A 128397-nucleotide genomic window follows, 5' to 3' on the forward strand; every position below is an offset into this window, starting at 1 on the left:
GCTAAATGTCTGACCATTGTCTATGTGTATAGCATCGCTCACTCTCCACCTCGCCATACTGTGCACATCTCCAGCCCCTTTACCCTCTGTATCACCCCATTACTTGTAGTATGTAAGCTCGTTGGAGCAGGACCCTCACCCGTATTGTTTCCATCAACTGATTACTATATGTAACCGTGGTTCTGTAATGTTTGTATTTTGTCTTTCTGTATTCCCCCTGTCTATGTAAGCGCTGCGGAATATGTTGGCGCTATACAAATAAAGATTATTATTATTATTATTATTATTATATAGAGCTGTATAACATTTTAAGATGTGTGAGGATTTTTGATATAGATGTGGACACACGAAGAAGAGATGCGTGAAGATTATATAGAGCTGTGGGCACATGAAGAAGAAGAAATGTGTGAGGATCACATAGAGCTGTGAACACATGTAGACTAGATGTGTGAGAATTACATATAGCTGTGGACACATGAACAAGAAGAGATGTATGAGGATTATAAAGAGGTGTGGACACATGAAGAAGAAATGTGTGCGGATTATAGAGCTGTGGACACATGAAAAAGAAGAGATGTGTGAGGATTCTATAGAACTGTGGACACATGAAGTAGAGATGTGTGAGGATTATGTAGAGCTGTGGACACATAAAGAAGAAGAAATGTGTGAGGATTACATAGAGCTGTGAACACATGTAGAATAGATGTGTGAGGATTACATATAGCTGTGGACACATGAGATGTGTGAGGGTTCTATAGAGAGTTGTGGACACATGAAGAAGTACAGATTTGTGAGAATTATAAAGAGCTGTGGATATATGAAGGAGAAGAGATGTGTGAGGTTCACATATAGCTGTGAATACATAAATCAGAAGAGATGTGTGTGGATTATGTAGAGCTGTGGACACATGAAGAAGTAGAGATTTGTGAGGATTATCTAGAGCTGTGGACACCTGAAAAAGAAGAGATCTAAGAGGATTATATAGAGCTGTGGACACATGAAGAAGAAGAGATGTGGGAGGATTTTATAGAGCTGTGGACACATAAAGAAGAAGAGATGTGTGAGGGCTATATAGAGCTATGGAAATATGACAAAAAGATGTGTGAGGATTATGTAGAGCTGTGGACACATGAAGCAGAGATGTGTGAGGATTATACGTAGCTTTGGACATATGAATAAGAGATGTTTGAGGATTATATAGAGCTTTGGACACATGAAGAATGGATGTTTGAAAATTATATAGGGCTGTGGACACATGAAGAAGAGGAGATGTGTTAGCATTTTATGGAGCTGTGGACACATGAAGAAGAAGAGATGTGTGAGGATTATATAGAGCTGTGAACACATGTAGAATAGATGTGTGAGGATTACATATAGCTGTGGACACATGAGATGTGTGAGGGTTCTATAGAGAGTTGTGGACACATGAAGAAGAGATGTGTGAGGATTATTTAGAGCTATGGATACATAAAGAAGAAGAGATGTGTGAGGATTATATAGAGGTTTGTTCACATGTAAAATAGATGTTTGAGGATTATATAGAGCTGTGGACACATGAATCAGAACAGCTTTGTGAGGATTTTATACAGCTGTGGATACATGAAAAAGAAGAAATGTGTGAGGATCGTATAGAGCTGTGGTCACATGAAGAAGAAGAGATGTGTGAGGATTATATAGAGCTGTGCACACATGAAGAAGAGATGTGTGAGGATTATATAGAGCTGTGGACACATGAAGAAAAAGAGATGTGTGAGGATTATATAGAGCTGTGGACACATGAAGAAGAAATGTGTGCGGATTATAGAGCTGTGGACACATGAAAAAGAAGAGATGTGTGAGGATTCTATAGAACTCTGGACACATGAAGAAGAAGAGATGTGTGAGGATTATGTGGAGCTATGAACACATGAAGAAGCCTGGATGTTTGAGGATTATATAGAGGTGTGGACACCTGAAGAAGAGATGTGTGAGGATTATATAGAGCTGTGAATATAAGAAGGAGAAGAGATGTGTGAGGATTACATAAAGCTGTGAATACATAAAGCAGAAGAGATGTGTGAGGATTATGTAGAGTTGTGGACACATGAAGAAGTACAGATTTGTGAGGATTATAAAGAGCTGTGGATATATGAAGGAGAAGAGATGTGTGAGGATTACATATAGCTGTGAATACATAAATCAGAAGAGATGTGTGTGGATTATGTAGAGCTGTGGACACATGAAGAAGTAGAGATTTGTGAGGATTATCTAGAGCTGTGGACACCTGAAAAAGAAGAGATCTAAGAGGATTATATAGAGCTGTGGACACATGAAGAAGAAGAGATGTGGGAGGATTTTATAGAGCTGTGAACACATGTAGAATAGATGTGTGAGGATTACATATAGCTGTGGACACATGAGATGTGTGAGGGTTCTATAGAGAGTTGTGGACACATGAAGAAGAGATGTGTGAGGATTATTTAGAGCTATGGATACATGAAGAAGAAGAGATGTGTGAGGGCTATATAGAGCTATGGACATATGACAAAAAGATGTGTGAGGATTATGTAGAGCTGTGGACACATGAAGCATAGATGTGTGAGGATTATACGTCGCTTTGGATATATGAATAAGAGATGTTTGAGGATTATATAGAGCTTTGGACACATGAAGAATGGATGTTTGAAAATTATATAGGGCTGTGGACACATGAAGAAGAGGAGATGTGTTAGCATTTTATGGAGCTGTGGACACATGAAGAAGAAGAGATGTGTTAGGATTATATAGAGCTTTGGACACATGAAGAATAGTTGTGTGAAGATTATTTAGGGCTGTGGATACATGAGGAAAAGATGTGTGAGGATTCTATGGAGCTGTGGACACACGAAGAGTTAGAGATGTGTGAGGATTATATAGAGCTGTGGACACATGAAGAGGAGATGTGTGAGGATTATATAGAGCTGTGGAAACATGAAAAAAGCAGAGATGTGTGAGGATTATATAGAGCTGAGGACACATGAAGAAGACCAGATGTGTGAGGATAATATAGAGCTGTGGACATATTAAAAAGAGATGTCTGCGGAACATATATAGAGCTGTCGATGAGGAAGAAATGTGTGAGGATTATATAGAGCTGTGGACACATGAAGAAAAGATGTGTGAGGATTATATAAAGCTGTGGTCATATGAAGTAGAGATGTGTGAGGATTATATAGAGCTGTGGACACATGAGGAAGAAGAGATGTGTGAGGATTATATAGAGCTATGGACACATGAGGAAGAAGAGATGTGTGAGGATAATATAGAGCTGTGGACATATTAAAAAGAGATGTCTGCGGAACATATATAGAGCTGTCGATGAGGAAGAAATGTGTGAGGATTATATAGAGCTGTGGACACATGAAGAAAAGATGTGTGAGGATTATATAAAGCTGTGGTCATATGAAGTAGAGATGTGTGAGGATTATATATAGCTGTGGACACATGAAGAAGAAGAGATGTGTGAGGATTATATAGAGCTGTGGATATACGAAGGAGAAGAGATATGTAATGATTACATAGAGCTTTGAATACATAAATCAAAAGAGATTTGTGAGGATGATCTAGAGCTGTGGACACCTGAAGAAGAAGACATGTGGGAGCATTATATAGAGCTGTGGACACATGAAGAAGAAAAGATGTGGGAGGATTTTATAGAGCTGTGGACCATGAAGAAGAAGAGATGTGTGAGGAATATGTAGAGCTGTGGACACATGAAGAAGAGATGTGTGAGGATTATATAGAGCTATGGATACATGAGGAAGAAGAGATGTGTGAGGATTATATAGAGCTATGGAAACATGAGGAAGAAGAGATGTGTGAGGATTATATAGAGCTATGGACACATGAGGAAGAAGAGAAGTGTGAGGATTATATAGAGTTGTGGACACATGACGAAGAGATGAGTGAGGCTTATATAAAGCTTTGGACACATGAAGTGATGTGTGAGGATTATATAGAGCTGTGGATATACGAAGGAGAAGAGATGTGTGAGGATTATATAGAGCTGTGAATACATAAAGCAGAAGAGATGTGTGAGGATTATATATAGCTGTAGACACATGAAGAAGAAGAGATGTGTGAGGATTATATAGGGCTGTGGATATATGAAGGAGAAGAGATGTGTGAGGATTACATAGAGCTGTGAATTCATAAAGCAGAAGATTTGTGTGAGGATTATGTAGAGCTGTGGACACATGAAGAAGTAGAGATTTGTGAGGATTATCTAGAGCTGTGGACACATGAAGAAGAGATTTTGAAGTTTAGTACTAATTGAAGCGCATGACTTCAGTCCCAAGGTCAGAGATCCTCTCCAGGCCTACAGAGACAATCAATATCATTTTACAGCAGTGTCACATTTGCTTCTGTCACTGGCTCATTTCACACAGACACATGTATGGAGGGGATAATTTAGGCTGTAGTTTTCTCATACAAGAAATTATTGGTGATGTCAGTCCTTTTATTAATTGTGTTGTTGTATTTCTCCCTGGGGATACCTGTACAGCCACTATTCCTTTTAATCAGCTATGAGACATCTGAAAGGTAGTCACAGCCTTGCCCCGCCCCCTGCTGATAACATCATGGAGATAATGACCTGTGATTAGACATGAGATCCGCATACCTTATACTACAATTACATCATCTATTACTGCTGATAACCAGCTTGTATATCATGTCTAAGAGGTAGTCACAGCCCCACCCCCTGGTGATGACATGACTGATATAATGACATGTGATCAGACATGAGATCCGACACCGCTTACTGCAGTGACATCATGTATTACTGCTGACAACTAGTTTGCATATCATGTACGAGAGATAGTCACAGCCACGCCCCCGGGGATGACATCATTGTTTTAATGACTTGTGATCAAACATGAGAGCCGTGTACCTTACACTACAGTGAAATCATCTACTACTGCAGACAACCAGCCTGTATATCATGTGTGAGTGGTAGTTACAGCCTTGCCCCCTGGTGATGACATCACTAATATAATAACATGTGATCAGTCTGCAAACCTTATAGTACAGTGACTTCATCTATTACTGCTGACAACCTGTCTGTGTATCATGTCTGAAAGGTAGTCACAGCCCCGCCCTCTACTAATGACATCACTGATATAATAATAATCTTTATTTGTATAGCGCCAAGTTATTCCGCAGCGCTTTAAGGCATAGATAAATGCAAAACAATACAACAATTACAATGTGAGGTACATTGGGTTTGACACAAATGGGTTGGGGGTGGTACTGGAGGTGTAAGGGGTGGGGGGAAGGAGCAAGGCATGGGGAACACAGGCAATAGGTGATTTCATGTGAAAATCAATTATTAGAAGGCAAACAAGCTGGGGCGCCATAGGGAGGGGCACAGGACTAGGTCAGGAGATGGTATTGGAGGCCGAATTTGTGGATGGTTTCTCCAATTGGGGCAGTATAGATAGAGAAGAGAAGGGGACCAAGGACCGAGCCCTGGGGTACCCCAACAGTGAGAAGAAGTGGAGTGGAAATAGAACCAGCAAAGGAGACACTGAAAGAGCGGTCAGAGAGGTAGGAAGAGAACCAGGAGAGAGCTGTGTCCTTTAGACTAATAAAGCGGAGCATAGTGAGCAGGAGGTCATGGTCGATAGTGTCAAATGCAGCAGACAGGTCAAGGAGAATTAGTAGGGAGTAGTCACCTCTCGACTTTGCCGCCATCAGGTCATTTGTTACTTTTTTGAGGGCAGTTTCGGTCGAGTGTAAGAGCAAAAACCAGACTGAAGGGCGTCGAGGAGTGAGTTGTCAGAAAGCATGTAAGGCGGGAGTAGACCAGGCGTTCTAGTAATTTGGAGATGAAGGGAAGGTTTGAGATGGATCGTTAGTTGGCAGCATCAGTTGGGTCCAGAGTTGTTTTTTTAAGCAGAGGGGATATGATGAAGTGTGTAAATGAGGAGGGGAAAGTGCCAGAGGTTAGGGAGAGGTTGCAGATTGTAGTGAGGTGAGTAATGAGAGCTGGGGAAAGGGACCGGAGGAGGTGAGAGGGGAGAGGGTCGCTAGCGCAGCTGGTGAGGTGGGCAGCGGAAAGGAGCTTGGAGACTTCTTCCTCTGTCGTTGGTTCTAGCGTAGATAGTGAGTAGGTGCTGGATGCAGTGCTGAGGAAACTGGGATCAGGGCTAACCATGCAGTTTTCAGAGATTTATTTTCGAATGTTGTCGATTTTTTTCCTTTGAAATAGACAGCTAGTTCTCCAGCACTCAGGTCTGTCGCAGGGGCCTGTTCTTTGGGGCTGAGGAGGGAGTGGAAGGTCTCAAAGAGTTGTTTGGCGTTGTGGGATAGTGAGAAGACAAGGGAGGTGAAATAAACTTGTTTGGCATGGTGAAGGGCTAGGTTATAAGTTTTAAGCATGAATTTGAAGTGCAGGAAGTCTGCTGGCAGCTTTGACCTTCTACACAGCCACTCGGCGCACCTAGAGCGTGTTTGGGACATGAGCCAAGGTTGCCGTGGTCTGCGTTTGACGGCTCGAGTCACGGGCGGTATAATGACGTGATCAGACATGAGGTTTGCACACCCAATACTACAGTGACATCATGTATTACTGCTGACAACCAGATTGTATGTCATATCTGAGAGATAGTCACAGCCCTGCCCCCTACTAATGACATCACTGATATAATGACATGTGATCAAACATGAGAGCCGTACACCTTATACTACAGTTACATCATCTATTACTGCTGACAACCAGCCTCTTTATCGTTTTTGGGAGGTAGTCACAGCCCGCGCCCCCTGCTGATGACATCACTGAAATAATGACTTGTGATCAGACATGATATCTGCACACCTTATACTACAGTGACATCACCGATTAATGCTGACAACCAGCCTGTATATCATGTCTGAGATGTAGTCACAGTCCCGCCCCTGCTGATGACATCATGGATATAATGACATGTGATCACACATGAGAGCTGCACACCTTATTCTACAGTGACATCATGTATTACTGCTAACAACCAGCATGTATATCATGTCTGAGAGGTAGTCACAGCCCCGCCCCCTACTGATGACATCACTGATATAATGACATATGATCTGACATGAGAGCTATACACCATATACTAAAGTGACATCATCTATTACTGCTGATAACCAGCCTCTTTATCATGTCTTAGAGGTAGTCACAGCCGTGCCCCCTGGTGATGACATTACTGATTTAATGGTATGTGATCAAAAATGAGCTCTGAAACCTTATGCTTCAGTGACATCATCTATTACTGCTGACAACCAGCCTGTGTATCATATCTGAAAGGTAGTCACAGCCCCGCCCCCTGCTGATGACATCACTGATATAATGACATGTGATCAGACATGAGATCCGCACACCTTATACTAGAATAACATCATCTATTACTGCTGACCACCAGCCTGTATATCATGCCTGCGAGGTAGTCACATATGAGTCGCCCCATAGTGGTATCTCTGGGCAAGTTTGGTGTCCTCCCTTGCAGCCCTGCTGGTTGTCTCTAGTCCTCCTGGAAAAGGTGCAGCTGCCCTGATAGCAGAGGACACTTCAAGGACTTTTATGTGCTGTTGGGGAGCTGTGTGTTGGCGTGAGGTGTTGGCGCCTCACACCTCCTTACTGTATAGTGCAAATCTATTGATTTGAGGGTGAAGCGCACTGTGAGTCCGCCTGGAGCGCGGCTGGATTTCCTGGGCTCTCAGTGAATACAGGCGCTTATGTTCTACCCACACAAGACCGTGAAACACTGTACACCCCCAGACACAGAGCAGGCAAGGCCGAGCCGCTCTTAGGATGCCTGCTCTTAAGGCTACAGCTAATAAAGCTTATTAATTGTCCCCCGGGCCCCGGGGCCAGCCGACGCACTCAGTGCCAGGCGCTCACTGCCCCGTATTGATTGGAGGAGGTAAGGATCAATGCTTTATAATTAATGGGACTGGGGGAGGGGGGAAGGCAGGGGGACCCCACAGCAGGACCCTTATAAACCCCGGGACCTCAGCCCAGAGCTCCAGCCGTACTGACAGATCACAGACCCTCAGGTAGGTGACAGGGTGGGCATCACATGGAGGGCAGGTGGGGCAACAGCAACCTACAACACCCCTAGAGGTCCGAGAGCTGGGGTACTGCAGAACATCTCTCTACCTCTCGATGGTTATATATCCTGCAGATTATTACACCACGGTCCTCTCTAAAGATTTGCAGAACATCACTCTGTCCTCTCTACCTCCTGATACATAGTGATATATCCTGCAGATTATTACACCACTGACCTCTAGAGATCTGCAGAACATCGCTCTGTCTTGTCTACCTCCTGATAGTGATATATTCTGCAGATTATTACACCACTGGGCTTTCTAGAGCTCTGCAGAACATCACACTGTCCTCTCTACCTCCTGATACATAGTGATATATCCTGCAGATTATTACACTCCTGACCTCTCTAGAGATCTGCAGAACATCGCTCTGTCCTCTCTACCTCCTGATACATAGTGATATATCCTGCAGATTATTACACCACTGAGCTCTCTAGAGATCTGCAGAACATTGCTCTGTCCTCTCTACCTCCTGATACATAGTGATATATCCTGCAGATTATTACACCACTGACCTCTAGAGATCTGCAGAACATCACTCTGTCCTCTCTACCTCCTGATACATAGTGATATATCCTGCAGATTATTACACCACTGAGCTCTCTAGAGCTCTGCAGAACATTGCTCTGTCCTCTCTACCTCCTGATACTTAGTGATATATCCTGCAGATTATTACACCACTGACCTCTAGAGATCTGCAAAACATCGCTCTGTCTTGTCTACCTCCTGATAGTCATATATCCTGCAGATTATTACACCACTGAGCTTTCTAGAGCTCTGCAGAACATCGCACTGTCCTCTCTACCTCCTGATACATAGTGATATATCCTGCAGATTTCTACACCCCTGACCTACCTAGAGACCTGCAGAGCATCACTCTGTCTTCTCTACCTCCTGATACATAGTGATATATCCTGCAGATTATTACACTCCTGACCTCTCTAGAGATCTGCAGAACATCGCTCTGTCCTCTCTACCTCCTGATACATAGTGATATATCCTGCAGATTATTACACCACTGACCTCTAGAGATCTGCAGAACATCGCTCTGTCCTCTCTACCTCCTGATACATAGTGATATATCCTGCAGATTATTACACCACTGAGCTCTCTAGAGATCTGCAGAGCATCGCTCTGTCCTCTCTACCTCCTGATACATAGTGATATATCCTGCAGATTATTACACCACTGACATCTAGAAATCTGCAGAACATCGCTCTGTCCTCTCTACCTCCTGATACATAGTGATATATCCTGCAGATTATTACACCACTGAGCTCTCTAGAGATCTGCAGAACATCACTCTGTCCTCTCTACCTCCTGATAGTGATATATCCTGCAGATTATTACACCACTGACCTATAGAGATCTGCAGAACATCGCTCTGTCCTCTCTACCTCCTGATACATAGTGATATATCCTGCAGATTATTACACCACTGAGCTCTCTAGAGATCTGCAGAACATCGCTCTGTCCTCTCTTCCTCCTGATACATTGTGATATATCCTGCAGATTATTACACCACTGAGCTCTCTAGAGCTCTGCAGAACATCGCTCTGTCCTCTCTACCTCCTGATACATAGTGATATATCCTGCAGATTATTACACCCCTGACCCCTCTAGAGATCTGCAGAACATCACTCTGTCCTCTCTATCTCCTGATATTGATATATTTTGCAGATTATTACACCACTGAGCCCTCTAGAGATCTGCAGAACATCGCTCTGTCCTCTCTACCTCCTGATACATAGTGATATATCCTGCAGATTATTACACCACTGACCTCTTTAGAGATCTGCAGAATATCACTCTGTCCTCTCTACCTCCTTATAGTGATATATCCTGCAGATTAATACACCACTGACCTCTCTAGAGATCTGCAGAACATCGCTCTGTCCTCTCTACCTCCTGATAGTGATATATCCTGCAGATTATTACACCACTGAGCTCTCTAGAGATCTGCAGAACATCGCTCTGTACTCTCTACCTCCTGGTGGATACATATTAGGACAGCGCAATATTCTGCGGATGAGTGGAGAGATCAGTGGTGTAATAATCTGCATTCTTTCTTTCTGAGGGGGTCACTTATTTTGTGATGGCTGTCTCAGCTGTCTCTTGACTGTCTCTTCCTCCCTGTGCTGAATGCTCTCTCTCCCAGTTACTCCCATGGCCTCTCCCAGGGCGCTCTCTCCCCTCTCCTGTTGCTGCCAAGTTATTTGTTCTCTCTGTCTCAGTTCTTCTCTTTCTCACACTCTCTTCACAGTCACAGCTGTCTCTCAGACTATTACTGTCTCTGCCTTGCTCTCTAACTATCCCTCTCATACACTATTTGTATTCCTAAGACTATCTCTTTTAGCTCTGTCTCGTTTGTCCCTGTCTGCTCTCAGTCTCCCTCACTCCTGTCTATGACTGTCTCTTCCTGCCTTCTCAGTTCTCTTAACTCTCTCTTTTCTATCATCTCTCCTCTATATACTGGCTGTCTCAATGTCTAGTGTCATCTCTTATGGGACAGCCGGTAATGTTGCCTCTAATCATGGGTTTATTGAGATGTCTAACCGTCTCACACAGTACTGAGATTTGTCACATCATGGCTGACTCCTCACTGTCTGTCTCTTTCAGGCCTCCACCTGTCTCTTCTCCGCGGGGTTGGAGGGGTCTCCGTCCTCTTGGCCAGTGATTATGGGGTACAGTGTCGCAGCTGATTAATGTGAGAATTGTTCATGTGTGCCCAAGAGCTGACACTCTCCTCCGCTCCGAAGACTTCCAGCAGGGTCTCGTATAGACGTGTGTGCTATCTGTGGGTCTCTCCCCTCGGTTCTGTCTGATATGTTTGATATTAGGTTGTTTTATTGGGAATCAACTAAATATCAGACATATTGCTACAGCACCCAGGACTCTCTACACGCTCTGCTGCCACCGCCAGCCAAACATGGACGTCTTCACAGGCACCAAAGTGCACTAGCGGACTCCAGTGCAACCACTAACAGCTGATCACACATGCCCCTCCCTGTCTCCGAGACCTTTCAGCTAATCAGTAAGGTGCTTTTAGATGGAACGATTAGCCTTCGAAGGAGTGAAAGTGAAAGATAATCACTCAGTTTGAAGCCGACGATGTAGCTGCCAGTATGTACAGGCGACACGAGCAAAAGAGCTAGCGGTGACGTCACTCACTCGTTCGAATGATAAATCGGCTCGTGCAAAAGGACCTGAAGACAGAGTGGTGTCACATGACACACTGCTCTACAACCCTGACTCCTAACAAACAGGAAGAGTCAGTTGGGCGGGGCTGTGGGTCCACTGATTGACTATACCCCTCTACCTTGTCTTGAATAGAGCATTATACCAGCAGTCCTGGCGACATGATATTATATGTCTTGCTGTATTATTATGTACCCTGTCTGATCATTGTATGCTGTATTATGACATTTGTCTTTCTGGTAATGCAATCATTTATAGAATATATCTGCATGAACAATAAAATAAAGTTGGTTGACAATCTTGCGATGAGATGACGGTGAAGCAGCCCCGTCGGGTATTTCAAGGCTCTCAGTGTCCCCGTCAGCTAACAGTATGGGTATAACTCATGTAGTAATAAAAAGAGTTGGAGTACTGGGAAATACCTGACCGGGCGGAATTTCCAGATTCAAAAAAAGGAGTTTTGATGGGGTCTCCAACCATGATAGATAGATAGATATAGAAGATAGATAAATAGATATGAGATAGATGGATAGATAGATAGAAGATAGATAAATAGATATGAGATATATAGATATGAGATAGATAGATAGATAGATAGATAGATAGATAGATAGATAGATAGATAGATAGATAGATAGATAGATAGATAGATATGAGATAGATAGATAGATATGAGATAGATAGATTGATTGTGAGATGGAAAGATAGAAAATAGATATATAGATACGAGCTAGCTAGCTAGATATGAGATAGATAGAAAGATAGATATGAGATAGATAGATATGAGATAGACAGAGAGATATGAGATAGATAAATAGATGGATAAATAGATATGAGATAAATAGATAGACAGATGGATAAATATGAGATAGATATTAGGGTTTTTTTGCAAATTTTTATCACGCGATATCGCTGTATTTTTTCACGCGATTGTCAATGGGACTTTCTAATGTTAAAAACGCATCGCACAAAAATTGCAAAGCACCAACTTGCAATGCGTTTTTAACATTAGTGAGTCCCATTGACAATCGTGTTAAAATAGTGCAGCGATATCGCGTCAAAAAAACGCAGAAGAAAAACGCAAGTGTACAGGCGCCCTTAGATGGATAGATAGACAGATATGAGATAGATGGATAAATAGATATGAGATAGGTAGATAAATAGGTAGATATGATATAGATAGACATGAGATAGATAGATATAAGATAGATAGTTATGAGATAAATATGAGATAGATAGATAAATAGATTTGAGATAGATAGATAGATAGACAGACAGATATGAGATAGATAGATATGAGTTGGATAGATAGATAGACAGATGGATGCATAGATAGATTAAAAATGAATGGATAGATATGAGATAGATGGATGGATAGATAGATATGAGATAGATATATAGATAGATATGAGACAGAAAGATAAGATAGATATAAGATAGATGGATAAATAGATATGAGACAAATATGAGATAGATAGATAAATAGGTAGATATGAGATAGATAAATAGATATGAGATAGATAGATCAGATAGATATGAGATAGATAAATAGATATGAGATAGATAGATCAGATAGATATGAGATAGGTAGATAGATATGAGTTAAATAGATAGATAGATAGATAGATAGATAGATAGATAGATAGATAGATAGATAGATAGATAGATATGAGACAAAACAATAGATAATTATGAGAGATAGATAGAGAGATATGAGATAGATAAATGGATGGATGGATAGGTATTGGATAGATAGATAGATTTGAGATAAATAGATAGACAGATGGATAAATATTTCACATGGATAAATTTTCACGCAGTTGTCAATGGGTCTTTCTAATGTTTAAAACGCATTGCACAAAAATGGCAAAGCACCAACTTGCGATGCATTTTTAACATTAGTAAATCCCACTGACAATCGCGTTAAAATAACGCAGAAGAAAAACGCAAGTGTACAGGCGCCCTTAGAGTGCCTTTCCACTTGCGGTTTTTTACCGCTGCAATATCGCTGAGTTTTTTTTAACACAAATGTCAAGAGACAGGGGAGGAAGAAGGTGAGCATCTACTCTAGCCAGTGCAGTGGGAAGAATAACATTCCGTGTGAGTACTAACACCCAAAGACTGTTGAGAGATTAGAGGAGAAAGGAAAAGAAATCAAGTCTATTTTGGAGTGTCAGCAAGAGAGAGAGAGAGAATTAGAAGTAAGTCAGCAGTTAATCTTCTCCAGTCCCAGACCCACTAACTGAATCCATATTGAATGATGCACGTGGAATCTGTAAACTACAAGCTGTCAATGTAAGTAAAGTCTGTGATTTCCCTTAAAGGGGTTGTCCCGCGCCGAAACGTTTTTTGTTTTTTTTTCAATAGCCCCCCCGTTCGGCGCGAGACAAACCCGATGCATGTGTTGAAAAAAAAAAACGGATAGTACTTACCCGAATCCCCGCGCTCCGGTGACTTCTTACTTACCTTGCGAAGATGGCCGCCGGGATCTTCACCCTCGGTGGACCGCAGGTCTTCTGTGCGGTCCATTGCCGATTCCAGCCTCCTGATTGGCTGGAATCGGCACACGTGACGGGGCGGAGCTACGAGGAGCGCTCTCCAGCACGAGCAGCCCCATTCAACACGGAGAAGACCGGACTGCGCAAGCGAGTCTAATCGGGCGATTAGACGCTGAAAATTAGACGGCACCATGGAGACAGGGATGCTAGCAACGGAACAGGTAAGTGAATAACTTCTGTATGGCTCATATTTAATGCACGATGTATATTACAAAGTGCATTAATATGGCCATACAGAAGTGTATACCCCAACTTTGTTTCGCGGGACAACCCCTTTAAGTAAATATAATGCAAGTGTTGTAACTTCTGAATTACCAAGTACCCTCTCTCCCGGCAATAAAGTGTGCAAATTGTTTTCATCTAAAGTCTGCCTCCTGGAGTGCTTCCCACCACCTACAACTACACTGAAACACCACATGAGACTACAGGATCGTAAGGACTACTACCCACATTTTTGGTTTAGTTCTCCACTTTTCATATTTTTTTTTTGCCTGGAACGGGTCCCTACCCTGGCATCACGACAAAGTAACATCTTACCCTATCCTACTCCTTGGTAGCAGGTTGTAACAACTACCTATTTTTATTTTGTTTTTATTAACTTCATTATTATTTTTACCACTGGTGTAGCTTGACCCTAGACCGGTGGTCTGTCGGGGGCATCCTGAGCCCGGTACCCTTGTGTGCCCTCACACATCCACTGGTCCCAACACCTCCTAACAGTCTGGTCAGACGCTCCTATCCATTGGTGGTCTGTCGCGGGCGTCCTGAGCCCCCGTCACCTTGTGTGCCCTCACACATCCTCTGGTCCCAACACCTCCAAACAGTCTGGTCAGATGTTCCTCTCTACTGGTGGTCTGTAGGGGGCATCCTGAGCCTGGTCACATTGTATGCCCCCATCCACTGGTCCCAACACCTCCTAACAGTCTTGTCAGACGCTCCTCTCTACTGGTGGTCTGTAGGGGGCATCCTGAGCCCGGTCACCTTGTGTGCCTCTATCCACTGGTCCCAACACCTCCTAACAGTCTGGTCAATTGAACCTAATAGCTCAATGTTCACGCTGCAGGATTCTACTGCGGAATTCCGCAGCATGAAAGAAACTGTGGCATGCTCTAATTGCCGTGGGAAAACGCGTGGCCAGCTTCCATTGTAGTCAATGGAAGCCATCCGTCACGCGATACTTCTGCTGTGAGCACAGCGGAAGCATCGTGAGATAACGCATCACCGCATCATCCCGCACTGCTGGCGCATCATGTGCTGTTCTGCGCATGCGCGCCAGCTTGCCAGACGGGACACGCACGGCGGATCTGGAGAGGTGAGTATGGGGTCTTTGGGGGGGGGGCACGTGTCGGACTCCGCTTTGGTATTCCACTGGCGGAGCCCAACACGGTCGTGGGCATGAGGCCTTACAGTCTGGTTAGACACTCCTCTATACTGGTGGTCTGTAGGGAGTGTCCTGAGCCCGGTCACCTTGTGTGCCCTCACACGTCCACTGGTCCCAACACCTCCTGAGAGTCTGGTCAGAACGGCTGGTGGGGGACAATTCATCGATATGACCATTCAGCTTCTCACATCCCAATAACGCGCCCCTCTCAGACTCTAGTAACGGGTGAAATCTCTTCTCTGCGTCATAGAGGCGTCTAGTGGTCAGCAAGCTTTACACAAGCGAAGAAGAGGTCACTACATACAAGGGGCCTCCAAGAGCCTTTTATAGGCCAAGGGGGGAACCACTTTTAGGGCCTCCGGTGACAAGACCATTCATCTAATCACACCACAACTGTTATCATTACAGATCTGACTGTATGTTGGGTTTTAATGCAAAACGACAACTTCTTCTGGGGACAGGGTGTTTTTGATAATAAGTGTATATATAGATAGATAGATAGATAGATAGATAGATAGATAGATAGATAGATAGATAGATAGATAGATAGATAGATATTGAACTTCTTACGGTGGAACAGATAGACAACAGTGTAACAATAGGAGACACATGTACGGACAGTAGGGCACACTATAATTCCAGCTGACACCACAAACATTCCAGCTATCTCTGGCTGTCAGGCCTCGATATCCAGACGCCAGCTGACGCCTCATGGGAGGGATTACTGGGATTCCCAACAGCGAGGTGCTAAATCACAGAAGGAATCAGTATACTCAGTGCTGCAGAACAATGTGGGAACCACATGGAGCCGCTGGGTACAGTCTGCAGACTGCTCTCTAGTCATAGGCTGTATTCTCAGTGATGTCACTATCTCTCTGTAGTGATGGATAGGCAGCATTCTCAGTGATGTCACCGCTGCTTTCTAGTGAATGGATAGGCTGTATTCTCAGTGATATCACCGTTGCTCTCTAGTGAATGGATAGGCAGCATTCTCAGTGATGTCACCGTTGCTCTCTAGTGAATGGATAGGCTGTATTCTCAGTGATGTCACCATCGCCCTCTAGTGATGGATAGGCGGCATTCTCAGTGATGTCACCGCTACTCTCTAGTGAATGGATAGACTGTATTCTCAGTGATGTCTCTGCCGCTCTCTAGTGAATGGATAGGCTGCATTCTCAGTGATATCTCCGCTGCTTTCTAGTGATGGATAGGCTGCATTCTCAGTGATGTCACCATCGCTCTCTAGTGATGGATAGGCTGTATTTTCAGTGATGTCACCATCACTCTCTAGTGATGGATAGGCGGCATTCTCAGTGATGTCCCCGCTGTTCTCTAGTGTTGGCTTTAATGATTATATATAAGCTCTTAGTAATGGTTTCATTCGTTATTACTCTGTACACCACGGAGCTGTCAGGCTGTTGCTGTCCACTGGGATATTTGTGGAGGTGACGGGGGGTATAATGTCAGCTCTCAGTAATCCCGTCCACCATACCAACCCTTTCTTATCCACTGCCACCTGTCCTCCTGGGCCCAAATATAGAGAACAATGCAGTGAGCTGGGGGTCCGGGGATAGCAGGGAGGGTCCAGCACAGAACAGCCAAGGACGGGTTTTTATAGCCATTTATAATAGAGCACAGAGTGCCAGCGGTCAGACAGGCGACCACAGCACATCATGGAGGCCATCAAGAAGAAAATGCAGATGCTGAAGCTGGACAAGGAGAACGCTCTGGACCGCGCCGAGCAGGCAGAGACCGAGCAGAAGCAGGTGGAGGAGAAGAGCAAGCAGGTAACAGGACAGACAGTCTCTATGCTAACCCAGACCCCTTATACCGCTGGCTTCATAGTGTTGCCATCCACCCTAGTGCTCTCCACTGCAGTGTCCGCAACTCCAATGCTCTCCACCCTAGTGTCCTCCACTCCCCTCTACCCCAGTGTCCTCCACTCCACTGCCCTCCACTACACTACCCTCTACCCCAGTGTCCTCCTCTCCACTGCCCTCCACCTCAGTGACCTCCTTTCCACTGCCCTCCACCCCAATGTCCTCCTTTCCACTGCCCTCCACTCACGTCCTCCTCTCCACTGCCCTCCACCCCAATGTCCTTCTCTCCACTGCCCTCCACCCCAGTGTCCTCCTCTCCACTGCCCTCCACCCCAGTGTCCTATACCTCAGTCTCCTCCTCTCCACTGCCCTCCACCCCAGTGTACTCCTCTCCACTGCCCTCCACCCTAGTGTCCTCCTCTCCACTGCCCTCCACCCTAGTGTCCTTCTCTCCACTGCTCTCCACCCGTGTCCTCCTCTCCACTGCCCTCCAACCCAATGTCCTGCTCTCCACTGCCCTTCAACCCAATGTCCTGCTGACCACTGCCCTCCACCCCAGTGTCCTCCTCTCCACTGCCCTCCACCCCAGTGTCCTATACTACAGTCTCCTCCTCTCCACTGCCCTCCACCCCAGTGTACTCCTCTCCACTGCCCTCCACCCTAGTGTCCTCCTCTCCACTGCCCTCCACCCTAGTGTCCTCCTCTCCACTGCTCTCAACCGTGTCCTCCTCTCCACTGCCCTCCACCCCAGTGTCCTCCTCTCCATTGCTCTTCAACCCAGTGTCCTCCTCTCCACTGCCCTCCAACCCAATGTCCTGCTCTCCACTGCCCTTCAATCCAATGTCCTGCTGTCCACTGCCCTCCACCCCAGTGTCCTCCTCTCCACTGCCCTCCACCCTAGTGTCCTCCTCTCCACTGCCCTCCACCCTAGTGTCCTCCTCTCCACTGCCCTCCACCCTAGTGTCCTCCTCTCCACTGCACTCCACCCTAGTGTCCTCCTCTCCACTGCCCTCCACCCTAGTGTCCTCCTCTCCACTGCTCTCAACCCGTGTCCTCCTCTCCACTGCCCTCCACCCCAGTGTCCTCCTCTCCATTGCTCTTCAACCCAGTGTCCTCCTCTCCACTGCCCTCCAACCCAATGTCCTGCTCTCCACTGCCCTCCAACCCAATGTCCTGCTCTCCACTGCCCTTCAACCCAATGTCCTCTCCACTGCCCTCCACCCCAGTGTCTTCCTCTCCACTGCCCTCCACCCCAGTGTCCTATACCTCAGTCTCCTCCTCTCCACTGCCCTCCACCCCAGTGTACTTCTCTCCACTGCCCTCCACCCTAGTGTCCTCCTCTCCACTGCCCCCCACCCTAGTGTCCTCCTCTCCACTGCTCTCCACCCGGGTCCTCTTCTCCACTGCCCTCCACCCCAGTGTCCTTCTTCCCCCTGCCCTCCACCCCAATGTCCTCCTCTCCACTGCCCTCCACCCCAGTGTCCTCCCCTCCATTGCTCTTCACCCCAGTGTTCTCCTCTCCACTGCCCTCCAACCCAATGTCCTGCTCTCCACTGCCCTTCAACCCAATATCCTCCTCTCCATTGCCCTCCACCCCAGTGTCCTCCTCTCCACTGCCCTCCACCCCAGTGTCCTATACCTCAGTCTCCTCCTCTCCACTGCCCTCCACCCCAGTGTACTCCTCTCCACTGCCCTCCACCCTAGTGTCCTCCTCTCCACTGCCCTCCACCCTAGTGTCCTCCTCTCCACTGCCCTCCACCTAGTGTCCTCTTCTCCACTTCTCTCCAGCTGTGTCCTCTTCTCCACTGCCCTCCACCCCAGTGACCCCACCCCAGTGCCCTTCACCTCAGAGTCCTTCACCCCAGTGTTCTCCACCCCAGTGCCCTCTACTCCAGTGTCCTCCACCCCAGTGCCCTTCACCCCAGTGTCTGTCTTCACCTTTCACCATTTCTGGTTTTATATTTTCTGTGTTTCCATTGACCTATACCAGACATTCAGCTCTGAGACATCTTGTCTTCCATACCTCGTACCTTCTCAGGCCTGTTCTCCTTGGTCTGAAGTCACTCCTTACACCCTCTGACCACTCACTAGGCACAGTTCTCTCCATACCCTCCCAAAGTATCTGACCCACTGACTTGATCTCTACCCCTAAGCTGGAAGATGAGCTGCTGTCCATGCAGAAGAAGCTGAAGGGGACTGAGGATGAACTGGACAAGTACTCCGAAGCCCTGAAGGATGCGCAGGAGAAGCTGGAGGTGGCAGAGAAGAAGGCGGCTGATGTAGGTACCCATCCTGTGAGCCATGTCATGATATTACACACATAAACTAGAAGGGGCTCTACAGCTACATTAACAGGAATTCCACCTTGAAAAGAATTTCCACCCTAAATCAGACAATCTTCTCCCTTAATCTGGCACCCGATGGTCCGTAATTCCTGCTCAGCTGGCATTCAAATAGTCAACAAACCAAATGCTGGATTAGCCGGACACACTGTGAGCCCAAGAATTGTCACCTGCACCAAATATTCAGCGCCCCTCTTGTCCATCCAGCTGCCCTGTCCTCTCTACCTCCTGATAGTGATATATCCTGCAGATTATTACACCACTGACCTCTAGAGATCTGCAGAACATCGCTCTGTCCTCTCTACCTCCTGATAGTGATATATCCTGCAGATTATTACACCACTGACCTCTAGAGATCTGCAGAACATCACTCTGTCCTCTCTACCTCCTGATAGTGATATATCCTGCAGATTATTACACCACTGCCCCTTCTAGAGATCTGCAGAACATCGCTCTGTCCTCTCTACCTCCTGATAGTGATAGAGCCTGCAGATTATTACACCGCTGACCTCTAGAGATCTGCAGAACATCGTTCTGTCCTCTCTACCACCTGATACATAGTGATATATCCTGCATATTATTACACCGCTGACCTCTAGAGATCTGCAGAACATTGCTCTGTCCTCTCTACCTCCTGATACATAGTGATATATCCTGCAGATTATTACACCACTGACCTCTAGAGATCTGCAGAACATTGCTCTGTCCTCTCTACCTCCTGATACATAGTGATATATCCTGCATATTATTACACCACTGACCTCTAGAGATCTGCAGAACATTGCTCTGTCCTCTCTACCTCCTGATACATAGTGATATATCCTGCAGATTATTACACCACTGACCTCTAGAGATCTGCAGAACATTGCTCTGTCCTCTCTACCTCCTGATACATAGTGATATATCCTGCAGATTATTACACCACTGGCCTCTAGAGATCTGCAGAACATCGCTCTGCCCTTTCTACCTCCTGATACATAGTGATATATCCTGCATATTATTACGCCACTGACCTCTAGAGATCTGCAGAACATCGCTCTGTCCTCTCTACCTCCTGATACATAGTGATATATCCTGCAGATTATTACACCACTGACCTCTAGAGATCTGCAGAACATTGCTCTGTCCTCTCTACCTCCTGATACATAGTGATATATCCTGCAGATTATTACACCACTGACCTCTAGAGATCTGCAGAACATCGCTCTGTCCTCTCTACTTCCTGATACATAGTGATATATCCTACAGATTATTACACCACTGACCACTATATTGGTATATGAGAACATTATATATGGCAAGAGATAAAAAGAGATGGAAAGCCCAAACGGAGGTGTGAACTGAGTCTAGATATATACAGGTCCGAATATAGCATCAGTATATAGAATAGCTGTAGACATTATAAAGCATTGCATATAGGACAGCTGTATATAGGATCGGTATATAGGACAGCAGTATATAGCACAGCTGTATATAGGATCAGTATATAGCATGCCAATCTATAGGGCCAGTATATAGGACAGCTGTATATAGGATCAGTATATAGGACAGCTGTATATAAGATCAGTATAAAGGACAGCTGTAGATAAGATCCGTGTATATATCAGTATATAGGGCAGCTGTGTATAGGATCAGTATATAAGACAGCTGTGTATCGGATCAGTGTGTAGATCAGTATATAGGGCAGCTATATATAGTATCAGTATATAGGATAGCTGTATATAGGATTAGTATATAGGACAGCAGTATATAGCACAGCTGTATATAGGATCAGTATATAGCATGCCAATCTATAGGGCCAGTATATAGGACAGCTGTATATAGGATCAGAATATAGAACAGCTGTATATAGGCTCAGCAAATACGGCAGCTGTGTATAGGACATATCAGTATATAAGATCAGTATATAGGATCTGTGTATAGATCAGTATATAGGACAGATGTATATAGGATCAGTATATAAGACAGCTGCATGTAGGATACATGTTTAGATCAGTATATAGGGCAGCTGTATATAGGGTCCGTATATAGACCCGTATAAGAGCAGCTGTATATATAGGATCCATGTATAGATCAGTATATAGTATAGTTGTATATAGAATAAGTATATAGGACAGCTGTATATAAAATCAGCATATAGGAATGCAATATATAGGACCAGTCTATAGGATCAGTATATAGGAAAACTATATATAAAATCAGCATATAGGATCAATATGTAGGACAGCAGTATAAAGGGTCAGTAGAACCCCCGCTACATATTGCATACCTAACACAGGAGGAAGTGCAGAGCCGGTAACAGAGGATTAAAATCGATTAATCGCCGGGCCCAGATGGAATACACCCAAGGGCTCTAAGGGAACTAAGTGATGTGATAGCAAGATCACTATTTCTTATATTTATGGACACTATCAAGACCAGGGTTGTACCATTGGATTGGCACATTGCCAATGTGGTTCCAATTTACAAAAAGGGGTCCAAAAGAGAGCCTGGTAACTACAGGCCGGTAAGTCTCACTTCAATAACTGGAAAAATATTCAGGGCGTTTCTGGGAGATGCCATCCTAGAATACCTTAAGGAAAACAACGGTATAACTCCTCATCAGCATGGGTTCATGAGGGGTCTATCATGTCAGACCAATCTGATCAGCTTCTATGATGAAGTAAGTTCTAGCCTGGGCCTGGGAGAGTCTATTGATCTTGTATATCTGGATTTCTCTAAGGCCGGCTGTCCATGGGCGACGCGAAGTCCCGCGGCAGATCTCCGCGGCGGGAGCCGCCGCCAAATCTCCGCTAGTCAGCCCTATCTGATAGATAGGTTGGCCGCGGAGAATTGGAGCAATTCGCAGCATGATGCGAATTGCCCACCGCGAGCGGAGAATCGCAATGATTCTCCGCTCGTGGACAGAGACCGGCGCTTTCCATAGCAATGCTACCGAATACACTGCCGTGGACAGGGGGCCTTGCATTTGACACCGTGCCACATAATAGGCTGATATATAAAATGAGGCAGCTCGGATTGGGTGAAAATGTGTGTATCTGGGTAAGGAACTGGCTCAGAGATAGAAAGCAGAGGGTGGTAGTTAATGGTTCATACTCTGTTTGGGCCACCGTTGCTAGCGGGGTGCCACAGGGTTCAGTATTAGGCCCCATTCTGTTCAAGATATTTATCAATGACCTGATAGAGAGACTGCACAGTAACATATCAATATTTGCAGATTATACAAAATTATACAAGATAAATAATACAACGGAGGACAATGTGCGGCTACAAACGGACCTAGATAAGTTGGGGGCTTGGGTAGAAAAATGGCAAATGAAGTTCAATGTTGATAAATGTAAGGTTAGGCACATGGGCAGGAGAAACGGATGTCACCAATATACACTAAATGGGGTACTGCTAGGGAAAAGGGATATGGAAAAGGACCTGGGGGTACTAGTGGATTGTAGACTAAACTGAAGTAACCAATGCCAGTCAGCTGCTGCAAAAGCTAATAAAGTCTTGGGGTGCATTAAAAGAGGTATAGGAGCGAGGGACGAGAACATTATTCTACCGCTGTATAATGCACTTGTCAGGCCTCACATGGAATACTGCGTACAGTTCTGGACACCGGTGCTTAGGAAAGATGTTGTAGTGCCTGAGGGGGTTTAAGAATGGCAACTAAACTAATGCATGGAATGGGAGGACTGGAATACCCAGAGAGGCTCAAAATTGAGATTATTCACCCTGGAAAAAAGACGACTAAGGGGCGACCAAATAACTATGTATAAATACATTAGGGGACGATACAAGGATCTCTCCCATGATCTGTTTATACCCAGGACTGCAACGGTAACGAGAGGACATCCGCTACGTCGAGAAGGAAGCAGGTTTCATCACCAACACAGGAGGGGGTTCTTTACTGTAAGAGCAGTGAGACTGTGGAACTCTCTGCCTGCGGACGTGGTGATGGCAAAATCCATAGAGGAGTTTAAAAGGGGACTTGATGTCTTTCTGGAGAGGAAGGATATTATAGGATATAAATCTTAGGTCAATTGTTAATCCGGGTATACAGGCAGGTAGGAACTATTAGGGGCTGATCCAGGGAACAGTCTGATTGCCATTATGGAGTCGAGAAGGAATTTTCCCCAAAATGGGCTAATTGGCTTCTGCCTCTTGGGGTTTTTGCCTTCCTCTGGATCAATTAGGGGTTGAAACAGGCTGAACTAGATGGACATTGTCTTCATTCATCCTAACATACTACGTTAGTATATACGCTCCATGTGTAGACCAGTATATAGGACAGCAGTGTATAGGATAATTATATAGGACAGCAGTATATAGGATAACAGTATACAGGATCAGCATATAGGACAGCAGTATAAAGGGTAGCAGTATATAGGACAGGTGTATATAGGATACCAGTATATAGGATTAGTATATAGGACAGCTGTATATAGGCTCAATGTGTAGACCACTATATAGAACAGCAGTATTGAGGACAGCAGTATATAGGATCAGTATATAGGACAGCAGTATATTGAATAGCAGAATATAGGACAGCAGTATATAGGACAGCAGTATATAGGACAGCAGTATATAGGATCAGTATATAGAATAACAGTATATAGGATCAGTATATACAACAGCAGTATATAGCATAGCAATATATAGGATGCAGTCTATAGGACAGCAGTATATAGCACCAGTATATAGGACAGCTGTATATAGGATCGGTATTTAGGGCAGCAGTATATGGGATAGCTGCATATAGGCTCCGTTGGTAAAGCAGTGTATAGGATGTCCGGGGTGGTGCAGTTCCGCCGCTCGCCGCCAGGTGGCAGCCTCTCCCGGCCGCTCCCCGGCTTCCTGCACATAAGGGCGTGGCGGCGGAAGTGTCGGGCGCGCGGGGAGCGGAAGTCCTGGCAGTCCGTGAGAGAGAGGGAGGAAGAGAAGATGTCCGGCGGGGGGATGACCAGCATCGAGGCCGTCAAGAGGAAGATTCAAGTCCTGCAGCAACAGGCTGATGATGCGGAGGAGCGGGCCGAGCGGCTGAGCCGGGAGGTGGAGGGCGAGAAGCGCGCGCGGGAGCAGGTGAGGCGACGCCCGGCGTGGGCGGGGCAGGGTGAGGGCCCGGGAGTCGTGCTGGCCCTGCTGGGGGTTGTAGTGCTACACTGCCTCCTGGAGGAGCCCGGGTGTAGCGGGGGCGGTACAGTGTGTCTGCTGACTAATACATTGTGACAAACCTTCAGCCACTCCATTCACTGACAGCAACTGAGGAGCCCATGTGGCCCCTGGTGTGGTGGGTGAGGGGTCAGTGAGGGGTGACTGCTGGCCTCTTCTGCCCCCCGACTGTGGGACCCATGCAATCTCTTGGGGAGAGTCTCCCTCTGTGCTGTGCCATCTCTGCCTGGCAGGGGGAGGGGGGGGGGTGGTCTGTGCCCGGACTAATTCTGCGCACAGAGGTTAGGTCCAGTATGGCGCATTTGTGGCCATCTTGGTGTGGATGCTCTGCCCCCCCATACTGATGGCTGTAAATAGAGCAGCGGTCTCCCTGGGTTGGTAGCGGGGTCGGTAGCTGCAGCCTTGTTTATGAAGGGTTAACTACCTTCGGACCCTGTGTGGGCGCGGATGCGTTGTTGCCATCTATTCCGCCCGCTGGCGAGTCCAGATGTCTTTCTGGGTTCGATGGCAACCGAGCGGATGTCCGACTCCCAGCGAGATATGAGGAGGTGGAAATATGCTGGTGGTGATGTGGCGATGCCCTCTGTGTGGGCACACCCTCCTGGGATGAGGTCCTGTAGACATGGCACTCTTACGGTGGGTATTGTGGTAATGAGTCCTGCTGCTGCCATATGGGGGCATGTGCCAGTCTGAATGCAGTGCTTGTCAGCAGGGGGTGCACTGACTAGAGGGGCCCCTCATACATGTCCTGATCACTACCTAAGGAACTTGGCAGAGCCTTTAGCACGGATGATGGCGCGCACCCTCATGCCCTCAGTGGTGCCAGATTTGCATATGTAAGCTATAATTGGCCAACGACTCAGCACTGACCGCTTGCTCTTCTCTCACCAGGCGGAAGCTGAAGTTGCCTCGCTCAACCGCCGTATCCAACTGGTAGAAGAGGAGCTGGACCGCGCTCAGGAGCGCCTCTCCACCGCCCTGCTGAAACTGGAGGAAGCGGAGAAGTCAGCTGATGAAAGCGAGCGGTGAGTGGACCCTCCGGGATGCCCTTGTAGTCTGGAAGCAGTGGTAGTAGCTGCAGGTTAGCAGGACCATGTGTGATGGCTGGCACGGTCTCAAGGTCCCTCAAAATACAGAAAGAGAGAAGCTGCAGGAACGTGTGATGGTTGGCCCTGTCCATCATCTCTCCAGATACAGAGAGGGAAGCTGCAGGAACATTGGTGTGTGATGGTTGGCCCTGTCCATCATCTCTCCAGATACAGAGAGGGAAGCTGCAGGAACACTGGTGTGTGATGGTTGGCCCTGTCCATCGTCTCTTCAGATACAGAGAGGGAAGCTGCAGGAACATTGGTGTGTGATGGTTGGCCCTGTCCATCATCTCTCCAGATACAGAGAGGGAAGCTGCAGGAACATTGGTGTGTGATGGTTGGCCCTGTCCATCATCTCTCCAGATACAGAGAGGGAAGCTGCAGGAACATTGGTGTGTGTGATGGTTGGCCCTGTCCATCATCTCTCCAGATACAGAGAGGGAAGCTGTAGGAACATTGGTGTGTGTGATGGTTGGCCCTGTCCATCGTCTCTCCAGATACAGAGGGAAGCTGAAGGATCATTGGTGTGTGATGGTTGGCCCTGTCCATCATCTCTCCAGATACAGAGAGGGAAGCTGAAGGATCATTGGTGTGTGATGGTTGGCCCTGTCCATCATCTCTCCAGATACAGAGAGGGAAGCTGAAGGATCATTGGTGTGTGATGGTTGGCCCTGTCCATCATCTCTCCAGATACAGAGAGGGAAGCTGCAGGAACATTGGTGTGTGATGGTTGGCCCTGTCCATCGTCTCTCCAGATACAGAGAGGGAAGCTGCAGGAACATTGGTGTGTGATGGTTGGCCCTGTCCATCGTCCCACTAGATAGAGAGGGAAGCTGCAGGAAATTCTGCTTGTTTGATGACTCAGAAAATCCCTTATTGCGTTGGGGTTTTAATTTAACCCTTGATGCGTTACACAAGCCCCTCCCCTTTATCAGGCAGGGTAATGGCTTTCGAGGAGCGCTGCATATTAAGACCTCGGCAGACGCTGATTTTCTGTCAGCAGCTCCTCAGGAACTGGTTTGGAAAGTGATGTCATCCACTGGATTTACGACCTCGGCAGCCACCAAACCAGTTGTTTCCATCAACCCCACAACATATCCAGACTCGTAGATCCAGGAGGCTTAATGGAAGAGTCTGGCAGAGGGTGCCGAGCCGCACTGCCGGGGGCACCTTCTGGGTGCTTGTGTTGGACATGGCGTCTCCTGGGCCCCCTGTGACCCATCTATACTTGGCGTCTTGTAGGGTTCGTCCGTCAGGCCGGTATGTCAACCTTTTTGGGGTGGCTGATAGTGTGATCTGAACAGGGCCTTACTTTACTGGTGATGTCAGGCTGCAGTAGCGCCGCCGATCCTCTGGGGTTGTCTGTATGGCTGGGCTCTGCCATACAGCCTGACCCATGTCTATGTGCAGGGGAATGAAGGTCATCGAGAACAGAGCTCTGAAGGACGAGGAGAAGATGGAACTACAAGAGATCCAACTGAAGGAAGCCAAGCACATAGCCGAGGAAGCGGACAGGAAGTATGAGGAGGTGAGTGCCGCCAGGACAACGGGGGAAGGAGGGTGCTGCACAGCGAGGGGTCTGGTCTGACTCCTGGGAATGTCTTCTTACAGGTGGCCAGGAAGCTGGTGATCATTGAGGGCGACTTGGAGCGCACAGAGGAAAGGGCGGAGCAGGCAGAGTCGTGAGTATCTCCCCAGTTCCCCTAGTCTGCCCACTCCTGTTATACAAGGCCTGAAAAGTAGGGGGTGGGGGAGCCCCCTGCTGGCAGCTATAGTAAATCACTGGTCATATGGCAAACTGCGGGTGAGGCCTCCAAAACCAGTGCAAGGGGGGAGGAGAGCAAGGAGCCACAGCCTTATGTAGTGAGCGACCTCATAAGGAAGCTATATATCTATGCAGAATTCTACAGGCTTCACAGCTGAAATCTTTCAATATGATATATGTACACAGTGAGTGCAGCTCTGTGGTATAATATGGGATGTAACTCAGGATCAGTACATAAGTAATGTCTGTCCACAGTGACTCCACCAGCAGAATAGTGAGTGCAGCTCTGGAGTATAATACAGGATAAGTAATGTATGTACACAGTGACTCCACCAGCAGAAGAATGAGTGCAGCTCTGGAGGATAATACAGAAATAGTGGGATGTTTCCCGAGCGTGGTCTTAATTTTTCGGGCCTTGTTTAACCTCGTCATCCTTGCATGAATTGAATTTGATGTCTTTGTTTTTGCCCCCTGTCCTCTCACCCCCTCCTATCCTGGCTTGTTTTGTGTGTTGCTGATATCCCTCCGTCCTTGCATAAAACGCACGATCCCCCCCCACACATATACATCTCCTGCCGCCATCACCCAGCCGGGTCCGTGAGCTGGACGAACAGATCCGACTCCTAGACCAGAGTCTGAAGTGTCTGAACGCATCTGAAGAGAAGGTACAATAAACATGGCGGCTGCTCCTGTCCCGGCTGCTCTCCTTGTGTCGTCACCCTGTACTCTGCACCACCATATCCTGCTCTCTGTCAGCCAGGAGAGGACGCTGCGTGGGGCAGGATGTGGCGGTCTCCTCCTAATATCCATCATGGTGGAGTCTCTCTTCTCAACCCTCCACTCTGTCTCTTCTCTCTCTTCCTCTCTCTCCTCCTTCGGCCTCCTCAGCAAATGTGCCGAGCTCGAGGAGGAGCTGAAAAATGTCACCAACAACCTGAAGTCCTTGGAGGCTCAGGCGGAAAAGGTAAGGGGTGCACCAGAGGAGCGTCCTCGGAGGGCACTGGGGTCTCCATTCCTCTTATACAGTCTGTGAAAGTAAATGAACCCTTTCTTGATACTAAAAGTTGTGACCTGTAATAACCAATCAGTTGAGGAGGATCTCCAGCTGCTCTCCCTGTCAGTATAATGGGCCCGTATTAGGTGTTCGTACCTGCAGGCCCGCACTTCATGCCTCCTGGAGATGTTTTACTAGACGCGTGGTTCACACGCCGAAATCCACGTCTGATGGATCCACCTCTTGGACCGCTTCTCCTGTGGTGAAGGTGCTATGGGCGTTCTGCAACGGAAAACCTGCGGCGATTCCAGATGCAGAATCGTTGCTTATAGGGTCCGCACCAGGGGAAGGAGATTTCTTCACATCCCCACCGCGCGGCGTGAGCTGTACATGCTGTGAGATATCCACAGCGGATCCTGTGTGGAGGCGGACAGAAAGGGCTCAGTCACACGGGGTGTTTGTGGAACGTATCGCGCCTTTTTTCTTGCGTGCTTGGACCTTGAGGACTGTGTAGACTAAAGTTTGTACGTGAAGTTGTTGGCAGAGAATATGGTGCCAGAAAAGCAGCCCCCCAGGTGTAACTCTGCAGGGGTGCATGGCTTCTGTCCGTATATGCTGCGATGTCAGACAAACTAAATCTGCCCATGTGCATGAGTCCTGCAGAGGGCGCACTCAGACCAGCGGATTTTGGCCGCAGTGCCTAACCCCTTTTTGATTTACACTTGCCATTCAGTCCGGCTTTCCATGCACATGCCAAATGCAGTGTGTCCTATTTTGGTGCTTAGGCCTCATGTCCACGGGCAAAAGAAGAATTCAAATCCGCAGCGGATTTTAACTCTTCTCCCGCCCGCGGATCCGCACCCCATTGGGATGCATTGACCACCCGCGGGTAGATAAATACCCGCGGATGGTCAATAAAAGTGATTTTAAAAAAAATGGAGCATGAAAAAATCTGGACCATGCTCCATTTTCATGCGGGTCTCCTGCGGGGACGGCTCCCGCGGGCTTCTATTGAAGCCTATGGAAGCCGTCCGGATCCGCGGGAGACCTAAAATAGGAATTTAAAAGAATTTACCCATCCGGAGCGGACCGGGAAGGTCTTCTCTTCCTCACAGCCGCATCTTTCCTGCCTCGGCTCGGCGGATGTGCGCGGCACGTTGGCGACGTGCCGCAGCCGTGACGAATTCATCCGCCGGCCGAAAAAGAAGATCCGGCCGTGAGGAAGAGAAGACTTTCCCGAACCGCTCCGGATGGGTAAATTCTTTTAAATTCCTATTTTCAGCGCTCATGTCCGCGGGGCAGGAGGGACCCGCTGCTGATTCTCCATGGAGAATCCGTAGCGGGCCTGATTTTCCCCGTGGACATGAGGCCTTAATGTGCAATTCTAGTATATGGTTGCAGTTAATACGCATGCTGCCTGCATATTTGCTGCATACTATGCGTGTAAAAACTACGTGTATAAGGGTGCTTTGACACTTGCGATATCGCTGCGTTTTTTTTTTGTTTTTTTTAACATTAAAAAGTCCTATGAGGTTTGCGTTTAAAAAAAAGCGCAGCGCATATATGAAGGCTCCCTAAGAGTACATGCAGACGGGGTTAACCTTTTGCAGTCCAATTTTGACTTCAGGGTTTCCAAGGGGGCTTTCTTTTTCTGCCATTATACAATGGCGCCATCTACTGGCTAGAGCCAATACTGCAGTATATGACATACTGCAGAGCCCCGACCAGCACATGGAAATCCCGTCCATGAGCATGCAGCGATACGATCCGTGAGGGGAGATGAAATGTAAAGTTTTTGAACTTTTTAAAAAACTTTACATGATTTCCGTCTTTCATCGGGTACGGTCGATCATGTGACCGGGGACTGCATACTGCGGCCTTCAGTGACCTCTCCTTGCTCTCGGCTACCTCTCCTAGTTGGGAGTAGGGAGATTTTAAATCTCCCGAGCTCTCCGGCCCTCTGCGCGTGCGCCCAAAATTTTTCCTATAGGGCATGTGCGCAGAAGCCGGAGGCAGGGCCTTGCAGGACCAGATTGCTGCGGGACATTGCGGATGCCGGAGATAAGTAGTTTCGTGTCACCTTGTGGATCGGATCTGAGGGAAGAAGTAATAAATAAAAAATATATATATTTAAAAAAAAACAAAAACCACATACGGCAAACCCCCGCTGAGAGCAGACCCTCGGGGATTGATGTCAGGGGTTATTGGTTAGATGTACGGTTTCCTCTTGGGGTATGGCAGAGGTGACCATGAGGGGTTTGTGTCCTCGTTGGATTCGCGCATTGATTTACTTGTCTGTTCTTTTTCTAGTATTCACAAAAGGAAGATAAATATGAAGAAGAAATTAAGATTTTGACAGACAAACTAAAAGAGGTGCGTGGTGGGAGGGGCCCGAACAAGGCGCCGGTGGCCAGCCATGTTGTCTTCAAATGTGACTCCTCTGCCATCACTGACCTGATTCCCCTCTTCACAGGCTGAGACCCGGGCAGAATTTGCCGAGAGATCTGTTGCCAAACTTGAGAAGACCATCGATGATCTGGAAGGTAAGGACTAAGGCAGTGCCTGCATAAGTATGTACACTTCCCCCCCCTGAGTCATGTGTGAACCGTCTCCTCCTCTCCCTACCTAGACGAGCTGTATGCACAGAAGCTCAAGTACAAGGCAGTTAGTGAGGAGCTGGACCACGCCCTCAATGACATGACCTCCATGTAAATACCGTGTGCTGTGCTTGCCCAAAAAGAAGGCGACTGCGCTGGGGGGGTACGGCCGCCTCACTAACCACAGACTACATGCTTGCAGATTGCAGTGTGGGGGGGAGGGCAGGGCGTCACGCTTGTGTGATCTCATCTCCTTCTGCCGCTGTCAGACATGTCTCTGCACCCTAGCGTGTGAAGAACTAACCCTGGGGGTGGGGGAGGGCATACGGGGGTGCACCACCTGCATGGATCCTGGACGCCTCGCGCTTCTCTCTACCAACTTTTGTCTCTCTCTCATTCCTTAGATAATTCCAGCAAGTCTCTGCGGCTTCTTCTTCTTCCTCCCTCTCTCTTTGATGGATTATACCACATTTCTAAAAACATAAATGGTCTCTTCCGTCTGTATTTATTTTTTCTGTATAAGTAGTCGCCCCTGAAATCTGATCAAGAATGTATTGGGGAATCACTTAAATGACAGTTTTCTAAGTGACGGTTCTGGTAACTGTCTAGCGCAACCTTGGTGACCTGTCAGAACATGCTGAGAGTTGTAGTTTCTTCAGTTGGGGAGCCAGAAGGTTGCAAAGGTAACAAATCTACCAGGAAGCCCCTGTACCCCTAAATTGTTCTGTTCTTCGAGTGCGGGGGTTTGTATAGGTTGATCCTGAAGGTGAGTATTGGCCGCCAGGCCTGCTCGTGGCATATCTTCATAGACTGGCTGTCAGAATGCTGTATAATGTAATACTATGGTATTGCATTATACTGTATGACAGATGAAACCACTGCAGGTTCAAGTCCCCTGTTCTACTCAACTTATTTTTACCAGAAAAAAATAGTTAAAAAAAAATAATAATTCCCCCATATTTACAGGATAAAAAGCCCCCAAAATATTTGGTATTGTTGCATGCGTAAAACTCAATTCTAGCAAAGTAACACATTACTTACCCCACACAGTGAATGTCATCAGAAAAAATGCACAACTCCAGAACTGCACTTTTTTGGTCACCCTGTCTCTAAGAAAATTTGATAAGTGATCAAAAACTCACATTAACTCCAAAATGGTACCAATTAAAAAACTTCAGGACCTCTTGCAAAACGCCGAGCCCTCGTACAATTGTGGATGGAAAAATAAGTTGTGGATGAAGCAAATTTAATTTTAATGTAAAAAAATTAGTTTCGTGTTTTTTTTTTTTTTTTTTTACTACGCTAAGTTCTCTTCGTAACCCTACCGACCTACAGAATGTTATGTCCTGTTCGTCGCAGCGTAACACTGTAGAAAACAAGACCCACGAAGGATGATGGAATTGCGCATTATCTGGTACATTAAATGTCATTGAAAACACAACAACCTGCAGGCGGCGACGCAAAAGGAAGCTTGATTGCTTGACAGTCGGCAGGGGAAAACTAGCATCATGGAGCTGAAGGGCCGCTACAGCACTTGTCGCTCTTCAGCTGGTGATGCATGGAGGCCCTCGCTCGTTACAACACAGCTTTCCCGGAAGCCAATCGCACTGGTGAACGGGGAAGGGGAGGGACGCTGGTCTGACCAGATTCTTCAGACGTGTCAAGGCAACGACGGCGGGGGCTTCCGAGCGCGGTAGAAGCGCCAGCTGAAACTGTTAATCTAAGCACGCTAAGGGAACGGAGACGTCCGTACTGGCCGTCGTCCGGGGGCAGTCGCTTGTAGACCAGTTCCCTGCTAGTCTCGGATTGCTGACTGCTCCTCGTGCCACCGGCTTGATGCCTCTTGGGAGTTGTTGGTACCCTGGGCTGACAGACTGTGCAAGCCTGTGGCCCCCAAATCTCACTAAAGCCAGTGGGTTTCTGGGCTGATCCCACCTTGAGGTCGTACAACCTAAAGCTGATCTGTGTCCCCACTTTTTTTTTTTTTTTTTTTTTATACATCACTTAACGGGCATTTCCGTGGATGTGCGCTGGTTACATGTCGCACTCTATGTGAACCGTTGTCGTAGAAAGAAAAATTTAATTCCGTTGTCAAGATCTCTGCTTGCTGCTGTTGACTGGAAAAACTCAGATTCCATCCAGAGCCTGAAAACCCATGCTGCATTTAGCTGAGGGTTCGTTCCATTTGCATCCAAAGTCAGACTGAGCTGCTGCTGCGGCGACTGGGTTGTGCTGCTGTATTGTCAGACTCTAAGGGCGAGGCGCGTTCTGGTTCTCAGTCACTGTGTAAACATTGCATTGGTGCGCCGTGTGCACACGCCAGAGGCCTCCACCTCTTTAAGAATGTGTGCCTCCCGGAATGGGGAAATCTGCATACACTGTAATGTATACCCTGGCGGGGGATGATGTAAACGTCCGTCCTGTGGATGGCGCAGGCTTGCAAGCTGGATGTAACTGCAGCAGCAGGGAGAACACACTGGATTGCAGCATGTAGGCGGGCGGGCACCCCCGCTGACGTCTTCCCTCCCCTATGTAATGTGCCTCGAAACTGCAGGTGTCATTGAATGGCAGCATTGATGTTTCTCTCCTCGCCCCCACAAAATTAAGTTTCACAATAATTAATATGTAAAGACACCAGTAAATTAAAAGGCAAGTCTTCATATAGCTGTGTGGGCAGAATAATAAGTGCTGACTTAAAAAGAAAATCCCCAAAAATCGTTGTCCTTATGTGCCCAATGAGTGGCGTCACTAAGGGGCTCGCCGCTGCAGACTGCCCTTCGCTCACGGATTTCTGCAGTGCTTTTAGACAGGGACGGTTTCCCATACCAATCATTGGGGAGTGTACTGTAAGCGTATTTCGGTGTGCGCTGTGATCCCGCCGGCTCTGCTCTGGATGGTTTTTGCATGGATTTTTCACACTTCTGGCCGCCTGCAGACGGCTGGGTTGGATCCCGCTGTGAGAATTCTCGCAGCGGGACCCGACCCGCACCCCTGCAGGGACCAGTGCGGCTCTCATCTACTCCCGCGGCTCCGGCTCTGTGATGTGCCAGCCAGCCAGTGCATGCGCAGAGCAGAGCCGGCCTGTCACTACTGACATTCTGTGCGGGCCTCTGCGAATCCCGTACAGAAATAGAACATGCTGCGATTTGTTGGACCAATTGCAGCCGTCTGCCTAGGATTGCGTTTTCTAAATCCCGCTGCAGAGTTTCCGCCCGTGTGCAGGGGGCCTAACTGTAGCAGAAATCCTCAGCCGAGCTGCAGACCCCCGTGACCTGGTACTTTTGGCGTACACAGATTTGTAGGCTGTGCGCAGGAGAAATGCAGATGACCGCTTGGATCCAAACTGAACAGAATGGGAAGCAGATTTCTCATCAAACTGCAGCAGGTACCGGCCATGTCTGCAGCCTCGGTGCGCTCTCACACATAGGGGAACCGTGGACTTTGTGCCGCGCCACGGCAGGAACTACAACATTTCCGCTACATGTGAACGCACAACTCAGCAGCCTGCGACTCTCGGCATGATGGGAGTTGTAGTCGCACGTTGGGGAACATTGCATTACACAGGATGCAGCGGATGAGAAAGTGTCTGCGGACCCCAGATGGTTTACCGCTCCACTTCCTGTTTGGCCGGGGGAGGGGCTGTGAGGTTCGGCTCTGTTCTGCTTATCGGCGCCATCTGCTGCAGTGTTTCCTGTCCTGTGTGTCACTTCCTCCATGTGTAATTCTCCCTGTCGCCTTTGGGGGAGGTGTGACATGCAGAGATCTTTGTATATGGACACCCACTTTTAGCTGTAAATGGGCGGGGGTGACACTTCTAGAGGTTGCAGCCATGTTGGATCAGCAGGAAGACTACTACTAAGAGGATGACCCCCACTGTGGTCACTACTGGCAGCCGGCTTATCTAGGGTCCTGAATGGCTATGTGGCGGTGCGCTGGAGTGTGGGGGGACACAAGAATCCCAAAGAGGGTGACTGTCGGGGTGCAGGGTGTCTGATGGGATGGTATCGAAGTACTATAGGATAACTTTCTATATAATCAAGGCTTCTACTCTAGTCACATCCAGAGCTGCACCGATGACAATCTATAAAATGCATTTGTGTAGCAGAATTCTGAATGTAGCTCTGGAGGTGACTGCAGATTTAACCTGTGATCTGCTGAAGCTCAGTGCGTGGTCTTTCTCAGTCTCCGCCACTAACATGTGCTGTCTGTCTCTCTTGTTTCTCTCCTGTCTGCCCCCTCCGCCCCGCAGAGCGTCTCTACAGCCAAATGGAGAAAAACCGCCTCCTCGCTAGTGAGTTGAAGGTCACTCTCCATGACCTCTGCGACTGAGGTCGGGCCCTGTAATCCCCGGTCTGGGGCCGTGGAGCGTCCTTACCAGTCTGCCATTATGTATATACCAGGGCTCATCGACGTCCCCCCTCATATAGGATTTTGCGGATGGTGCTACACATACAGCGGTATTGAGAGATCCGCTCTGTGCTGCCACCCTGTGGAGCGGAGGACTGATCCCGGATTCTGCGTCTCGCCCTCCTAGTGTAATGAAGCCCCCCCCAGAGCTGGCGGACCTCACAGGGTCATGTGACTGTGCTGCTGTTGCTGCCGCCGTCGTCGGTCCCCTGCAAATAAATTGTACCACAGTGCTGGAATTCCAGCTAAGATCTCTGCTTGCTGGGGACATTTCATAGGCTTAAAATCCATCCTGACCTGATACTTGTCACAGCTGAGGGTTTGTTACACTGTATCATTGCAGAGCCTCTGTGGACTCCAGACTGTCCGGAGGGAGACTTGCACGGCTAGTCTATACTGATACACTGTAACACACCCTCAGCTGTGAGAAGTATCAATATTTGGGTTCCGGTTTAGTTACATGGGACTGACTGGCAGCCGTATACTGCGAACCAACGGAGTGAATAAAAAGTTGGAATCTAGCCCCTTCCTGAGCCCCGTGTGGGCGGAGCCTGCTGTCGCGTCCCGGTTGTCAGCTGCGTTGCTTGGCCTGTACCCTGAATAAACGTCCATGTTGTGAATCGCAGTGTGGAGACGTCCTCTTTATTCGAGGGGTGGAGCACCGTCGGTGCATAGAGGGAAGATGGGAGGTGGTCTTATGCTTACACTAGTCACATCCAGAGCTGCCCTCATCTTCTGCTCCACTCACACTCCTAGCTGTAGGACACAATAGCTCCCATAATGCACAGTAAATCACGGCCAGACAGGACTTGCAAAGCTTGGCGGTTTGAACCGACCGGGAGACGTCTGGGCTTACAGACTGACCTCAGTACTGTGCCAGCAGCTCTGGATGTGACTATAGAAGACTGTTAGGATTGATGAGCTTTACATATATCTCCAGTCCCATCTAGAGCTGCAGCCACACACCACTCAGTATGGGGCTGTAGGACCAGATACCTAACTGGTGCATTGTGGGAGATGTAGTGTACAGCAAACGCTGCAGTCCATAAGACTTTGTACTGTGCAGTGCATTGTGGGTGCTCAGCAGGGTGTAGAAGACTGGAGCAGACTGTATGGTCTGAGGGGTATGAGGTCTATTCTGGTGGTTCTAGTGTAGCAGGAACATCTGATCCTGGGAAAGTTGGGTGACCAGTAGAGCTGCCACTCTCCACTAGAGGTCACCCAGCTTTCCTGGACTCCTGAAGGACCAAAACCTAGACCAGCAGGGGAGATGGGTGGTGGTCACCCAGTGGGCCTGGGAAAGTGTGGAGGAGGGGGGCTCTGACTGGGGTGGAGTGTTCTGCTTTCCTGGGGCGGCCTCCTGTCTCTGGGATCAGTGCTGCCACTGTGCAGGGGGCTGGTATGGGGCCAAGCTGCAGTACCAGACACTGCCATGGGGGGGGGGGGCAGGATTATTACCTCTAGCCCAGATGAGTCTGCGTCCCATCCACTTTACTCGCTCTTGGTTCCATCTACATAAGGTATTTGGTGACGATGCTGCAGTTTTCTCCAGTTACATCCAGAGCTGCTCTAGAAATTCCACCCTGCTGAGTCATGTGACTTAGCTCTCAATGCTCTGCAGCTCTGGTTGTGATTGGAGTAGAAGACATGATGTGACTTGTGCGGGTTATGTCCATAAACAGCGATGTCTCCGGCTTCTCCTGGGCCGCTCGCCAGCGACTCCATTACACCTACAAGTATGTATACAGACCGCAGGCAGCTTCGGCAGTGACCTATGCTGCTGTCTAGAGCCCCCTGGTGGGGATGTGAACTCACTGCTTCCGCTGTCATTGAAGAGTGTGATGGGCTGTGTCCATGCTGGGAGTTGTAGTCCCTCTGACTGTCTCTTCTTCCTCCTGCAGATAAGCTGCGAGTCACCAAGGAGGAGAACTCCAAGATGCAGAAGATGTTGGACGACACTCTGCAGGAATTGCACAGCTTGTAGACCCGTGCGTCACCACCCGCCGCCAGCACCGCCCCCACTCGCCCGGACCGCACCCCTCCTCTGTGTAGCCCTTACTTTCTTTCCTACTATTGTGACTGGTGGGTGCCATTTTATCGGGGGCCCCATTAAGTTCCATGACCCGCCACACCCTTTAAATGCTGGTTTTAAGGACCAAATCTCGCCGTGCTGTACCAGTGCCATATTTCAGGGGTCGGTGTTCACCTGCCCCGTTACCCCAGCATGGCGGGTGACATACCCGGCTGCCCTGCAGTTTTTCTTTGTACTGTAGTATGATGGGGGTTGTCCTTCTACATGATGGGGCACTTATCTGTGGGGACCTTCCCCTTTAAGGGGTCTTGGATCATTCTGTTAATTACTGTATGTGTGCTCTGTAATGGTGTGCCGACACCTCTATGGGGGGTCTCGTCCGCTTGCGGAGCTCCTCCATGTTGTGTGGGGGGAGGGGTGGGGTGCCAGTTCCAGCCAATAAACGCCATGTGCCACTTTTTGTTTTTCCTACGACTGCCTCGGTGTCCTGTCTGCAGGCGAGCGGCGGATGCTGCGGCCGGTGGGGAGGGGCAGTGGGACCACCAGGTGGAGTCCCCACTTTATTATTTTTCTGACTGGTTTTAAACAGAATTTTTTTTAAGCTTCCATATCCATCAATAAAATAAGGCTGCTACGTGAACGACACCGCTGCTGTGTGCTTATTCTGCTGGGGGGAGGAAGCGGCATCCGGCTTAAAGGGGTTGTCCAGGCTGCCTACTTCCAAACACAGCGCCCCTCCTCCAACATTATGTATGTAGCTATATTAAAGTGAATGGGAGCTGCAATACCACACACGACCCACAGCCAAGGGTGGCGCTGTATCCGGAAGAAAGCAGTCTTAGAAGAAGAAAAAAAAAGATGTAGCATGTGTCTGAAAATGTCACGTTAAATCGCAGTAAACCGCCGCGGTTTTGGACATATTTTTGAACGTATGTGTGAGCGCGGCCTTAAAGATGCTGTGTGTTTGAGGGGCTAGGGGAGGACTTGCTGAGTAGTCACCGCTCCATTCACATGGCGGTGTGTTGGGACCCCTGTTCTCTAGATTATGTGGCGTCCCAGTGCTCAGTCCCGTTCTAAACCCTTCATGACATCAACTGTACATTTACGTCAGGCAGTCGTGGAGCCGCAGCGTTCAGCTGTCTGACAGCCCCCGTTGGCTTCGGTGATCAGTGCTGCAGTCAAAACTTGATGGCCACCCAAAGTCTACTGAAGGCCGCGGTGCATAGATGTCTGTTTATAGCAACACCAGAAATCGATAGAATACTGCAATACTGAAGTATTACAGTATAGAGTTCAGGTGAGCAAATGATCACATTCAAGGCTGTGGGGACAAAAAGAGAGAACGAAGGATTCTAAATTCCGTATCTATTGTGCGCGGGGAAGGCTGTGAAAAAGATGGAATGCCAGAACTGTCCCAGCTCCCAAAAACTTGGAATAAAAAGTGATCAAAAAGATGGTTCCTGCAAAAAAACAGAACAAAACTGAGCCTCACACCAACTAATCCCCGAAAGAGGAATACAGCGAACAGGGCGCAGTTTTTTGTGCAAGAGGTTTTAATTTTTAAACAGTTTTTCTATTTGGTATCGCCATAATCTTACTCATCCGTGGAATAAAGGTCGGACGCCATGTTTGCTGAACGCTGTAAACTAAATACCTCAACTGGCGCAATTCCATTTAGTATGTTAACGTATAACTAGCCCCTCACGGCTGTCAGGGGGGAAACTAAAATAAGTTATGGCTCTGAAGGGATTAAAGTAGAACGCTGGGGCGGTAGAGCGAGCCTTGTCCAGCACTGGCCACAGGTCAGGGGTCTCCGGAAGAGGAGGAGGCAGAAGTCCCCTATGTTTGATGAAGCGTCTCCCCCTACTGGTTGAAGGGGTGCAGTGTTTCGTATACTGTCACCTGCTACTTGTGACTGGCTTTATTTTCTAGGAGAGCCGGCTGCTATACTGGGATCTATGATCACTGATATAGGTTGGCCAAGACCCCAGCAATCCTACACCTGGGGCCCAGTGAATAATGTAGACGTGCTGCTGCGCCACTCGCTTCAGTGACATCATAGGTCAAGCAGTTTGGTAATCTAGTGCCGCCATTGACTTGAACGGAGCGGTGGTGTGCCTGTGTGACCGCGGCTCAACATTATAGGCCTCCCGTTGTGACCGGTGAGGATCCCCCTGCCTGGACCCGCACACGTCAGTTCAGGGGTGACTTTACACCCCCCCCCCCCCCCCCGTTAACACCTTCCTGCCACTGGATGGCAGTTACATCTTAGGTGGGAAGCTGTAAAAAGTAAACCACTTGCGAAATTGATCATTTCTCTTTCTGCCTTCAAAATAAATTTCTAGGTTCTACATTATATGCCCCCAACATAGTACCAATAAACTCCAGCAAAAGGAAAACACAAGTCGCCGTGCGAATGGAGAAAATGAGTCATAGCTTCAGCACAGTGCAGATGAAAATCCCCAAATCATTGTGTCCTTGGGGCCAAAATAGTCTGTCACCAATGGGTTAAAGGGGAGTCCTAGAGCACCACAGATTAGATTTATGATCACAGGGGTGCACTATTTTTGTTTGCCCAGTTCCCCCTTCCTTGGCAGCCAGCCTGGGATGTCCCTGCGGCCCCATCCTCTGCTGTCAGTGCACATGCTTATGTGGCGGTTTCCTGACTCTGTGGCCCCTCTCCTCGGAGCCCGTAACCATAGTGTGTGGTCCTAGCGGGCTGGAAGGTCTCTGAGCAGCAGAAGAATCTGGAAAGGGTTACAAGACCATAACCCTTATAAGGTGCCGTTCTCTACAGCAGTGAACCTTCCCTGGAGCCGACCAAAACGTCACCAAGAGAGCATCGAGGAGGTCACAACCCAGCTAAACATCTTAAGACCCGCAGGCAGCGCTTGTCTCAGCTCAACGTACAGCAAGAAAGAAAGGCAGAAAAAAATGGCCCAAACCACTGCTGACCCACAAGAACACAAAGCCTCGTCTCACCAAGAACCACCCAAGACCCTTAGGCTAATTTCACGAGGGCGATATCGGCCCTATTTTGCACTCGCCAACATGCAATTTCCCCGCGGATGGGAGGTGTTTTTGTATCAAGACCGCCTCACATGACTTCGGGGAAGTAGCAGCAGGATCGTGGAGTTTCTCCCATTATCACTGGGCGATGGTGTATTGACCCACGTGCACCCGGCTCGTGGTGTGATGCTGTCGTTGGCCCCATGGATGACAATGGAAGATAGGACATACCGTGATTTGTATCCTGCATCGCATCATGGTGCAATGTGGGAAGAACATCGCTCACATGCCTGCCACCATTCAGAAGAATGAGATTCATATTCGTGCGTCGCGCAACACATAAATCTTGCACAATTTTTTTGGTTGTGCGAGAACGGCTTTCGGCTAACATTCTGTGGATCGAAGAGGATTGAAAGACGCAGGTCCCGTTATAAGAACATCACGCCAGCAGTCAGGGGCCGGACCTGGACAACGTCATAGATGGAGCAATGAATTCTGCTCTATCACACTGTCCGTCCGTGACCTAAAGCAGAAGCACAGTTGGGTTTGGCAGCAGGACGAAGATCTGAAGTGCATTTGAAGATTCCTAAAAAAGACGCATTTTGTGTCTTCATCGTCTATGACCATTAGTTGGAAGATTAGTTATATATAAAGGTTTCTAATGAGCAAAAGAACCCAGAGGCCTAAGAGACGGCATCAAGGTACAGACACCGGACTGAAAGATTCCCCCTACAGCAGCCGGACTCAGACTATAAACTGACCCTACTCTGTTCTAGAATCATGAGGGAAAGACCCAACGCGTGCCCTCAGGGACGTAACTAAAGGCGCCCGTCTACACGTCACAACCTCTAAATGGAATAGCAGCAAATGACCTCCCTGTCACTCTAACCCAAATATCTATTGTGTTTCCTTCTGCATAAGCCAACAACCGATGTCACCTTCCAGAATATGTAGCCAGTGGTGATGGAGGGTCTATTATTGCCCACTGCCACGGCACTGTAGACTGCACTACCTAGCTAATGCACTGTAGTATCCTAAGATTTGAATGATCACATCTTCAAGTTTCCTTCAGGGATTAAAAAAAATATTGTAGCAAAGTTCAATAAATTTAAAGAAAAAAAAGTCCATTTAAAAAAATGCATCCCCCCCCGAAAACCCCATTTTGAATGGCAATATACCACAATAATTTTAAAGCAGCACATAATGGATATTACTGTGTTTGTAACAACCGGCCAGTGAACATCTTGTGTTAGGTCACACGGTGAAGGCTGTAAAAATACCAACGCCAGAATTATTTTCTTCATCTAACAAAAACTGTAGTAAACAATCCAGCGCTCCCCTGTACCTCCTACTGGCAGCAATAAGAACTACAAGTCTCCCCCCAGCCCCATAGAGCTGCGCCGCTGGGATACAGAAACGATCTGGCTCTGAGACAGACGCCGCCGGCGGCTTTCCTTCAGAAATGTGTTTTTATTGTGCTGAAGTAGTAAAAACATTAAACCTCTCTCTAAACTTGGCCCAGTAATCACTAAGGGTATGATTACCGGATGGGGACCGCTGTGAAAACACAACAGCAGAATATATGGGGGCCTTCTATCTCCCCCCCCCAAAACTGTAATAAAAGCCCTACTGCACGATATGTCCCCCAGAGTACAGCCAGTAACATGACATTATATGTCCCCCAGAGTGTGTCCAGTAATATATATACACCCCTCCTCCAGCTGTCAGCAAGTGATGGCTCTTGCAGCGAGATGATGATGGTTTGGCATAGGCCAGTCATTATGTGCACCCCAAACCTTCAACCAGCAGGTGGGGAAGGGGAGCAGACCTCTACTCTCCTGCACACAAGTTAACGGACAACATGGGTGATAACAGAGAGCATTGCTGATGGGGTTGGCAGCCACCGCTAGTCCAATCGCCCATTCACACATAGCAGCCTGCAAGTGACATAACCACATGGTGCCACCCAATCCCTGCCCACTGTGGTTATACAGTCTGGTCACATGATCAAAAATCACATGCAATTTACACCCGTTACACACTTACCGCCCACAACCTACCTTTGTTGTACAAGCGAGCTTAGTGCAATGAGAACTCCAGCAGATGACTTGTGGCGTCACATGACTACATTTGGCCCCCCTCGGGGAGCAGTAGGTATTACAGATACTAAACTACACTAAGTCTGTGCGTAGCCCATCCCTAACGATGGCTGTCAGCATCACCAGTCGAGCCTGCCCTGTAGTGGCAGTTCATGGGACAGGTGAGGCACTCCAGTGCAGGCGGCGCTCATTTACAGGGCATACTTCTGCTCCGTGTAATCCGGACATTTCTCACACACTTCAGAGTTGTGGTCTGAATTACGGATCCCAAAAGACCATTTACACCATTGGGACTACATCTGCGCAGTCAGGCATTACAGCAATTGGACCTACATGTTTTATGCTTACATGAAACACGCCATAAAGACATGCAGAGTAACAACCTGCGCCACAGCAGCAGGAAGTGGTATCCTCCATCGACTACACCGGCTCCACCCATGTGAATGAGCCCTAAGGCACCTGTTACCGAGACACCACACCTGACACCGCAGCGTTTTACTGCAATTTTGCATGGCATTTTCTAAATGCCAATTACAGCGGTTAGCGCAGCCCTTACCTGGGATGAGCGCTAAAAACAGAGCAGACCGCGCTCAAAAACACCCACCAAAACCACGTGGAGCGTTGTACCGTTGGGGGGGGGGGGGGGGGGGGGGGGGCTGAAACTCTGCGCTGATCACAGAGCAGAGCAGGACTGGCCGTGACCATGTCCTTACCTCACCACTCCAGGCAGAGGCCCCACTCCTACCTGTACAAGACCTCTGCTTACCCTCAATAAATGGAAAGCATACCCCATCCAAAGGCGGAGCGGTCTCCCATGAGCGGCACGCGCTTGCTGAACTGGTCCCAAACGCTTTAACAAGTCTGCCGATATTGTTACAGTGTATTAGCGCAGGGAACTAGCAGCAGGATGGACAGCCCTGTAACAAACCCTCAGATGTAAGCAGCACAGACGGTTTTCAGCATCTAAATATCAGATACATTAAAAGAATGTCTCCATTCACTGAATGCAAGCAGAGATCTTGAAATGGTAACAGTCCCCTGTCTCAGTTTCCATTCCTCCCGTATAGTGAAGGACCGATGCCAACCAATCGGGAAGCTCCTTACAGCCGCCGCAGACATGAACACACAGCAGCGGGATCTTTTAATACGATTTAATGAAGAGAACGAGGGATCACATGACCGGCGCCTCCAACGACTCCGACATATTACTGAGCGCAGAGACCATTTGTATCCAAAATTTATTGACAGTCGAGGGAAGGCTGCAGAGTGCTCCCGCCCGCGCAGCCTGCTCTCCAGCCGCAGGACGTCACCTAGTGCTGCTTCCGCCTGAAAGAACAACCTGTGGAGAAGACAAGAGAAGGTCAGCCAAGTAGCAGAGCGCCTCGTCCCACCCACGGCCAGCACCCAGTGATGTCAGAGAGGGACCACCAGCACCGATGACCTCACCAGAGTCAGTACTGATGACATCGGCGGTCAGACTGACCACCGACACAGATGACATCACCGCAGAGGCTCCAGATTGGCAATCAGCAGTGATGACATCACACAATGAAGCCACAAGGGACAATGGGTCTATGAGTTGTACACTGGCCTGCGGAGGTCTGCAATCACTGGTCATATGAACCAACCAGGCACCGCAAGGCTCCGGCCAATAGGGCGCAGATGCGCGTCCGACTGTCGGGCTCCACTTTAGACTCCGGCACCCCAGGAGCAGATTCCACAAGGGCTTTGTATCAGAACGCCCTTCCAGTCCCTGCTGACTTGCCCTAGCATGCCACGCACCGTGGCCGCTGCAGCGGGGCTCCGGGCGCATCATGCAGCCATCTTGGAAGAACAAGGCTGCAGGAAAAAGCAGATACATAGGCAGAAAGATGGTGGCAGTTATACCCCCTCCCTTCAGAGGGTCGCTGTAAAACATTTGGTGCCCTGAGGCTGTACGTGCGCTGCATTTCAACCTATCGCTACGATCTTTACTAGCCTGGCGTACGTTACGGTAATCTGCCGCCCGCGGATGAGAACAGAACTAGTGGAAATGTGGCACAGCTATGCGCAAAAGTTCATGGCCATCACCCTGGAAACTCAACGCAGACACGTTACATTTCTCCATATGGCCTCACTCACACAGGCGTTTGCAAAACCGCTGCGTTTTGGCTGAGTTTTCAGTACAGCAACCTGCGTTTAATGCTATAAAAACGCAGTACAAGGTTTTTGCGCGGTTTCAGCAGTGCTAAAACTGCAGCCCATTCATTCCAATGGGAGACACGGCTGAAGACGGCCAATAGAACAGGAAACGCTTTCAAAATGGGAGTGTTGTACAGAGTTTAGCGCAGCGCTAAATGCTGCACAAAGACACCTGCGTGAGGGGGGCCTGAGGCCCCCCTGTGCATGGGCGTTGCGGTATTCCGCGGCACATCACCGCATGAGCCGCAGTCAGCAGATGATCTCCACTGTCAGGTAGGCTGACCGCAGAAAATCGCCAATTGCCAGCCATGAGCGGAGAATCGCAATGATTCTCCGTTCATAGACAAGGGGCCGGCGCTTTCCATGGCAACGCTATTGAAAGCTTCAAACGGGCGCAATTTACCACCGGCGAAATCATGCCTGTGGCCAGGGGGCCTAAGAGTCATCAGGCGACGACTTAGACCGCCGTAATGAGACCACCCTCCCCCCAGTTCTCCACAACATGACATGTAGCAGAGGACGCGCAGCCTGACGGACCCCTCAGCCGCCCAGACAGGAGTCCGGGCAGCGGGTTTCTACTCACTGACTGCAAGCACTCACCCTCTGTCAGTCGCGCCTTGCCCCCCGTGGGCTGGCAGAGGACAGTGGAGCAGCCGACACATAGGACCACCGTCTGCGCGTGGCTGAACACCGTGGTGATCTTGTAGCAACCTGTAGGGAGACGGGGGACACAATAAGACATCGCACAGGAAGGAAGGAACACACACCCCCTGCAGAGCGGCGCCCTCACCTGGACACTTGACATCCATGAAGTAGGAGTTGGGGCTCTGGACCAGACGCTTCTTCTTGTGCTTCCTCTTCTCCTCCTCAGGGGAGGGGTGCAGGAGGTCCTTAGCGAGCTGCAAGAGAACACAAGGAGTCAAACATCAGACCCCCAAACAGACACCCCCAGATGGACTCCCAAACCCTGCATGCAGAGACGGCTGTGAGGACTTCTGTATTGTTTGGGGCCAATTTGTTACTATGGTTACTGGGACGTTGCTCTTGGAAATCTCAGGAGCCCCTCGGTCATTATGTGGCCCCTGGGGGCCACAGCAATCAGCACTGGTGGTGGGGGTCCCTGGAGACGTCCCAGTTACCATAGTAACAGCTGGATGCGCTCACTGCACAAGTCCTCATCCTCCCCCTCCCCTCCCCTCCCACGGGAAGAGGCCTCACTAAGCCACAGCGGGCTGAAGGCCCCGGTGAGCAGTGGGCACCTCCGGTCTCCCCTCAGGGCTTCCTCACCGCCCCCCGGCCTCGGGTACGACTAGGTACCGCTAGGCCCCGCCGCAGCCGCCACGACACTCACAGGCATGTTCGCGTGATGCGGCCGTCGCAGAAAAGGAGGGAAACCGGAAGCTCGGCGCCATATATACAGGATAGGCCGCGGCTGCCGGAAGTGACGTAGTATCGACGGCAGGATGCCATGTTGGTAGGGGCGCCGGAAAGCTTTCGTATTAATATGGTGTGGGGACGCAGTCACGTGGGGCGCATGGCGATCGGGGGAGCCGTGTAACTCCGGCAGGGGGCAGCAGACATAATGCAGTGTAATGGAGGAGACTGTGGGCGTCCATATCTGGGAATCAAGTCTTTTGTCCAAACAACGGATAAAAATGTAGCGCTTCATAGATCCACGGGCTGCAATGGGTTAAACGTAGTCAGACGGCGCGCCGCGGGGTTTTAGCGTTACATTGCTTCCCGCCAGCATAAACCACAGAACTTTATATATATAAAAAAAGTGTCCGGATGCAGATCGTCGGAGTTAACCCTTTACATGTGGAGTCGGTAGTCAGGCTGCCGGGGTCCGAGTTCTCTCGTTAACGGTGATCATTGAAGGAAGAACAAGAGACACGAGCCGTCGGCACCACTATGCCCTTCCTGGAGAGTCCAGCCCAGTGCTAGGTTTTTGTATAGTGCGAGCCAACACAAGGGTCTACTGGAAGCGCTGCTTCTCTGCGGATTTTCGCACCAACGGCCCCCATAGAAGTCACAAATACACAAAGAGGTGCCGCAAAGCAAACACGTCTGGAACTCATTAACCATTCCAGCAGCGCGTCTTGTTTGCTGCCGGAAAATAAACTTGACCTGCGGGCGGAAAAAGTACAGTAAAATACGCAGATTCGTTCTACAAATATACAGCGCTGCACCGCGCAAATGACAGTGATAAAATCTATACCACGCATATGATCTTATGAACGCGAGCGTGCTCTACGGGCTCCTGCACGCTGGCGATCGTGATTGTGGCGCGATTTTATTGCCAGTGTGAAGGCGCCCGTAAGGCTGTATTTTCACATGCGAGTGCGGTGTCAGTCCAGGAAACTCCGACCGATATCGCACTCTTAAACCCCCGCTGTCTCTGTGAGCGTGACGCACTTCCGCGTGAAAATAACGTTTCAATAGGGAAAGATTAAAATTGCATCGCATGAAACGCTAACGGACAACAAGTGCGATTCGTAACTCGCCTGCGGCAAATAATCCGTGATATTTCTGCGATCTCTTGCAGGACACGCTGCAGTTTTCACGCCTCCCAGCATCACGGTGCAAGAGGAACAAGCCGTGTAGAGGAGCCCCTTGGAAACAAAGGGTTAATACCACAGGAGTTCTGTGCGCCATACAAACACACAGAACTCATGTCATTTTATCCCCCTTGCAAATAAGCCCTAAAGCGCGCACATTTTTATCATGTGCGTTCCTGGACTGTACACGGAAGCGTAAGTGTGGGCGGCCCTTCAATCCATTAAAGCCTATTGTTCTCCTGTGATAGCGCAACAGGAGCCATTGTAAAGCAATTAGAAGAGTAAACAGAGTGGCGCAGAACGTTACCGCGGTGATGGCAGCAAAAAATAATTTATTTTTCAAACGTGAAGCGCCGCGCGCATTCCCTGCCATCCCACTGATCTGCAGCTTTCAGGTTTCATTCCGTAATACGCCCCAAAATAGGAATGTTGTACTCTTTTTTAACGCAGGTCTGGAGACCCTGATGCAAGTGTATATTACGGGGTGTGTAATGTGGACTGTAAATACGCCCGTGTGACTGCGCCTTCAGAATTCGCCATAGAATTTTCCACGGCAAATTCTGCCTCAAAACCTGCGTCAACATCCGCAGTTTCCTGCCGTAGTTTGTAGCGTGGATCCCTATGACGTCACTTTTTGCAGTGGAAATGTGATTTTCCGCATTGGGATTTTGCACACGGACCAGGCAACTTCTAAAAACTGTGGCAGAAAGCTGCAGATGTTTACGCTATTTTTGAGGCGCATTCACCGTTTGAACTTATCCATTGTTGCTTAGGGTGCCTTCACACTTGCGAGTAAAATCACGCGATTTTCACGCAATGCGAGAGTGAGTGAAAATGCAGAATTATGAAATAAAGACCTGCCCACTCCCCTCCTGTTCCACGCGCTGGCCTTCGGTTTCTGCTCCCTCTCCTCCTGTGCTGCCCGCTATCCTCTGGTTCCTGCCTACTTCCTTAAGGCCCATTTAGACACAACGATTATCGCTCAAAATTCACTTAAAAGCCGTCTTTTGAGCGATAATCGTTGTGTCCGACTGCACTGACATCATGCAGTTTTCGTTAAGCCGTCGCTCATCATTGTCCTTCAGCATGCTGAAAGAGAACGATCAGCCTTATCAGGAATTCACAGCGGGATACAGCTGATACTATTGTTTCAGCTGTATTCCGCTCCCTGAACACAGGTGGGGTATGAAGAACACAGCGGTCCAGCTGTGTTCTCCATACCCCGCTCGGAGTGCTCGGCTGTATAACAACCGGGCGCTCCGAGCAGAGAACATCTGTATGCAAAAGACAAGCGGCTCCTTTCCTGTCCTGCCTGCTCTGTTCCTCCCCTGCCCGCTCCCCTCCAGTCCTGTTTGTTCCCTTCCTGTTCTGTCTGCATCCCCTGGGGTTTCTGCCCGTACCCCTCCAGTTCTGTCGACTCCCTTCCTGTCCTGCCTGCCCCCCTCCTATTACTGCCCACTACCCTACTGTCCTGCCTGGTTCCCTCCATTTCTGTCCGCACCCCTCCAGTGCTATCCGCTCCCTCCCTGTCCTGTTCGCTGCCCTCCTGTTCCTGCACGATCCCCTGTTGTTCCTGCCCGCTCCCCTCTAGTTCCTGCCTGCTTCCCTACTGTTCCCACCCGCTTCCCTGTTGTTCATGCTCACTCCACTCTTGTTCTTGCATGCTCCCCTTCTGTCCTGTCTGCTCCCCTCTTGTTCCTGCCCGCTCCCCTCCTGTGCTACTGACAAGATCCATGCCTCCTGACTTTCAAACAATTGGGACAAGTACCATGGCATTTCTTTTTACATTAGGCCACGCCTTCTGTCTACCCTCACAGTACTGATGCCTCCGATACCTGCCGTGTGTGGTGCAGTTGACCACATCTTTGCCCCTCGTCCCTGCACCATGCCCCCCGATTCTCACTTACACGGGCGCTCTTGCTTTCTCCTTTCTTCTCTCAGGCTAATTTCACACGGGTGATGTCAGCCGCGCCGGAGGATTGCAGAGTGTTCCCTATGGCTTTAATTAGGAAACCCCGCATTGCATCGTGCGCACCTGACGCGTTGCGTGATGTTTTTCCTGCCCCATTGGGTGAGGCACTCCGAGGGACATCAAAACATAGGACACGACGCGATGCAGGAAAAAAAATCGCTTCTGTATGACTCTATTCAGAAGAATGGGTTTCTTATTCGTATGATATTTGCGCAATACACAAAACTTGTGCGATTTTCCCGGCCGCGTAAAAGCTACCTCATGTTGTTTCTCTCTATTTTTACTTGTCTTTCTTCCTCTTGTACAGTTTCTCCTTCTTTTTCACTTTCTCCCTCTTTCTCTCTTACATTTTCTCTATTTCTCCCTTTCCCCCTCATCTCCCAATGTGTTACACTTCTCCCTGTCCCCTCCCTGTGTGTCCCAGTTATTCCTGTCCCCCTGTGTGTTGCCCTGCCCTGTATCCCGGGTGGAGTGCCGCCTCTTCCTATTATTTCCCTCATTCCTGCAGGCTTTCCTCTTTCTTCAAGCATCTCGTCCAATCCTGAGTTGTGCCTTGCTGGCTCCTCCTCCTTCTGGGCTCTTTCTTACTTTTGCTCAATTTTTGCCTTCCTCTCCAGGTCAATATGGCCAAATCGTACGACCACCTCTTCAAGCTGCTGCTGATCGGGGACAGCGGGGTGGGGAAGACCTGCCTGATTGTTCGCTTCTCCGAGGACAGCTTCAACAGCACCTACATCTCCACCATAGGTGAGTGTCAGCTCTGTAGACCAGCCCTGCACAGGTATATAGTGTATTATCATGTGTTGTGTCACTATGTACATTGGATGGTGTTGTTGTATCCTACATGCTGGATTATATTTGTGCTGCTGTGTTACTACATTGTATCTAGTTGTGTGATGTGTTACACTGTCTTCTTGTATCCACTGCATTCCTGCTGCTTTATGTCCTTCTCTCTGGTTTCCTGGCGGTTGTTGCTGTTTCTCTTCCCTCTTTGTGTATCCTGTGTGTATTGTGTATGTTATATGTTCTGTTGTTGTATCCTGTATGTGTTGTGTAGCAGTTTTGTTACTCAGAGTTGTTGCTTGTTTTTTATCTTTCTTTGTGTTGTTGTATCATGTATTGTGTTCTACGTTCTACATTCTTGCACCCTGTGCCTCTTGTATGATATTATCACTGTTGTCCTCTTGTATCCTGCATATATTGTATGTTGTGTTATCACTGTTGTCTTTTTGTATCCTGTATGTATCGTATATGTTGTATGTTGTGTTATCACTGTTGTCTTTTTGTATCCTGTATGTATTGTATATGTTGTATGTTGTGTTATCACTGTTGTCTTCTTGTATCCTGTATGTATTGTATATTGTGTTATCTCTGTCTTCTTGTACCTTGTATGTATTTTATATGTTGTGTGTTTGTGTTATCTGTCTTCTTGCATCCTGTATGTATTGTATATGTTGTATGATCCTACTTCTTGTATCCTGTATGTATTGTATGTTGTGTTATCTGTCTTCTTGTATCCTGTATGTATTGTATATGTTGTATATTGTGTTATCTCCGTCTTCTTGTATCCTGTATGTATTGTATGTTGTGTTATCTCTGTCTTCTTGTATCCTGTATTTATTGTATGTTGTGTTATCTCTGTCTTCTTGTATCCTGTATGTATTGTATGTTGTGTTATCTCTGTCTTCTTGTATCCTGTATGTATTGTATATGTTGTATATTGTGTTATCTCCGTCTTCTTGTATCCTGTATGTATTGTATGTTGTGTTATCTCTGTCTTCTTGTATCCTGTATTTATTGTATGTTGTGTTATCTCTGTCTTCTTGTATCCAGTATGTATTGTATATGTTGTGTTACCACTGTCTTCTTGTATTCTGTATGTATTGTATATATTGTATGTTGTGTTATCTCTGTCTTCTTGTATCCTGTATGTATTGTATATGTTGTATATTGTGTTATCGTTGTCTTCTTGTATCTTGTATGTGTTGTGTTACTACTGTCTTATTGTATCCTGTATGTATTGTATGTGTTGTGTTATCTCTGTCTTCTTGTATCCTGTATGTATTGTATATGTTGTATGTTGTGTTCTCTGTCTTTTTCTATCCTGTATGTATTGTATATGTTGTATCTTGTGTTATCACTTTGTTGTCTTGTTATCTCCGGTTTTGTTGCCCTGTGGCCTTGCGCTCTCTTCTATATTTCTCTCGTCTTCTCGTGGTTGTTGGTCATTCTCTGCAGTTGTCTCCTCTCTTCGCCATAGGCATCCCTCCACTTATTAGTTGCGCAAATTGTTGTGTATTTCTCTGATCACCGAACATTACAATGTGATCGGTCTGGCGAGACGCCGCGCTCATCCCCTTAATACTAGTCCTCACAGCGCGTCAGCCGCTCACGCCGCGTTCATATTGCGTCAGATGCCATCTTAGACCTATGTGACATCTTCTCCTCGGTGACGGGAGCGTCGTCTTCTGTAGCACTACCTTCCCTCCACCTGACAGATGTGACTACTGTTCACAGATGTAAGGGGTTCAGCCACGCCGGTTTCTGACTTCTCCCATATGATGCCGCAACCTTGCCGAGATTTCCTTGGTTTTATGGTCACATTAACAAAAGCAGGAAGGCGTGCGGCCTCCGATCCGCCGTCACTCAGGGCTCCTCATCTTCCTTCCTGCCTCTCGTCCCTGGACACTACATGGTGGGGGAGGGGTATGACAGACCTCTGCACAGATCGATGGGGACCCAGCTGTCCCAGCAGCCAGAACGTCAAATGGAGGGGCTGGTGGGAGGCTTCCTGTTTGCGATGATGGCATTTTATAAACATTTTCTTTCTGCGCAGGAATCGATTTTAAAATCCGAACGACTGAGATTCAAGGGAAGAAAATCAAACTGCAGGTCTGGTGAGTCAGCAAAGAGTCCAAGATGTTCTGCAGCAGCATTGCCTGAGAGAACACAGAGCGGGGAAGGGGTGATCACTGTCTCCTCTGTCCTCCATGATATTTACTGACTTCTGAATTAAAGTGGCGCTCTCCAATAAGTCATTCACCGTCGACTGACAAGATGGCCGCCACTCCTTTAAACTACTTTTTTTTTTTTGGCAGGGACACAGCCGGACAGGAGAGATTCAAAACCATCACAACGGCGTATTATCGGGGGGCCATGGTGAGTACCCTGCTGAGGAGTGGCATTGTGAGTGCAGCCGTAGGTCGTCCGGGAATTATGGTAAAGGTGGTTTCAGCGCAGAGGGCGCTAATACTATCGCCCCCTCATGTAGTGGAAATCTATGGACGGGGGATGTAAATGTTTGCTCCTGTAGAGCTCAGCTCCGGGGCGCAGTGAAACCGTCTGTTTGTGGTTGCAGGGGATCATCCTGGTGTATGACATCAGCGACGAGAGATCCTTCGAGAACATACAAAACTGGATGAAGAGCATTAGAGAGGTGAGTGACCGGAGGAGCATCTGAGGGACGATGAGGGGGACCTGGTCAGACTGTTCCATTCTTGTTGGAGAAGGACATTCTTGTGGGTGTGACCTGATTGGAATGTTCCATCACTTTTTGGGTGGGTACCTGATTGGAGTGGTTGAACTGCTCAATAACACATTGGGTGGGCACTTGGTTTCATTGCTTGTTGGAGAAAGGAGGGGTTATCTGGCTGGACCATTCTTGTTGGGGGGAGGGTGACCTATTTGATCTGCTCCACCACTCATTTGGTGTGTACCTGGTTGGAGTGTTCAATTCTTGCTGGCGGGAGGGGGGTGGATCATAGTTAGCCAGTTCCATCAGTCATTAGATACCTGGTTCCACTACGTATTGGTAGGGTTGACCTGGTTGAACTGCTCCAATGCTTGTTACGGGGAAGAATCGTTGATGACCTGGTCAGACTGTTCCATCCTTGTTGGTGGTGACTGTTCCATCATTCATTGGGAGGGTACCTGGTTGGACAGTTCCATTCTTGTTGTGGAAATTACGTGGTTAGACTGTTCAGTTGCTTGTTCGGGGGAGTGTAGATCGATTGGTTTGATTGTTCCATTATTTGTTGGAAAAGGAGGTAATGCCGTTGGACTGTTCCATTGCTTGTTGGGAAGGGGGTGGTGATCTAGTTGGACTGTTCCTTTGCTTAAAGGGAAGACGGCGGGGGTACGGCCTGGTTAGACTTTTCAATTCTTGTTGGGGGGAGGGATGACTGGTTTGGACTGTTCCATCACTCACTGTTCCATTTCTTCTTGAGAGGAGGAGGGGTTGATGAGCTGGTTAGAGTGTTCCATTCTTGTTGGGGGTAGGGTTGACATGATTGGATAGATTGTGCCATTGCTTATTTGAGGGAATGGGTGACAACCTCATGAAATCGTTCCATCATTTGTTGGGGGGGGGGGGGGGGGACGTCGGAGCCAAGACCTGGTTGGACTGTTCAATTCTTCTAGGGGTGACCTGGTTGGACTGTTCCATTACTCATTGGGTGGGGACCTGGTTGGGCTGTTCCATTGCTTTTTTGGGGATGGGGAGCTAAGATCTTGTTCGACACTTGCAATCTTGTGATGTGTAGTTCCTCCCGCAGAATGCAGCGGCGGGCGTAGAGCGAATGCTACTGGGGAACAAATGTGACATGGAGAACCGGCGGAAAGTCCCAAAGGAGCGTGGGGAGAAGGTGAGCGCCGTCCATCCTCGGGGGCGATGTCTCCGCGAGTCATGTGATAATGCCCTCTCTTTGCTCCTCTCATCAGCTCGCTAAGGACCACGGCATCCGCTTCTTCGAGACCAGCGCTAAGTCGAGTCAGAACGTGGACGAGGTGAGTGAGTGGGGTGACACGGGCACCGGGGTCCGGTCTGTGCCATCCCTCCACTAGGACGTCTCCTGTTTCTCTGCAGGCATTCAACGCACTGGCCACAGACATCCTGACGCAAATGTCCCGGAGGGCGGTGAGTACGGCCTCCGCATAGTGACTCTGTACGCCCCCCACACATGGCCGCTCATGCTCTGTTTCTTGCAGGCTCATGGAATGAAGGATCCGGTGGATTTACGAAGCTCTTCTAAGAAAGGAGGCAACAAGTGTGCTGTGATATAAGGATCCGCCAGAGGAGATCAGCGGTGCCTCCCCACATGGACGCCGCGTATCTTGACTCTCCAGTATAGAATTAGTCCGGCGCCGTCCCCGGGTCCTCCTGCCTCCGATGCCCACGGACGTTCCTTCTAGGTCATATAACATAGGAGTAGAGGACGTTATTACCCCGGGGGCGGGCCGTCATTGGACTGTGGACGTTGGTGTAGAGGTTTCCGTCCCCTGTAATATATACTCTCGCAGCAGTATGAGGGTCTTCTTCCAGGTTGGTGGGGGCCCCCAGACTGTGACCCCCGACCTCCAGGCGCTAATGATGGACACTGAGGAGCGTCACTAGGAGGTGGGGGATGGGGTGAAAGTTTGCAATGTGCTGAGTATGTGAATGAAGTAGCTGGAAACATGCTGGGAGTTGTAGTACTCCACAGGGCTTATCTGGAGACAAGTGGACGCCCCAAGAGAATTTACAGAATCTGCAAGTCCTCAGGTGGCCGTCACATGTGTCTCTTACTACAACACTGCTGTACTGTGCATCAGGGGCCTGGAGAAGCCGGGGCCCCGGAACAACCAATCACAATTCAGCTTTTACTTTCTCAGTCACACAAGGCAAATGAACCGTGGACCCTGATTGGCTGTTTTGAACGCTTCTGATCCTCGTGGCTTCTTTCTGTTCCTTGCCAGTAATAATAATAATCCCAGCAGGCCCCGGGGCCACTTTTACTGCAGAGCACTGATTGGTGGGACGATGGCAGAAGTCTGAGCCAATGGCGGGATATTGCGCTGCTCGCTGTACGGTAACGAGTCTCCTCGCAGCCTTGTATAATAAATGCGGTTTTCGAACATTTGCAATCGCTCCAATGTTATCTGTGTGTCTGGGGGAAGACTTTATCACACGCACAGCCCACCTCCACCTGACATCCTTAACCCCTTAGGGACGCGCCCTATTTTGGTCATAAGAACACAATGAGTTTTGGTGGTTTTCATCTCAACTTTTCAAAAACCGTCACTTTATTCTTCGATCAGCCGCATGAATAATAACCTTTATTTATATAGCGCCAACATATTTCGCAGCGCTTACAGAACAGGGGGAACAGAAACAAATCCCGGTTACATGTAGTAATCAGCTGATGGAGACAGTAGGGGCGAGAGGCATAATGAGCTTACATACAATAGATAATAGGGTGATACAGGAGGTAAAGGGGCTGGAGATGTGTGTGGTACGGCGGGGTGGAGAGTGAGGGGTGATATACACACAGACAATGGTCAGGCCGTATAGTGGCGGAATCAGTATGACTGCAGGGGGATATGGTATGCCTCCCTGAAGAGGTACGTTTTTAGAGCACGCCTGAAGTTGTGCGAGTTTGAGATTGCCCGGATAGTTTGGGGTAGCGCCTTCCAGAGGACTGGTGCTGCTCTGGAGATTCATGAAGATATTTCCTGCCTGATGAGCTGCAGGTTTATTGGTTCCATTTTGGATTTTTGATCACTTTTATTGTGTTTTCTTGGGGCGGTGAAACAAACAAAAAAAGTATATTGGCAGTTATCATTCTTTCTCAGTGTTTTCCGTGCAGAATAAAAAGTGGGTTCAATATATCGTACGGCTCATTACAGGGGCGATTTATTTAGTTTCTTCTTCTTTAGGCCGGTTTCACATGGGCGACAAAATGGCACGATTTTCTCGCGATGCGACAGTGCTGCAAATCGCTTGCGTGTGAAGCCCATCTTTTCCTATGGGTTCATTCACATGTTTTGCAGCCTGCTACATTGCGAGAAAAAAAAGTTGTGGCATGTTCTATATAGCCGCGATTTGAGGTTTTGTAGCCCATGTTACCTTATGGAGCCTTCCAATGTCGCACGAAAACGCGGTGATTGGTTCATCAAGTGCTGCAGTGATTGGCTGAGCCGCGGCACTCTAGGACCAATCAGATCCAGCACTTCCTAGAGGCGAGGATTTTGAACCCCTGACCAGGAAGTGCTGAGGGAAAACTACAAGCAAGTGTGCCTGGGACCTGAGGAGAGGCGCGGCAGAGGGACAGTGCCTGTTAGGTGATGTATTGTGGGTTTTTTTTAATGCGGCTAGGGCTTATTTTCAGGGTAGGGCTTATTAGTCAGGCCCCCCCCTCCTCCCTCCTGAAAATCTCTGCAAAGAACGCTACAAAGTTGCATGATTTTGTAGCGACACAAAATCATTATATTGCTGCGGGGAAACGCAGTGATATCGTACAGAACGCTGATGTGATATCGCTGTCGTCTGTGTGATACAGGCCCTAAACAAAAAAATGTAATTACATTTTTTATATCCCTCTAGGAGTCTTAAACCTGTAATTCTAAGATTTTTTTCTGATAATACACTGCAGTACTTTTGTACTGCAATGTATTATTAATATTTATAGCAATCACAGGCCATGGCAGACCCAGTTGTCATTGTCTGGCTGTCATGGCAACCCATTGGCCTTCCATGATTACATGGTGGAAGGTTAATGACATCACAGCAGGAGCACCCTCCCTCTGTGAACCCTTTACATGCTGTGATCAACACTGATTGCAACGTGTAAGGGGTCAGCAGGAATCAGTGTTCTCACTGATTCCTGCTATTGCAGTGGGAGGCGGGCTGTTAGTCACTGTGGATGGTGCAGGTTCAGCTTCTGAGACCGCGCCATCCATAGGAAGTAAGTTGACGTCCATTCGTGGGACACTTACATCCAGGAAGGGGACGAACTACAAACCAGTCCTTCTTGTGTAAATGCTCCTACTTTGTCCGGGCACCTGTTGTGGGGTAACCGAGGAACCGCAGGCCACAGCTGCTTGAAACAAAGGCAAGTCCATGTGCGGCAACTAGTGGTCATCTGCATACAGTTACCACCGTGCGTGCGGATGCCCCGAGGCTGAAAACGCAGCGTCCAGCTGGCCGCAAGCGAGGGCCGAGTTGTGATGTGCAGATGAAGGGTCCGAGTGGCTCTAGAACGTCCAATCTTACAGCTGTTCCCGGTGTGCAGTGGTCAGTACCTACCAGAAGTAGTCTGAAGAGGAACAACCGGTGACTGGATGATGGGCACCCGAGACTCACTGATGTGAGGGTGAAGCCCGTCTGTCTGGTCTGATTCCACAGAAGAGCGACTGTAGGACACATTACTGATGACGGCCCTGCTGGTGGTGATAGAAAGGTGTTGGATCACACAAGACTTCGCAGCTCGCTGTGTACAGGGGCAGCGGACTGGGCAGAGCGCCCATATGACTCCTGTCCACCACCGAAAGTGTGTGTGATGGGCATCAGAACCAGAGCTATAGAAGGCACCTGGTCTGATGGATCATGTGTTACATCATATGCTGGGAGCGGGAAGAGATGGTACCAGGGTGGGAAGAAAACAAGCCAGCAGGGGGCAGCGTGATGGGTGATGTCCTGCTGGGTACTTGTGTCTTGGCATCATGCGGCCGTCCGGAAGCGTCACTTACCTGGGGAGCGATGGCCCCTGGGGCAGGAAGAAGACAAGGCAGGAGGGCAGTGTGATGGGTGATGTCCTGGTAGGTACTTGGGTCCTGGCACCATGTGGATAGGGTTGCCACCTGGACGGTAAATAACCGGCCTGGACGGTATTTTTCCCGCCAGGCCGGTGCCGGTATTTTTTTTTTACCCGCCATATTACAGGCCAGTATTTTGGTCGGGCCCCGGTAATACCAGTATGCTACGTCTGCAGCATGTTCTCACGAGTGGATGCTGCTGTACCACCTAACATTGTACAGACAAGTCTCTCCTGGCGGTGGAATTCCCTAATGGCAGCGCCCTCAGCAGGATAATGTTCTGCACTGCAGGAACAAGACGGAGAGATGAAGGTGAAGACTTCTAACAGATCTCCTCCGACCCACGGAGGCCGCATGGAGCAATGCAGAATCTGGGGCTGATAGCAGAGGACTCCTCGGAGGTCTGCTGGAGTCCGGGCCTCCGCAAGGCTAAAACAAGGACTGGCAGCACCAGCGGGCCGGCTGGAAGTGACACCGGATCCCGCAGCCGTCACTGGTATACACTAATGAGATGGTAAGAAGCAAGAGACAGACGGCCGCACCATCAGATGGGGTCTGGCGGCACCCTGTATCCCCCATACTCACCGGACGCAAGGGGACGACCATTACATCCCGTGTAACACCATTACATCCAGCAGCAAGAGGGGTAACAACTCTCCTTAAGGAGACACCTAGGAGGTGAGTGAGGAGACTTATAAAGCCACACTGGCTCCCCTGGGGATATATACCCGCCCCAAGGCACAAGCCTCTCACCAGCCAGAAGCCTGCTGCACACTGATGGGGGGCAGAACCCCGAGAACAGCCGGCAGTGGATGGATACTGGCGTCTGCCCAATTCCCAGTCATGACTCTACATACCTGCGTAAAGGGTCGGCATTGGCTGCCATCCAATAGGTGGCGCTGCAGAGGAATGGTTCCATCTCCCTTATTTACATTATATCCTGCAATATCACTCATAACCACCAGAGGGCGCCGGAGTGCACAGGACGGATCCGCTATTCTTCCTCCAGGCACGAGAGGGCGCTCCCCAAACCCCGGACATCAGGAACAAGCCGGAAATTGTGATCATCCCGTAGCCTGAGGTTGGTGACCGAAGTTATGTTGGCAGCGTGGCTGCTGAGGAGCCTCATCGTGCTGAGCGCACATAGGTTGGTGCAGGGAGGGGGTTAATACCCATCATCACCGGCAGGGGGCCGCGTGATGCTCTGTCCTCAGTCATTCGTGTCCCCTCATCTCCTCCTGTGTGTCGCATTCATTAGTGTCCCCCTCATCTCTTCCAGGGTGTCACAGTCATTAGTGTTCCCCTCATCTATTCCAGGGTGTCACAGTCATTAGTGCCCCCCTCATCTCTTCCAGGGTGTCACAGTCATTAGTGCCCCCCCTCATCTCTTCCAGGGTGTCACAGTCATTAGTGTCCCCCTCATCTCTTCCTGTGTGTCGCAGTCATTAGTGTCCCCTCCTCTCCTGTGTGTCACAGTCATTAGTGTCCCCTCCTCTCCTGTGTGTCACAGTCATTAGTGTCCCCCTCATCTTTTCCTGTGTGTCAGTCATTAGTGTCCTCTCATCCTGTGTGTCACAGTCAGTGTCCCCTCCTCTCCTGTGTCACAGTCATTAGTGTCCCCTCATCTCTTCCTGTGTGTCACAGTTATTAGTGTCCCCTCATCTCTTCCTGTGTGTCACAGTTATTAGTGTCCCCTCATCTCCTCCTGTGAGTCACAGTCATTAGTGTCCCCCTCATCTTTTCCTGTGTCACAGTCATTAGTGTCCCCTTATCTCTTCCTGTGTGTCAGTCATTACTGTCCCCTCCTCTACTGTTGTGTCACAGTCATTAGTGTTCCCTCCTCTACTTTTGTGTCACAGTTATTACTGTCCCCCTCATCTCCTCCTGTGTGTCAGCCATTAGTGTCCACAATCTCCTCCTGTGTGTCACAGTCATTACTGTCCCCTCATCTCTTCCTGTGTGTCACAGTCATTAATGCCCCCCCCCCTCTTTTTCTGTGTGCCACAGTCATTCTGTCCCCTCATCTCTTCCTGTGTGTCAGTCATTAATGCCCCCCTCATCTTTTCCTGTGTGCCACAGTCATTACTGTCCCCTCGTCTTTTCCTGTGTGTCATAGTCATTAGTGTCCCCTCATCTCTACCTGTGTGTCACAGTCATTAGTGTCCCCTCATCTCTACCTGTGTGTCACAGTCATCAGTGTCCCCTCATCTCTACCTGTGTGTCACAGTCATTAGTGTCCCCTCATCTCCTTCTGTGTGTCAGTCATTAACGTCCCCCTCCTCTCCTCCTGTGTCACAGTCATTACTGTCCCCTCGTCTCTTCCTGTGTGTCAGTTATTAGTGTCCCCTCTCATCTTTTTCAGTGTCAGTCATCAGTGTCCCCTCATCTCCTCCCGTGTCACAGTCATTAATGTCCCCCTTATCTTTTCCTGTGTGTCACAGTCATTAGTGTCCCTCCCTCTCCTTCTGGGTGTCTCAGTCATTAGTGTCCCTCCCTCTCCTTCTGGGTGTCACAGTCATTAGTGTCCCTCCCTCTCCTTCTGGGTGTCACAGTCATTAGTGTCCCTCCCTCTCCTTCTGGGTGTCACAGTCATTAGTGTCCCTCCCTCTCCTTCTCGGTGTCACAGTCATTAGTGTCCCCTCATCTCCTCATGTCATTAGAATCCCCCTCCTCTCCTTCTGTGTGTCAATCATTAGTGTCCCCTCCTCTCCTGGGTGTCACAGCCATTAATGCCCCCTTATCTCCTGCTGTGTGTCATAGTGTCACAGTCATTAGTGTCCCCTCATCTTTTCCTGTGTGTCACAGTCATTACTGTTCCCCTCATCTCTTCCTGTGTGTCACAGTCATTACTGTCCCCTCCTCTACTTTTGTGTCAGTCATTACTGTCCCCTCATCTCCTCCTGCATGTCACTGTCATTAGTGTCCACAATCTCCTCCTGTGTGTCACAATTATTAGTGTCTTCTCCTCTCCTTCTGTGTCAGTCATTAATGTCCCCCTCATCTCTTCCTGTGTGTCACAGTCATTAGTGTCCCCTCATCCCCTCCTGTGTGTCACAGTCATTAATGCCCCCCTCATCTTTTCCTGAGTGTTGTAGTTATTAGTGTCCCCTCATCTCCTTCTGTGTGTCACAGTCATTACTGTCCCCTCATTTCTTCCTGTGCGTCTGTCATTAGTGTACCTCTCCTCCTGTGTTTCAGTCATTACTGTCCCCTCATCTCCTCCTGTGTGTCACAGTCATTAGTGTCCCCCTCAACTCCTCCTGTGTGTCAGTCATTAGTGTCCCCCTCATCTCCTCCTGTGTGTCAGTCATTACTGTCCCCTCATCTCCTCTTGTGTGTCACAGTCATTAGTGTCCCCCTCAACTCCTCCTGTATGTCACAGTCATTAGTGTTCCCGTCCTCTCCTCCTGTGTGTCACTGTCATTAGTGTCCCCCTCATCTCCTCCTGTGTGTCAGTCATTAGTGTCCCCCTCATCTCTTCCTGTGTGTCACTCATTACTGTCCCCTCATCTTCTCCTTTGTGTCAGTCATTACTGTCCCCTTCCCTCCTCTCCTTCTGTGTCAGTCATTAGTGTCCTCCTCATCTTTTGCTGTGTGTCACAGTCATTAGTGTCCCGCAATCTCCTCCTGGGTGTCACAGTCATTACTGTCCAGCTCATCTCCTGTGTGTCAGTCATTAACGCCCCCTCATCTCTTCCTGTGTGTCAGTCATTAACGCCCCCTCATCTCTTCCTGTGTGTCACAGTCATTACTGTCCCCTCATCTCTTCCTGTGTGTCACAGTCATTACTGTCCCCTCATCTCTTCCTGTGTGCTCCAGTCATTACTGTCCCCTCATCTCTTCATGTGTGTCACAGTCATTACTGTCCCCTCATCTCTTCCTGTGTGTCACAGTCATTACTGTCCCCTCATCTCTTCCTGTGTGCTCCAGTCATTACTGTCCCCTCATCTCTTCCTGTGTGCTCCAGTCATTACTGTCCCCTCATCTCTTCCTGTGTGCTCCAGTCATTACTGTCCCCTTCCCTCCTCTCCTTCTGTGTCAGTCATTCGTGTCCCCTCATCTCTTTCTGTGTCAGTCATTAGTGTCCCGCAATCTCCTTCTGTGTCACAGTCATTACTGTCCAGCTCATCTCCTGTGTGTCAGTCATTACTGTCCCCTCATCTCTTCCTGTGTGTCACAGTCATTACTGTCCCCTCATCTCTTCCTGTGTGTCACAGTCATTACTGTCCCCTCATCTCTTCCTGTGTGTCACAGTCATTACTGTCCCCTCATCTCTTCCTGTGTGTCACAGTCATTACTGTCCCCTCATCTCTTCCTGTGTGTCACAGTCATTAGTGTCCCCTCATCTCTTCCTGTGTGTCAGTCATTAGTGTCCCTTCATCTCTTCCTGTGTGTCACAGTCATTAGTGTCCCCTCATCTCTTCCTGTGTGTCAGTCATTAGTGTCCCCTCATCTCTTCCTGTGTGTCACAGTCATTAGTGTCCCCTCATCTCTTCCTGTGTGTCAGTCATTAGTGTCCCCTCATCTCTTCCTGTGTGTCAGTCATTAGTGTCCCCTCATCTCTTCCTGTGTGTCAGTCATTAGTGTCCCTTCATCTCTTCCTGTGTGTCAGTCATTAGTGTCCCCTCATCTCTTCCTGTGTGTCACAGTCATTAGTGTCCCCTCATCTCTTCCTGTGTGTCACAGTCATTAGTGTCCCCTCATCTCTTCCTGTGTGTCACAGTCATTAGTGTCCCCCTCATCTCTTCCTGTGTGTCACAGTCATTAGTGTCCCCCTCATCTCTTCCTGTGTGTCACAGTCATTAGTGTCCCCCTCATCTCTTCCTGTGTGTCACAGTCATTAGTGTCCCCCTCATCTCTTCCTGTGTGTCACAGTCATTAGTGTCCCCTCATCTCTTCCTGGGTGTCACAGTCATTAGTGTCCCCTCATCTCTTCCTGTGCGTCATGCATTGCTGTCCCCTCTTCTCCTCTTTTGTGTCACAGTCATTACTGTCCCCTCATCTCTTCCTGTGTGTCACAGTCATTACTGTCCCGTAATCTCCTCATTACTGTCCCGCAATCTCCTCCTGGGTGTCACAGTCATTAGTGTTCCCTCATCTCCTCCTGTGTCGCAGTCATTAGTGTCCCTTCTTCTCCTCATGGGTGTCAGTCATTAATGTCCCCCTTATCCTTTTCTGTGTGTCACAGTCATTAGTGCCCCCTCATCTCCTCCTGTGTGTCACAGTCATTACTACCCCCTCATCTTTTCCTGGGTGTCACAGTCATTAGTTTCCCCTTATCTCCTTTGTGTCAGTTATTAGTGTCCCATCATCTCCTCCTGGGTGTCACAGTCATTAGTGTCCCCCTCATCGCTTCCATGGTGTCACAATCATTAGTGTCCCCTCATCTCCTTCTGTGTCAGTCATTACTGTCCCCTCCTCTCCTTCTGTGTCACAGTCATTAGTGTTCCCGTCCTCTCCTCCTGTGTGTCACTGTCATTAGTGTCCCCCTCATCTCTTCCTGTGTGTCACTGTCATTAGTGTCCCCTCATCTCCAGGGTGTCACAGTCATTAGTGTCCCCTGCTCTCCTTCTGTGTCACAGTCATTACCGTCCCCTCCTCTCCTTCTGTGTCAGTCATTACGGTCCACTCATCTCCTCCTGTGGGTCACAGTCATTAGTGTCCCCTCATCTCCTCCTGTGGGTCACAGTCATTAGTGTCCCCTCATCTCCTCCTGTGGGTCACAGTCATTAGTGTCCCCTCATCTCCTCCTGTGGGTCACAGTCATTAGTGTCCCCTCATCTCCTCCTGTGGGTCACTGTCATTAGTGTCCCCCTCATCTCTTCCTGTGTGTCACTGTCATTAGTGTCCCCTCATCTCCAGGGTGTCACAGTCATTAGTGTCCCCTGCTCTCCTTCTGTGTCACAGTCATTACCGTCCCCTCCTCTCCTTCTGTGTCAGTCATTACGGTCCCCTCATCTCCTCCTGTGGGTCACAGTCATTAGTGTCCCCTCATCTCCTTCTGTGGGTCACAGTCATTAGTGTCCCCTCATCTCCTTCTGTGGGTCACAGTCATTAGTGTCCCCTCATCTCCTCCTGTGGGTCACAGTCATTAGTGTCCCCTCATCTCCTCCTGTGGGTCACAGTCACTAGTGTCCCCTCATCTCCTCCTGTGGGTCACAGTCACTAGTGTCCCCTCATCTCCTCCTGTGGGTCACAGTCACTAGTGTCCCCTCATCTCCTCCTTTGGGTCACAGTCACTAGTTTCCTCTCATCTCCTTTGTGTCAGTCATTACTGTCTCCTTCTCCTGGGTGTCACAGTCATTAGTGTCTTCTTATCTCCTCATGAGTGTCACAGTCATTACTGTCCCCTGATCTCCTCCTGTGTGTCAGTCATTAGTGTCTCCTCATCTCTTCCTGTGTGTCAGTCATTAGTGTCTCCTCATCTCTTCCTGTGTGTCAGTCATTAGTGTTCCCAATCTCCTCCTGGGTGTCAATCATTACTGTCCCCTCCTCTCCTTCTGTGTCACAGTCACTATTGTCCCCTTCTCCTGGGTGTCACAGTCATTACTGTCCCCTTCTCCTGGTTGTTACAGTCAATAGTGTCCCCCTCATCTCCTCCTGGATGTCAGTCATTACTGTCCCCCTCATCTCTTCCTATGTGTCGCAGTCATTAGTGTCCCCTCATATCTTCCTTGGTGTCACAGTCATTAGTGCCCCCTCCTCTGCTGCTGTGTCACACTCGTTAGTGTCCCCTCATTTCCTCCTGTGTGTCACACTCGTTAGTGTCCCCTCATTTCCTCCTGTGTCACACTCGTTAGTGTCCCCTCATTTCCTCCTGTGTGTCACACTCGTTAGTGTCCCCTCATTTCCTCCTGTGTGTCACACTCGTTAGTGTCCCCTCATTTCCTCCTGTGTCATAGTCATTAGCGTTCTCCTCATCTTCTCCTGTGTGTCACAGTCATTAGTGTCCCCCGCATCTGCTCATGGGTGTCACAGTCATTGGCGTCCCCCCTCATTTTCTCGTGGGTGTCACAGTCATTTAGCATCCCCCTCATCCGCATGGGCTCTCTGGTAGCTGTGGGGTGCGTGGCGCAGCCGCTGGACCTGTCGTGTGTTGCAGTCATTTCTATCCTTCAGTGTTTCATTGTTGCACCCCTCATTGGAGCCTCTCGTCTTCCTTTTGTGTCCCCATAACTGCTGTCTTCCTGTTGTTTCCGCTCCTCATTAGCGCCCCCTTGTGTTCCGCTGTGTTTTCTAATTACTAGTGCCCCCTGTTCTTCTCTGTGTGCTCCTGTTGCTTCTGTCCCCTCGTGTCCCTCCGTTTATCCCTTTCATGGCGCCCCCGTGTGGCGTGTTTCCTGCTGTAATATCCATCCTCTCCCGTAGGTGGGCTGTGTCGTCTCCGGCGCAGGATCGAGAGCCTCGGGGAGAGTCTGGTATGTCTGTCTTGTTGCTTCTGCTGTTCTGTGACTTTTCACCTGATCAGGCGTCATGTGACCAGGTATCTGTCATGCGTTGCAGACACCCCAGTGTTGAGCACCCCCTGCTGGCAGGCAGAGGAATACACCATATCGAAGGAGTGCTACAGCTGTAACGAGTTTGAGACGGTGAGTGGCGGCACTCCTCCGGGAGTCACCTTGCCTGCAGAGCTTACACTCTACTCCCTGCACTGACCACTTGTGTTCCCCTTCCCCTACAGAAGACCCTCGGTCAGTGCAGCATCACCGGCTTCATCGAACAAGTCGCCTGCACCGCCTCAAACAAGTCCGAGTATAAGAGGTGAGTAACGGGGGTTCTGGGGGTTTTGCGCACCTTCAGCTGCTCTAACCTTGCCCCTCCCCCTTAGCTGTCGCTCCGCCCCCATGGAGAAGCGGGTTTTCTGGATGTTTGTGGGTGTCATGTTGGCGGGCACCGTTGCGCTCTCCCTCCTGGTGATTTCTCGGCAGAGGACGCTGGATCGGCGAGCGCGGGAGAAAGTGCGCAAACAGATCGAGTCCATATAACCGGTGACTATGAAGAGTGCGGGGGTCACAGTGGTCCCGCCCAATCGGAAAAGATGAGCGCCCCTATCTTTGGCCTTGCTGCTCCCCCTGTCTGTCCAGCATTACCCAGCGCACTTTACATTCCCTATGACGTATTTATTCCAATATGGCGGCTACGGAAATTTCCTCTCATCAGAACTTGACATGGTGACGAATATAAAGCCAGCTGACAAAATGATGAATACAGAAAAGGCGGAAAACGTGTGGCGACTTTCAAGATAACGATGACGGACGCAGCGATGGGGAACGGACAGTATTTATTAGACTTCTGTAACTTGTATTTGTTGTGGACAATAAAGTTCTAATATTTTTAAATTCGTTTGATTTGAACAATTCATTTTCAGCAATATTTTTTTTGGACACCACGAACATGAGCTGCTGCAAAGACTACACTACCCAGAATGCACCACAGCAGGAGCCACAGTCAGGGAATACTGGGAAATCGCACCTGTGCAGCCAGAAGAATAGTGAGTGCAGCTCTGGAGTATAATACAGGATGTAACTCAGGATCAGTACAGGATAAGTAATGTATGTACACAGTGACTCCACCAGCAGAGTAGTGAGTGCAGCTCTGGAGTATAATACAGGATGTAACTCGGGATCAGTACAGGATAAGTAATGTATGTACACAGTGACTCCACCAGCAGAGTAGTGAGTGCAGCTCTGGAGTATAATACAAGATGTAACTCGGGATCAGTACAGGATAAGTAATGTATGTACACAGTGACTCCACCAGCAGAATAGTGAGTCCAGCTCTGGAGTATAATACAGGATGTAACTCAGGATCAGTGCAGGATAAGTAATGTATGTACACAGTGACTCCACCAGCAGAATAGTGAGTGCAGCTCTGGGATATAATACAGGATGTAACTCGGGATCAGTACAGGATAAGTAATGTATGTACACAGTGACTCCACCAGCAGAATGAGTACAGCTCTGGAGTATAATATAGGATGTAACTCAGGATCAGTACAGGATAAGTAATGTATGTACACAGTGACTCCACCAGCAGAATAGTGAGTGCAGCTCTGGAGTATAATGCAGGATCAATAATGTATGTACACAGTGGGGTCTATATACACGTCTTCTACCTCTGCAGCTGGAGGGGGCAGATTGTTGGTGCTGCCGTTATTTTCAGATAAGATAGCAGAAAACAAGGTGATTATATATAAAATGTCTTTTATTGCTTTTCTGCAGATGGTTCGGGGTCTCGGGGATAATCTCGTACATACGGAGGATTACATTTAGGACCTGAGGGGAGGTGATGTCCCAGTAATCACCTGCAGGTCATCCTGTGTAATGTGGAGTGGTCAGTGCAGCCCCCGGATTAGCGGTGGAGCAGGAGATGAGCGGTAATGCTGCCTGCGGCATCTTCACAATGTGAGACTTGAGTCATCGCTGTGGCGGGGGTCTCAGAGACATCGCAGGAAGAAATAGCTGCAGGTACTCCACTGCGGGCAGTCACACAGCTTTCCTATCCGTGCCCCTCTCTTCACCGCACAGGGGTCTCCCATAATGCACTGGGGAGTGAAACGGAGACAGTGACATAGAAATGTACCCAGATCTGCGCCCTTCACTCCTCTCCTGACAACCCCATACAGTGCCACTCAATGCGCAGTAGCCTGCTCCTCTCCTGACAACTGCATACAGTGCCACTCAATACACAGCAGCCCCATCCTCTCCTGACAACGCCATCCAGTGCCAGTCAATGCGCAGCAGCCCCCTCTTCTCCTGACAACCCCACCCAGTGCCACCCAATGCGAAGCTGCCCCCTCCTCTCCTGACAACTCTACACAATGCCACTCAATAGGCAGCAGCCCCATCCTCTCCTCACCACCCCATACAGTGCCACTCAATGCGAAGCAGCCCCCTCCTCTCCTGACAACTCTATATAGTGCCACTCAATACGCAACAGCCCCAACCTCTCCTTTACCACCCCATACAGTGCCACTCAATGCGCAGCAGCCCTCTCCCCTCCTTTACCACCCCATACAGTACCACTTAATGCGCAGCAGGCCCCTCCTCTCCTGACAACCCCACCCAGTGCCACTCAATGTGAAGCAGCCCCTTCCTCTCCTTTACCACCCCATAAAGTGCCACTCAATGCAAAGCAGCCCCCTCCTCTCCTGACAATTCCATATAGTGCCTCTCAATACGCAACAACCCCTCCTCTCCTGACCACCCCAATACAGTACCAGTTAATGCGCAGCAGCCCCTCCTCTCCTGACAACCCCATACTGTGCCACTCAATGCGCAGCAGCCCCCTCCTCTCCTGACAACCCCACCCAGTGCCACTCAATGTAAAGCAGCCCCCTCCCCTCCACTCCTCACCACCCCATACCGAGCCACTCGATGTGCAGCAGCCCCCTCCTCTCCTGACAACCCCACACAGTGCTACTCAATGCGAAGCAGCCCCCTCCTCTCCACTCCTCACCACCCCATACCGAGCCACTCAATGTGCAGCAGCCCCCTCCTCTCCTGACCACCCCATATAGTGCCACTCAATGCCCCCTCCTCTCCTGACCACCCCATACAGTGCCACTCCATGTGCAGCAGCCCCCTCCTCTCCTGACAACCCCACACAGTTCCACTCAATGCGCAGCAGCCCCCTCCTCTCCTGACAACCCCACCCAGTGCCACTTAATGTGAAGCAGCCCCTTCCTCTCCTTTACCACCCCATAAAGTGCCACTTAATGCAAAGCAGCCCCCTCCTCTCCTGACAATTCCATATAGTGCCTCAATACGCAACAGCCCCCTCCTCTCCTGATCACCCCAATACAGTACCAGTTAATCTGCAGCAGCCCCCTGCTCTCCTGACAACACCGTACAGTGCCACTCAATGCGCAGCAGCCCCCTTCTCTCCTGACAACCCCACCCAGTGCCACTCAATGTAAAGCAGTCCCCTCCTCTCCTGACAACCCCACCCAGTGCCACTCAATGTAAAGCAGCCCGCTCCTCTCCTGACAACCCCACACAGTGCCACTCAATGCGCAGCAGCCCGCTCCTCTCCTGACCACCCCATACAGTGCCACTCAATGCGCAGCAGCCCCCTTCTCTCCTGACAACCCCACCCAGTGCCACTCAATGTAAAGCAGTCCCCTCCTCTCCTGACAACCCCACCCAGTGCCACTCAATGTAAAGCAGCCCGCTCCTCTCCTGACAACCCCACACAGTGCCACTCAATGCGCAGCAGCCCGCTCCTCTTCTGACCTCCCCATACAGTGCCACTCAATGCAAAACAGCCCCCTCCTCTCCTGAAAACCCCACCCAGTGCCACTCAATGCGCAGCAACCCCCTCCTCTCCTGAAGTACTCTGCTGCTCCCTTTCATTATGTAAGAATTAGCTCCGACCTGCCATATAATCAGCCCACTCCTCCTGTAACACTCTGTGCTGCTTTGGCTGCCCTGATGTACTGTAAGACTCACCTTGGGCACCTGGATGTACTTCCCCTCCCAGGCAGAGCTCCTCTTGGACTGCAATTTGTACAGAACGTCCTGGAGCTCCAGAAGCTGTAATAGAGGGAGCGCAGTACAGTCAGTGGGTGCCATATACAGAACCCCCACTTGTCCCTTCAGCCACAGGCATGGGGGTCAGCGCCAGCTAAGGGTGCCGCACTGGTCATTTCCTGAAGGAATGTTGGGGACCTGCTGCTGTGCCCTATTCCTCTCCACCAGCTTCTGTGGTTTGTATGCTATTAGGATTGGCCCTAAAACTGGGAGAATGGGCTCTGTGGCTGGCACTGAGAGGGAATCGGACTGGTACCGCTACATGGATGGGCTCTCTGGCTGGTACTGAGGTGCGCTCTCTGGTATTGGGTTGGGCTCTGTCGCAGTTCCTGGGATGGGTTGGACTCTGTTGTGGCTGGTACTGGGATGGGATGGGCTCTGTTGCGGCCGGTGCTGGGATGGGATGGGCTCTGTTGCGGCCGGTGCTGGGATGGGATGGGCTCTGTTGCGGCCGGTGCTGGGATGGGATGGGCTCTGTTGCGGCCGGTGCTGGGATGGGATGGGCTCTGTTGCGGATGGGCTCTGTTGCGGCCGGTGCTGGGATGGAATGGGCTCTGTTGCGGCCGGTGCTGGAATGGGATGGGCTCTGTTGCGGCCGGTGCTGGGATGGGATGGGCTCTGTTGTGGCCGATGCTGGGATGGAATGGGCTCTGTTGCAGCCGGTGCTGGAATGGGATGGGCTCTGTTGCGGCCGGTGCTGGGCTCTGTAGCCGATTTCGGGATGGGCTCGGTTTCTGGTAGGGAGGCTTGGTTACATTAACAAGTCTCTCTTGCAGCCTGGCTTGTGACCTCTAGGTCTACACTGTGAGCGAATGGGGTCAGGCACTCACCAGCTCCTTCTCATTCACCCGCTGGACTCCTTGGCTGCTCTCTGCCATTTCTGCAGATGCCTCCTTCATCAGTGCCATGATGAGGAGGGCGATAAGGCACAAGGAAAGAGCGAGCAGTGGGCACCTGTCAGTCATCACCAACTTCACTCTTGGACAACGGTTGGAGCACTGACCAGTCCACTGCCCAGCATTGGAGATTAAACCAGCGCCGTAATGTGATAATGACGGGCACACGGGTCGCTAATCCCGCTGAGGAGGAACAGTCTTTACTTGAGCTCTACAAACCCCACCTGGGATAAATATATCTTCTGCGTATTTAAACCTGGCATGTGTGATACTGGCTGGTGAGTTGTGTATCTAAGCCTGTTTGCTTATGGAGGGTGATGTCTGTATCTCTTTGGTTTCTCCTCTCTCCAGATGCCTCAGGCAGTGATGAATATCTAGTGTGTCCTCTGCTGGCGCTGCTGCTCTCGTCAGGCAGTAGTGGGGACATTGTATTATGTGATTGGACAGCACCGCAGAATCTTTACCCTCGTCTCCATATCCGATTCCACTTTTCTTCTTTTTGGTGTCTTATCTCCGCAGTGACTGAGATAATTCAATCACCCCCAAGCAGAGGACAGAAAACTCACAATGATGATGAAGGATTTGCATGGTTGCTCTAACATTCTGACAAGTCTACTGTGTATATAGATTACACCAGATACTTTTTTTGCCACTGTAAGTGGACTCTGAGTCCCCTCCACTTAATAACACAATCTGTCTAATTGTATCCAAGTCACAATTATCGAGAAACACAATGTAACTAACAGACAGACTGCTGTACAATTTATCATTCACAGTGCAGGGGTGAAAAGTAAATGAACCCTTTAGTTTAATACCCTGTAGATCTTCCTTAGCAGCCATTACCTCCACCAAACATTTCCTATAGCTGTAAATAAGATTTGTACAATGCTGAAGAGCAATTTTTGACACCACCTACCTGTAAATATATTTTAGTTCATTATTATTTCTGGGATGCCTTATGTACATAGCCCTCTTCAGGTTTAAGTATCTCCACAGGGATACGGTTAGGACTCGGCCATTCCTGAACACAAATCTTCTCTACCATTGTTCAGGTGATTACAATGTTTCTAATTGTATCTAAATCACAATTCTAAACAAACGCAATATAACTAATAACATACAGACAGGTGTACTGCTCATCATCCACAGTGCAAGGAGAAAAAGTAAGTGAACTCTTTAGTTTGATAGGTGTAGATCCCCCAAGCATTTCCTGGAGCTGCAGATAAAATGTACACAACACTGAGAAAGAATTTTGGATCCTTCCTCCTTGCAAATGTGCTACATCATTATTTCTGGGATGCCTTGTGTACACAGCCATCTTCAGGTTATGTCACAGCATCTCTGTAGGGTTACGGTCAGGACTTGGCCATTCCAAAACAAAAAATCTTTTCCACTGTTGTTCAGGTGATTACTCAGGTGCTTTGGTTCATTGTCTTGTTGCATCACCCAGCGTCTGAGATGACAACCAGACCCTGAGGAGCAAAGAGCACCAACCATGATGCGCACTCCACGTTAGAACCCAAGACACCCCCTTCACCATAGCCCCAAACTAGGCCCTCCCCTCTACCATAGCCCCAAACCATGACGCCCCCTCCGCCATAACCTTGGATCATGATGCTCCACCATAACCCCAAACCATAATGCCCCTCCACCAGCCTTCACATCTAGTTAAGGTTTGGTGTGCAGTGTTGTTGTTCCTCCACGTTGTGCATCTAATTTTTCTCATTTAACCCCTTAAGGACGAGACACTTTTTAGGGATTTTACCAATGTGGAAGTTTAACTGCCCTATTTTTTTTCTTTCTTCAGCTACCAAAATTATTTTTGCATGTCATATAGGGCTATTTTTTTAAATATCTTTTTTTGCTAACATTTTTTTTCCCGTTTTTTAGTTCTATTGGGGGGTAAAAAGTTCAGAAAAAAATGATTTTAACATTTATAGTTGTTTTTTAAAATTATTTTAGCATAAATATGGGAATGGGTTCCTCATTTTGCTTCGGACGTTTTTGGTTATTTTCTTTTTTATATATATATATTTTTATTTTAATCTGCAATTTTTGTTTTACTTAACTATGTAATTATTTTTTTACTATCTATGTCCCGCATGACGTCATATAAGATCTCTGGGGGACATTCACATGTTTTTTTTTTTTTTGTTTTTTTTTAATTTGACACTTTTCTACTGTAGCTCAGGCATCCATAGGAGCCCCAGTAACATGGAAAAACAATCCCTGTAGTGACAATAGTCACTGCCAGAGCTGATCAGGGTCTGCAAGGACCCTGTAGCTCTGCTGTGCCAAGGGATCCCAGTGGTCACGTGACTGCTGCCTCGTGTAGTGAAAGTTATACTTCCATTCTCACTTCTTAGTACATCGAGCTCATTAAGCGCTGTGTACTTGGGAAAGCAGAAGGCAGAACGGGTTAAAAATTGCTTCTCCCTTCTCCTTTGGGTTCTCAGCTGTGGCTAACAGTTGACAACCTGACATGCTTCCGATTGATTGCAGAAGAAGATGCTTTAAACCCTCCCCGTCCCCGCCATATTTTTACGCTATATTGCCTGGGATTAAAGCCCAGGACAAAGTGCCGTAAATTTACTGTGGTTGGTCCTTAATGGGTTAAGATTAAATAATGATTTCCCGACTCCAATCTGGCTATCGGAATAATCCCTGGATCACTGACCTGAGAGTGATGTATACCTAGGTCTTCAGCTTGTACAGCCTCCTGAGACTTTATAATACGTCTTCTGAAAGTTACTGACGTCAAGCCGTACTGACCAATCACTGATGTGTCAATAACCAGGCTCTCTGTGCCTTTTATATAATGAGTAAAGCCCTTACTTTCCTCCCTGTACTGAGGATGATGGGCAGTACAGCTGTGTGTTATTAGTTACATTACATAGCGGGGTCACTTACTTTCCTCCTGCACTGTGGATGATGGGCAGTACAGCTGTGTGTTATTAGTTACATTACACATAGCAGGGTCACTTACTTTCCTCCTGCATTTTGGGCGATGGTCGGTACGGCTGTGTGTTGTGACTTGGATACAATCAGATACTTTGTATCAGTTATCATTAGAGAAATTCAGGAATTCCATAGGATTCACTTACTTCTCCTGTATCTGTACTTCCCTCCACTAATTATATTACTTCATACTTCACTGTAGCCTTTACATGTGTTCTTCTCCACATATTACAGCGTGTGTAGCTGAGGTGTGTCACACATGTAGGATTAGATACACGGCTCAGCAGACAGTATCACACAGGATAGGATTAGATACACGGCTCAGCAGACAGTATCACACGTAGGATTAGATACACAGCTCAGCAGACAGTATCACACATGTAGGATTAGATACACAGCTCAGCAGACAGTATCACACATGTAGGATTAGATACACGGCTCAGCAGACAGTATCACACATGTAGGATTAGATACACGGCTCAGCAGACAGTATCAGACAGGATAGGATAAGATACACGGCTCAGCAGATAGTATCACACATGTAGGATTAGATATACGGCTCAGCAGACAGTATCACACAGGATAGGATTAGATACACGGCTCAGCAGGCAGTATCACACAGGATAGGATTAGATACACGGCTCAGCAGACAGTGTCACACAGGATAGGATTAGATACACGGCTCAGCAGACAGTATCACACAGGATAGGATTAGATACACGGCTCAGCAGACAGTATTACACACGATAGGATTAGATACACGGCTCAGCAGACAGTATCACACAGGAGAGGATTAGATACACGGCTCAGCAGACAGTATCACACAGGAGAGGATTAGATACACGGCTCAGCAGATAGTATCACACAGGATAGGATTAGATACACAGCTCAGCAGATAGTATCACACACAGAAGGATTAGGTACACAACTGACTAGAGTAGCACACATGGGAGGATGAGACACATCTCAGTGAACAGTATCACACAGGACAGTCTTAGATACGCTGGAGTTTGTGCGGTGCCCTGGATGGTGCAGTGTCATCCCCCCCCCCCCGTGACATCGGTGCAGGTGGATGATGGGAGTAATCTCCTTATGTAACATGTGACCTAATCTGTGATTATGGGGGCTCTGCAGTGATAGCACAGCCTGTTACATAACAGTCACCGTGTGACGCGACTCTCAGCGGCGCCCCTGCTGGAAGCTTCTGTTGCAGCAGTGCTGAGATCGCTGTCGGATTGACTAAGTCCGGTGCGGGTTTTAGATTTGTTTCTGCACCTTCTAGCTCAGTAGGTGTGACATAATGTAGTCACATCTGTGGGTAATTAGCTGGAAATTTACCTGTGCTGGTTACTGAGCTAAGGTGCTGTGAATTGCCAGTTGCTCGCTGTCTGAGCAGGTAGTAAGTGGCTCCCGTGGACAGTGCAGTCCCTGCTGTGACGTGAACAGGGGACGGCTCCCTGTGCTGTGGCTTCACCATCAACTAAGTGTGGTGTTTTATTTGTGTTTCCTTTTGGGGTTTGCTTTGTCCTTTATTTTGTTTGCCAAGTAGGGTTACTTAGGTCACAGGAACGAGTGCACGCCCACATCTATTGACGTGATCAGTCTGCCATGCTAGGCAGGGCCCTCTCCCTCATCATCACGTATTTAGGGAAAGACTTCCCGTTTATTTTGTGTTGTTTATTTCAGTTGCTGCACTTTGGACTATAAGGCCTCATGTCCACTAGCTAAATGGAATTGCGGATTCCGCAGCGGATTTTGCCCATAGGGAATCATTGGCCATCCGCGGTCCATTAAATTGATTTTTGCACCCGCGGATGGCATTTTAAAAGAATTGCGTTTTTCACGCGCGGGAGAAAAAACGCTGCATGCTCCATTCTGCTGCGGATTCCGCATGGATCGGCAACATTGCTATCACATTGATAGCAATGTGTGCGGATATCTGCATGCAAAAAAAATACCATTTAAAGCAAATCCGCGGCAGATTCTGCGCGGATCGTATTTTTCGAGTGAACATGAGGCCTAATAGCGCATAATCGCAGGTGCTGCTCCAGCGCGTCATTTGCAAACGTAGCAGCTTCTTGTCATCTTTTGACCTTCACATTTTGCTCTCAGCTGTCTTTTAATCTGTTTTGGTACGTCCTCCTGCATAAATGAAACTTTGCTTTTCAGTCATTTCTGCCACTCACCTCCCCCACTAGCATCTCCACTTAAGGCCCATTTAGACAAAACGATTGTCCCTCAAAATTCGCTCAAAAGCCATCTTTTCAGCGATAATCGTTGTGTCTAAATGTGCTCATCTTTCAGTTTTCTGCCAAACGACTGTCTTCAGTTCGGCTTGAAAACCGTTGTTCGGCAGAACAGCTGATAAGATAGACCTCACGCTGTGCTCTGCCCGGGAACTGCTGAAAACAGCTGATTGCATTTTCTCAGCTGTCAGCCAGGCCGCAGAGAAAAAGGAATTTATTCAGAGAACAGCGGGTGGTCCTCTGAATAAGTTCAGCTCACGGCGGCTCACACGCTGCTAATTTGTACTAATAGGCATTAGTACCAATTAGTAGATTATGCAAAACTATCACTCAAAAGCCATCTTTTGAGTGATCATCTGTGTGTCTAAAAGCACCTTTAGCCTTGTTGCCTTATCTGATGACAGCAATAAATCACCCCTCCTCCCCATAGCCACATGAGTGGTATTCACACGGGTGAACTACATGAAGTGTAAGCTGAATCAAGTGTTTCACACAGTTAGGAATGGCAGTAAACATGTAGGCCACAAACTCTGCCTAAATACCTTGCACTTCACAACTATCACTAATACTGTCACCTCTATCCTCAGCCTTGCTGTTGGCTTTAGAATCTCTTTCCAAAGCCCACTTCCGGTGCACTCTATTCAAATCAGCACCTCTCTTCTATCCTCACCCATGCAGAGTTCACATGCACTCTTTACTTTCTTACTAAGCCTCAAACCCCCAAATGCCACTGAGAAACATAACAGTCGCCTTCATAAATCTCCTAACCATTTGCTCACCCTCGCTATCTTGCTGCTAGTACTGTAGTGGCCCAGAGTTAGCAGGGCCCCTCCATAATGTTATGTGTTTGTCTTTTGCAATTGTATTGTCAGTGTCTTCTATGTAGTATGCATTTGAGATGCGTATTGCACCTTTGCAGCACTGAATGGGTTAATGTCTGAGAAATGTATCTTGTTGTGTGTCATGTGACCCTATGATATATATGTGTCTGCAAGGATGCTGTGAAAGGCAGGTGGTACAGCGACCGAGGAGCGGGCCCTTGCCTAGGAGACAGTGGGGATTAGTGGTAGACCCTTGTCTCGGTGGCTCTACCATCTCCCACCCGGAGGGTAGCCAGGGGCCTGTCCAACAGGGCCTCTGGCAGGCTATTAAAGTGAGGGTAACCTGGGACTTGGTTACCTGGTTTCTTCTGCTGGATTGTCACGGGTGACGCCACTGTTCCTTCCTCTGTGGTGATGCTGGGTTACTGAAAGATAGTCCACACACAGAGTAGTTGAAAACAAAGCCGGGAACGTTCGGCAGTGTTGCTTTATTTGCAATCCAATACTAAACAGTTCAAAAGTACATGAATCCAATACAGCACGGCTATAGACAGAATTAGTAGTGAGACAGGGAGGCAGAACACAGGATGAATATCAGGCCCACAGTCCTAGTTATCTGTGCAGCTCCGCTCCTGGAAAATCACACTCTTTCTTCTCCAGACTCTCAACCTGTCAACACTCACTTGTCAGATGCTTGTCAATGCTGCATAGCAAACTCCTCTTGCTCACAGGGGCTTGTAGTTATCCCACGGTCTATAAATCTGGGCCACTACAGTGGAAGTTATTGCTGGAGTCTGCAAGTGAGTGAATCCCACAAACATTGATCAGTCTGTGTGTGGAGAATGGAAGAAGCTGAGAGATACCCTTCAGCTTGGCCTGGGCCTGCCCTACGCAGGATGTGCCGATGCCACCACTAAAGCACCGAGGGAGAGAGAGGAAAGCACCTGAAGAGTCAGTGATGACTGGTAGAGAGTAGGAGGGAAAGAGAGTCGCCAGGAGCAGGATCACACATAACTAAGACTGTGGATTGTCTGGATTACCCCAAGAATCCTCCCTGTTACACCACCTCTTAGAAATGTAATTGGTGCCGAACTGCTGTTGTCTGTTGGAACTTTGTTGAAGTTAAGTAAACGGACACTACCGACCGTTTCCGGTTTGTCCAGAAAGTTATCCCTTTGTGTGGACTATTTATTACAACTTCAGGATTCACCGCAGAGGAGGGTACGGTGGCTTCACGAGTGACAACGAACTTTAAGGTAACTGCTAGTTACTTTTTCCCTGTGACCTCCCCCAGCAGTAACTTGGTCCACCCACAGGGGAAGAGATGGTAGAGCCACCCGTGACAGAAATCCTTATCTACCCTGCCATCTCCTCGGCTGTGGCCCACTCCTCAGACGCTGCACTAGCAGCTGGGGATATCTCTCCTAATCCTGGTCCACCCTCCACTGCTCCTATTACCCTTCAAGCCCAACTACTAGCCTATGCATACCCTCCCCTGACTCCCTTAGTTGTGCGCTCTGGAATTGACAGTCAGCATGCAATAAACTCCCATCCACGACTTTTTGACTGCTAAATCCCTAAACCTGCTAGGTCTCACAGAAACGTGGATACAGCAGTCTGACATGGCCTCCCCTGCTGTATTGTCTTATGCCTCCCTCACACAGGGTGTTTGTACAGCATTTAGCGCTGCCTTTTCAGCCCAGCGCTAAACGCTGTACAACACTCCCATTCATTTCAATGGGGCTGCTCACACAGGGCTGAAAACGCAGCGCCTTCCAACGCTGCGCTTTGACAGCGATTCATGTTCTATTTTGGGGTGTTTTCAGTTTACACTTGGTGCCGCGTTTTTGGCAGCGTTAACCTCTCGCTGATTTTCGGGGTGAGGGCTTGCAATAGAAGCCCTACCCCGAAAATCAGTCCCAGCCAGGCTAGAGGAAAAAAAGAAAGTAATACTCACCTAGCCGTTGCGGTCCGGGTCGCGGCCGCTGGTCTCTGCCGCTCATCCGGGCTTCCCCAACACTCCCAAGTCTATTGCCGTAGGCCAGGGTTGAGAACCCCGCCTCCAGCAATAGAGTGCTGTAATTGGTTATCGGCACGCTCGATGCCCAATCACAGCCCTTCATTGACTGTCTCAGCCAATCAGCGCCGGCAAGCTCTGATTGGCTGAGACAGTTAATGATGGGCTGTGATTGGGCATCGAGCCAGCGCCGACAACCAATCACAGCACTCTATTGCTGGAGGCGGGGTTCTCAAACCTCGTCTATGGCAATAGACTTGGGAGTGCAGAGGAAGCCCGGATTAGCGGCAGAGACCAGCGGCCGCGACCCGGACTGAAGCGGCTAGGTGAGTATTGCTTTTTTTTTTCTTTTCAGCATCCTTGGCTGCGTTTTCAGCTGAGCTGAAAACGCAGCCAAAACGCTGGCATAAAGTATGCCAGCGCTGCTGAAACCGGGCAGAATCTGCGGTAAACGTGTGAGGGAGGCCTTACAATGGCCTGTAGTTCTCCCATACCCCGAGACCGGAAAACAGGTGAGGTGGAGGAGTAGGTGCTCTTCTTTTTTTGAAATGTACCTACCAGGTCATCCCCCCCCCTGTACCCTCACTCACTTTTCCCATCTTTTGAGGTACATACGCTATGACTTTTCCATCCTCTGTCCACGCAAGTAGCAGTCATCTACCGCCCCCCAGGTCCTCCCCACCTGTTTCTGGACCACTTTGCTGCCTGGCTCCCCCACTTCCTATCCTGCGAAATCCCAAACCTCATCTTAGGTGACTTTAACATCCCCACTAATGACCCCATCTGCCTCTCAGCTTCTTTCGCTCACCTCCTCCCTTGGTCTATCACAACTCACAGCCTCTCCCACTCACAAGTATGGCAATACTCCGTCTCTGCTCTGCATCCAACTTCACTAACTCCCCTCTCCCGCTCTCAGGCCATAACCTCCTCTCTTTCTCTGTCAAGCTCCCTAGCATCTCTCCACACCCAATACTTTGCTGATTCCCTACAGTCTTCTCTGTCCCCCATCTCTCTCCTCTCCTGTCTGACCTGGCTGCTGCACATTACAGCACCACTCTCAAACATGCCCTGGATAAAGCAGCGTTCCCCATGACCCAAAACGCGGCAACTCTGGCTCACACCTCAGACGCGCTTTATCCGGTGGTGCTCTAGGTGTGCTGAACGGCTTTGGAGAAAGTCACAAAAGTCCGCAGACTTTCTCCACTACAAATTCATGCTCAGAACCTACAAGCTAGCCTTCCACCATGCCAAACAAGTCTACTTCACCTCTCTCATCCCCTCACTATCTCACAACCCTAAACGGCTCTTTGATACTTTTCTCTCCCTTCTCAGCTCTAAACTGCAGTCCCCAGTGACGGATCTCAGTGCTGAAGAGCTGGCTGCTTACTTCAAAAAGAAAATCCACGACATCCGGCAGGAAATACCCTCCCAATCCCAGACTAGCCCCGACCCTAGTCTCATCAGTAGCAGCTCCTATTCATTCTGTGTACTCAGACCAATGACAGAGGAAGAAGTCTCCATATTGTTTGCCTTTGCTCGCCCCACCACCTGCGCTAGTGACCCTCTTGCCTCACACCTACTGCGGTCCCTCTCCCCTCATACCTACTGCGGTCCCTCTCCCCTCATACCTACTGCGGTCCCTCTCCCCTCCCACCTCCTCCGGTCCCTCTCCCCTCCCACCTCCTCCGGTCCCTCTCCCCTCCCACCTCCTCCGGTCCCTCTCCCCTTCGTCTGCTGTTGGGGTCCCCCAGGGCTCGGTCGTCAGCACCCTCATCTTCTCCATCCACACAACCCCTATTTGACGAACCATCAAGAGATTTGGATTTCAGTACCATCTGTATGCTGATGACACCCAATTATACACCTCCTACCGTGACATCACATCAACATTCCTCCAGAACGCCACCGACTGTCTGTCCGCTGTCTCTAACACTATGTCCTCTCTCTACCTAAAACGAAACCTCTCAAAAATGACCTACTGGTGTTCCTGTCCTCTGTTAACTGGCCACATCCTGACATCTCCATCTCAGTGTGTGGCACCACTATAACTCCCAGCACGTCCACTGTCTTGGGGTTATATTCAACTCGAATCTCTCCTTCAGCTCCTATATCTAATATCTGGCCCAAACATGTCAGCTGCACCTTAAGAACACCGCAAGAATCTGCCCCTTTCTCACCGTGGACACGCTAAAATTGGTCACTGTTGCCCTCATCCACTCTTGGCTCGATTATTGCAACTCGTTGCTGATCGGCATTCCCCACGCCAGACTCTACCCTCTCCAATCCATCCTGAATGCGGCAGCCAGGCTCATCTTCCTGTCCAGCCGCTACTCGGCCACCTCTGCCCTCTGCCAGTCACTGCACTGGCTGCCTGTCAAATGCACAATTCAATTCAAACTCACTACCTTCATCCACAAAGCTCTGCACAGCACCGTGATGCCCTACATTGCCTCCCTCATCTCAATCCGCCACCCAGCCCGCACCTTCCGGTCTGCTAAGAAAATTAGATTAAGCTCCCCTCTAAGTCGAACATCTCATTCCCGCCTCCAAGATTTCTCCAGAGTAGCACCAGTCCTCTGGAATGTGCTACCAAAAACTCTCCAGGCAATTCCAGACACACAAAACTTCAGGCGTGCTCTAATAATGCACCTCTTCAGGGAGGCATACAATATCTCCTAAACCAAACCCCTCTGTACTCCGCCTGATAACATGCTCCTTGACCTACTGACTGCAACCCCTCCTAGCCGCCAGCAGCCGCCCCCTGCAGTCATACTGATTCAGCCACTATACAGCCTGACCATTGTCTATGTGTATATCACCCCTCACTCTCCACCTCGCCGCCGTACCGTGCACATCTCCAGCCCCTTTACCTTCTGTATCATCCCATTATCTGTAGTTTGTAAGCTCCTTGGAGCCCCTCACCCCCCCCCCCCCCCCCGTCATAACTAGAGGGGATGCAGTTGCACCCGGGCCCAGGAGCCTTAGGGGGCCCATAAGGCCTCTCTTCTCCATATAGGGAGCCCAGTACTATGAATAAAGCATTATAGTTGGTGGTCCTGTTACAGGTTTTGCATAGGGGTGCAGGAGCTTCAGGTTACGCCTCTGCTCACCCTGCTGTTTCCATCAGCAGATTACTACATGTAACCGTGGTTTTAGTATCTTTGTTTCATGTTTCTGTTCTCCCTTGTTTTGTAAGCGCTGCGGAATATGTTGGCGCTATATAAATGTCCTCTGTTTGTGTTCCTATGACAACACTTCCTGTCCCTGTTATCTGGCTGCTAAGTGTTGTCATAGGGGCAACATACCTTTTAGCAACAGTCCAGATCTCTTCTTCCTTGATACTGATTGGCTGCTGTTTGACTATGATGACCCTGAAGTGTCAGAGTATGGGCAGGAAGTGTTATCATGGGGACGGAGGCACAGGTGATGTTCTTACAAGGATACGGCATGAACCCATTAAATTTGCACAAGTTACGTGGCTCACAGCAGAGAGCTTCAGGAGGAGTCTATAATAAGTCTTTATTATCATGATATAAAACACATTGAGGACATGTAGACAGAGGGAGGCAGGTGCTGCTGCTTGCTGTTATCTGCCATCTCACTACACAGGACACTTCTTCCATAACTGCAACTGGAAAAACTGGTGCTGACCGAAGGCTACTTGGGGGGGGACATTACAGGATACACAGACAGCAGTGCCCCACGGTGGGCGGTAACTGCGATGACCGGCACCACGTAACACCAAACACGGAAACCACGGAGTCAGAGATGAGTGTGACTCGCCAGAACCATGAAAAATGGCAATCTTAATTAACATAGGCGCACCAACATTTTTTTAAAGACATTTAAAATGTTTTTTCTTCTGGAGGAGCCGCTGCCGGAGACTTCAGGGTGATCACCAAGAAGTAGTCCGAAATGTAGAAGTAGTCCAAACAGCTACTCATGTTAATCGGGATCCACCGTAATAAAGAATGTTACTTTTACTAATTCTGGCGAGTCGCGCTCATCTGTGATTCTTTAGCTTTAGGGTAAGAAATAACTGGGAGCCCCTCTGCATTATCCATGTACCCTAATAAGCTTCTCAAGCTGGGAGGGGGCACTGCAGGACTATGGGGTACAAGCAGCGGAGATGTGTGGCCCCTCAGGACAGTCTAGTAACAACGCAGCATGAAGGAATTGCAGGAAGCTCCGCGCAGGCAGTCACACAGCTTTCCAATCCGTGGTCCGTACTTCATAGCGCAGCGCTCTCCAACATCACACTGTACAAAAAATAGATGGTCAGCTCTGGGGGCAAGGAGCAGCGGACTTTACACAATACATGTACCTGCATAATGGCAGATCCTTACCCGGGGCACCTGCAGTGCCTTCTTCTCCAGTGCCAAGCCTCTATCCTGGTTATACTCCAGCATTTCTCCAAGAGCCACTGCCTGGAAGAACAAGAACAGCCAGAGAACAAAGGGTTAATGACCAACCTATCTGCTGTATACAACAAAAGAGAAAAGGGTCGCAAACAGGTAGCAGTGAAGCACACTGGGGACAGGTCAGTGGTGTAATAAAGTGGTGAATGAAGGTTTCATCATCAACACCGCAGGGGGTTCTTTACTGTAAGAGCAGTGAGACTGTGGAACTCTCTGCCTGAGGACGTGGTGATGGCAAAATCCATAGAGAAGTTTAAGGCTGGGTTCACACAGGGCGGATTCCCGTCGGAAATCTCGCGGTTTGGCCGCAGCAAAAACCGCGAGATTTCCGCCGGGAGAACCGCCGCGGTTTAAGCCGCGGCGACTTTGAAGCGGCTCGGCCGCATGCTTTTCCGTTGCGGCCGGCGCTCCCATAGAGAAGAGCGCGGCCGCGATGTAAATTAACAAACAAAAAAAGTAAATAGACATGCTGCATCTTTTGAAACCGCGGCTGCGGCGGGTGCAGCCGTGGTTTCAACCGGATTTACCGCAGCGGATTAGCCGTCCCGTGTGGACGAGATTTCTGAGAAATCTCATCCACATGGCTGGCTAATCCCGAGATTAGCGTCCGCGGGCGGTTTTGCCACGGGCGGATCTGCTGCGGCAAAACCGCGGCATATCCGCCCTGTGTGAATCCAGCCTAAGAGGGGACTAGATGCTTTTCTAGAGCGCTATGATATAGACATTAAATAACCAGCGGGGTTGTTGATCTGGGTCTTGGAGTCAGGTAGGAACTATCAAACATTGATCCAGGGATTATTCTGACTGCCATTATGGAGGCGGAAAGGAATTTTTTCCCCAAAAATGGGCTAAATTGGCTTCTGCCTCATTGGTTTTTTTTTTGCCTTCTACTGGATCAACAAGGGGGGTGGGGGTGGAAACAGGCTGAACTAGATGTACATTGTCTCCCTTCAGCCCAACATACTATGTATCAGGAGGGACAGAGCAATGTTCTGCAGATCTCTAGAGGTCAGTGGTGTAATCATCTGCAGGATATATCACTATCAGGAGGTAGAGAGGACTGAGCGATGTTCTGCAGATCTCTAGAGGTCAGTTGTGTAATAATCTGCAGGATAAATCACTATGTATCAGGAGGTAGAGAGGACAGAGCGATGTTCTGCTAATCTCTAGAACAGTAGTAGTGTAATAATCTGCAGGATATATCACTATGTATCAGGAGGTAGAGGGGACAGAGTGATGTTCTGCAGATCTCTAGAGAGGGCAGTGGTGTTATAATCTGCAGGATATATCACAATTAGAGATGAGCGAACCTACTCAGCCACGCCCCTTTTTGGGTGAGTGGCGGGTGGCAGGGGGGAGAGGGAGAGAGAGAGGGCTCCCCTCTGTTCCCCGCTGCTACCCCCCGCTCCGCCACGCCTCCCGGCGCCCCCCGAATCTTTTCCCCCCCGAGTACGGAAGTACTCGAAAATCGCGGTGCTCGATTGAGTAATTACTCGAAACGAGTACGTTCACTCATCACTATGTATCAGGAGGTAGAGAGGACAGAGCGATGTTCTGCAGATCTCTAGATGGGGCAGAGGTGTAATAATCTGCAGGCTCTATCACTATCAGGAGGTAGAGAGGACAGAGTGAGGTTCTGCAGATCTCTAGAGGTCAGTGGTGTAATAATCTGCAGGATATATCACAATGTATCAGGAAGTAGAGAGGACAGAGCGATGTTCTGCAGAGCTCTAGAGAGGTCAGTGTTGTAATAATCCGCAGGACATATTACTATGTATCTGGAGGTAGAGGGGACAGAGCGATGTTCTGCAGATCTCTAGAGAGGTCAGTGGTGTAATAATCTGCTGGATATATCAGTGTATCAGAAGGTAGAGAGGACAGAGCGATGTTCTGCAGATCTCTAGAGGTCAGTGGTGTAATAATCTGCAGGATATATCACTATGTATCAGGAGGTAGAGGACAGAGCGATGTTCTGCAGATCTCTAGAGCAGTAATGGTGTAATAATCTGCAGGATATATCACTATGTATCAGGAGGTAGAGAGGACAGAGTGATGTTCTGCAGATCTCTAGAGGGCAGTGGTGTAATAATCTGCAGGATATATCACTATATCTGGAGGTAGAGGATAGAGCGATGTTCTGCAGGATATATCACTATGTATCAGGAGAGAGACGGGACAGAGCGATGTTCTGCAGCTCTCTAGAGAGGTCAGTGGTGTAATAATCTGCAGGATATATCACTATGTATTAGGAGAGAGAGGGGACAGAGCGATGTTCTGCAGATCTCTATCGCAGTAGTGGTGTACTAATCTGCAGGATATATCACTATATATCAGGAGATAGAGAGGGCAGAGCGATGTTCTGCAGATCTCTAGAGAGGTCAGTGGTGTAATAATCTGTAGGATATATTACTATGTATCAGGAGGTAGAGGGGACAGACTGATGTTCTGCAGATCTCTAGAGCAGTAGGGGTGTAATAATCTGCAGGATATATCGCTATGTATCAGAAGGTAGAGGGGACAGAGCGATGTTCTGCAGATCTCTAGAGCAGTAGTGGTGTAATAATCTGTAGGACATATTACTATGCATCAGGAGGTAGAGGGGACAGAGCGATGTTCTGCAGATCTCTAGAGAGGTCAGGGGTGTAATAATCTGCAGGATCTATCACTATGTATCAGGAGGTAGAGGGGACAGAGCGATGTTCTGCAGATCTCTAGAGGTCAGCTGTGTAATACTCTGCAGGATATATCACTATGTATCAGGAGGTACAGAGGACAGAGTGATGTTCTGCAGATCTCTAGAGGTCAGTGGTGTAATAATCTGTAGGATATATCACTATCAGGAGGTAGAGAGGACAGAGCGATGTTCTGCTGATCTCTAGAACAGTAGTAGTGTAATAATCTGCAGGATAGATCACTCTGAATCAGAAGGTAGAGAGGACAGAGCAATGTGCTGCAGATCTCTATGGAGGTCACTGGTGTAATAATCTGCAGGATATATCACTATGTATCAGGAGGTAGAGAGGACAGAGCGATGTTCTGCAGAGCTCTAGAGAGGTCAGTGGTGTAATAATCTGTAGGACATATTACTATGTATCAGGAAGTAGAGAGGGCAGAGAGATGTTCTGCAGATCTCTAGAGGTCAGTAGTGTAATAATCTGCAGGATATATCACTATGTATCGGAAGGTAGAGAGGACAGAGTGATGTTCTGCAGATCTCTAGAGGTCAGTAGTGTAATAATCTGCAGGATATATCACAACGTATCAGAAGGTAGAGAGGACAGAGCGATGTTCTGCAGATCTCTACTGAGGTCAGTGGTGTAATAATCTGCAGGATATAGTACTATATCTGGAGGTAGAGGACAGAGCGATGTTCTGGAGATCTCTAGAGATGTCAGTGTTGGAATAATCTGCAGGATATATCACTATGTATCAGGAGGTAGAGAGGACAGAGCGATGTTCTGCAGATCTCTAGAGGTCAGTGGTGTAATATTCTGCAGTATATATCACTATGTATCAGGAGGTAGAGAGGACAGAGCGATGTTCTGCAGATCTCTAGTGGTCAGTGGTGTAATATTCTGCAGTATATATCACTATGTATCAGGAGGTAGAGAGGACAGAGTGATGTTCTGCAGATCTCTAGAGGTCAGTGGTGGAAAAATCTGCAGGATATATTAGTATGTATCAGGAGAGCAAGGGGACAGAGCGATGTTCTGCAGATCTCTAGAGAGGTCAATGGTGTAATAATCTGCAGGACATATTACTATATATCAGGAGGTAGAGGGGACAGAGTGATGTTCTGCAGATCTCTAGAGCAGTAGTGGTGTAATAATCTGCAGGATATATCGCTATGTATCAGGAGGTAGAGGGGACAGAGCGATGTTCTGCAGATCTCTAGAGGTCAGAGGTGTAATAATCTGCAGGATATATTGCTATGTATCAGGAGGTAGAGGGGACAGAGCGATGTTCTGCAGATCTCTAGAGGTCAGTGGTGTAATCATCTGCAGGATATATCACTATCAGGAGGTAGAGGGGACAGAGCGATGTTCTTCAGATCTCTAGAGCATTAGTGGTGTAATAATCTGCAGGACACATTACTACGTATCAGGAGGTAGAGGGGACAGAGCGATGTTCTGCAGATCTCTAGAGCTGTCAGTGGTGTAATAATCTGCAGGCTATATCACTATGTATCAGGAGGTAGAGAGGACAGAGCGATGTTCTGCAGAGCTCTAGAGAGGTCAGTGGTGTAATAATCTGTAGGACATATTACTATGTATCAGGAAGTAGAGAGGGCAGAGAGATGTTCTGCAGATCTCTAGAGGTCAGTAGTGTAATAACCTGCAGGATATATCACTATGTATCGGAAGGTAGAGAGGACAGAGTGATGTTCTGCAGATCTCTACTGAGGTCAGTGGTGTAATAATCTGCAGGATATAGTACTATATCTGGAGGTAGAGGACAGAGCGATGTTCTGGAGATCTCTAGAGATGTCAGTGTTGGAATAATCTGCAGGATATATCACTATGTATCAGGAGGTAGAGAGGACAGAGCGATGTTCTGCAGATCTCTAGAGGTCAGTGGTGTAATATTCTGCAGTATATATCACTATGTATCAGGAGGTAGAGAGGACAGAGCGATGTTCTGCAGATCTCTAGTGGTCAGTGGTGTAATATTCTGCAGTATATATCACTATGTATCAGGAGGTAGAGAGGACAGAGCGATGTTCTGCAGATCTCTAGAGAGGTCAATGGTGTAATAATCTGCAGGACATATTACTATATATCAGGAGGTAGAGGGGACAGAGTGATGTTCTGCAGATCTCTAGAGCAGTAGTGGTGTAATAATCTGCAGGATATATCGCTATGTATCAGGAGGTAGAGGGGACAGAGCGATGTTCTGCAGATCTCTAGAGAGGTCAATGGTGTAATAATCTGCAGGACATATTACTATATATCAGGAGGTAGAGGGGACAGAGTGATGTTCTGCAGATCTCTAGAGCAGTAGTGGTGTAATAATATGCAGGATATATCGCTATGTATCAGGAGGTAGAGGGGACAGAGCGATGTTCTGCAGATCTCTAGAGGTCAGAGGTGTAATAATCTGCAGGATATATTGCTATGTATCAGGAGGTAGAGGGGACAGAGCGATGTTCTGCAGATCTCTAGAGGTCAGTGGTGTAATATTCTGCAGTATATATCACTATGTATCAGGAGGTAGAGAGGACAGAGCGATGTTCTGCAGATCTCTAGTGGTCAGTGGTGTAATATTCTGCAGTATATATCACTATGTATCAGGAGGTAGAGAGGACAGAGCGATGTTCTGCAGATCTCTAGAGAGGTCAATGGTGTAATAATCTGCAGGACATATTACTATATATCAGGAGGTAGAGGGGACAGAGTGATGTTCTGCAGATCTCTAGAGCAGTAGTGGTGTAATAATCTGCAGGATATATCGCTATGTATCAGGAGGTAGAGGGGACAGAGCGATGTTCTGCAGATCTCTAGAGAGGTCAATGGTGTAATAATCTGCAGGACATATTACTATATATCAGGAGGTAGAGGGGACAGAGTGATGTTCTGCAGATCTCTAGAGCAGTAGTGGTGTAATAATATGCAGGATATATCGCTATGTATCAGGAGGTAGAGGGGACAGAGCGATGTTCTGCAGATCTCTAGAGGTCAGAGGTGTAATAATCTGCAGGATATATTGCTATGTATCAGGAGGTAGAGGGGACAGAGCGATGTTTTGCAGATCTCTAGAGGTCAGTGGTGTAATCATCTGCAAGATATATCACTATCAGGAGGTAGAGAGGACAGAGCGATGTTCTTCAGATCTCTAGAGCATTAGTGGTGTAATAATCTGCAGGACACATTACTACGTATCAGGAGGTAGAGGGGACAGAGCGATGTTCTGCAGATCTCTAGAGCGGTCAGGGGTGTAATAATCTGCAGGATCTATCGCTATGTATCAGGAGGTAGAGAGGACAGAGTGATGTTCTGCAGATCTTTAGAGCAGTAGTGATGCGGTATCTATGATGACATACTTTGCTATACTACTCACCATGCTGTTGGTCTGCAGGGGGCGCTCCTCCTGAGATATTTGCAGTCGGGGGTCCTGTGTGTCCCCTGGCAGGATGAGTGCGGTGAGGTATAGAGCCAGCAGCAGTGCGGAGTGTTTTGGGGGTCCACGGCTCATCTCCATGGCTGGCTGCTGTGTTATGAGCGGCTCCGGGGTCCGCACTTATATATGTGTCAGCCCCCCACGAGGAGCCGCGCGTCACATCTCATTATTGATGCGGCCGCTCCAGTATCTGATGGTGTGCGATCTGCTGTAGGGAGACTTTCTTCTTAAAGGGCCGGCGGAGTCTTCTGGACATGGAACTTTAAAATGGAATGAAATGAGTTTCCCCGTTTGTCCTGCGGTCAGCAATGTCTTCTTGTCCTTTACATTTACTTTCACATACTCCGTGTCATTGGCTATAATGATCCGATCTATAGGGAATGAGGGCAGAGCTCATCACTCATAGAGAACGGCCCCATCCTTATAATCTATGGAGCCACACAGGTAAACAGGAAGGAAACGAAGGCTGGCCTCCAGCCTACACCTGAGGAGAGAACAGCGTTGAGTACTGAGCCCCTCACTAGAGGAATCACTGCTGTGCCCTTTATCAGAACCCCAACCCTTTATTAGCGCTTCTTGGACCTTTATTACAGCCCCTGGCTCTCTCACACTTGGAGAGAAACATCCAGTGAAAGAGGATCCTGTGGACGGAAACAACTCATCAGCAATAGGGGTCAGAAGAGGATGTCAGGAATCGCTCTAATCAACAGGCGTTGCGCAGTCAGCGAATACAACGCTGGAGCTCCAACTAATGTGTCCGAAAGCACAACTCGCCACTTCTTAACACAGATGGGCTATAACAACAAGGCGGATGTGGGCTGGGAGTAATAGCCCCCTTAAAGCCCACAGTCAGATGATCTTCCTCCATGTGGCAGCATTTTGTGGCATTACGTGACTCATCTTCCTCCTGGCTCTGTCTTCCCCTCTGATGTTCTGGGGCGGAGCGGTCAGACTGCAGTGCTTCTGGAACACAATCATTTCGGTTTGTGTTGTATTTATGTCATGAGTTTGGCTCTGGTGCTGTATTTATGTCATGAGCTTGGCTCTGGAGCTGTATTTATGTCATGAGCTTGGCTCAGGTGCTGTATTTATGTTATGAGCTTGGTTCTGGAGCTGCATTTATGTTATGAGCTTGGCTCTGGAGCTGTAAATATTATGTGCTTGGTTCTGGAGCTGTATTTATGTTATGAGCTTGGCTCTGGAGCTGCGTTTATGTTACAAGCTTGGCTCTGGAGCTGCATTTATGTTACGAGCTTGGCTCTGGAGCTGCATTTATGTTACGAGCTTGGCTCTGGTGCTGTATTTATGTTACGAGCTTGGCTGTGGAGCTGCATTTATGTTACGAGCTTGGCTCTGGAGCTGCATTTATGTTACGAGCTTGGCTCTGGAGCTGCATTTATGTTACGAGCTTGGCTCTGGAGCTGCATTTATGTTACGAGCTTGGCTCTGGTGCTGTATTTATGCACTAACTTTGGTTTGTGCTAGACTTATGGTATTCTGGTACTGTATTTATGCACTAAGCTGGTCTGGTTATGTGTGCTGCGTTCTGAAGACTGCCTATTAGTGCAATATACGGTAAATATTTGTATGATGGGGAATGAATTCCGCACAAGGTGCCATCTAACCTGAGAGTGGCACGAGTTACAGTGTATCAGTGTAGGTAAAAACTAGCAGGGAGTCCTCGATGGGACAGCATTATTACAGTGCTCCTATGTGTGGTTGCAGGACATCTCATGTACACCGCACCAAGTCACATGCCACAGCAGTCACCCCACGGGTGATCGCCCTCAGTGTTCACCCCAGCAAGGAACATATAGACTTAAGAGTCTTTTATTATATATTACAAATCTCATTGTATTTCCAGGAGATCATTGGAGCCATATACATATATACACATACATATATGGAATGGAATCACCAGCATATAAATACTATACAGCGTCTCTCTGAATATCAGGAAGATCCAGTCCAGCAGGAGATAAGCGGCAGGAGGAGGAGCTGGCGAGATGAAGTCACACCCTGCTGTCCGCATCCATCTGCACACCTCATACATCACTATGTAGTCACAGCCACACCCCTGCTGATGACATCATTGATATGACATGTGATCGAACATGAGATCTGCATGACTTATACTACAGTGACATGATCTATAACTGCTGACAACCAGTCTGTATATCATGTCCAGAGATAGTCGAGGCTTTGCCCCATGCTGATGACAGCACTGATATAACGACATGTGATCTAACTAGAGATGAGCGAACCTACTCGGCCACGCCCCTTTTTCGCCCGAGCACCGCGATTTTCGAGTACTTCCATACTCGGGCAAAAAGATTTGGGGGGGCGCCGTGGGTGAGTGGGGGGGGGGGGGGGGGGGAGAGAGAGGGCTCCCCCCTGTTCCCCGCTGCTACCCCCCGCGCCGCCACTCCTCCGCCCGCCCCCCCCCCCCCCGAATCTTTTCACCCGAGTACGGAAGTACTCGAAAATCGCGGTGCTCGATCCAGTAATTACTCGAAACGAGTACATTCGCTCATCTCTAGCTCTAACCTCAGGTCCTGTATCCTTTCTGCCTCCATGGAGTTGGTCATTAGTATGTGGTACAGTTATCATCTCTGATCACGTGTGTGAATACTCCGGACTACAGATTATGGTTGTGAAGGGTCCATTTTTTGCTCACAAAAGGCCCAATTATCGTTCAAAATTTGCTCATCTTCCATCGTTTGAGCGATATATTTACACAGCGAGAGGATCGCTCAAACGGCAGTTTGAGTGACAGTTGTGATCGTTCACTTTGCATAAAGTGTTTAGTGTGTAAATGAAGCTCACGCTGTATACAGAGCACTCCAAGTAGGGTATACAGAAGACAAGTGGGGCAGATTGTTTACTGTATACAGCCATTTTCTTCTGGGAGCACACAGCTGGTATACAGCTGAGCGCACCGAGTGGGGTATGCAGAAGACAGCAGGACCGCTTGTCTTGTGATTTGTGGTCCGAGTGGGATATCAGCTGTATCCCGCTGTGAACTCCTGATAAGGCTGATCACTGACTTTTAAAAGCTAAGGCTGGATTCCCACGAACGTATATCGGCTCGGTTTTCACGCCGCGCCGATATACGTCGTTCTCATCTGGGCAGGGGGGCAAATGGAAGAGCCAGGAGCAGGAACTGAGCTCCTGCCCCCTCTCTGCCTCCTCTGCACTATTTGCAATGAAAGGAGGTGGGACTAAGTTCCGAGAATTAGCCCCGTTCCGCCTCTCCGCATTGCAAATAGTGCAGAGGGGCGGAGAGGAGGCAGAGGGGGCGGGAGCTCAGTTCCTGCTCCTGGCTCTTCCAGCTTCCTCCCCCTGCAGATAAGGACGACGTATATCGGCTGGGCGTGAAAACCGAGCCGATATACGTTCATCTGAATTCAGCCTAAGGCTTCTTTCACACAAGAGCATAAACGGCGTTTTCACGCCTGTTCCGTATAAGCGCCTGAATGGGTGTTTTTCTGCGATCACAGCCAGCGTTTTCTAGCATCATTTTTAGCGAAGAAATAAACCACACCCCGAAAAAACCCTTTCTCTGCCAAAATCCTCAGGATGCCTTTCAGTGCCTATATAGAGGCACCTGTAAGCTTTTTGCCTCCCACTCCCTTCTCTTTCCTAGGAGTCTAGAGGACCAGCCGGTGTATATTGGCCAAAACGTAGTTTCAGAACTATGTTTTGGCTCAGCGTATATGCGCCGGCCGCGTATATGTTCTATTTATCACGCTTCCGGCGTATCTACGCCCATGTGAACGGCTGCATTGGAAACCAGTGATTCACATGGGTACCTTATATGCGCCCGGGCGTGAAAACGCGCCATTTATGCTGTCCTATGAAAGAGCTTTAAAAGTCAGCGAAAAGTGCACGACGGCCGTGCGTTTAGACGATTATCGCTCAAAAGATGGAAGATGAGCGAATGTTAAGTGATAATCGTATCTAAACGGGCCTTTAGAATGACCTTTATTTACACAAAGCATACAGTTCCATCCGCCTGGGTGTGCGCCGGCGTACGGCTTAAGGTGCTTTTAGATGGAAGGTATCGTTCAAACAGGCGAAAGTTAATTAGATCGTTCAGTGTAAACGCAGCCAACGACGAACAATAATCGTTCACTTTCCGCTCGTCCATTTCATGCTCGCTCACGCATCGTTCAGGTGAGACAGCGATCGTATAGACGGCCAACGATGCGTCTGCTGTATAAATAGGCGGCAGGAGAGAACGAGGTAGCGGTGATGTCACTCGCTCGTGCACATGATATGCACCTCATGTAACAGGACCCTCACCCATGTGCAGGTTTTGGGGTGCACGCCCCTCACCTCCTCCTCCCATCTTAGCATGTCCCAGTGCAAAGTCTACTTGTAACATCTCCAGTGACAAATCACTAGTGGAGTCTGCAGCGGCGTCACCAGGTCACATCTCATCCGTCCTTCCCGTCTTTGCCAGGTCCCTCAGAGCTGCGCTCTCCTGGGTCTCCGAGTTGCTGATGGAAAGGACCCTCTCCTTTGCGATCTCCTCCTGAAATGGGGGGTGTAGGGTCCTGACAACAGTTTCTGGCAGCTTGTCTTGCGGCTGCCTTTTGGGGGATGGGTTGTCGGTGGGCGGAGTCTCGGTGCTTTCCATGAATCCGTCTTTATTCAGAATATGCCTAGAAATGACTGCGGCAGAAAACATCAGCACCAGTGCGCCCCCCACAGGAGTAACCCTGCTCCAGCCAACACTTTTTAACCCCTTAGTGACCAGCCATATGGGTTTTTCGGCCCTTGGGCTAGGCCACCGTGTTTTTATGGTGGCCCAGTCTAAGACCCATGCAGGTGTGCAGCGCTTTTATCATAGAAAAATAAACATATTACATATAACCGTGTTCGGAATGCCTCATACTATATTATGACAATTATCCCAAATAGCGTAAAAAGTTTTTTTTTTTTTTTAAAAACAGTCCCAAAAAAATTAATAAATATGAAGCACCAGATGACATGAGGCCCCGAAGTGGCACCGTTAGAAGATACAAGTCGTCCCGCAGACAAGACCTCATACGGCTGCAGCGACGAGAAAATCATGTAATGTCTTGGAATAACATTAAGGTGCAAAATAGGCCAGTCACTAAGGGGTTAAAGGGGAAGTATACCCAAAAATCTGTGTCCCCGACAGCTTACCTCCAGTGGGTATGTAAGTGGACCCGTCCTTGGGGGCGTCTCCAGAGCGGAGGGGGTGGTAATTGGGGTAGATCAGCAAACCCAAGGAGAAGAAGAGAATCTGTAGGAGTGAGTGTCAGCAGTGTGAGGAGTGCAGGCAGCTGCCAGGAGGAAGACAGAGGGGGTCACACTGCACTTACCAGGACGCAGGTGCCCGTCTGGGCGGCTTTGTTTGTTGTCTGCTTGATGAGGGTCTGGAGTTTACGTAGTTGTGTGATCAGGGATCTGCAGGGGGAATTAAAGGAACTGTAATGATTCCCTGCTGCCCCCTGTCCCTGTGCACAGCCCCCCCAGTCCCAGTCCGGCCCCCTGACACCACACTCACATGTTGTGCTTTTCCAACTCCAGGACTTTCTTGTGAAGTTCTTGATTCTGGGTTGAACATGCAGCGACTCTGGAATTAAAGAGACGGCGCTTATTTTACAGTGGGCACCATCCACAACAGGGGGCGCTCTGGACTCTTAGTACCAACCTGTTTTCCAGGCCGTCGATATATTCCTTCTTGCGCCTCCTGCTGTCCTGCGCGGACTGCTTATTCCGGATTTTTCTCCGCACTTTCTTTAGGATCCGTTCTTCTGCCTGTTAAAAAAAAAACAATAGTCTATAGCAGTGGTGGCGAACCTGCAGCACGCAGAGCGCTCCTGCTGGCACACGCCGCCATTGGCCGCTCACCACCTGTGAATACCGGCAGGGGCCGCGGCTCCCCTGCCAGCATTCACTCACTGCGATGCTAGCAGCACTGATCCTGGCGCACACTGTGACGTCAGTGTGCAGCCGGGATCCTCCTCCTCTGACGTCTCCTACTACTTGGTTTCGCGAGAGCAGGGGGAGGAGGCGTCCGGCAGCACACTGACGTCACAGTGTGCACCGGGATCATCACTGAGCAGCAACACCGAACAGAGGAGGAGCGGGTAAGTATATGGGTCTCGGGGTAAGGGGGGGGTGTCACTATGATACAGGGTGCCGCTGTGGGGTTGCACAATTACACTAGGGGTTGCTGTGGGGTGTCACTATTACACTAGGGGCCACTGTGGGGTGCCACTATTATTCTGGGGTATGCCGTGAATTGTCGCCATTACTACTGGGGTACGCTGTGGGGTGTCGCTATTACTACTGGGGTACGCTGTGGGGGGTGGGGGGTATCACTATTATCGCTAGGGCCGCTGAGGGGGGTCACTATTACCGCTGGGGTATGTTTTCATGTGGCAAAAATGGGCAGGGCTGTTTTAAAATAGACAGGGTACAGATTTTGACTGCTTTTTGGATGTGGGAATGCTGCAGAATTTTCAACATAAATTTCTGCTGAGGACATTCTGCAGTATTTCCGCATCCAAAAAGCAGGCAAAATCTGCACGCCGTCTATTTTGAAACAGCCCTGTTCTTTTTCGAATGACAGGGGTAAAAATCATACATCGTGATAAGCCCCGCCCCTTGACATGTTGGCACTTTGCCATAAATATGTGGGTTTTGGGTTGCAGTTTGGGCACTCGGTCTCTAAAAGGTTCACCATCACTGGTCTATAGGAATCCTGACCAGAGTCAAACCCCGCCTGCTGGTCATCAGTGGTACCGCAGTCTGTACCTTAGTGAGCGGCATGTTGTTCGGCAGCGCAATACCCTCCTGCGACAGCAGCCTCTTCTCCTCATCAGTCAGCTGGAGCTCCGGGTACTGCACATACAGACGGTTATCAGCGGGTACAGAGGATATATGTAATCACAGAGGAGCCGGAGCAATTTGGCAATTACTTACCAGAGACTCCACAGCAAGGAGGTCTGCAGCGCCTAGTCCAGGTAACACCACAGGCTTCCGGAGACCTGGCAGCTCGCTGACTATACAGCTGTCGGGGATGAGCACAGGAGTGTGCCAGTCCTCTGCTGGAAGACACACACACTCAACAAAGGTTCGTGGTACAACAAGACTGGCATAAGTAGCAACCCAGTCCTGGCTGATAGAGAGGGACCCCTCTATACTGGGCAAAGCGGATACCCGCCGTAGACAAGGGCCCCCTCTATACTGGGCAAAGCGGATACCCGCCGTAGACGCGGACCCCCCTCTATACTGGGCAAAGCCGATACCAGCCGTATACACGGACCCCCCTCTATACTGGGCAAAGCCGATACCAGCCGTAGACACGGGCCCCCCTCTATACTGGGCAAAGCCGATACCAGCCGTAGACACGGGCCCCCCTCTATACTGGGCAAAGCCGATACCAGCCGTATACACGGGCCCCCCTCTATACTGGGCAAAGCCGATACCAGCCGTATACACGGGCCCCCCTCTATACTGGGCAAAGCCGATACCAGCCGTATACACGGGCCCCCCTCTATACTGGGCAAAGCCGATACCAGCCGTATACACGGGCCCCCCTCTATACTGGGCAAAGCCGATACCAGCCGTATACACGGGCCCCCCTCTATACTGGGCAAAGCCGATACCAGCCGTATACACGGGCCCCCCTCTATACTGGGCAAAGCCGATACCAGCCGTATACACGGGCCCCCCTCTATACTGGGCAAAGCCGATTCCAGCCGTATACACGGGCCCCCCTCTATACTGGGCAAAGCCGATACCAGCCGTATACACGGGCCCCCCTCTATACTGGGCAAAGCCGATACCAGCCGTATACACGGGCCCCCCTCTATACTGGGCAAAGCCGATACCAGCCGTATACACGGGCCCCCCTCTATACTGGGCAAAGCCGATACCAGCCGTATACACGGGCCCCCTCTATACTGGGCAAAGCCGATACCAGCCGTATACACGGGCCCCCCTCTATACTGGGCAAAGCCGATACCAGCCGTATACACGGGCCCCCCTCTATACTGGGCAAAGCCGATTCCAGCCGTATACACGGGCCCCCCTCTATACTGGGCAAAGCCGATTCCAGCCGTATACACGGGCCCCCCTCTATACTGGGCAAAGCCGATACCAGCCGTATACACGGGCCCCCCCTCTATACTGGGCAAAGCCGATACCAGCCGTATACACGGGCCCCCCCTCTATACTGGGCAAAGCCGATATCAGCCGTATACACGGGCCCCCCTCTATACTGGGCAAAGCCGATACCAGCCGTATACACGGGCCCCCCTCTATACTGGGCAAAGCCGATACCAGCCGTATACATGGGCCCCCCTCTATACTGGGCAAAGCCGATACCAACCGTATACACGGGCCACCTCTATACTGGGCAAAGCCGATACCAGCCGTATACAAGGGCCCCCTCTATACTGGGCAAAGCCGATACTAGCCGTATACACGGGCCCACTCTATACTACCAGCCGTATACAATGGCCCCCTCTATACTGGGCAAAGCCGATACCAGCCGTATACATGGGCCCACTCTATACTGGGCAAAGCCGATACCAGCCGTATACAAGGGCCCCCTTTATACTGGGCAAAGCCGATACCACCCATAATAAGTCCTTGTCTATACACAGCAGAGCTGATAGCGGTCATTTTAAAAGGGACTCCTCTATAGAGGGCGGAGCGAATATCAGTCGGATACAAGGGCCTCCTATATAGAAAACACAACTGAAATCAGATGTTTTCAAAAGCTTTTTCTATATAGGCCACAGCTGATTTCAGTCATAATCGATGGGCCCATTCCATACAGGGCAGAACTGATAGTTGATAGCGTATCCAAGAGCCTCCTATGCACTGGGCAGAACTGATACCGTTCATATACAGGCTCACCGCATATAATATACAACACCCACCAAGCCATATACTAAATCTGACCCCCCCCCCCCCCCCAGTGGCTGTAGACTGCTATTGCGGCTCTGCCTGGATTACAGGAATATCAATCATTTAATACGCAGGGTCAGCATATACTCTGACTGATCAGCATAGGTAAAGGACCCGTCAGGAGCTGCTGACGTCACTCATGTCATCTAAGGGTCTATGGTGACTCTCAGCACTGCAGGTACAGCTGCAAGAAAAAGTAAGTGAACTCTTTGGAGTTTACTGGATTACTAATACAATGTATCTGATTGTACCTAAATCACAATTCTAGACAAACACAATATAACTAAAGGTCCATTTAGGCGGGACGAAAGTCTGGCAAACGATGCCCGACACTTGTCCCTGCATTTACTTGCTCTCGTGCTGCTGCACGGGAGCTAGTATCGTTAGCTCGCTCACAGAGCGACCAGTAGGGGGGCGGGGCGGCTGCAGGAGATTTCACTCCTCTCGCTCCCCCGCCCCTCTCCATTGACTTAACATAGCGGCCATTCAATACTGAACGGCTGCTATTTACACTGAGCGATCAGCGATCTGCTCATCATTCATCGTTTATGCTGCATGAGGAGGAGCTGATCACTCAGTGCAAATATCAGCCGTTCAGTACTGAACGGCCGCTGTGTTATGTCAATGGAGAGGGGCGGGGGAGCGAGAGGAGAGAAATCTCCTGCAGCCTCCCCGCTGTGAGCCGGCGATACTAGCTCCCGTGCAGGTGCATCAGAGCGAGTATGTGCTGGGACCAGTGACGGACATCGTTTGCCCGACGTTCCTTCAGTCTAAATGGGCCTTAATAACAAACAGACAGGTGTACCGCTCATCATTCACAATAAGTAAGTGAACCCTTTAGTTTAATAAACTGTAGATTTCCTTTTAGCAGCAATCACTTCCACCAAACATTTCCTGGAGCTGCAGATAAAATTTACACAACACTGAGAAAGAATTTTGGACCCTTCCTCCTTGCAAATGTGCTTCAGTTCATTATTATTTCTGGGATGCCTTGTGTACACAGCCCTCTTTAGGTTAATTCATAGGTAGTATTTCCATAGGGTTACAGGTTACGGTCAGGCCATTCTAAAGCAAAAAAAAATCTGCTCCACCGTCGTTCACGTGATTACTCAGGTGCTTTAGGTCGTTGTCTTGTTGCATCACCCAACGTCTCTTCAGCTTGAGGTCTTGGGCGGCCCTTACATCCTCCTGTAAGATGTGCTGATCCACCTGAGAATTCATTGTTACCTCAATGATCACACGACGTCCAGACCCTGAGGGACAAAGAGCCTCCAAATCATGATGTCCCTCCAACCACAGCCCCAAACCACGATGTCCCTCCAACTATGATGCCCCCTCCGCCACAGCCCCGAGCCCCAATGTCGCCACCACCACAGCCTCGAGCCACGCTGACAGTTGTGCATTTTTTATATTACAAAAACTTCCCCTTTTCTTCCCCATTAATAGAACATTTCCCAAAAGCAGTATGGGACATCCAGGTGGTCTTGGGTAGACTTGAGATGGGTCATAGTGCCATTTTCGGCCAGCAGGGTCCTTTCATCATCACCATTCTTGGTCTAATAGACACATGAACAGAGGTCTCTGCAGTCTGTGGGTTCTTCTGTAGGTCCTCTTGGTTTCCTCTCTCTCAGGACCCCCATTGTGCTCTTAGAGTGATAGACAAGTCCGGAATGTCCTCCATCTGTAGAGATTATTGGGTCTTCAGCTGTTGTAGCATCCTCCAGATCTTGGAGAAGTGAGTAGCACAGAGGTTCACTTACTTTTCTCTCTGCATTGTGGATGATGAGCAGTACAGCTGTCTGTTATCAGTGACACTGGTTATAGTTATCAGTCTATAATTGGGACTTATAATCACACCGCAGTTTATGCAGAAATACAAGGGTTCACTTACTTTTCCTAGCAACTAGTGACATATAGTAGTGATGATGGGGCGGGGAAGTTTCTGCACCTCCTGTCTCCCATCCCATTCACTACAGTGAGACGGCTGATAACAGGGAGCAGGCGGAGTGCAGATGTGGTAGGTACAGGGTAGTCATGTCTCAAGGGGGGTGCAGCCACATGTCTTGCGGTACCTAGCTGTATGGATATGACGCTGCTCATGTCGCTGGGCACTTTCTGCTCTTCCACGGCTCCGATGTCGTACACCAGCTCATAGACCGGGGTGGGCTGGGGCAGGGTGGTCTCCCTGTCACACTTTTTAGGAGAGTCCGGGCGGGGGTCATCAGAGAAGCCGCTGTCGCTCTCCGGGGACTGGTCGGCGGTCGCCTCCGTGCTGTAGACCTCGTTGGGATTGATCATCATCTGCAGGAATTCATCGGCGTCCTCTCGGTCGCTGAGTCCCTGAAATCACAGAGACCCCGATGAATCATCATCCGGAGGAGCGGACCCCCGACCACCAGCAGTGAACGGCGTCTACGACCGGGTTAGTAGTATCTAATGGTGAATATACAGAAGTGGCCCGGAAGCAGGTTACACTTGTCTCCCATCATATGGCGGACACCCCATATAGCTACCCCTGGGAGAGCCAGGTGATAACCAATATGGCCGCCTTACATTCCTCCAGTCCTGAACGGCACTACCACTAGGTGGCGCCCCGCGAGCTGCAGCCGAGCGTGAATGATAACTGTTGTAAAGCTCCTCTGCGACATCCTGCACCAGTCCAAAGCAAATATTTGTGAGCGGATTGTGGACGTTAAAGGCCAAACACGTAATCACGATAAGAAGTAATTGAAAGTCCGTATCGCCAAATGCCAACAGGATGCGGGTACACATCTGTGGGACTACAAGTCTCAGCACACACTGGATGCGTCAATGTTATGTAATGCTGCTCACAACACGGGGCGAGATCTACTCAAACCAGATGTATAGTAATAGAGGAAACGGAATCCATGTGATCACATACGACGGCCAGAACCTTAATAGAGCAAGATAGCGCCATCTAATGGCCATTATAGCATCAAAAGCCTAATGCAACGCCACCTTACGGCCACAAAACCCTCAAAGTTGGAATGCAGTGCCACCTAAAGGCCACAATAAGCTCAACATCACAAAGCAGCGCAACGTATTGCCTACAATACCAGCAGAGAACTTACCGCCTGTCTGCCGACCGGCCATTCTTCGTACAGCTTGTCACCTGGAAATAGCGGGGGCTCAGGTAACGAGAAAGCCCCCGCATCCGTCCCTGGAAACCCCTCTGAATGGAATAAATTGTCCTGCGGCTCAAATATGCATCCAAGTAAGAGCTCTGGCTTGGAGGAGTCCATGTTGGGAGGGGAGGGGAGGCCACGGTGCTATACCTGGGGAGACAGGGGATATATTACTCCTATAGCAGGGAGGGTCCGCTGCCCCCGGCCAGACCCCCACCTATATGACAGCCCCCCTCACCTGCAGACAGGTTTGCAGCGCTGCTTCCCCTGAGCTGCTGCAGGTCACACTGGACACCTCCAGGATCTGCACATCCTGGATGAGGCCGCCAGGTACCACCCTCTCCCTCCGCAGCAGTGGTTCGGCAGGTTCCTGGGCGTGCACCTACCCTTGCACCTGTCGCACAGGTAGATTACACAGGTGTGTCCCTGCAGAGAAGGAAGAGTCATGCTGGCGCTTTCTGCGCTGTACGCCAGCAGGTCCCTGGCATTGGAGGTGACAGCACGTTATTAAAGGGGCATGGCAATGCATCAGAAATGGGGGGTATTTCTGGAAGACCCTTTTACGTGATCCCTCACATCACTTAAAGGAGAGAACACGCGCCCTGGTGGATGAGCCGTTAGTCCCTAACCACGGAGAATGTCCTGCTGTTTTTCTTGCTCTTGTGGCCACTAGGGGGCTGTGATGGGTAATCTAGGGCACAGGATGTCACTCTTCCCCCCTCTCTGGTCTTGTCCCCCCTGTAATCACCAGCATTAAAGCTGCAGCTGGCTCTTTATGCCCATTCGTTGCCCGTGGAGAGCGGGCAAAAGGGAGGGGTCTGGCAGTCAATTTATCACAAGGAGCCAGCAATCCGAGGAGCAAATCTGCCGTCAGGGAGGAGGCATTTCTCTGGGCACTGCCAGGGGGCAGACAGACACCTAAGCCGGGTGCAGGGAGGGGGTGCTACTCTGAACATCATATATGAGTGGACAGTAGATTGTCAGCTCTGTGGAACAGCATGCTTGTCTCATACAGAAAACAGTATGTTACTATATACAGGAACAGTGTGCTGCAGAGCCGTGTAACTGATCCTCTCCTGTGTGATACTGTCTGCTGAGCTGGGTATGTAATCCTATCCTGTGTGATACTGTCTGCTGAGCTGTGTATCTAATCCTATCCTGTGTAATACCGGTACTGTCTGCTGTATCTAATCCTAGCCTGTGTGATACTGACTGCTGAGCCGTGTATCTAACCCTATCCTGTGTGATACTGACTGCTGAGCCGTGTATCTAACCCTATCCCGTGTGATACTGACTGCTGAGCCGTGTATCTAACCCTATCCCGTGTGATACTGACTGCTGAGCCGTGTATCTAACCCTATCCTGTGTGATACTGACTGCTGAGCCGTGTATCTAACCCTATCCCGTGTGATACTGACTACTGAGCCGTGTATCTAACCCTATCCCGTGTGATACTGACTGCTGAGCCGTGTATCTAACCCTATCCCGTGTGATACTGACTGCTGAGCCGTGTATCTAACCCTATCCCGTGTGATACTGACTGCTGAGCCGTGTATCTAACCCTATCCTGTGTGATACTGACTGCTGAGCCGTGTATCTAACCCTATCCTGTGTGATACTGACTGCTGAGCCGTGTATCTAACCCTATCCTGTGTGATACTGACTGCTGAGCCGTGTATCTAACCCTATCCTGTGTGATACTGACTGCTGAGCCGTGTATCTAACCCTATCCTGTGTGATACTGACTGCTGAGCCGTGTATCTAACCCTATCCTGTGTGATACTGACTGCTGAGCCGTGTATCTAACCCTATCCTGTGTGATACTGACTGCTGAGCCGTGTATCTAACCCTATCCTGTGTGATACTGACTGCTGAGCCGTGTATCCAGTCCTGTGTGATACTGTCTGCTGAGCCGTGTATGCAATCCAGTCCTGTGTGATACTGTCTGCTGAGCCGTGTATCCAATCCTATCCTGTGTGATACTGTCTGATGAGCCGTGTATCCAGTCCTGTGTGATACTGTCTGCTGAGCCGTGTATCTAATCCTATCCTCTGTAATACTGTCTGCTGTATCTAATCCTATCCTGTGTGATACTGTCTGCTGAGCCGTGTATGCAATCCAGTCCTGTGTGATACTGTCTGCTGAGCCGTGTATCCAATCCTATCCGGTGTGATACTGTCTGCTGAGCCGTGTATCCAATCCTATCCGGTGTGATACTGTCTGCTGAGCCGTGTATCCAATCCTATCCGGTGTGATACTGTCTGCTGAGCCGTGTATCCAATCCTATCCGGTGTGATACTGTCTGCTGAGCCGTGTATCCAATCCTATCCGGTGTGATACTGTCTGCTGAGCCGTGTATCCAATCCTATCCGGTGTGATACTGTCTGCTGAGCCGTGTATCCAATCCTATCCGGTGTGATACTGTCTGCTGAGCCGTGTATCCAATCCTATCCGGTGTGATACTGTCTGCTGAGCCGTGTATCTAATCCTATCCTGTGTGATACTGTCTGCTGAGCTGTGTATCTAATCCTATCCTGTGTAATACCGGTACTGTCTGCTGTATCTAATCCTAGCCTGTGTGATACTGACTGCTGAGCCGTGTATCTAACCCTATCCTGTGTGATACTGACTGCTGAGCCGTGTATCTAACCCTATCCCGTGTGATACTGACTGCTGAGCCGTGTATCTAACCCTATCCCGTGTGATACTGACTGCTGAGCCGTGTATCTAACCCTATCCTGTGTGATACTGACTGCTGAGCCGTGTATCTAACCCTATCCCGTGTGATACTGACTACTGAGCCGTGTATCTAACCCTATCCCGTGTGATACTGACTGCTGAGCCGTGTATCTAACCCTATCCCGTGTGATACTGACTGCTGAGCCGTGTATCTAACCCTATCCTGTGTGATACTGACTGCTGAGCCGTGTATCTAACCCTATCCTGTGTGATACTGACTGCTGAGCCGTGTATCTAACCCTATCCTGTGTGATACTGACTGCTGAGCCGTGTATCTAACCCTATCCTGTGTGATACTGACTGCTGAGCCGTGTATCTAACCCTATCCTGTGTGATACTGACTGCTGAGCCGTGTATCTAACCCTATCCTGTGTGATACTGACTGCTGAGCCGTGTATCTAACCCTATCCTGTGTGATACTGACTGCTGAGCCGTGTATCTAACCCTATCCTGTGTGATACTGTCTGCTGAGCCGTGTATCCAGTCCTGTGTGATACTGTCTGCTGAGCCGTGTATCTAATCCTATCCTCTGTAATACTGTCTGCTGTATCTAATCCTATCCTGTGTGATACTGTCTGCTGAGCCGTGTATGCAATCCAGTCCTGTGTGATACTGTCTGCTGAGCTGCGTATCTAATCCTATCCTGTGTGATACTGTCTGCTGAGCCGTGTATGCAATCCAGTCCTGTGTGATACTGTCTGCTGAGCCGTGTATCCAATCCTATCCTGTGTGATACTGTCTGATGAGCCGTGTATCCAGTCCTGTGTGATACTGTCTGCTGAGCCGTGTATCTAATCCTATCCTCTGTAATACTGTCTGCTGTATCTAATCCTATCCTGTGTGATACTGTCTGCTGAGCCGTGTATGCAATCCAGTCCTGTGTGATACTGTCTGCTGAGCCGTGTATCCAATCCTATCCGGTGTGATACTGTCTGCTGAGCCGTGTATCCAATCCTATCCGGTGTGATACTGTCTGCTGAGCCGTGTATCCAATCCTATCCGGTGTGATACTGTCTGCTGAGCCGTGTATCCAATCCTATCCGGTGTGATACTGTCTGCTGAGCCGTGTATCCAATCCTATCCGGTGTGATACTGTCTGCTGAGCCGTGTATCCAATCCTATCCGGTGTGATACTGTCTGCTGAGCCGTGTATCCAATCCTATCCGGTGTGATACTGTCTGCTGAGCCGTGTATCTAATCCTATCCTGTGTGATACTGTCTGCTGAGCTGTGTATCTAATCCTATTCTGTGTGATACTGTCTGCTGAGCTGTGTATCTAATCCTATCCTGTGTGATACTGTCTGCTGAGCCGTGTATCCAATCCTATCCTGTGTGATACTGTCTGCTGAGCCGTGTATCCAATCCTATCCTGTGTGATACTGTCTGCTGAGCTGTGTATCTCATCCTGTCCTGTGTGATACTGTCTGCTGAGCAGTGTATCTAAGCCTAGGATGTGCGATACACTGTGTGGGGACCCTCACCCTGTCCCCTGTGTTGTGCTCTCCTGTAGTCTCTCTGTTGCCCCCTGGTGTATCACTGAGCCCCTGGCGCTGGGTAGTCACCCAGTACCACAGCGGTGCCCCACACTCCCAGATGGACTGTCAACACTGAGAACACAGCCCTGGGCCCCGTTGCCATGGGAATGCCTGCAGCGCCTCTCACTCTCACCCGCTTTCTTTTGTCTGGGACGTCATCTATCATGGAAACAGCACTCTACTATTTTCTGATAGGTTGAAATCCTTAAAGCGAACCAATAGGAAGTACGTAGGCGTGACTTTTTATGGATTCTTTTTTGTGACAACCTGGCAAACAAGGCGCTTCGTGATTGGTTTTCCTCGCTGTCAGTCATAATGATGAGCGCCAAAACCTCGACAGAGCTCATCTTTCACCTCATGATGATGGAGTAGAGAGACTGTAGTGTGTACCGACCTCCACTGACCCCTTACATACCCCGGGGTCCTCCACCGACGCCGGGGACTTCCACTAACTCCGTACCGACGGACTTTACATCCCCCAACTAACCCCTTACCCACAGTCTGCACATCCCTAACTAACTCCTTACCGACGGACTGTACATCCCCCAACTAACCCCTTACCCACAGATTGTACATCCCCCAACTAACCCCTTACTCACAGATTGTACATCCCCCCCAACTAACCCCTTACCCACAGATTGTACATCCCCCCAACTAACCCCTTACCGACGGACTGTACATCCCCCCAACTAACCCCTTACCCACAGATTGTACATCCCCCCCAACTAACCCCTTACTGACGGACTGTACATCCCCCCAACTATCCCCTTACCCACAGATTGTACATCCCCCCAACTAACCCCTTACCCACAGATTGTACATCCCCCCCAACTAACCCCTTACCCACGGATTGTACATCCCCCCAACTAACCCCTTACCCACAGATTGTACATCCCCCCCAACTAACCCCTTACCCACAGATTGTACATCCCCCCCAACTAACCCCTTACCCACAGATTGTACATCCCCCCCAACTAACCCCTTACCCACAGATTGTACATCCCCCCCAACTAACCCCTTACCCACAGATTGTACATCCCCCCCAACTAACCCCTTACCCACAGATTGTACATCCCCCCAACTAACCCCTTACCCACAGATTGTACATCCCCCCAACTAACCCCTTACCCACAGATTGTACATCCCCCCAACTAACCCCTTACCCACAGATTGTACATCCCCCCAACTAACCCCTTACCCACAGATTGTACATCCCCCCCCAACTAACCCCTTACCCACAGATTGTACATCCCCCAACTAACCCCTTACCCACAGATTGTACATCCCCCAACTAACCCCTTACCCACAGTCTGCACATCCCTAACTAACTCCTTACCGACGGACTGTACATCCCCCAACTAACCCCTTACCCACAGATTGTACATCTCCCAACTAACCCCTTACCCACAGATTGTACATCCCCCAACTAACCCCTTACCCACAGATTGTACATCCCCCAACTAACCCCTTACCCACAGATTGTACATCCCCCAACTAACCCCTTACCCACAGATTGTACATCCCCCAACTAACCCCTTACCCACAGTCTGCACATCCCTAACTAACTCCTTACCGACGGACTGTACATCCCCCAACTAACCCCTTACTGATGGACTGTAATCCCCTACTAACCCCTTACCCACAGACTGTACATCCCCAACTAACCCCCTTCATGACGGACTGTGCATCCCCAACTAACCCCCTACTGACAGACTGTACATCCCCCAGCTAACCCCTTAATTAACCCGTTAACGCCACAGGACGTAAACTCGCGTCATGTGGATGGTGAGGGATCAGAAGCTAAGCCTACGCCATCCCACAGCAAGAGTCGGGGTACTTAAGAACAGCCATCCCTACTGCAATCTGTATAGATTGTGGCATATAAAGGGTTCACAGAGGGCATGCGCTCCTGTAATGCCATCGGACCCCCAATGTCATCGCAGAGGGCCTATGGGTTGTCAACAACTTGTGTGCATAAAAAGTACAGTAAAACACGCACATGCGCGTACAAATAACCAGCACAATCTCGCAAAAGCAAGGGTAAATGCGCTTACGCCTGTATGATACCGGCTTTACTGATAATATCTTTCATTAACCTCTCAGGCCAGCTTTACACGGGCGTAAGTATACTTAGGCGCACATTCGCACTGAGTATTTGTGCAATGGGTGTTGCGTTTTTGCGCATGACTGCATATTTTACTATATTCTTTGCCTATGTTGGCCCAGCGTATCGGTGCTTGCAAAAACACACCAGCATGCTCCCTTTGAATTCAATGGCCAAATAAGCTTAATACGGGCTAATTGGTGCGTAATATGCAATGGGACAGTCAAACACCTTGCATGCCGAGCGGTGTGATGCTTCCCTTTGAAATCAACAAGAAACACTGACCGATCCTCCTATGTGCGTGAAACTAGCGCCAAAGGATCAGAATTTCATGAAAAACGCCTCGCATCTGCGGGTAAAACGCACGTTGACAAGCGCAATATCAGGTGGGGTTTCTTGCTCTGAAATCGCACTTGCCCATGTGAAGGTAGCCTTAGGGCTAATGCCCACGCCTGGATTTCTATTGAAGCTAATAGTGCAATGCTCACGGAATTCCGCAGCGTGAACTAACTCGCGGCATGTTCTATTTGCTGCGGGAATACGCGCGGCCGGCTTCCATTGTAGTCAATGGAAGCCGGCCGTCACGCTATACTTCTCCTCTAGCACAGCGGAAGTATAGCTTGAATACGCTTCCCTGCCCGCTTCTGGCTACGTCAAATGACACTGGCGGCGCGTCATGCAGGACTCGCACAGCGGATCCAGAGGTGAGTATGGGGTCTTTCGGGGGGGGGCCATGACGGACTCCGCTGCGGTATTCTGCTGGCAGAGTCTGTCACGGCCGTGGGCACGAGGCCTTACTGAAAGAATATATCCTTCATTAACCCTTTATCAGTTATGTTCCTCTGTAATATTACTGTCCATTAACCCTTCCCAGGTAGACTGCTGTGCCCCATCACTGATCTATTCCTTCTTTTCTTTCCATTTAGTCTCGGAGCATTCCTTTATCTCCTCTGGTTCGTGGACATGAGGTTTACTGATTTTTACTCATTGCTATAAGAACAGCGGCGCTCTATGTGGAGACACAACAAAAAAAATATTGCATTTAGATACACCGACCCAACTTAACATTAAAGCCACTTACTTAAAACCATGTTATGAGCCTTAAGGCCTCCTAAACATGGGCGACACGGCATTGCGACGAGAAAATCGCAGCGACATCGCATCGCTGCACCGTGCGATATCGCTGTGTCTTCTCGCGGCAATACTGCGAGTTTGTAGCATCACATGCGAGGATTTTCGGGAGGGGGCTTGAAATATAATCCCTACACCGAAAATAAGCTGTAGCTGAAGGAAAAAAAAATATACATTACCTCTCCTGCGCTGTCCGGGGCTCCCCCGCAGCTTCTCCCCGGCTGCTGTAAGCGCTGGCTGTGATTGGCTGACGCTTAGCCAATCACAGCCAATGCTCGATGAATGGCTGTGATTGGTTTAATCACAACCATTCATCGAGCACTGGCTGTGATTGGCTAAGCGTCGACCATTCACAGCCAGCGCTTCCAGAAGGCGGGGATTTTTCAATCCCCAGCAAGAAGATGAAGAAGAGAAACAGTGCCGGGACCCGGGAAGAAGCTGCAGTGGTGGCAGACAGCGCTTCTAAGGTGATGTATCTGGTTTTTTTTTAATTCTTTTCTGCAGCCAGGGCTTAGATTTGGCTTTGACAGTAGGATTTCCTACTGTCAAAGTTGCATCGCACCGCACGAAAATCGCGTTTTCATGCGATGCACCAGAGAGGAAGGCTCCATAGAGAAACATGGGCTACAAAACCTCACAAGTCGCGGGCATATCCCTGTTCCCGCAAGGTTTTCGTGTCGGGTTGTTGCATGCTCCAGAACATCGCCCATCACACTGCCCTCCCTGCTTGTCTTCTTCCCAGGTAAGTGACGCTCCCGGCCGTCTACATGGTGCCAGGACCTAATTACCCAGCAAAACATTGCCCATCACACTGCATTCCCGACATGTCTTCCCAGATAAGTGATGCTCCCGGCCGTCCACATGGTGCAGGACCCAAGTACCCAACAGAACATCGCCCATCACACTGCCCTCCCAGCTTGTCTTCCCAGGTAAGTAACGCTTTCGGCCATCCACATGGTGCCCGGCCCCAAGTACCCAGCAGAACATCGCCCATCATACTGCATTTTCGGCATGTCTTCTTCCCAGGTAAGTGATGCTCCCGACAATCTACATAGTCCGGGACCTAAGTACCTAGCACAACATCACCCATCACACTGCCCTCCCAACTTGTCTTCCCAGGTAAGTGATGCTCCCGGCAGTCCACATGGTGCCAAGACCCAAGTGCCAAGCAGAACATCACCCATCACACTGCCCTCCCGGCTTGTCTTTCCAGGTAAGTGACGCTCCTGGCCATCCACATGGTGTCAGAACCCAAGTACCTAGCAGAACATCGCCCATCACACTACCCTCCCAGCTTGTCTTCCCAGGTAAGTGATGCTCCTGGCCATCCACATAGTGACGGGACCCAAGTGCCCAGCAGAACATTGCTCATCACACTGCATTCCCAGCATGTCTTCTTCCCAGGTAAGTGACGCTCTCGGCCGTCCACATGGTACAAGGACCCAAGTACCCAGCAGAAGAACGCCCATCACACTGCCCTCCCGGCTTGTATTCCCAGGTAAGTGACGCTCCCGGCGGCTCACATGGTGTCAGGATTCAAATAACTAGCAAAACATCGCCCATCACACTGCCCTCCCTGCTTGTCATTTTTTTCAGGTAAGTGATGCTCCCGATCATCCACATAGTGCCAAGACCCAAGTACCCAACAGAACATCGCCCATCACACTGCCCTCCTGGCTTGTCTTCCCAGGTAAGTGACGTTCCCGGCTATTCACATGTATCCCAAGCACACTGCCCTCCCTGCTTGTCTTCTTTCCAGGTAAGTGACGCTCCCAGCCATCCACATGGTGCCAGGACCCAAGAACCCAGCAGAACATTGCTCATCACACTGCATTACCGATATGTCTTCCCAGGTAAGTGATGCTCCCGGCCGTCCACATGGTGCAGGACCCAAGTACCTAGCAGAATATAGCCCATCACACTGCCCTTCCAGCTTGTCTTCTTCCCAGGTAAGTGAAGCTCCCGGCCATCCACATGGTGCAGGACCCAAGTACCTAGCAGAATATCGCCCATCACACTGCCCTCCCGGCTTGTCTTCCCAGGTAAGTGACGCTCCTGGCGGTCCACATAGTGCCCGGACCCAGGTGCCTAGCAGAACATTGCCTATCACACTGCATTCCCGGCATGTCTTCTTCCCAGGTAAGTGATGCTCCTGGCCGTCCACATGTATCCCATCCCGGTATCCCAAACACACCTCCCTACATGTGCTCGGTTCCCGGCCAACCACATGGTGCCAGGACCCAAGTACCCAGCAGAACATCGCCCATCACACTGCCCTCCTGGCTTGTCTTCCCAGCTAAGTAACGCTCCCGGCAGTCCACATGGTGCCATGACCTAAGTACCCAGCAGAACATTGCCCATCACACTGCCCTCCCGTCTTGTCTTCTTCCCTTCCCGGTGCCATCTCCTCTTAGGTAAGGTCCCTTTTACATGGGCCGATATACCGCTATGAACAGGAATCGGAACAGTTATTGTTCAGTGTAAATACAGGCACCAACTGAATGAGGAACCTTAAATTTGTTGTTCAGTTTATGCTGCATAAAAATTAAACGACAGATCGGCCCGTGTGAACAGGTAGCACCATCTATGAACAAGTGCCTGTTCACTGTGAATGGAGGCGGGGCGGAGTAATCCCTGATCATCTCCGCCTCCATTCACTAGTGATGATCGTTCCTTTTGACCAGGTACACTTCTGATATGTGCCCATTGTAAACATTTTTGGCAGCGAATCAGGGTCACATGGGCGCTCTGACTTGTCTCAATCATGCAGATCCTTACTCTTGTCCATTTTTTCTACTTCCAATATAACTTCAAGAGCTGACTATTTAACCCCTTAGTGACAGAGCTTTTTTGTTTATTTCTATTTTTTTTTTCCTTTCCCCTGTTAAAAAAATCGTAACTCCTTTATTTATTTTCCGACGTCTGAGGGCTTGTTTTTTGTTTGACGAGTGGTATTTTTCAGTGGTACTGTTCAATGTACTGAAAAACGTAAAAACATTTTAAGTAGAGAAAAATGGAAAAAAAATGAAATTCTGCGATCTTTCAGTGAGTCTTGTTTCCAACATGCACAAACAAAAATGACATGATAACTTTATTCTATGGGTCAGTGCGATTTCTACAATATTCAACTTATATAGTTTTTTGTTGTTTTTTTTTGCTGTGCTACTTGTATTTTTTTTCAAACATTTTTCATTTTTTAAAATTATTTTCTGCTGCCATCTTCTGAGCACAATTGCTTTTTTATTTTTCCGCTGACATAGTTGTGCGGGGACTCGTTTTTTGTGGGACATCCTGTAGTTTCTTAAGTTTTCGTTGAGGTTTGATCACTTTTTATTGCATATTTTTCTTGAATACAGAGTGACCAAAAAGGCGCATTTCTGTTGTTGTTTATTTATTTTTTCTGATGGGTAAGTAATGCGCTACTTTGATAGATCAGACTTTTACGGACGCAGCGATAACAAATATGTATTTTTGCTTTACTGTTTAGATTTTTTACTTTTATTACTTTGTTGTTTTTTTTAGAATTAGCAAAAGTTTATTGTTCTCATGTTTTTTACTTTTTTTTTTTTTTTAGTCCCCCTAGGGGACAACAACTTGTCATGCTTTGATCGCTCCTGCGGTTTGATGTAATGCCATATCATCACCTCATGGGGATGGCTTGATAGGCATTCTGCCATGACAGCCCTGGAGCCTATCAGAAGGTCTCCGTCTGCCATGGCACCCGCACGGCTCCCTGCGATCTCATCGTAGGGGGCCGTACGGGTCCCCCAAACAGCGTTCAGGGGGATTTAAATGCTGCTGTCAGAATTGACAGCAACATTTAAGGGGCTTAACAGCCCCGAGATTGGCCACGCGGCACATTGCAGCTGTTGCCCTCCGGTGTTGGCTGTAAGAAGCAGCTGGCACCTGGGATGTATGAAGGGAGGTCGCCGCTCGATCTCCCCTCATACACGTCCTGCATCTACAGGATGTATAAATATTATAGCGCCATCTCTAGGTGGTTAATTGTACAAATCTGACGCTTTGGAATAGCCCATTATTTTCAATAGGGTAATGTCCATGAGTGACACCGATAATGCCAGATTGAAAAATCATAGCATGTCCTATTGTCATGCGAGTCTCACGTAAGAATCGGACTTGCCGTATGTGGTCTCCCACACATGGGAGCCTGGGAGGGGGACCGAGTGATGCCAGCTGCGCCTCACAATATGGGCTAAAGCTGCTGTTACATGGCAGCGTTTTTGTCGGCACTATATTAATTAAAAATAACAAACGCACGCATCCTTAGACGCTGCGGAATAATAGTCCAAAGGGATCATCCGTGTCGTTCAGTTCCCCTGTCAGCGGATTTACTGTTAGGGCACCCACACCCTGCGTTTTTGTTTTTTTTTAACGCAAATGTCAATGCGACTTTCTAATGTTAAAAACCCTTCGCACAAAAATCACAAAGCACAAACTTGCGATGCGTCTTTAACATTAGAAAGTCCCATTGACATTCGCGTTAAAAAAAAACCGCAAGTGTGTGGGAACCCTTAGGCCTCATGTCCACGGGGAAAATCAGGCCCGCTACGGATTCTCCATGTAGAATCCGTAGCGGGTCCCTCCTGCCCCGCGGACATGAGCGCTTAAAATAAGAATAAACTTACCTCTCGCCCACTCCAGATCTTTCCTTCGCCGCGGCGTCATCTTCTCTGCGTCGCGGCCGGATCTTCTTTCTTCGGCTCGGCGAATGCGCAGGGCATGTCGGTGACATGCCCCGCGCATGCGCCAGCCCGAAGAAAAAAGATCCGGCCGCAACGGAGAGAAGATGGAGCTGCGGCGAAGGGAAGAACCGGAGCGGGTGAGTAAATTCCGATTTTTGTCTCCCGCGGATCCGGACGGCTTCCATAGGCTTCAATAAAAGCCCGCGGGAGCCGTCCCCACGGAGACCCGCACGAAAATGGAGCATGGTCCAGATTTTTTCATGCTGCATTTTTTTTTAAAATCCCTTTTATTGACCATCCGCGGGTATTTATCTACCCGCGGGTGGTCAATGCATCCCTATGGGATGCGGATCCGCGGGCAGGAGAAGAGTTAAAATCCGCTGCGGATTTTAATTCTTCTTTTGCCCGTGGACATGAGGCCTTAGGAGTGATTGCTGTATACGTACCTAGATAATATACAGTGTGATGACGGCACAGACTTGTTAGGGGCCGTCCGCACTGCTATATGTTCATCCGTGAAACTCCCACTTTTCTCGTTGAAAAAATGGATGAAATGTAGCATGTACCAAAGGCCAAAGTGGTTGAAACAGAGTAAAAATCTGCTTACGTTTGGCCTGATGTACGTTTTTATGTATTCTTTTTGAGGGATCAAAAACCGTAGCCGGCCACGCTGTTCTGTCCAACAAGAATTGTATAGGCACATATAGATTTTTTTTTTTTTTTTTATAATTGCAGTCAATAGAAATTTATTATTTTATAGTTTTTTTTGTTTTTTTTTTTGATCAGGAGAAAAAACTGTTTATAATAAAAAAATCAGTTTTTTAAAAATAAAACAAAAACCTGAAAAAGGGAATTGACGTGTACACCACACATACGAATTTAAACATGTAGACGTATACTTAAAATGTAGTTGTGTATACACTTTTCTTCATGTACATTTCTTCCATATGTGAAATGTTCATGCAAGTGGCAGTGTGAACGGGTCCTTAGATTGAGGGCTTCCACAGGGGTTCTCATCCTCCGGGGAGCTGATGGCAGAGAATATCTGCACTAGACTTAGGCCGGTGTCACATGGGAATAAGCCAACTTGTGCCACGTATCTGCGCAATGGGCATTGCATATTCGCATGTGCATGTCTTACTATACTTTCTGCGCATGCAAAAAAACCCCACAAGTCTGCTCCCACTCATCATAATAGGCAATTACGTTAATTACCATATATACTCGAGTATAAGCCTAGTTTTTCAGCACATTTTTTATGCTGAAAAAGCCCCCCTCGGCTTATACTTAAGTGAGGTGAAAAAAAAACAACAACAAAAAACCCGCAATACTCACCTCCCAGCCTGCGTCTGTGTCCCCGGCGCGATGGTCTCCCTGGCGGTGTGGCAAGTTGCTTGATAATTCTCCCCGCTGTCATCTCCCTGCTCGGCTTTGAATTCCCCCACCGTCAGCGCTGTGTAAGTAAGCGCTGTGACTGGATGGAGCGCCAGCCAATCACAGCTGGCGCTCGATCATTCACAGCCATTCAGTGGATCACATCACTGAATGGCTGTGATTGGTTTATCGAGCGCCGGCTGTGATTGGCTAGCGCTCGATCCAATCACAGCGCTTACTTACACAGCGCTGACGGCGGGGGAATTCAAAGCCGAGCAGAGAGATGACAGTGGGGAGAATTCTCTAGCAGCTTGCTGCACCGCAAGGGAGACCATTGCTCTGGGGACACAGACGGCGGCTGGGAGGTGAGTATTGCACTTTTTCTTTACCTAGTATATACTCGAGTATAGCTCGGCTTATACTCGATTCAATAAGTTTTACCAGTTTTTTTGTGGTAAAACTTATTAACTCGGATTATATTTGGGTCGGCTAATACTCGAGTATATACGGTAGTTCAATATGTGCTATTTCTATGCCCCGGAACATAAAGCATGCTGAGTATTTTTTGCGTGAATGAAATACGTGCACAAATTACGCTTAAGCGAACGAACCCATTGAAATCAATAGGCTCTATCCACTGTGTATGGCATTCGCAAAACACAGCACAAATACATCCGTGTGACACAGGCCTAAGTGTTTAACCTCTGACCTCCTGTGGAGGAGGAAGCCCCAAGGTTGGGGTTTGCAGTTTTGCATCACCTCTTGGTTTGCTGTCTTGACGGATTATTTGCATTGTACCATTTACAGCAGTTCTGTCTGACACGATGCCTGTGCACCGCCACTAGAGGGAGTTAGAGGTCTGTTCTTCTCCCTCACTGAAACCTTGTAGCTGTACTGCGAAGAAATAGTGAAACTAATACCTGGTGCAAAAACAGATCTATATATTTGAGGATTCTCCAGTAATGGATGTATTGTTTTTCTTTATATACAGTCACACAAGATTTAACAGATTGTATCCCAAATATTACTTTATAAACTAGCACTTTTCCATAAAGATATTGCAATGTATGCCAGAAGGACACTTATACTGTCACAGCTGTGGCAGAAGTCCGCGGCATTCTTCATCTCTTTTCAATGGGGCTAGCCCTGCTGGTTTTTTTCTCGCACTGCGCTGCGAGACATTTCCTTTACTCTCGCAGCGCAGTGGAGAGAAAAACGCCAGTGGGTGACCGCCCTTAAGGGACGACTTGTATCACACATCGGATATCGCTGAATGTTAGAAGCCATCCACACTGAGTAATGTTCGCAGTTCAGAGGTGTGTCCCGGCCTAACTGCGGATCCGAACTCGGCGCATCACATGATAACCAGAGACCCGCCGTCCGGCTGGGACACAGCAGACCTATTTGCTCCAGCATATACAAATGTACCATCCTGGAGGAACAGGACTATCTGTACCACCTGCTTGGGCTGCAGGTGCCCCTCATGTACCAGTAGTGACAAGGACACTCGCAAAGTGCAGAATCCGTCAGGAAGGAGAGGGCAATCATCCCTGCTCTTAGGATTATTTGGTGTCGCCTCTCCGGGGCTCCTGGTGTCACGTTCATTTGCACGAAAGCAGGCGAAATAGATTCACAATCGCTTTTACACAGCCATGAAAATCTTGCGAGATTTGTGTGTTGCGAGACGCACAAATAGGAACCCCATTTTTTTGAATAGGGTCACATACATGAGCAATATTTTCCCGCATCACATTGTGGTGCAGGAAAAAAATCGCGCCATGTCCCATCTTTGGGTGTTCCTTCAGAATGCATCGCTCATTGTTTTAAATGGGACAGGAAAACCTATCACACGGCGTATGCTGTACACGCGATGTGAGGTGCCCCATGGAAAACACTTGCCGATCTTCCAACGCGGCTTTAAGCAACGCCAGAGGATCACAACCTCGCTGCATCCGCTGGTACATCGCACAAGTGTGATATATCGTTCCGAGTTTCACGGTCCGATATTGCGCTCGTCCGCGTGTGGGGAGCCTAAGGGGGTTTTCACACTGGCAGGATTATGGGATCTGCTTGCATTTTTTTTTTGTGCGTGTAAAAAACGCAATTGACATGCGCTAGACTGCGTCCGTTGTCTGCCGCAGCTGGGCGGAGTTTCAGCCACAAGCCTAGTTGTTTCCTTAATTTTTTTTGAGCAGTGTACCAAAGAACTTACACAAATACCGTGTTTTACATGTCAAAGATGCCTAAAAATAATAAGTTCATAAATGCTTAGCTACATCTCATGGAAAGAAAAAACAAAACAGTTTTTTTTTTAAAATACACGCAATGTAAAAAAAACATCAATGGTGGGTGTCAGAGGCCGTACATGTAATGGGGGGCCGTGAGACCAACTGTCCTTCAGCCAAGAGCCTTAAAATGGTTCCAACAGTCACAGGGGGTAACGATGGCGGCTCCTGTCTCTGGATGGCGGACAATTAAACAGTTGGACCTGCTGGTGCTTGTCAGATGATCGGGCGCTCCTCTCTACTGGTGGTCTGTTGGGGACATCCCAAGCCCAGTCACCTTGTGTGCCCCCATCCACTGGTCCAAACACCTCCTAACAGTCTGGTCAGACGCTCCTCTCAACTGGTGGTCTGTAGGGGGCGTCCTGAGCCCGGTCACCTTGTGTGCCCCTATCCACTGGTCCCAACAGCCCCTAACAGTCTGGTCAGATGCTCCTCAGTACTGGTGGTCTGTAGGGGGCATTATGAGCCAGTCAGCTTGTGTGTCCTCACACATCCACTGGCCCCAACACCTCCTAACAGTCTGGTCAGACGCTCCTCTCTACTGGTGGTCTGTAGGAGGCAGCATGAGCCTGGTCACCTTGTGTGCCCCCATCCACTGGACCCAACACCTCCGGTCAGAACGGCCAGTGGGGGACAATTCATTGATACGACCATCCAGCTTCTCACATCCCAATAATACGCCCCTCTCAGACTCTGGTAACGGGTGAAATCTCTTCTCTGCGTCGTAGAGCGTCTAGTGGCCAACAAGCTCTACACAAGTGGAAGAAGAGGTCACTACATACAAGGAGCCTCCGAGAGCCTTTGATAGGCCATGAAGGGGGGAACCACTTTGAGGGCCTTTGGTGACAAGACCGTTCATCTAATCACCACAACTCTTAGCATTTATTTTACATATAAGATGGAACCGCATGCCAAGATTTACCGCAAAATAACAACTTCTGGGGGCGCAGGAGTGTTTTGGCAATGAGCGTAAATTGTTCCTGTTATTCAGGGATTAGTATATTGTCCTGTCCATATGCATCTGTGTAACAGCACTGAATAGCCCCTTTACTAGAGCCCCGGCCCGCTCATGATTTTCCTGTATGCACGTTCTCCCCGTGACCTCAGAGTGCGGCATAAAATCACGTGACAAGTTTTCCGTTGATCAGTTTGTGTGAATCCACATTAGATGGGAAAATCTAGGGATCTGAGCAACTTCCTACGAGACCTGGTCATCGGTGCTAGACTAGCCGGGGTCTCACTGCCAACTGGGGGGGTCTCATGTAATGGTGTGGAGAGTATACAGAGAATGGCGTGACCGAGGAAAACATCCAGCGAAAGGGGATCCTGTGGATGGAAACAACTCATCACTGAAAGGGGTCAGAGGAGGATGTCAGGAATCGTTCTGACAAACAGGCGCTGCACAGTCAGCTGAATACAACACTGGTGTTCCAACAACTCGCCATTCCTTAGCACAGATGGACTATACGAGCAGACGACCAGCTCCAAAGCCATTGTGACCAAGAGAAATAGAAGGGTAAGACTCCAGCAGCAGTGCATAAATTGTATCACTGAGCAGCAGAAAAGATGGATACACATTTTTGTTGTGCAGTGCTGAAGGGAGGATACTAATTTTGCGCAAGTAGCATGAATCGATGACCCCTTCCTGTAAGGATTAATGTTTACGGGCAGATCAGATTCTGCATGCGGGAGCTCACAGCAGAATTCAACCTTGCCCGCGGCCAAGCACCCTGCTTACCCGTCCGGGTCTTCTTTTTCCTCTGCTGTGGATGGGTGCGGAAGCGCTGGCCAGTCCGCCGCACATGCACAGTAGAGTTTTTTTTTTTCTTTTAAACTCCTGCTTTCCCACAGATGGGCCGCGGATTCTACGGCCTGTATTAACTTCAAAGAAGCCGTCCATGTGAGAGGCGCAGTGAAATGGAGCATGCTGCAAATTTTTTTTTACAGACCAAAAGGTCCGCAAATCAAATCTGCATGCATTATTTCATTTGCGGGCGCCCATGTATCCCTATGGGCGGCTTGGTTTGCGGATTCGCCAATCAGATCCAACTGTGGACATTGGGCCTTAGGCTTCATGTCCACGGGGTTTAAATCCGCAGCGTTTTTCCCGCATGCGGATCCGCGCCCCATAGGGATGCATTGGACACCCGCAGGTAGTTAAATACCTGCGGATGTCATTTTTCCCCTCAGGAGCGGATCCGCGTGCGGGAAAAATTGGACATGCTCCATTTTAGTGCAGGTCTCCGGCGGGGACGGCTTCTGCAGGCTTCTATTGAAGCCTATGGAAGACGTCCGGATCCGCGGGAGACCCGTACCATATTTAAAACTCACCTCTCCGGACGCTGCGGTTCTTCCCTTCTTCGCGGCTGGATCTTCTTTCTTCGGCCCGACAGATGTGCCTGGTGCACGTGCGCTGACGGGCCGAGCACATCCGCCGGGCCGAAGAAAGAAGATCCGGACGTGAAGAAGGGAAGAAACGCAGCGTCCGGAGAGGTGAGTTATTCTTATTTTTTAGCCTCATGTCCGCGGGGCAGGAGGGACCCGCTACGGATTCTCCATGGAGAATCCGCGGCGGGCCTGATTTTCCCCGTGGACACGAGGCCTTAGGCTGGTGAAGGTGCAATAATAGTGTGGGGAAGGTTTTTTGGGCGCAACCAGGTCTTCTGATACCTGTGGATAGACGCCACGACTAACTGCTGCAGTCCAAAGGTGGTCCAACATGTTACTATAAGAGGGATCTCTAATAAAGTGGCCATTCAGTGTATATTGAATTATAATACAAATATCTGAGAACTGAAGTCGCTTTGCATCAGCGATGTAATCTGATGTATATGATTTGACTGCATGCCATTGTTTGCACTGTGCGCTAACCCCATCAGATAAGTTTCATGGTGAATTTGTTGTCTTCGGACGATGAGGTTCCTCGAGAAGTCCTTGGGATATAGTCTATGTTAGCTGTGTGCTTGATATTCCCACGTCCTCGGCTCCAAAGGAAAATGAAAATGAAGCAAAGCGTTACGGAGCTGATAAAGGGCAGGATGCCCCCAGCGGTAATGACAGCCAGCAGATGAGTATGTACTGTGGAGGGGGGTGGCAGGAGATTGCTAGCATTAAATGGGGTAACTTCTAGGTGTATCCAAACTGAATCATTACCCACAAAGTTACTGGCCAGACAGAGGTAAGCTCCAGCATCCTTCACCTGTACTGGAAATAACTGCAGGTAGCCTCCTGGGAAGACCGATATCCTTTCTGCTACATTCTCTACAGCTTTCTTCATCAATGGCATGTTTATTCCTCTCCATTTACGGGTTTGAGGCCTAGTCATCTCTGCTGCTGATGTTGATATGTACTGTGGAAGCTCTGTGATTCCACTTCCCACGGCTTCCAGTTCTGTGGATTTAGTATCTACTGTCCAAGGCATCTGTGGCAGCACCCAGTGTATGGATGGCTCTGGCACTCCATGGCTCTGACAAGAGATGGTAAGTCTGTCACCTTCTTTCACCTTTAACTCTCGTGGTCCTTGTTCCACTATCTTGGGAGGTTGGCAGCTAAAGAGTTCAGGGCATAGCATCTCCGAGTGGTCTGGGATAATCATTCCTTGTAATACTGCAGGAGATGCGCAAACCGGTGGGCTTCCCCCAAAATGTATTTTCTGATGCAAGAGCCAGCAAAGACGGCAATCACATGAAAAGTTAGTCCCGGAAAGCAATAAAGTGTCTAGGGATCCAGGAGGAGGGAGTGCGTCTTCTGCCACCCAGCGAAGCGGATTATGTGAAAGATCTAGTAGACGTAGATAGTCCAGACCATGGAATGAACCTGAAGGTATTGAGTGTAGTCTTCCTCCAGAAAGCCGAAGCTCTTCCAGGCTTCTCAGAGAACTGAAACACCGTTCTTGAAGGATGACAATTGGATTCTGAGAGAGGTCTAGTCTTCGAAGATGAACCTGAGATGCTAACGCTTCTTTAGGCACTGAGGTAAGGTTGCAATGGGTCAGTGAAAGGGAGGAGAGGTTAAGGCTAGACAGACTCGATGGACCAAGATTTTTTAGAGCAGACCAGTGATCCATATCTAGGATTCTGAGGAGCGGCATCCCTGAAAATGAGAGATCATACAGCACCGTACTGGTAACTCCTCCTAATCTTAGTTCTGAAAGACGTGGAAGAGTAGTAAAAGCATGAGTAGGTACCATGCTCAATTTGGTTTTCTCCAGCCCCAGTCTCTGCAACAATGGCATTCCTAAGAAAGCCCCTGGAGATATAAAAAGAAGAGGGTTGTCACTGACCTCCAGGTGTTTAAGTTCCTTCAACCCACGGAAGGTCTGATCCAAGAGAATGACCAGTTGGTTTGCTCGCACATCTAGCCACATCAGATCTGGCATACCTGTAAAGACTCCAGGAGGCAGAAGTTTCAGTTGATTATGATGGATTAACAGGATGCGTATGTTTGGCAAGCCACTAAAGGCTCCTGGCTCTATGCGGGATAACTGGTTATGGCTCAGGTCTAGCTCTTGTAGATACTGCAGATTGGAAAAGGCTCCGTGTTGCACTGACCTGATACGGTTATAACTAAGATCAAGAAAATGGGAAGTGAGAGGGATTTCTACAGGAACAAAGCTCAGAAGCCGGTGTTTGCATAAGGTGGCATTGTCATGGGCGGGACAAACACATGGCAGAGGGCAACTTGAGCACAAAACTCTGAGTACGATTCCTATGGATAAAAGGACAGGTAGATGTAGACTCTGTGGACACCTCCCAAAATCCATCTTCACTGAGAGCAGGGTGAAGGAGTATATTGTACAACGGTCATCCTGTTGAGTGATCTCTTTTCCAGACCTGCGGATGTAATTGAAGCAAAACATTAGGTTCATGTCCTTCATAGACACTAATGTGCTGTTGCATCGCATAAAAAAGATGGAGAACAAGAAGTGGAGAAGGGTCCTTTCCAATGCTACTCAAGAGGGGTAGAGAACAGATCCTGCTCTTGTATTTGTGCAGTGTATGGAGACATCCCAGCAGACGTCTACACCCACCGGCACATAGACAGAGAAGACATCAGGCTTTCCTATGTGAGCATGGTATACAGACATCATAGCAGCAGTCTACACCCAAGAGCTCAAAAGATCATGGTCTCCTACATGTGCAGTGTATGAAGACCTCATAGCAGCAATTTACACCCACCAGCTCATAGAGAAAGAGAAGAGATCCTGCTTTTCTATGTGTGCAGTGTATGCGAACATCATTGCAGCAGTCTACACCATCCAAATGATAGGCAGAGAAGAGATCCTGCTCTTCTATGTGTGCAGTGTATGCGAACATCATTGCAGCAGTCTACACGCAGCAGCTCAGAGTTAGAGTACAGATACTGCTCTTCTATTTGTGCAGTGTATACAGACATCATAACAGCAGTCTACACCCACCGGCTCACAGGCAGAGAAGAGATCCTGCTTTTTTATGTGTGTAGTGTATGTAGACATCATTTGCAGCAGTCTGCACCCTCCTGATATGAGATAGAAAGGAGATCCTGCTCTATGTGTGCAGTGTATGTAGACATCATTGCAGCAGTCTACACCCTCCTAATATGAGATAGAGAAGAGATCCTGCTCTTCTATTTATGCAGTGTATGCAGACATCATTGCAGCAGTCTACACCCAGCAGCTCAGAGTTATAGAAGAGATCCTGCTCTCCTATGTGTGCAGTGTATACAGACATCATAACAGCAGTATACACCCCCCAGCTCATAGGCAGAGAAAAGTACCTGCTCTTCTATGTGTGCAATGTATTTAGACATCATAGCAGCAGTCTACACCCACCAGCTCACAGACAGAGAAGAGATCCTGCTCCCCTATCTGTGTAGTGTGTTGAGACATCATAGCAGCAGTCTACACCTACCAGTTTAGAGATATCGGAGAAATCCTGCTCTCCTATATGTACAGTGTAAGGAGACATTGTAGCATCAGTCTACACCCCCTCCCCCCAGCTCAGAGGTACATAACCAATCCAACAGCTCATAGACAGAGAAGAGATCCTGCTATCCTGTGTGTGCAGTGGCTGTAGACATCAAAGCAGTAGTATGCATCCACCAGCTCATAGATCAGGCTCTCATATGTGTGCAGTGTCTGGAGACAACATAGCAGCAGTCTACACCCACCAGTTTAAAGACAGAGTAGAAGGGATCCTGTTCTTCCGTGTGCAGTGTATGGAAACATAGCAGCAGTCTACACCCTCCAGCTTAGAGATGGAGAAGAGATCCTGCCCTCCTACATGTAAAGTGTAGGGAGACATCATAGCAGCAGTCTACACCCCCAGCTGAGCGGTAGAGAACAGATCCTGCTCTCCTATCTGTGCAGTGTATGGAGACATCATAGTAGAAGTCTACACCCACCAGCTCAGAGATAACTGAGAATTAGGAAGGGGAAACTAGTGATAAAAACAGGAAACAAATCATGTAACAGCCAGATATAGTGTTAATCTTCAACTACACATAAAGGTTTATTTTAAAGTCACCTGAATCAATAGGTACACTTTAAATATTGAATATAAACTATAGCGGGGACCATCAACCTGTGCCACCCCCACCCCCAGCTGCTGTGAAACTAAAACCCCCAAAGTAAGACTGATAATTATAGTTTTGCAACAGTGGGACATCTACGGTACTAGTTGCTGACCACTTGTAAATCCTTACAGAAAGTGGTGTATACCTTTGTTTTCCATGTTGTATAAATGGCTGACAGGCTGGAAGTTACTGCTTCCTCCTGAACTCACATGAGTTGCATTCTTTTTAATTAGCTCTTTTAGCTCGTCAAATGGAGTTTAATAGGTTGTCTGAGTCGTCTCTGGCAAATGAAGCAGCAGAGAAAGTCACAGCGATCCTACTTGTTAACGGAGTTTCTGATGGCATCAACATGAAATCTTAGCGCCCCTCCTGCTGAATATTTAATCCGCTAATTTTGTTGTATCCTGGCTGGCGGTTTGAGACGGCCTGCGACACGAGAGGACTGAACCCAGGAAAATATGAAAAGGGAAGATGAGGTTTCCTCCAGCACGCTTGTATAAATGGTGAGCAAAGCTCAGCGGACCATATGTCTCAGCGTCAGACCTCCCACACACAGATATAGCGGTCTGCGTCCTTGGAGGAAAAGGCATGGGTCATTGAAAGACTATTTATAACTAATAAAGAACAAAACACGTAACCCAGCCGAGCACCCTGGCCAGAGCCTTAAAGGAAAACCGCACAGGGTCAAAGTGAACCCTCAGCAACAAAAGCTGGAAAATACAGACACTGAGAAGTCAGGAGACCCAAACAAGACAAGCAACCTGAGATAATGATAGAAGGGAAATGCTGCTCAACTCCTCTGTTAATTATGAGCACCATATAATGCATGTATTGTTGCGGGATTGGCTGCACTTGTAGTACAGAGACCTTCCTCCTAATGTAGACACATGTATTTTGGGTTTACCCAAACATAGAGGAAGAACTCTTCATGTGATCCCTTGTAATAAATGTTCCGCACATGTGTATTTTTTATAGAGAGATTGGTGACCCTCATGCTTCTCTGTCTGGATGCTCACAATATACATTAAAGGACCCCTTTATTAGACCCCGACCCTTTTCACTATACCCCTATATGGTAAGTCTCCCCGTGACCCCGGCGTGCGGCATAAATTCCCGTGACAAGTTTTCCGTGGATCAGTTTTAGTGTGAATCCACATTAGATGGGAAAATCCAGCGATCGGAGCAACTTCCAATGAGGCCGGTCATCAGTGCTAGACTAGCCGGGGGCTCACTGCCAACCACGAGGGTTTCCTGCATAAAGAATATGCCAAGAATGGCGTGAACGATGAAAACATCCAGCGAAAGGGGATATTGCCCGATCAGGTGGATCCAGATTTCTTGCACCACGCTGATGGGAGGTTAAAATTTGATGCAAGCAGCATGAATCGCTGACCCCTTCCTGCTGGAGATGGAGTAATAGTGTGGGGAAGGTTTTCTTGGTGCACCTTGGTCTTCTGATACCTACGGATGGGCACCATTACCAATTGTTTGAAAGCCCAAAAGAGTTTCAACACGCTACAAGTGATGAGCTCTAATAAAGGGGCCATTACATTCTTTTGGAGACCGATCTGAATGTTACTCTATGGTGCACTAGGTCTTATAAGAGCACAACTAAAGCTACATGCATTTCTAAGTAGTCCGAGTTGACTGCAGAGTCCAGTGTGCCGGGCTGCTTGCCAAGTGCTCAGCCTAGAAAGCAGATTTCTACTTGGAAAGGAGACAGAGTCAGGCTGAGGTCTGCCGTATCATTACCGCTATCAGTCCAAGGAGACACCAGAGTGGTGTGCGTTTCATCCAACACAACAAGAACTTACATCTTGGTTTACAAATAGCTGTGATCAGTAAGATCTTTGTAGATAGCATGCATGAAATGTAAGTCCTTGTTCACATCTGTGTTGGAGATCCATCCCATGTGGAAGGAAATAACTCAGCATGCTGCACTATTTTATCAGAGAAGAAGGGAAGCCTGACGGACGCCCTTCTAGTCCTGATGCAGCTGTTCTGTTCCATCTTGCAAGGATTCTGCTCCAGTGACGTAACTGGTATCCCAAATACAGATGTGAACAGAGACTTAATCCTTCACTGACCGTCCATATGACTTTTTACAGCAGTCACTAATGGTCTTTAAGGCTGGGTTCGCACAGGGCGGATTTGCCGCGGAAATTCCGTCCAGAATTTTGCTGCGGCAAGTCCGCCTATGGCTGCTAATGCCAGAATTGGCCAGCCATGTGGACGAGATTTGCCAAAAATCTCCTCCACACAGGACGGGCAATCCGTTGCGGTAGAGCCAGCGCTGCGGTGCGGATTCCCCGGGTGCAGCATGTCAATTTTTTTTTCCCGTTGCAACCGCGCTCTCCTCTATGGGAGCAGCTGCTGCAATGGAAAAGCATGCGGCCAAGCCACTCCAAAACCCGCAGCTAAGTGCCGTGGGTTCTGAAGCAGCACTTTCCTGGCGGAAATCTCGTAGTTTTTCACTGCGGTCAAACCGCAAGATTTCCGGGGACTTCCACCCTGTGGGAACCCAGCCTAAACCTGCGCATGCATCTTTTTAAGGCGATGGCTTCGCTGACTACTGACAGCCAGGCTCCTGCTCTAACAGCCAGGAATGGAGAAACCTCAGATCCTGGCAGTTTCATCTCTTACATGCCACAATGAATAGCCATTGCAGCATTTTAGCAAATAACGGGGACGTGGCTCCTGTCACCCATCGGGACTCCACAATATGATCATAAGGTACCAATAAAATCCCATGGCAGCTGGAGGCCAGGCAAAGGCCTCTATTTCTATCATGTAACTCAGCCTATTAGACCATGCCTCTGATAGACTGATGTCATTAGCTGAGTAGAATGCACTGCATAAGTAATGCAGTGTACTAATCTAATGATCGAACAATCACATCTTGAAAACCCCTTCAGAGACTAAAAGGTAGTGTATAAAACTCCAGTTTTAAAAAATATATATGCATTTTTCCCCCACAAAAACCCGTTTTAAGTGGATAAAATACAAAAAAATATTTTTAAAAAGCAGCACATGACAGGTATTACCATGTTCATAGCCACCCCAACAATGAAAATATTTTGTTATTGATGTCACATGGTGAATGTCATGAAATTAATTTTAAATACTATCTCCAAAATCATTTTTCTTCTGTTCTCCCCAAAAAACACAATAAAAAATACAAATGTCACATGTACCTCAAACTGGTACCAATAAAAATCACAACTCTTCCCACAAAACACAAGCCCACAGTCCCCCAGTTGTGTACGGGTCTTAGAATGCGGTGATGCAGAGTTAATGGTTTTTCTTTAAAAACGTGTTTTTATTGTCCAAAGGTAGGGAAAAAAAGCTCTCTATAAGGGTGGATTCAGACAACCGTATATCGGCTCGGTTTGCACGCAAAGCCGATATACGGTGTCCTTGTCTGCAGGAAGGGGGGGAGGATGGAAGAGCCAGGAGCAGGAACTGAGCTCCCGCCCCTTCCCCGCCCCTATTTGCAATGGGCGGGACGGGAACGGAGCTAAGCGACGGGACTTAGCTTCGCCCCCTCCTATTGCAAATAGTGGAGAGGGGGCAGGAGCTCAGTTCCTGCTCCTGGCTCTTCCATCCCCCCCCCCTTCCAGACAAGGACACCATATATCGGCTCGGCGTGAAAACTGAGCAGATATACGGTTGTCTAAATCCACCCTAAACTTGACATCGCAGTAATTGTGCCGCTCAGATAAGAAGGTTTTCACGTAATTTTTACCGAAGGGTGAACGCCGTGCAAACAAAACCCAAAGACAATGGTGAAATTTCTGGGAGAGGGGGTTCCATCTCTCCGGCAACAAGTGTAATAAACGTTGTAGAGCACATTATTTGTACCCCAGAGTGCGGCCAGTAACATATACAACTTGGCCCACGTAAAACCAAGTCTTCATATGGGTGTCAGTGAGTTATAACTCTTGTAATGAGGTGATGAAAATCACTTGGTCCTTTAAAGGGGTTGTCTAATTTTAAGAAACCCCTGTCAACAGGTTCACCAGCATTAATACACTGCTGATTTTTTATTTAAAAAACAGAAGTTTCTTAAAATCAGACAACCCCCTTTAAGGCACAAAACAGGTCTCCTCTTCTCTATCTATACAGCCCCAATTGGACAAACCATCCGCAAATTCGTCCTCCAATACCATCTCTACGCTGACGACACCTAGTTATACACCTCTTCCAGCCAGATCTCAACACCCTTCCTCCAAAATATCACAGACTGTCTGTCTGCTGTCTCTAACACCATGTCCTCCCTTTTTCTCAAATTTAACCTTTTAAAAACTGACCGTCTTTCTGCCTTCCAACCTCCCTCCTTCCAACATCTCCATATCAGTATCTGGCACCATCATAACCCCCAGACAGTACACCTGCTGCCTTGGGGTTACACTGGACGTTGACCTCTCTTTTACCCCCCCACATCCAATCTCTGGCCCGAGCATACCACCTGCACCTTAGGAATATTGCTAAAATCACTCTGTTTCTCACCATGGACACTCGTTGTCGCCCTCATCCATTCCCGACTCACTACACTCGCTGTTCATTGGTCTTCCTTGCACCAGACTCGCTCTTCTCCAATCCATTCTAAATGCGTCAGCTAGACCCATAGACTACAGAACTCAATTCAAACTCATTATCCTCACTCACAGAGCTCTCCACGATGCCGCGCCACCATACATCGCCACCCTCCTGCCCGTACACCACCTAGCCCGCACATTCCAATCCGCTAACGCACTCAGACTAAACACCCCTCTAATACGAACCTCTCACACTCACCTCTAGGACTTCAACAGAGCTGCAATGGTCCTCTGGAATGCTCTACCCCAAGGCATCTGGACAATCCTCGACTCGCGAAATTTCAAACGCACCTTAAAGACGCAGCTCTTTAAAGAAGCAATCCAAACCACCTGATCTAGTCCCCCACCACCAGAATATGCCCCCTGCTCCTCCCTATGGCTTTCCACTTTTGCCTATCATGTACATTTCCTGTCCCATACCTACTGT

At 48.8% G+C, this 128397-nt stretch overlaps 8 protein-coding genes across 18 annotated transcripts; 4 read left to right on the forward strand and 4 right to left on the reverse strand.

The window, feature by feature from the left end:
- The first annotated feature begins 16891 nt into the window (after positions 1-16891).
- Positions 16892-19387, forward strand: LOC136571840 (tropomyosin alpha-3 chain-like). Its single transcript, XM_066572461.1, has 2 exons — positions 16892-17030; positions 19217-19387. Exons 1-2 carry the CDS (start codon positions 16917-16919, stop codon positions 19385-19387), a joined length of 285 nt encoding a protein of 94 aa, XP_066428558.1. The 5' UTR covers positions 16892-16916.
- Positions 19388-24274: 4887 nt separating this feature from the next.
- On the forward strand, positions 24275-38091 carry LOC136633236 (tropomyosin alpha-3 chain). Of its 8 annotated transcripts, none has more exons than XM_066608809.1 (9): positions 24275-24478; positions 25460-25593; positions 27067-27184; positions 27268-27338; positions 28310-28385; positions 30726-30788; positions 30889-30958; positions 31045-31123; positions 31417-31498. In XM_066608809.1, the coding sequence occupies exons 1-9, from the start codon at positions 24341-24343 to the stop codon at positions 31418-31420; spliced, it is 753 nt and encodes a 250-aa protein (XP_066464906.1). In that variant the 5' UTR covers positions 24275-24340; the 3' UTR covers positions 31421-31498. The 8 variants fall into 8 exon arrangements, with proteins under 8 accessions (XP_066464906.1, XP_066464908.1, XP_066464903.1 ...); XM_066608806.1 differs by lacking the exons at positions 28310-28385; positions 31417-31498 and adding exons at positions 28011-28086; positions 37321-38091 and having other exon boundaries at positions 24277-24478; XM_066608805.1 differs by lacking the exon at positions 28310-28385 and adding an exon at positions 28011-28086 and having other exon boundaries at positions 24277-24478.
- A 5604-nt stretch (positions 38092-43695) lies between these two features.
- RPS27 (ribosomal protein S27) lies at positions 43696-46190 on the reverse strand. Its single transcript, XM_066608812.1, has 4 exons — positions 46092-46190; positions 45531-45639; positions 45341-45451; positions 43696-43898 (listed from the first exon to the last, which is right to left on the reverse strand). Exons 1-4 carry the CDS (start codon positions 46095-46097, stop codon positions 43870-43872), a joined length of 255 nt encoding a protein of 84 aa, XP_066464909.1. The 5' UTR covers positions 46098-46190; the 3' UTR covers positions 43696-43869.
- A 3580-nt stretch (positions 46191-49770) lies between these two features.
- RAB13 (RAB13, member RAS oncogene family) lies at positions 49771-55167 on the forward strand. Its single transcript, XM_066608813.1, has 8 exons — positions 49771-50017; positions 52107-52167; positions 52369-52429; positions 52629-52706; positions 53824-53913; positions 53990-54055; positions 54135-54185; positions 54257-55167. Exons 1-8 carry the CDS (start codon positions 49894-49896, stop codon positions 54329-54331), a joined length of 606 nt encoding a protein of 201 aa, XP_066464910.1. The 5' UTR covers positions 49771-49893; the 3' UTR covers positions 54332-55167.
- Positions 55168-58833: 3666 nt separating this feature from the next.
- JTB (jumping translocation breakpoint) lies at positions 58834-66180 on the forward strand. The gene is made up of 5 exons (XM_066608814.1): positions 58834-58988; positions 65210-65259; positions 65345-65430; positions 65523-65602; positions 65670-66180. The coding sequence occupies exons 1-5, from the start codon at positions 58939-58941 to the stop codon at positions 65824-65826; spliced, it is 423 nt and encodes a 140-aa protein (XP_066464911.1). The 5' UTR covers positions 58834-58938; the 3' UTR covers positions 65827-66180.
- Positions 66181-81812: 15632 nt separating this feature from the next.
- Positions 81813-89280, reverse strand: LOC136631607 (cocaine- and amphetamine-regulated transcript protein-like). Its single transcript, XM_066605893.1, has 3 exons — positions 88786-89280; positions 82657-82737; positions 81813-82569 (listed from the first exon to the last, which is right to left on the reverse strand). The coding sequence occupies exons 1-3, from the start codon at positions 88924-88926 to the stop codon at positions 82462-82464; spliced, it is 330 nt and encodes a 109-aa protein (XP_066461990.1). The 5' UTR covers positions 88927-89280; the 3' UTR covers positions 81813-82461.
- A 3508-nt stretch (positions 89281-92788) lies between these two features.
- CREB3L4 (cAMP responsive element binding protein 3 like 4) lies at positions 92789-101313 on the reverse strand. Of its 4 annotated transcripts, none has more exons than XM_066608817.1 (10): positions 101188-101313; positions 100896-101099; positions 99876-100143; positions 95809-95930; positions 95641-95727; positions 94532-94638; positions 94385-94453; positions 94200-94305; positions 94021-94120; positions 92789-93522 (listed from the first exon to the last, which is right to left on the reverse strand). In XM_066608817.1, the coding sequence occupies exons 2-10, from the start codon at positions 101064-101066 to the stop codon at positions 93278-93280; spliced, it is 1275 nt and encodes a 424-aa protein (XP_066464914.1). In that variant the 5' UTR covers positions 101067-101099; positions 101188-101313; the 3' UTR covers positions 92789-93277. The 4 variants fall into 4 exon arrangements, with proteins under 4 accessions (XP_066464914.1, XP_066464915.1, XP_066464912.1 ...); XM_066608818.1 differs by having other exon boundaries at positions 94200-94284; positions 95809-95933; XM_066608815.1 differs by having other exon boundaries at positions 95809-95933.
- A 17964-nt stretch (positions 101314-119277) lies between these two features.
- LOC136631608 (leucine-rich repeat and immunoglobulin-like domain containing-NOGO receptor-interacting protein 4) lies at positions 119278-121584 on the reverse strand. Its single transcript, XM_066605894.1, has one exon. It carries the CDS (start codon positions 121580-121582, stop codon positions 119696-119698), a length of 1887 nt encoding a protein of 628 aa, XP_066461991.1. The 5' UTR covers positions 121583-121584; the 3' UTR covers positions 119278-119695.
- Between the last annotated feature and the right edge of the window lie 6813 nt (positions 121585-128397).

This window comes from Eleutherodactylus coqui, chromosome 6, assembly GCF_035609145.1.
Source record: "Eleutherodactylus coqui strain aEleCoq1 chromosome 6, aEleCoq1.hap1, whole genome shotgun sequence".
NCBI classification, from domain to species: domain Eukaryota; kingdom Metazoa; phylum Chordata; class Amphibia; order Anura; family Eleutherodactylidae; genus Eleutherodactylus; species Eleutherodactylus coqui.

Bases quoted from the DNA above. Each gene is read 5' to 3' on its own strand.
- CREB3L4 (XM_066608815.1), bottom strand. From the start codon at position 101,066: ATGGACTCCTCCAAGCCAGAGCTCTTACTTGGATGCATATTTGAGCCG. The intron at 95,728-95,808 runs GTAAGTAATTGC...CTGTATGTGCAG, and splicing joins TCCTTGCTGTGGAGTCTCTG to TACCCGGAGCTCCAGCTGAC. The intron at 93,523-94,020 runs GTAAGCTGTCGG...TTTCTGCCGCAG, and splicing joins CACTTACATACCCACTGGAG to TCATTTCTAGGCATATTCTG.
- LOC136633236 (XM_066608809.1), top strand. From the start codon at position 24,341: ATGTCCGGCGGGGGGATGACCAGCATCGAGGCCGTCAAGAGGAAGATT. The intron at 25,594-27,066 runs GTGAGTGGACCC...GTCTATGTGCAG, and splicing joins TCAGCTGATGAAAGCGAGCG to GGGAATGAAGGTCATCGAGA. The intron at 30,789-30,888 runs GTGCGTGGTGGG...CCCTCTTCACAG, and splicing joins TGACAGACAAACTAAAAGAG to GCTGAGACCCGGGCAGAATT.
- RPS27 (XM_066608812.1), bottom strand. The intron at 45,452-45,530 runs GTGAGGGCGCCG...GTCTCCCTACAG, and splicing joins CATGGATGTCAAGTGTCCAG to GTTGCTACAAGATCACCACG. The intron at 43,899-45,340 runs GTGAGTGCTTGC...TCTTCTCCACAG, and splicing joins CAAGGCGCGACTGACAGAGG to GTTGTTCTTTCAGGCGGAAG.
- JTB (XM_066608814.1), top strand. From the start codon at position 58,939: ATGTTGGCAGCGTGGCTGCTGAGGAGCCTCATCGTGCTGAGCGCACAT. The intron at 65,431-65,522 runs GTGAGTGGCGGC...CTTCCCCTACAG, and splicing joins GCTGTAACGAGTTTGAGACG to AAGACCCTCGGTCAGTGCAG. The intron at 65,603-65,669 runs GTGAGTAACGGG...CCTCCCCCTTAG, and splicing joins AACAAGTCCGAGTATAAGAG to CTGTCGCTCCGCCCCCATGG.
- RAB13 (XM_066608813.1), top strand. From the start codon at position 49,894: ATGGCCAAATCGTACGACCACCTCTTCAAGCTGCTGCTGATCGGGGAC. The intron at 52,430-52,628 runs GTGAGTACCCTG...TTGTGGTTGCAG, and splicing joins CGTATTATCGGGGGGCCATG to GGGATCATCCTGGTGTATGA. The intron at 53,914-53,989 runs GTGAGCGCCGTC...TCCTCTCATCAG, and splicing joins CAAAGGAGCGTGGGGAGAAG to CTCGCTAAGGACCACGGCAT.
- LOC136631607 (XM_066605893.1), bottom strand. From the start codon at position 88,926: ATGGAGATGAGCCGTGGACCCCCAAAACACTCCGCACTGCTGCTGGCT. The intron at 82,738-88,785 runs GTGAGTAGTATA...TTGTTCTTCCAG, and splicing joins CCCTGCAGACCAACAGCATG to GCAGTGGCTCTTGGAGAAAT. The intron at 82,570-82,656 runs GTAAGGATCTGC...TTTTTTGTACAG, and splicing joins AGGCACTGCAGGTGCCCCGG to TGTGATGTTGGAGAGCGCTG.
- LOC136571840 (XM_066572461.1), top strand. From the start codon at position 16,917: ATGGAGGCCATCAAGAAGAAAATGCAGATGCTGAAGCTGGACAAGGAG. The intron at 17,031-19,216 runs GTAACAGGACAG...TCTACCCCTAAG, and splicing joins TGGAGGAGAAGAGCAAGCAG to CTGGAAGATGAGCTGCTGTC.
- LOC136631608 (XM_066605894.1), bottom strand. From the start codon at position 121,582: ATGGATTTTGGGAGGTGTCCACAGAGTCTACATCTACCTGTCCTTTTA.